The sequence below is a fragment of the Choloepus didactylus genome, chromosome 7 (assembly GCF_015220235.1).
Source record: "Choloepus didactylus isolate mChoDid1 chromosome 7, mChoDid1.pri, whole genome shotgun sequence".
Classification (NCBI taxonomy): Eukaryota; Metazoa; Chordata; class Mammalia; order Pilosa; family Megalonychidae; genus Choloepus; species Choloepus didactylus.
In genome coordinates, this window is record NC_051313.1 from 39,345,895 (window position 1) to 39,474,772 (window position 128,878).

Genomic DNA, 128,878 nt, shown 5'->3' on the forward strand with positions numbered 1-128,878 from the left:
ATTCTCCATTCTGGGGGAACATGTATGCAATGTTAGAAAGAGGAAGTAGAAAGCTTCTTCCCATTTTCCTAGGCCCCAGGCCAGTCTTCAAGAAAATGTTGAAACAAGCAATTTGGCTTTGGCTTATTCTTACTGTGTGTGCAAACACCCAGGGCCTTCATGTAACCTTTAACTACCCTAAAGTGCTTTAAACTCACCTGTTCTCTCCTTTCTCACTTCTATCCCTATAAAAACTTCCTTTCCCTCCAAGAAGGGGGTGGGGAGATAGAGCTCCACTTACTAGAATCTCTTAAAATAATCACTAGTAAGTAGACATCCTTTCAGAGACCTATGTTTTAAGAAAAGAGCTTAAAACCTCAAAAGAATCTCTATAACTGGTAGGATTTTAGGAAAAATATTAGTAAAATAAAAATCAGTTGTTGGGAGATGGGGTTAACATTTCAGGTAGCTACTGAGTGAGTAGATAGCTCTTTCTATTTTCTACTCTCTCCCTTTATCTAAAAACATCATTGGTTATTCTGGAGAGCCCTCCCCACTCACACACATAATGAGACAGGAGAGCTTCCGGTGGGGAGAAAATCATATTATAGAAGGAAAATGGCACATGAGGGTGTAATGGCTCAAGTAGGAGTCTTACTTTAAACTTAGTATGAATACATTACGGTTCACAGTAACATATACAATATATAGTTTAGGTAAACTGTCATTTTATTAAAATAAAGAGTAAGATCTTGTTAAAGAAATTCTGAATGATGCTTAATAAAACTAATCGATGCTTAATAATTCTCTTACATAAATAGAATACAATAAAACTGTAGTTGTTGGTTAAGTTCCATCAAATTTTTTTAATTCTCTTTGATTTATTCTCCTGATCTTCTACTAGTATCCTTTCTGCAGGTCGTTTCTTCAACCCCTTCATCTTCCTGGTTTGTAGTTTGCTTAGGTCTTGCTTCTGCATATGAATCCTTCCGTAAGTTGTACCAAAAGTATCCTGAGAGATATTTTTCTTCTTCCTTGGCTATGAAACAAGAACATATATATTTAATGGTCTCTACTGTGTTGAACTGGAAAAAATCTACTCTATAACAACTCTCTTACTAACAATTTCCATTAATTAGCACCCTTTCAAAGTTATAGAACCTACAGCCCATATAGACCTTTCTTCTCAAACTTAAACATGCATACAAATTACATGGGGATCTTCTAAAAATGCAGGTTCTAATTCAACAGGTCTAGGGTAGGGCCTGAGATTTTGCATTTCTAACAATTCCCAGATTTTAAGAAACGAGGCTATGGACTACACTAACCACTGAAATGCATGGAAAGAATTTCCAGTGTTTAGCTTAAGGAAATCAGACTATCATTTTAATCTTCAATGGCATTTCAGAGATGCCATTTCTACTTGTTTCTAAAAAAATTCCTCAAAAGCCAAAATACACTTCATGCAAGTATGGTTTACACACACTCTATGCTCTAAATCCCCAGTCTCTGCCAAGCCCCAAATAAGTCTCATTACTGTTTTTAAAATTTTGAATAAGAAAAAGTTGAGGTAATTTTGTTTTCTCCTTTGTGCTGAAAACTGGTAATCATGGCTACCAAAAAGCTCTCAGCCAACTCTGATGCCCGGTTTCTCCAACTCTGTTATCATCCTTTAGAAAGGTTAGCTTATTTGTTTCTTCTTGCTTTCCGTGGCCCTGGGAGAATAGTTTTATTTATTTTACTGATCTCATTATGTTTGTCCTTTAATGAAATATGCCAAAAATCCTTTTGGAAAGAATGGAATATACAAATAATATGGCACAAATCTGTCAAGTCATGTACCTTGAGGGCTTTGGGCATTTTCATAGCTAACTTATAAAGGTCATCTGATGCCAGGTGTGTCCTCCTCAGAACCAGATCCAATGAGGGTCCCATCTCTTCCAATTCAATCCGTGGTGTTCTGCAACCAGATTTCTTCAACAGCAACCTTTATGAAACAGGCAAAAAGAAATGTTGCTTTGGCTTTTATAAATCTCCCCCAATTATTTTTAATTCAAGAAAATTACAGTTACATTAAAATGACATAAGCTATTTAGAAAGGCTAAAGTTCTTTATACTTTATACAGTTAGGTTACGTGTATTCTTTGGTTCACTTATTTTTAAAAATAAGAAATAAAATTACACAAGGTTGTTGAGAAACAGGAAGTGAGAGAAAATTCTCAGAAAAGAAGTGAAAACCTTTGATTTGACTTCTTTCTCTTACTTACGGATTTACGTGATTAACAAATCTTTCTGTTTCTCTAAGAATGTGGGAGGTAAATCAATCAAACTTTTCAGTATAGCATTTACGTTTACTGATCTACGTAAACTGGAATGAATTTAAAAATCTTATTGTAACAAGATCACAATTTTCTGTATACCCTATGTCCAAAAGAGCTCTGAATCTTGGAAGTAGAGGAGAAGGGGGCAGACTGTGCAAATTCTTTTCATAAACACTATAAGAACAACTGAAAGACCTGAAAACTACATCCAATTTGTTACAATAGCTAGGTCACCACATGGAAAAAACGGCTGACTGAATAGCAATGCTTACAAAAGACTGGCTTTTACACACAAAAGCTGGAGTGTGGGAGAAACAATAAGTGACATGCGAGAAGAGAAAGAAGAGGAAAACACAGTAAGGAATACCCAAGAGAGCAGCAAATACCAGGGAACAGAGTGAGTGTGCAAAAGCGCATTACCAAGAGGACTGTGGGAAGACAGCAGAGTTGTAATAGTAGTTCCAGGAATCAGTCCATCCACCAAAACAACTATTGAACTGTCGAGAACTTTCTGAATCAACTAATTTGAAACTCCGAGCCTAGTGAAACACAGTAGAGTATCCAAGGAAAAGCCGGAGGAAGAAGTGAGTAAATCCAAGTAAATATTGGTGAATTCCACCCTCCATGCAGTGGCTACCATCCCGCAATTTCCTGGTTCCCTGGAAGGCAGCAATGGGTCTGCAGTCCCGGCTCCTACTGCAGCTTGCTAGTAAGAGTGGGATATAAAGACCTAGCCCTCCAAAAATCCTGGGTGTGTGGTCTGATTGCTGCTCACCGCTCTTGATCGGCTACTTCAAATTGCTGAGGGCTGGCTCTAAGGAAGGCCACTGCTCCAATCCCAAAACAAAAATGCCCACTATTATTCAACATTGTACTGGAAGTTCTAGCCAGAGCAATTAGGCAAGAAAAAGAAATAATAGGCATCCAAATTGAAAAGGAAGAAGTAAAACTTTCTCTATTTATAGAAGACATGATTCTACATAGAAAATCCCCAAAAATCTACATGAAAACTACTAAAGTTAATAAACGAATTGAGCAAAGTGGTTGGGTACAAGATAAATACGCAAAATCCAGTGGTGTTTCTATTCACCAGAAATGAACAATCAAAAGAGGTAACTAAGCAAAAAATTCCATTTACAATAGCAAATAAGAGAATGAAATAATTAGAAAATAAATTTATCCAAGGATATAAAAAGACTTAAACACAAAAAACTACAAAACACTGGTAAAAGAAATCAAAGACTCAAATAAATGGAAGGACAGTCCATGCTCATGGACTGGAAAACTGAATATTATCATGATGTCAATTCTACCTAAAATGATTTACAAAATCAACACAATTCCAATCAACATTCCAAGAGTTTTCTTTGCAGAAATGGAAAGGCCAATTATTAAATGTATGGAAGGGTAAGGGGTCTCGAAAAGCCAAAACCATCTTTAAAAGAATGAAGCTGAAGAACTCACACTTCCCAATTTAAAAACTTATTATAGACGGTTGCTGCAAAGGAGAGGCTAGGCCTCCCTGTATTTGTGCCTAAGAGTCTCCTCCTGAATGCCTCTTTGTTGCTCAGATGTGGCCCTCTCTCTCTGGCTAAGCCAACTTGAAAGGTGAAATCACTGCCCTCCCCCCTACGTGGGATCAGACACCCAGGGAAGTGAATCTCCCTGGCAACGTGGAATATGACTCCCGGGGAGGAATGTAGACCCGGCATCGTGGGATGGAGAACATCTTCTTGACCAAAAGGGGGATGTGAAAGGAAATGAAATAAGCTTCAGTGGCAGAGAGATTCCAAAACGAGCCGAGAGATCACTCTGGTGGGCACTCTTACGCACACTTTAGACAACCTTTTTTAGGTTCTAAAGAATTGGGGTAGCTGGTGGTGGATACCTGAAACTATTAAACTACAACCCAGAACCCATGAATCTCGAAGACAGTTGTATAAAAATGTAGCTTATGAGGGGTGACAGTGGGATTGGGAATGCCATAAGGACCAAACTCCACTTTGTCTAGTTTATGGATGGATGTGTAGAAAAGTAGGGGAAGCAAACAAACAGACAAAGGTACCCAGTGTTCTTTTTTACTTCAATTGCTCTTTTTCACTCTAATTATTATTCTTGTTATTTTTGTGTGTGTGCTAATGAAGGTGTCAGGGATTGATTTAGGTGATGAATGTACAACTATGTAATGGTACTGTAAACAATCGAAAGTACAATTTGTTTTGTATGACTGCGTGGTATGTGAATATATCTCAATAAAATGATGATTTAAAAAAAAAAAAAAAAAAAAAAAAACTTATTATAAAGCCACAGTGGTCAAAACAGCATGGTAATGGCAAAAGAACAAACATACAGATCGATGGAACTGAACTGAGAATTCAGAAACAAACCATCACAAATGGCCAACTGAGTTTTGACAAGGGTGCTAAGTTCACTCAACAGGGAAAGAATAGTCTCTTCTACAAATGGTGCTAGTAAAACTGGTATCCCTATGAAAAGAATGAAGGGTGATTCCAACTCACATTGTATACAAAACTAACTCAAAATGGATCAGAGATGTAAATACAAGAGCCAGGTCTACAAAACTAATAGAAGAAAACATGGGGAAGCCTCTTGAGGACCTTGTGTTAGGCAGTAGTTCCTTAGACCTTACACCAAAAGCATGACCAACAAAAGAAAAAATAGATAAATGGGACCTCCTCAAAATTAAAAACTTTTGTGCATCAAAGGACTTCACCATGCACGTAAAAAGACAATCTACAGTGGCAGACTATTTCCATGTTGTGCTCTGAACTGACCACCATTCAGAGCAGCTCCTGAATGCATCCAGGGAAGCTTCTGAGTTCTGGGCAACATGACCAACTTCCATTTTTTCCCTTGAGAAGATAAAATAGATGAAACTGAGAGAGCTCAGAGATGCTTAGAGACAAGCCCAGAGACATTTTAGAGAAAGCCACAGAAACCAGAAGCTGAGCCCAGCAGAGAAGGACCAGCAGACATTGCCATCTGCCTTCCACGTGACGGAGGAACCCCAGATGCCAGCAGCCTTTCCTCCGAGAAGGGGAAAACCTGATTGGGGTGGCCAAGGAGGCCAAATGCCTAAACAACAGAAAACTACAATCTACACTAAGAAAAACAAAGTTATGGCCCAGTCAAAGGAATAAACTTACACTTCAACTGAGATACAGGAATTTAAATAACTAATGCTAAATCAATTCAAAAAGTTTAGAGAAAATATGGCAAAAGAGATAAAGACTATAAAGAAAACACTGGGTGTACATAAGGCAGAAATTGAACGTTTGAAAAAACAACTGGCAGAATCTATGGAAATGAAAGGCACAACACAAGAGATGAAAGATACAATGAAAACATACAATAACAGATCTCAAGAGTCAGAGGAAAACACTCAGGAACTGGTGAACAAGGCACCTGAAAGCCTACATACAAAAGAACAGATAGAGAAAAGAATGGAAAAATATGAGCAACGTCTCCAGGAACTTAAGGATGAAACGAAATACAAGAATGTACATATCACGCGTGTCCCAGAAGGAGAAGAGAAGGGAAAAGGGGCAGAAGCAAAAATAGAGGAAATAATCATGAAAAATTCCCATCTCTTATGAAAGATATAAAATTACAGATCCAAGAAATGCAGCATACCCCAAACACAATAGATCTGAATAGGCCTATGCCAAGACACTTAATAGTCAGATTATCAAATGCCAAAGACAAAGAGAGAATCCTGAAAGCAGCAAGAGAAAAGCAATCCATCACATACAGAGGACGTTTGATAAGACTATGTGCAGATTTCTCAGCAGAAACCATGGAGGCAAGAAGGAAGTGGTGTGATATATTTAAGATACTGAAAGAGAAAAACTGCCAACCAAGAATCCTACATCCTGCAAAACTGTCCTTCAGATATGAGGACAGTTCAAAATATTATCTGACAAACAGACAATGAGAGAGTTTGTGAACAAGATACCTGCCCTACAGGAAATACTAAAGGGAGCACTACAGCATGATAGAAAAAGACAGGAGTGAGAGGTTTGGAACACAATTTTGGGTGATGATAGCACAGCAATGTAAGTACACTGAACAAAGATAACTATCAATATGGTTGAAAGAGGAAGATGAGGAGCATGTGGGACACCAGAAGAAAAGAGGAAAGATAAAGACTGGGACTGTATAACTCAGTGAAACCTAGAGTGTTCAACAATTGTGATAAAATGTACAAATATGTTTTTTCACAAGGGAGAACAAACGAATGTCAACCTTGCAAGGTGTTAAAAATAGGGAGGTATTGGGGGAAAAATACAATCAATGTAAACTAGAGACTATAATTAACAGAATCATTGTATCAGGCTTCCTTTAATCTAACAAAGGCAATATACCAAGTTAAATGCAGATAAGAGGGGGGCATAGTGGAGAGTTGTGAGACTCTTGGCATTGGTGGTGTTGTCTCTTTATTCTACTTTGATCTAAGGTTATCTTTCCTTTTGCTGCTTCCTAGCTGTCATGTTTTTTTTTTTTGTTTGTTTGTTTCTTTTTTCTTTTGCCTCTCTTAATATGAGCAGAACGTTCAAACAGGATGAACTTAAATATCTGGAAATGAAGAGGTGACGGTAGCACGTTGTGAGAATAACTAACAGTGCTGAATGGTGCGTGAATGTGATGGAAAGGTGAAGCTCAGAGTCATTTTGTCACCAGATAGAAAGTTGGAATTTGAAAGATGGGAATGTATAAAACAGTAAACCTTGTGGTGGGCAATGTCCGAGACTAATTGTACAAATATTAGAAATCTCTTTCATGAACCAGAATAAATGTATGACAGTACAACTAGAAGTCATTAATAGAGGGGTATTTAGAAAAATATATACCTATTGCAAACTATATACTACAGTTAGTAGTATTTCAATGTTCTTTCATAAACAGTAACAAATGTACTATACTAATACTATGAGTCAACAATGGACGGGGGTTGGTTAGGGATATGGGAGGATGTGAGTTTCCTTTTCTCTCTCTCTCTTTTTTTCTTCTTTGTCTTTATTTCTTTTCTGAAGTAATGAAAATGTTCTAAAAATTGAACAAATATTAATTGAGGTGATAGATGCACAGCTGTATGATGGTACTGGGGGCAACTGATTGTACACTTTGGATCACTGGCTAATTGTATGGTATGTGAACAACCACAATAAAAAAAAAACTGAAAAAAAAAGACAATCTACAGAATGGGAGGAATATTTGGAAACTACATATCACTTAAGGGTTTAATATACAGAATTTATAAAGAAGTCCTACAACTCAACAACCAAAAGACAAACAGCCCAATTAAAAAATGGACAAAAGACCTGAATGGACAATTTCCCTAAGAAGATATTCAAGTAGCCAAAAAGCACTTGAAAAAAAAAAAAGCTCATTATCATTAGCCATTAGGGAAATGCAAATCAAAACCAAAATAAAATAACCATTTCATATTCACTAGAATGGCTCCTGTTTAAAAAACGAAAACAAACAAAACAAACAAAAACACTAGTGTTGGAGAGGAGGTGGGGAAATAGAAACACTCGTTCATTGTTGGTGGGAAGTAAATTAGTACAGCAGCTATGGAAAACAGTTTGGTGGTTCCTCAGAAAGTTAAGTATAGAATTACCATATGACCCAGCAATTCCACTTCTAATTTATTATACACCCAAAGGAATTAAAAGCAGAAATTCGAACATATTTTTTTGGCCCACCTATGCTCGTAACAGCATTATACACGACTGCCAAGAGATGCAAGCAACCCAAGTGTCCATCGACAGATGGATGGATAAAACAAAATACTGTAAATACATAAAATGGAATATTATTCAGCCTTAAAAAGGAATGAAGTTCTGAAGACTGAGAAAATGATCAAATGAGGGAGGAGTTGTAACAGAGAAGTTAGGATTGACAAATAATGATGACTACTGAATTATTATAGACATTTATTTCTTTTTAGTTTCTAGTGTATTAAACAGCCAGAGGGAAATACCTGAAACTGCAGAACTGTAACCCATACTATACTTTGAAATTTGCTCGATAACTACCTACTAAATTGTATTTTGAAATTTATCACTTTTCTGTATATGTTGTGTTTCACAATAAAAAAAAATTTTTTTTTTTAAAGGAATGAATGAGACAATATGGGTGAAACTTGAAGACATGTTGAATGAGATAAACCAGACGCAAAAAGACAAATACTCGATGAACTCACTGATATGAAATAATTAGAAAAAGCAAATTCAGAGTCAGAATACAGGTTGCCAGGGGCTGAGGTAGGGTTAGGGAATAGGATGTTAATGCTTAACTGGTACAGAATTTGTTTGGGTTGATGGAAAAGTTTTGGTAATAGGTAGTGGTGATGGTAGCACAACACTATGAATGTAATTAAGATCACTGAATTATATATCTGAATGTGGTTAAAAGGGGAAATTTTAAGTTGTATGTTACTAGAATAAAAATTTAAAAACAACCATAGGACTGTACAAAATAAACACTTAACCCTAATGTAAATAATGGACTATAGCTAATAGAATAATTATAATATTCTTTCATCAATTGTCACAAATGTACCACACAAACGCAAAACAGTGATTAATGGGGGTGGGTGTATGGGAACTCTGTGGGATTTCTGCATGATTTTTCTGTAAACTTACAAATTCCCTATTACAAAAAGAATAATAATTAGAAAAAGCCCATTACTGCCCTTTAGGCTCCATCACATGTAGATGGGCAACCAATACAGTCCACCTGCAGGAGGCATGTTTACTGGTTGCAAGAGAGTCATAATAATAGATGTTCTGTAACAGATATAGTAATTCATACATAATTGAACAAGGCCAAAAAGCCAAACCTAGGATATGTAAAGAGCAAAAGTATTAAATAACATCAACAAAAAAGCTATGCTAATTTTGGTGCCCTGAAGCTGTATGTACCCTATAAAAACATGCTCTTAAACCTAATCCATTCCTATGGGTGAGAATCACTGTTAAGTAGGACCTTTTTGATAAGGTTACTTCAGTTAAGGTGTGACCAATCCTCAATCAGGAGGAGTCTTAATCCTATCATTGGAGTCCTTTGTAAGCAGAATGAAATTCAGACAATGGTACATCAATGGAAACTGGAAGAGAAGTGAGAGACCAGAAGATGCCATCATTGCCTTGCCAGGTACAGAGCAGCCAAGGATCGCTGGCAACCAGCCCCAGAATGCCAGTCTTCAGGAACACTAACATTAACAGATAAAGTGAATATTAGAAAGGGATTTGCAAGAGGCAAGCACAGGGAAAAGGAGAGCCTAACTGAGAGCCCATAGACCCCTCTTTTCATAGCGGTTCTAGGAGAATAGAGCTATGAGAATACACATCTTGGTCCCACTGTAGAGGAAAATATTTTTAGAAGCTAAAGTTGGCTGCTATCAGGGCATCTTCCCTAAAAGCTAATTCAAAGACCCATATGGGAATGGTGACTATCTGACTCTGTCTTATCACATTTACTGTAACAAGAAATTAATAATTAAGAAATAATTAGGATGACTGAATCATTTTTTTTTTTTACTTTTTTACTTTAGTATATTGTAGAATAAACAAAAGGAAATACCTGTGAAATTAATGAAACCCACTGAATTGTAACCCAGATGCCCTGATCTTTGCTAATGATTGTGTAACTATATAACCTTTATCTTGTGATTGTAAAAATCTCCTAACTGGCATCCCTTGTACCCCTTACCCTGTTTTACAACTTTAGAGTCCTATGATCACAAAGACAACCCCCTAATGTTTATTAAGATGGAAGAACTAATTGCTGACTAGTGTTTCTATGTGTTATTGTAATGGTTATTTTAGCTTAGTATAAATTGTATACTATATTTATATACTATAAACTATACATTATATACTATATTTTAGCTTAATATAAACTATAATTGTTTATACTTGCTATTAGAATGCTTACTTTCCACTCCTTTACATGGTACCACAGTTGTTTATACTTGTTATTGTAATGGTTAATTTAATTAGCTCTCCTCCTTTACACTTTGTAAATAGCAGTTTGTACTTCCTAATGGTAACAACTTCACCTCCACTTGTTTGAATCCATAAAAACACTAAACTTCTTAGACTGGAGGAGACAGAGTTTAGGCTGACAGGCCATCTGTTCTCCTTGCCTTGGGGAGCAATAAACTTTCTCCCTTTTGAAACCATGGTATCACAGACTGGTTGTAATGTGCACAGGGCAGGGAACCTGGGTTTGACTGTATCAGTACTTCTGCATTTGCATCTACATTTTAATTACCTCCAACACTGATATTTATAATGATGATCTCATATAGATCAAGAAAAGATTTTCAGTAAAAATTCATGAAATTGTATATAAAAATTACAACTGAAAGATTTTCTAGCATTCAACATGCTAATTTTCAGCTAACTGAAAAACCTGACAATCCAGAATAGCTCATTTCATGGCTGATGGTTCAGATCACCCCAAGTACCACTGTATGTAGCCAAAACTGCTCTAAAGCTTCCTTTTTTTATACAAGTGTCCTCCTAAAAAAGTAATTTTCTAAGTGGTACATATCATTATTTCAGAATAACTACATTTGACTACTCATGTTGCTATTCTAAGAATATGTGTTGAGATCTCTTAGTTTACCAGCAGATCAAAATGATAGAAATATTAGAAAATCTCCAGTTTTCATTTCTCTACACATAATTTCTGGTGATACATCTACCATCCTTTTCCTTTATTAAACTTTTAACAGTGAAATCTAAAATCTAAAAAACTGAGATTATAATTTCTCTTCCAGGTTTAAAATTACTTAGGAGAAAATACATCCAAACAATGACCTATCAATATTTAATCATATGATAAATCTCGTCTCTTCCCTACAAGAAAATAAATAACTACTTCCATCCTGTTGTTTTCTCACAAATTCAAATAGTACCTATAGGCCAAAGAGTTCTGAGTTCAATATCTGAAATATGATCAGATTTCTTTTGTAAAGTTTATAGTACATTCTTCATGCTAATGGGTTTGCTCTTCTTTAATGATAAATTAAATCTACCAATTGCTAATCCTTTAAAAAATAATCTAACCTGTTTACTCTCATAGAAGGAATGTACTTTTTAAGTTGTTCAGTGACCAGTTTTAATTCATTAATGTTCTCTATGGAAATAGAGAATTTATAAATAGATTCGGGGTCTGGGGTAAGCAAAATGAAGAGACCATTAAGACATTCAGTCATTAAAAGAAAAATTAAAACCATTTCCTTCACCTTCATTCTATCATGCACATTGTACTTTTTTCTAAAGAGAAAACTCTCCCTATGCCTCATCTTCAGCTAAGATCTTGACCTCAAGGAGTTATGTTTTGTTCTTTTTCCTTTAAGCTCTAAATCAAGCGAAGAATCTGCAAGAATGAATGGTACAAGATATGGGGTGTCCTCCCTCTCAGATGTGCTCAGGCTGGCAGGTACATTAAGAGGCTAATTTCTACCATATATTTTTAAGTTATTTGCCTAATACTTGCAAAATGTTGGCATTAAAACTCTTGTTCAGACTAATTTCCTGCTTTCCTCCCTCCCATACCCATCTCTTCTGCTGACATTTCATTAAACTCTTTGCCTGGAACACTGTGTTTGCTTTTTAAGGTACATTAATCACTTCTGTACTGCATATTTCTCCCCATAAAACCTAACCAATGCCACAGCAAAGGCATACATGGCAGTTACTAAAGATTTTTGGCTTCATAGCAATGGCTTGACCATATAGAGGATAAAGTTCTCCAAGGACTACAAATAGCCACTCATATATGAGGAATTTATTATAGTATGTGCAGAAGAGGTCAATAACATGAAAATTTATTCCCCTAAAAGTTCAGGTCAAAGTTATATTAATAAAATTTCATGGTCAGTGTTTCTTTTATCCAAGATGCTCAAAATCATCTAATAAGCCTTATTAATGTTCACAAATAATGTGTCTGTATATTAATAATCACCACTGACAGATAAACTGCTTAAGGTCTAATCTGCAGTAATCAAGAAAGAGGGCAAGGGTACTTACGGTGCAGTGTCTGAGAATGCTTGAGGAGCCACTTTAGTTCAGAATCTCTTCTGGCATGTTCCCAGCTATAGGCACACACTGCACCTTATAAAGTAGAACTATCGACTCAGATACCAGAGGGAAAAGATTATATATGGAATCGCTGCTTTGCAGAGGAAGAAACAAGCCCTGAGAAGTGATGTGCCCACACCACACAGCTGAGTCTAACTGAGAGGCAGAAGTGATGCTCACCCCCCCACCCCTGAAGTATGGCACAGCCCCTAAATGCTAAGTAATCCCCCCCTTTCTTTTCCCTACAGCAATTTGTTCTCAACCTCACTGCCTATTTCCTACTTCAAATCAATAACAAGAGCATTGTAGAGCACATATGGAGCAGCTGTGTAAATTTTTTATACTTGTCTATCTGATTTTAAAAATTCAAAAAACTTTTCATTATGGGAAATGCCATGCTAACCGAAATGTGATTCCAGCAATCACATTCTTAAAGCAAATAGAGGTCAATGTAGCAGGTACACTGCCGATTTATCCTTGTTCTGAATCTAATTTGCTAGTTTTCTGTCCATTTTGTTTTGGTCTTTCTGCATTTATTTGCCTCTTTCTCTATAAATTCATTTCTTTTCACTAAATATAAGTTCTGATACAAAACAGTACTTTGTTTGAAATTGTTCACTATGAAATGAATTTTAGACTACTCTTGCTATTATTCAGTTCTCATCTTCAAAGATTTTTATCTTTATATTTTTAGCTCCTTTGTATACCCAGGGTTTCTATGTTTAACATAAGTTTTCATACATAATTTTTTTATGTCAGTGGTAGTTGTTTTTCATTTTTTATTTCTTGTTCTCTAAACAAGAATCACTTACTTTATGGAATGTTTTTGGAAGCCACAAAACCACGTGTGGAAATGCAAATAACAGCCTTAAAGATATCTCAAACTCAACTAGCTAAAATGATTATAAAATCCCTAATTACATCTTGTCTTCAGTTAGATACTTTATTGCATTTTACTTTTTATTATTATTTTTAATGAGAAGAAAACTGAAAAGCAGAAGTGGTGGTACTTCTTCTTTTATTATGAAAAGAACAAGTATCTCTGATTTAATACAATAGATACAAAGATACAAATCATTAATTGCCAAAAGAGGAGAATATTCAGTCTCATTTGTATGCTCACTGGATTTGAGCTGGTCAACCATGCATTCCAATGTGAAGAAATAAACACAATTTAAAAACATGTATGAAATCCTGAAGTCCACAACTGGCTGCACACCAAGCACTACTACTGTACAGACAACACCATCCACACTGAGATGTCAGCTCATAGGCTGCACTGCCCCACCACAGCTTAAAATGTGTCTATAAGTCTGAATTCACTGTACAAAGAAAGGCAGTGTGTAGGAAGCAATGTACTCTCTAGGACAGTGTGGACTATATTAGCCAGAGCCAACACTATTTTAAAAAAGAAAACAGTCATATCTCAAAATGCACAATTGTAGCATGTCATTAAGCTTAAAAAAAAAAAAAAATTTATTAGAATTTATACATGGAGGTATGAGTTAGAGGGCCTAGACTAGAGAAAGAGGGTAAAATGAGTCTAGACACTGAATCTTCTTGTTCCCTTCAGACTCCATTTTTCAGCCCAGGGTTTTGAAATCTGCTTTGGCTGGCCTAAGACTGGTGGCTTAGTGCTCTAAATCTAGTTAAGAAAAATAAGGAAATGTACACAAAACAAGGGAGAGTCAAGATGGAATAAACATTCAAGGCTCAGAGGGAGTGCAGCATTAGATGCTCCTGGGCCCTGGAAAAGTGGGGTTTCAGAGGCAGAGGGTAGCAGGGGAACAAAAGAATTGAGGATAGGCCTGGAGCGAGTGCCACCACTATTCTGCAAACTGAACAAACTTTTAACCTGACACCAATTCTAGGTTTGACCTCTATAAAACAGTCACACTAAAATGCTAACCCTGAGGATTAACAAAAACATGCTAAGAGATGCACTTACTTATAGCTTCGAAAGTAAATCCTTCCATTCAGTGCAGTGAAGTGCAGAACGTACTCTAAACCAGCCAGGCGAATATTTGATACTGTGGGGCCTCTGAAGAAATCTAAAAGCACATAGTAAGTTGTGAAAAAAAAAAAAAAAGACCAATAAACTTTAAAAATTCACAAGGAGCAGCATTCTTAGTTTTGAACTCCTTTTCCCTCAAAGTCAAATACTTAGCATAGGAGTACGTTATACTAATCATGCATATTAACTTTTTACAAAAATGTAAACCAAGGCCTGAAATTTTAATCTATAAGACAGGTGAATTAAAATAGAAAATTTATATAAAAACAGCTCTTCAAACTTTGACTATTAAAAGAAAGCTAATAACCAAAGCAGCCAGCAAGCAAGAAAATTCTGACAAGAAATCTCAATTATGTGAGTCAAGAATAGCAAACTTTGAATTGTTAAAGCCAGAAAAGAACCTTTGAGATCAGTGAGTAGGATATTTTCTCACAGTATAGTAATCACAGCACTGATGGCACATGAGATGATTTTAGATGATACACGGACAAATATAATTTACTCTGTATGCATGTATTTTATCATATACCGTTTTCCATTATGGTAGTGACATAAAGCTTCCTTTAAAAAAGAGGAATCAATTTAAAGAAAAATCTCCAGAAAACAGCAGTATGGGGATACTACATGAGCTTGGCTAAAGTCATGAAGATGGAACATGAATGAAAAATATCTAGAAAACATCAATCAAGTTTGATCCCCTCATTTTACAGGGAGAAAACTAACTCCAAGGAGGCTACATGGAAATACATGTAACCGAGAAAAAAGTTATATATAAAAGGTATATCCAGTAATAACTAAACAAAACACAAATATACAAATTGAACTTTAAAAACACACACATAAAAACAAATAAAATAATAATTTAAAAAAGAATATTCAGCATAATTACTTAGGAAGAGCTATCCCAAGCACTTGATGTCATAAACAGGAAATCCCACTCTAGTGCCAATTTTTAACCACCCAAGATTTTCCTTCCCACATTCCCTTAGCCCATTAAGTGGGAACTACCTCCATGTGTATGTATATATACATCTTTTGTTGTCTGCTTTCCCTTTATCATGGTTAACTAAAAGAAAATCACAGCACTAATGTATAAAAAGCAGACACAAGTGTGTGTGCTCACATATATACCACCCTTCCCTACGCTCCCAAACAAAAAACCCTCAGGGACATTTTTACAAAACAAGTTTGTACTTTTTCAAGGTACTTTGATCTGAATGTTGTAATTCATGAAGAGCTTTCCCATGATTTTGCCAAAACTTGTCTCGCCTTCAATGGTCAAGTTAAAGAAAGTCCCACTCCTTGCTGTGGTAGCATTATTGAAGTCAGAGTAGTTCTGGGGATCAACGTACATATACTCTGGTCTGCTCTGAAATAATTTTTATAATGCAAACTTTCTAAGAATATGTGCTTTTCCCATAAGCCTTTAAGAATTAGATGAAGGGAGGAATTTTTAAGAACAAAATACACACTTGGGAAAGTGTTCTTTATCATTGTCAAATTTTCCAAGTCTGTGAATACAAAGGAACTTTCAGTCTGTACCCAATAGTACTGTAATCCTATTATGCAAACATTTTCCCTAAAATGAAATTTCACTAAAGTTCACAAAGCATCAAGATAATACAAACTTATGCAGTAAAAAGGGTTGGGGGGTGTGGGTGGGGGATGCCAGAGCAAAACTGTCATAAATGGCAGTACTTAGCAACCCCAAAGCAAATACGTCTAATAGCAGATACCTCTGAGGTTAGAAAAGAACAAAGGATTGCTTATACATGGATAGTGCTGGCAAGAATTTGTTCCTGTAACAAATATGTACTAGGGCACCTATTACGCACAAAGCACCATGTAATTGGTGATAGAAAGATAAATGACACAGAAACCCTCTCCACCAAGGGCCTACATTCTATAAAGAAAAGAACACAAACCATAATTAAAGGTTACATATTAAAAAGAGAACAGTAGAAACAAAGTGCTCTGGAAGTTCTGAGGATAGAGAGGGACTTTCTAGACAGGGAAGACTTCATGTGACTAGCATCTGCACTGTTTAGGATTTGACAGAAATGAAAGGAGAGCAAGTATTCTATGCAAAGGCAGACAAAGAGATATAAGTAAACACATGAAGACAAAGTTTAGAGTATATTCAGGAAAAGTAAATAGTTTTGTTTCATGAAGAAATAAGGTATATAAGTATGATGGAACTGAAAAGTAGGTTGGAGCTAAATGAGGAATTTGGACTTTATTGATGGACACTAGAGAGCCACAGAGGATTTTGTGTGTTAACCTATGTAAAAGAAATAATTAATCTGGGGTGCAAGAAAAATTGGGAGCCAAATTAGGAGAGTGTAACAGCCAGCCAGTCTGCAAAGAATGTGGCCAAAGCAGGGTGGTGGAGGAAGCAACAGAAATGAAGTGATCAAATTAAAAAGCATTTAAGAAATAAGAATAGTAGAATTCAGGGTTGAGGCAAGAATAATATATGACTCTGATATCTGAGAGTGAGTGATCACCACCTACAGAAATAAGGAAGAATGGGATAGGGGCCTGGCTGGGAAAGTAGAGAAAGATTATAAGTTCAATTTTATTCATGTTTTTTCCAAATCCCAATGAAGAATTTAAATAAGAATGTCCAGTAAGCACCTGGAAGTTTAGATATGGAAGTCTAGAAACATGTCTGGTTGAAGACTCATTACACAATGGCTAGAAAAGTGAAGAGGGGAGGCTTTCCAAAGAAAGGCTGGCAAAAAAACAATGTATGTAAAGGGCTATTCAGTGTCAAAGCAAATGACTAGAAACAATCTAAATGTCCATCAGCAGGGGACTGGTTGATTAAACTGTGAGCATTCATACTTTTAAGTACTTCACGGCTATAAAAAGGAATGGAAACCCTCTGCTACTATGGAGTGATCTAAAGGATACAGTTTCTTTAAGTGAAAAAAGCAAGATGAAAAAAAATATGTATAGTAGACTACCATTTAAGAAGGGAGGAATACAAATTACATAGCTGTTAACCAACAAACAATCGCAAAAGAATGTTTAGAAAAGGTTAAATGTTACCTATAAAAAGATAAAGTGCAGAGTGTAAGGCATAGGGACAGATATTTTATAGATTTGACTTTGGAAACATTATTTTATATCAATATAAAACAAAATTAAATTTTAAAAAGTAATCTCCCCCCTAAAATTCCATTTACAAAAGCATCAAAAAAACATAAAAATAATGTGGATCACACTCTCCTTTGTCCAGTGCATGGATGGAAGAATAGAAAAATGGGGGCAAAAAAAAGCACTCAGTGTTCTTTTTTTACTTTAATTCTTCTTTTTCCCTTAAATTTTTATTCTTATTACTTTTGTGTGTGTGGTAATAAAAACGTTCAAAAATTAATTTTGGTGATGGATGCACAACTATATGGTGGTACTGTGAACAACTGATTATATGCTTTGCATGACTGCATGGTATGTGAATATATCTCAACAAAACTGAATTATTAAAAAAAAACATAAAGAAAAACTGGCAAAAACGAACAAAAAACAAAGAACATAAAATACTCAAGAATAAATCTATCAAAAAATGTCTTAAATTTCTATACTGAAAATTACACAACACTGATGAGAGAAATTTTTAAAGACCTAAATAAATGGAGAGATTCACTATGTTCATGAATTAGAAGACTCAGTATTATTAAGAAGGAAATTCTTAAATCTATAGATTAAATGCAAGCCAAATAAAGATCCCACCCAGCAGGACTTTCGGTGGAAACTGACAAGCTAATTCTACAATGTACATGAAATGCAAACGACCTAGAAAGAAAATTTGTTAAAGTACAAAGTTGGAGAACTTAGCCCACTTGATTTCAAGACTTCCTATAAAGTCAACATGAATCAGGATGGTTTGGTATTAGTGAAAAAAGACATGTGGAGAAATGTAACAGAACACAGACCCATACATATTTGGTCAGCTGATTTCCAACAAAGATGCCACAGCAATTCAATGAAGGAAAAAAAGGTCTCTTTCCAACAAGTAGTGCTGGAACAACTGGATATTCATATGGGAGAAAAGTGAACACTGACCCTAACACCTCTCATCATACATAAAAGTCAACTCTAAATGGATCGTGTCTAAATGGATCTCAATGGATCATCTAAAACGTAAAATTTCTAAAAGAAAATGTAACAGAAAATCTGCAATGTTGGATAGGCAAAGTTTTCTCACACAAATCACAACAAGCACACACCATTAGAGAAAAAAATAGGTAAAATCTACATCACAAAAAATTGAAAAATTTTGTTCTTTAAAAACCACTGTTAAAGTAAAAAGGTAAGCCACAGACTAGGAGAAAATATTCACAGAAAATATGCACAGATCTGACAACTAAAAGCCAAAAGATAAGATGACTGGTTCAAGAACTCCCTTCACAGTAATAACTTTGACTGTGAATGGATTTAACTTCCCAATTAAAAGATACAGACTGGTAGAACGGATTAAAAATTTTGACCCATCAATATGCTGTTTACAAGAGACTCATCTTAGAGCCTGAGACACAAAGAGACAGAAAGTGAAAGGATGGAAAAAAATAGTCTATGTAAGCTGCAACCAAAAGAAAGCAGGGGTAGCTATACTAATACCAGACAAAATAGACTTTAAATGCAAAGATGTCATAAGAGACAAAGAAAGACACTATATATTAATAAAAGGGACAATTCACCAAGAAGAAATAATAGTCATAAATGTTTATGTACCCAATCAAGGACCTCCAAAGTACACGAGACAAACATCGGCTAAATTGAAGGGACCAACAGAAATTTCTCAACAATAGTGGGAGACTTTAACACACCACTCTCTTCTATAGATAGAACAACTAGACAGAGGATCAATGAGGAAATTAAGAACCTAAACAATATGATAAACGAAATAGACTTAACAGACATATATAGATTGTTACTTCCCAAGTATCAGGATATACATTCTTCTCTAGCCCTCACGGAATGTTCTCCAGGATAGGTCATATGCTGGGGCACAAAACAAGTCTTAGTAAATTTAAAAAGATTGAATTTATTCACAGCACATTCTCTGACCATAATGGAAATGCAACTAGAAATCAACAACCACCAAAGAACCAGATTTTTCACAAATATACGGAGGTTAAACAACACACTCCTAAACAACCAGTGGGTCAAAGAAGAAATTGCAAGAGAAATAGGTAAATATCTATAGACGAACGAAAATGAAAATGCAACATATCAAAACCTATGGGATGCAGTGAAGGCAGTGCTGAGAGGGAAATTTATAGTTCTAAATGCATATGTCAAAAAGCAAGAAAGAGCTAAAACTAAAGACCTAACTGAACAACTGAAGATGCTAGAGAACGATCAGCAAACTAATCCTAAATCAAGTAGAAGAAAAGAAATAACAAAGATTAAAGCAGAAATAAATGAGCTGGAGAACAAAAAAAAAAGAACAATAGAACAAATAAAACCAAAGTTGGTTCTTTGAAAAGATCAACAAGATTGACAGACCCTTAGCTAGACTGACAAAATCAAACAGAATCAGAAATGAGAGTGGGGTAATTACTATGGATCCTGAAGAAATAAAAAAAAATCCTAAGAGGATACTATGAGCCAATTTTGAAAAAGAATTGACACCATTCCTACTCAAACTCTTTTAAAAATTGAAGAAAAAGGAACACTACCTAACTCATTTTATGAAGCTAACATCATTCTAATACCAAAACTGATAAAGATACTACAAAAAAGGAAAACTACAGGCCAATCTCCCTAATGAATATAGATGCAAGCATTCTCAACAAAATACTTGCAAATTGTATGCAAAGGCATATTAAAAGATTTATACACCACAACCAGGTAGGGTTCATTCCTGGCATGCAAGGGTGGTTCAACATAAGGAAATCAATCAATGTAAGACAAAATTAACAAATCAAAAGGGAAAAATCAGAAGATCACTTCAATAGATGCAGAAAAAGCATATGACAAAATTCAAAATCCCTTTTGATAAAAAACACTTCAAAAGGGAGGAATTGAAGGAACCTTCCTCAATATGATAAAGGGTATATATGAAAAACACACAGCCAGCAGTGGGAGATTGAAAGCCTTCCCTCTTAATTCGGGAACAAGGCAAGGATGCCCACTCTCGCCACTATTATTCAACATTGTGCTAGAAGTTCTAGTCAGAGCAATTCACCAAGACAAAGAAATAAAAGGTATCAAAAGTGGAAAGGAAGAAGTAAAACTGTCATTATTTGCAGATCATATGATCTTATATTTGGAAAATCCTGAGAAATTGATGACAAAGCTACTTGAGCTAATAAACAGATTCAGCAGAGTGGTTGGATACAAGATTAATGCACACAAGTCAGTAACATTCCTCTACACTAGTAATGACCTAACTGAAGAGAGAATCAAAAAACATTTTTTTCATTCACAATAACAACTAAAAAAAAATCAAGTACCTAGAATAAACTTAATCAAGGATGTAAAAGACCTCTACACAGAAAATTACAAATTGTTGCTAAAAGAAATCTAAAGGGACCTAAAGAGATGGAAAGATATTCCATGTTCATGGATAGGAAGGCCAAACTTCATTAAAATGTCAATCCTATCCAAACTGATCCACAGATCAATGCAATTCCAATAAAAATTCCAGCAACTTACTTCGCAGACTTGGAAAAGCTAGTTATCAAATTTATTTGGAAAGGAAAGGGGCCTCAAATTGCCAAAAACATTCTAAAAAAAAGTGGGAGAACTTACACTTCCAGACTGTGAAGCCAACTATAAAGCCACAGTGGTCAAAACAGCATGGTATTGGCACAAAGATGGACATATTGATCAATGGAATAGAACTGAGAGTTTGGAAATAGAACCCCCAGCTCTAGATAATGAATTACCCTATGATCCAGCAATTCCACTTCTCAGTATATATCCAGAAGATCTGAAAGTAGTGACATGAACAGACATTTGTACACCAATGTTCATAGCAGCACTGTTCACAATTGCCAAAAGATGGAAACAATCCAACTGTCCTTCAGCAGACGAGTGGATAAATGTCATATATACATATGATGGAACACTATGCAGCAGAAAGAAGGAACAAGGTCCTGAAACATAAGGCAACATGGATACACCTTGAAGATATAATGCTGAGTGAAATAAGTCAAGACACAAAAGGAGAGATAGTATATGTTACCACTACTATGAACTCCCTGAACAATGTGAGATCAATGTCTTATAATATTGGGGACCTAGAGATAGACAGAATCTAGTGAAGGGGGAATGATAACCTAATATGTTCAGATATGTTAATGAGGGTGAATTTGAAGGTATACGAATGGATAGGGGTGATGACTGTTTTATGTCTAGGGGTCACCTCCAGAGAACCTCTTTTGTTGTGCAAATGTGGACTTTCTCTCTCTAAGCCTAACTCTGTAAATAAATTCATCATCCTCCCTCCGACGTGAGACAGGACCCCCCAGGTAAGAGAGTGTCCGTGGCAACATGGGACATGGATTCTGGGAATTAGCCTGATCCTGGCATTGAGGGGTTGAGAATGCCTTTTTGACCAAAAGGGGGAAAAGAAAGGCAAGAAAATAAGGTTTCAGTGGCTAAGAGATTTCAAACAGAGTCAATAAACTGTCCTGGAGGTTACTCCTACGCAAACTTCAGCTAGATATCCCAAAAGTCCACAGTATGATAAGCCCAAGTCAATAGCAGTCCCTAAAACCCTAAAGAATACCTGGGTCCCTTTCTGAGACTCTATAAAAGTTTCACTCACTAAGTTTATTCTTCAGAAACTTAAATCCTCCAAAGAGCTCCTATGCCACCTAAGTCTCCAAACCCAGAGTCAACAGCCTCTTCAAGAACATCAACCAGTTGCATCCCCTTTTCCCATAATATTGATATCCCTTTTCAACATGAACTAGGTAGGATGGTCACTGCCTAGATATCCCTGAAGACAGGGTAAATGATTAGCAACAGACAAGACAGAATTTAACAAAGGATTACAAATACTAAATTTCTATATAATTTTCTTTTTCTTAGTTGCTAGGGTATTAGAACAGCTAGAAGGAAACGACTGAAAAGGTGGAACTGTAATCCACAGTATTCTTTGAAATTTGCCCTTGCCCTCATCACTCCATTATGTAGTCATGCCTGCCATGTAGTGAAAGCACAAGAGAATAAGATAAGGTTTCCATAAAAATCATGAACAAAAGCAAACAAAAGCCCTCTCTGTTGTAATAAGTTATAAATACCTGCCTCAATGACAATAATTATATGGAAGGACTACGGGAAAAAAGGAAGGAAATCTGGGTCAACGAAGTATACCTAATAGAAATCTTGGCTGAAAAGTGGGTGTGTATTTTGGGATGCGTAGTACCAAAAGAAGCAAATGTTGGTCACTGTCTTTCAGGTATGCATTTTTTTAAAAATTCATAGAAAATAAAGTTAAAACCTATAGACAAAGACTCTGCAAAGGAATATATTCACCAGAGGCAATATGGACAGCAGAGGTGGAAGAGCTCAGCCCTGGAGGCTTCGATTCTGGCTTACCTACTTACTAGAACTTATTTAACTCCTCTAAGCCTCTCTTTTCCCATTTGTAAATGTACGGATTAGAAAGATATTAGTGGTGCTCAGTTTTTTTTTTTTTTAAGTATCCATTATTAAGAAAAATGAGAGGTTCTGAAAATTGTAATCCTGACAATACAACATAAATAATCCCAGTAAGGAAAAATGAAAGCAATGAGTCTGGTGGGCTCAGATTTGTAAAGAGTATTTATACAATTTTATTTATTTATAATTTATATCCCACCTACTTTTCAAAAGTGATTTAGGGCAACTTTTGTGCATCAGAGAACATCATCATGAAAGTAAAAAGACAACCTATAGAACAGGAGAAAATATTTGGAAATCTATATCTTGTAAAGGTTTAATACACAGCATATATAAAGAATTCCTATAACTCAACAACAAAAAGACAAACAATCCAATTTAAAAATGGGTCAGGACTTGAAAAGACATTTCTCCAAAGAAGACATACAAATGACCAAAAGCACATGAAAAGATGCTCAACATCATCAGGCATTAGGAAAATACAAATCAAAATCACAATGAGATATCATTTCATACCCACTAGAATGGCCACTATTAAAAAAATGGATAATAACAAGTGTTGGAGAGTACACGAAGAAATAGGAACACTCATTCATTGTTCGTGGTTATGTAAAATGGTGCAGCTACGGTATAAGAATCTGGCAGTTCCTCAAAAAGTTAGGTACAGAATTACCAATATGACCTGACAATCCCAAGTCTAGGTCATCCAAAGGAACTGAAACCAGGGACCTGAATATATATTTGGAAACTGATGTTCACAGTGGCATTATTCACAATAGCCAAAAGACGAAGGCAACCCAAGTGTCTGTCAAGAGACGAAAGGATAAACAAAATATGGTATATACAAACAATGGAATATTATTCAGCTGTAAAAAGGAACAAAGTTCTGATACATATGACAACATGGATGAATCTTGAACATATGTCGAGTGAAATAAGCCAGATACAAAAGGACAAATATTGTATGAACTCACTGATATGAAATAATTAGAAGAAGCAAATCATGGAGTCAGAAATTAGAATACAGGTTACCAGGGGCTGGGGTGGGGGTAGGGAATGGGGAGTCAATGCTTATTGGTACAGAATTTCTGTTTGGAGTGATGGAAAAGTTTTGGTAATGGATAGTGGTGATGGGAGCACAAATTGTGAATGTAACTAACAGTACTGAATTATGTAACTGAATGTGGTTAAAAAGGGAAATACAGAATAAAAAATTTAAACAAAAAAAGACAAAACATAGGACTGTACGGCACAAACAGTGAACCCTAATGTAAACTATGGACTATGGTTAATAGTGTAAGTGTCTTTCATTACTTATAACAAAAGTACCACAGTAATGCAAAACATTTATACTAGAGGGGTTATGGTAACTCTACATTTTCTGCATGATTTTTTCTGTAAACCTATAAGTTCTCTTAAAACAAAAAACACCCACAATGAGATACCAGTTCACAACCAGTAGGACGGCTATTATTAAAAAAACAGAAATAAGTGTTGGCAAGGATACGGAGAAATTGGAACTCTTATGCTTCGTTGGTGAGAATGTAAAAAATTTGGTGGTTCCTCAAAAAGTTAAACATAGAATTACCATATGTACCAGAAATTCCTCACTCAGGTATACGCCCCAAAGAATTGAAAGCAGAGACTCAAACAGATACTTAAACACTGATATACATAATAGCATTAATCATAATAGCCAAAGGTAGAAGCAACCTAAGTGTCCATCAACAGACGAATGAACAAAACGTGATTTATATAAAAAATGGAATACTACTCAGCCATAGAAACAAAATTCTGATATGTGCTCCAAAATGGAAAAACTTTGAAAGCATGCTAATTCAAATAGGCCAAACCCAAAAGGACAAATATATGAAATATCCAGAATAAGCAAATCCATAGGGGCTGGACAGTTATTGCTTAATGGATAGAGTTTCTGTCATGGGGGATGAAAAAGTTTTAGTAATGAAAGATGGTGATGGTGTCACAGCATTGTAAAAGTAATTAATACCCCTGAATTGTACATTTGAAATGGTTAAATATATATATATATATATAAAAGCAATCTAGGGCAAAGTATATAAAAATTCAAAAGGGCAACAAAAAGTATGACATAAGCTTGTAAGAATGTGCAAGAAAATCTCAATAAATTACCTAAACTTGAGAAAATGCTACTGAGCATCAGAAGAAGGGCCTCATGGATGTCAGAAAGGAGGTGAAAAGGGAACATCAAGGACTGCGGCTTGGAGAAGACAGCAAATATAAAGGAAAGGCTGAACCTCTCAAACCCTATGTAACCCATCTTCTCTGTCAAGGAGGTATACAAGCAGGAAAGAGGAAAAAGAAGCAAAAGATTCAGAAAGAAGCTTGTTTTTCTTAAATTAAAAAAGGACACCAGGACGCTTTAAATCTTTGGACAAGTTAAATCACTTTCCAAAGTTATAAAAGAGTGAACAAATATGATCACGGAATACTAAATATTAGTAACCTTTGAAATATCATGGCAAACGATAATGCCACCATTTCACAAAAGGGAGAAAAGGTGGATTAAAGACAGGTAAGTTTGAATTCTATATTTTATGCATGATTATTCTATAAACCCACAACTTCTCTAATAAAAAAATTTTTTAATAATAGAAAAATAAGTTTGAAATCGATTCCAGACAAGGGCAATTAACTCTACATTTGATTTTGAGACGGTATCTTGCAAACAACAAGAAAGTATGCAGTAATCACTAGGAACTAGCATAGTTAAAAGCATAAGGTATCTATAAAATAGTCTTAAAAGGTTGTTATGAGAATGGAACAATATATGTCAAGTACCCAGTACATGCCTGGCACCTATACTGATAATGATGAAATAGAAGGAATTTGGGAAGTTGTTGGGGGTTTACTAGAAAAGAAACTAGATCTGAAACTTGAAAGAATTGTAGACACTGGATAAACAGAAAAAGAGACCAGGAAAGCAAAAAGGAATATACATATTTTCAGTAAACCATTTTTTTCATGGAAGGGGAAATCAGGAAGGAAAATTTTATTGGGGTTACACTATGAAAGGCCTTTATATCAGACTAAGAAAAACTAATGGTGGTGGGCAATAAAGGTAACAATTTTGAACTTTAACTTTATAATTTTCTAAATTTAATTTAATGGTGCTAATAATCATCAGTGACGGGTGCAAACATTTCATAAAGTGTAATACGGTTGTAATAAGGTTTTATAAAATATAATAGATTGAATAAAGGTGGTAAGTCTGAATCCTGTTATTTTATGCATGATTGTTCTGTAAACCCACAATTTCTCTAATAAAATTTTAATTAAAAAGAAAAAAAAGATTGGTAGTTTGAAATCAATCCCAGACAAATTACTATAGCATCAACAAATAATAATCATCTATAGAATACAGCAATCCCTTTAACTCTACCAGGCATAGTTAAGGATCTTCCTGCTGCTAGTGGGGTGGGGGGAATAATGAGAAAGAAAGAAAAAAAAAAAGAGACATAAAAAGAAAAGATAAAGAAAAGTTGTACATCTAGGGTGAAGTGGCAGTGACAGCTTTAGATTGCTTACCTGACTCTTCTGTAGATAATGATTAAAATACTTACCAATAAGAAGATTTTTTAGTCGCCTATAGTCTTCAGTCACATCAAAATCATCACCAGCAAATACTAACATAGGTTTTGTTCCCTCAGGACATTTACTGTTCTATGAAATGAAAAAAATTCAACTATATTATCAGCAAATTCTGAACTGTTTATTCATTGATTTTAAAGCAGTCAATACTTACAAACAGTAATTCATCTTCAGATTTTTTTAACTGTCCTAAAATTGTGTTTGTGAATACTGATTTTCAAAAACAGTTGGGATTTTTTAAGCTTCCAGATTTTTATACTAAAAATAATTCTTTCCATTCTGAACTTGCCAGAATCCCAGAATCAAAATAAACTTAATTTTAGTAACTGTGAATTATATGTACCACTGAACCTTTCCACTGTATCACATAAAAAGTAATTAACGAAGGCTAAACTAAATTACCAGCTAGACATTCACACAGGAAACAAAATAATTTTATATAAGCTATAGAAAGTATGAGCTAATCCTCACTCAGTAGGGGTAAAGCTCTTATTATAAAAAATACTTTGACCTGTTCTAGATTTTCTATACCAACAAAAATGAATAAGAAGAGGATTTAGAAGCCATCAAAATGAAAGAAGGAAAAAACCAAATAGAAAAAAAATTCTTTAACTGAAGATAAATGGAAGAAGGCAAATGGTTGTTGACCTGAACTTCCCATTGATTCTAATACTTTCGCTGTGTTATCAATCAGGGATTATCCATACCCAAAAAACAAAACAAAATGAAAACAAAAAACAGGACAAAAAAAAAAACAAAACAAATTCATGTCCCCTGAGACCAGAGATCACCTATTGCCTCCCTGCTCACCATGACCACTCTTGCTGTCATTCACTGACTGCAAACCCTGAACCTTAACTGCCTATACTTAGGAAACGTACTTAAGATCTGTCTGGTTGAGGACCTGAATGGATGGACCTTCCAGCCCCACCAAACCTCTTGCTGCTGCCGTAGGATGATGGGGGCTATTTAGGTACACAATAGGTAAAACAAGGTCAAGCCAAACATCAACTACAACTCTTGGGTTTCAAACCATCCTGACTATAATGCATAATAATAAGAAATATATTTTAAATCATGACCCAATATATATGTCATAAGAATATAATTAAACAAAAGTTATATGAAACAATACTTAACAAAAGAGCACTGATATTTTCTACTCTATTCCATTTAAAAAAAAAACTAATTAAAACCAGTTTGAAAACCCTGAACTAGAAGAAGAGACTACAGTAGATAAGCTTTACTTGAAAAGTCTCAATAGTTGCAATGTATTTTCCTTTATGCAAAAGAAAATCAACTTGACTTAAAATTTTAAAAAAATTTTGTTCAGAAAGGCTTATTTTATGCAGAATAATCATCCCTACAAGTTTGCCCATCTTTGAAAACACGCTCCTAGAACACTCAACTTTTGGGGAGGGTTAACTACCTGTTAAATATTCTTATTTCACTTGCTGAAGAATTAACAGAAGAGGCTTGTAAAAAAAGAAATACCTGGTGAAGATGTCTTAAAAATGCAGAGGTAGTTAAGTAGTGATAAGATCAAGCAGAAGTAAATACAAAAGGAAAATGTAACAAAACATGCAACTACAAAGCAAACTAAAAAGAAGTTGGTAACCAAATAACAGGGCAAAAAGCAAAGAACAGCTTAATACTCTGAGTATATGCAGGGATTGCCAACATAAGCATATTTTTTCATCAACTAACAGTTACATAGACATTCCATGAGTAAAAATTTAGTATAGTTTTTCCTTCCACATTGCGAGAGTGAGGGGCACAGAGCCTCTGCAATGTGGAAAATCCGTGTAAAAAATTTTTTTCCCAGGGTTTCAGGAAACTCTCCAGCTGCCTCTTGATCTGGAGAAGCTGCCCCTCCTCATTGCATAGGCTAAATCTTTTTTTTTAATTTTCAAACCAGCCTTTGCTGGCCTGAAAATTCATAGGAGCAGACCCTTCCCTTTCATTTTCCTTTAGGGCATCATATAAGAACTCAGTCCTTTCTCTTAGGATGCCAGAGTCTACTGGAATGCCTTTTATTTATTTATTTATTTATTTATTTTTATTCTGAAATAAATTCAAAGTTACATGAATAGTTGCAAAAGCAATACTAGCCCCATACACAGAATTCCATCATACCCTGACCCCCCTCCCCCGATAGCGCAATCCACCAACTTTAACATGCTGTCACATCACTACTTCTTTCCCTCCCTATCTATCATCCATCATATATTTCTGTCTTCTGATTATATGAGAGTTAGCTGCACACATCCTTGAACATACACTATAATTCACGTATGTACTTCCCATGAACAAGAACATTCTTTTATGTAATTCCATTAAGCACAGCTAAGAAGTATAAGAGATTCAACAATGATACAATGCTTACATTCTATATTTCCTTTTCTTTATGTCTCAACTGTGTCCCTTCGAGCCACCTGTCCTCCACCCTCCAATCCCATCCAAGTTCATCCTTAGCATTCAATTGTCATCTAGTTAGACTGTCTTTTTTTTTTTTTTTCTTTTTTCAATTGTGGAAACATATATACAGCCTAAATCTTCCCATTCCACCCCCTCCCTAGCATTCCATTAGTGGGATTAATCACATTTAGACTGCTGTAATGCTATCACCTTCCCACCATCCATTACTAGAAATTTCCCTTCACCTCAAACAGCAACCTTACACTCCTTTCTTAACTTCCCATTGCCCTTTCCCCCATCTCTCTTAACCCAAACTCTACTTTTCATCTCTATGGTTATATTCTCTGATAATTTTTGTGTTTACTGTGGGGATTAAAATTAACCTCTTAAATCCATATCAATCTTGTTTTTCTTTGATACCACCTTCACTTCAATAGGGCACATAAACTATGTTCCTATACTCCTTCATTCCCCCACCTTTATATAGTTGTCTAAAATTACATATTTTACATTGAGTTCAAAACCACTGATTCGTCCTTAGAGCTTGTGTATTTTATATGATGTAGGAAGTAACTAGCAGAATCACAGTTCAAAAATTATTGACTTCTATTTGTATTCCATTGTGGTTGGAGAATGTGCTTTGAGTATATTCAATTTTTTTTAAAAATTTCTTGAGGCTTGTTTTATGTCCCAGCTTATGGTCCCTTCTGTGATCACTAGAGAAAAGTGAGTGTCCTGGTGATTTGGGATGTAAGGTACTATATATGCCTGTTAAGATTCTCTATATCTCTTTCTCCTTTCTTTGTCTCTCTGTTGGTAGGGCTTCCTTTAGAATCTGAAGTAGGGCAGGTCTTTTATTGGCAAACTCTCTCAGCATTTGTTTGTCTGTGAAAAATTTAAGCTCTCCATTGAATTTGAAGGAGAGTTTTGCTGGATAAAGTATTCTTGGTTGGAAATTTTTCTCTCTCAGAATTTTAAATATGTCATGCCACTGCCTTCTTGCCTCCATAGTGGCCACTGAGTAGTCACTACTTAGTCTTATATTGTTTCCTTTGTATGTGGTGAATTGCTTTTCTCTTGCTGCTTTCAGAACTTGCTCCTTCTCTTCAGTATTTGAGAGTCTGATCAGAATATGTCTTGGGGTGGGTTTATTTGGATTTATTCTATTTGGAGTTTGCTGGGCATTTATGCTTTGTGTGTTTATATTGTGTAGACGGTTGGGGAAGTTTTCCCCAACAATTTCTTTGAATACTCTTTCTAGACCTTTACCCTTGTCTTCCCCTTCTGGGACACCAATGAGTTTTAAGTTTGAACGTTTTGTTTTATCTATTGTATCCCTGAGATCCATTGCGATTTTTTCAATTTTTTCTCCATTATTTCTTTTGTTCTTTCATTTTCTGTTCTGTGGATTTCTAGGACACTGAGATGTTGTTCAGCTTCCTCTAGTCGTGTATTGTGAATATCCAGAGTCTTTTTAATTTGGCCAACAGTTTCTTTTATTTCCATAAGATCTTCTATTTCTTTATTTACTCTTGCAATGTCTTCTTTATGCTCTTCTAGGGTCTTTTTTATGGCACTTATATCCTGGGCCATGGTCCTCTTGATGTCCTTTAAATCCTTTGCCATGTTTTCGTTCTTTGATTGTAGTTCTTTAATTAATTTTGTGATGTATAACGTTTCTTCCAAAATCTTGATTTGTGTGTTTGGAGCTGGATTCTCCATATCATCTGGTTTTATCATATGCGTTAAGATTTTCTGTTGTTTTTGGCCTCTTGGCATTTGTTTTGCTTGATAGGGTTCTTTCAAGTTGTATCAAAAAAAAAAGGATATTGATCTAATTTTTCAGAGACACAGTTTGGTGATGTACACTTTCTCTAACTAACCAGCAGATGGCATCTGTGAGCCACCTATATCCCTCCAGTCAGTTCTCAACCTTTTTCCTCGTGTAGTGTGGGGAAATGATTCTTGCGTGTTCAGTTGGAGAGCTCAGCCTGGGCGCGCCGCTGGAGTCGCCCGCCCTGAATGTGGGGCGCGCGCATGGGTGGCCAGGGAGGAAGGGCAGCTCTCTCTCGGTGTCCCATAAACCACCGGACTTGGCATAGCGCCCCTGGGTTCTCCGAGTGGATCCCCCCTCCCAGCCGCGATCCTCCCTCAGCCAAGGGGGATGCTGTGCTATGTCATCCGTGTGCGCCGTCCCTCTAGGGAAGCCCTGGGCCGCTTGGCTGTGCCACGGGGCTCTCAGCTCGTTTCAGAATGCAGAATGTGTGAGGCTGTCTTTACTGCAACGCCTTGTGGGCTGAGAGCAGCTGAGGTTTTCTCCACAGAGAGAGTGAGAGACAGAATATTTCCCCCGATTCTCCCAAGGTCAGTTGTCACCAAAAGCCTCTCTCTGCTTGTTGAGGATTCGCTGTCTGTATTGAGCAATTAATACTAAAACCTCACTTGGAGCTGGGCTGAGAAAGTGCACGGCGCGGCTTCCATGAGGGAGGGGCTCCCGGCTCTGGGTTCTTGGCTCTCAGCGCGGGTCCACAGTTTTACTTACAGATTTTATGCTGTGATCTCAGGCATTCCTCCCAATTCATGTCGGTGGATGTTGAGTGTACTGTCACGTTTGTCTCCCCGCTACCATTCCAGGTTATTTACTGTTTTTTTGTTCATTTATGAATTGTGCTGGGGGAGACTAAGTCTTCCACTTCTTTCTATGCCACCATCTTCCCAGAATCCTCTGGAATGCCTTTTTAAAAACAATCCTGCACCCACAAGAATGCTGCACTTTCTACAAGAGATAGATGCGGATCACGTGGTTTATGCAAATGCTTTGTGGTTGGTGTAGCTGCAGGAATGGCTTTGTGGGTTTCCTTCTCTTTTTTCTTGATATGCCTTACAGTCAACTCATTAACATCGTAACAGCAGCCGACCTCAGCAGCCATTTTGCCTGAAGGAAGTATATCTAACAATTCTTTTTCCTTCAAGTTTATTACTTTGCTGTGTTTCTTGGGAGCACTTTCCAAACTACTAGGAACATTATGCTTGGGATCCATGATTTTAATAAGAGTTTATGGCGTTTAAACAACACAAAACACGAAAAACTCGAGATGCAAAGATCACTGTGAGATCACTATGAGATGTCACCTGAGAGATTGCCATAAACACATCTGGCATCCCCAAAGCAATGCATACAACTGCAATTCATTTACTACAAATTTAATTTTAAGAAAAAAAATGGTGTAGCTGTTCATTTATGTTATTAAACAATAAAATACATACTGTAAGGTAATATACATAACATGCATTCTATGCATTTATGAGATGAGTTACTAAGCTTGTTAAGATATCTCTACATTTCTAGCCTTTGTATGTCATCTGCGGCTTCCGCAAAACTCCCCCCATATTCCCATTTAATTTCTTACGCCAAACCGTGATATACCAAAACAGTGATGGGAAAAGTTGCAATGTGAAGGGATGTCTGTATTCTATTTAAATGGTTCTTGTTAAGAATGAGAATAGACTACCAATATTGGTTTTGTGGTCCAGTTTAGAGGCTACACAGTGGCTGAAATACTTCTTGCTTTGGAAATGAAACAGACAGGGCGGGGGTTAGGTTGCGTGCAATTAATTAGGCTGGTGACTGATTGAGCAGCAGGGGTAAAGATGAAACGAGGACTGCTCATCTCCAGTAATTCATGCACGGGCCCAGGAGAAAATGTAGAAAATGTAACAATGTGATGGCTTCCCCTGTTACCAAGCATCACAATTTAAGCATTATACAACACATCTTTCTAATACATTATCTTCACTGATAAGCATTTTCACATATATTATCTCATTTGATGTCGTTATATCTGTTTTACACTTGACTGCAATTGAAGGTCAGGGAAGTAACTGATGTGTGAAGTCACAAATGTCACCTAAATGGCCAAAAAAAAGGTCTTAAATCCAAGTGCTGTGTTGTTAAATGCAAACTCAGGCCACTGTTCTTGCCTGTATCTGAGCTGGCTGCAATGGTTGACTGAGGGGGGATCAAGTAAGAGCCTTTTTCCAAACCCAACAGATAAGGATACGGATTTAGTTTAGGAATTCTATCAAACCTGGGTAGTCCTCTTGCAGGGGAAAGTAGAAAAAGCAGTGATTACATATTTGCTACAATTCTTTCAACTATACTATAGGGCAATAAACTGAGAACAGTTACATAACTTTCTATCACAAATTTCGATTATTTTACTCTCAAAGCCCATGAGTCCTACAGGCCACCAATGTTATCCATCTGGGCCTCGATTTCCACATCCATAAAATACGGGAAATAAATTCAGTGTTTTATAATATGGTGGCTGTGAGATCTGAGACAATTTATTTGATGAAATAAATGAAGCCAGAAGCAGAATTCTGAGAAAGCAGGAGTCCAATATGGACCCAGGAGCTGAGTTAACAGTCTTTTTTGCCTTTTTATTTATTACAATTTCATAATGCTAGTCAAGCAAAGGAGACAGGAAAATGCATCTCCCCAAAGCAGAAATGAACTAGCAATTGGTGGCTAGCAGTCAAAATACTAAAGAATTGCCAATAACTTCCCAAGTTTAGAACAGAGCTCACTTTTAAAATTCTACTGATATTTCTGAGGTTCCACAAAATAAGTGCTGTGGCAATCCAGAGGGAGAGATAAGCATTTCAACTGTAGGCCTAGACTGTTAAGAGTTAGTAACCCCAGTCTGAAGTCAAATTGTCAGAAGAGCCACATTTGTTACATGCCATAAATACATTCCTCTTTTCAAATTACTGAGGTAAAATGAAATCATGTTTTTATCTTAGCACACACCAGAAAAAAACCACAAAGTTCTCTCTTATTTCATCTACAAAGCTGCAACAGTACTGTTCACCACAGGATGTCACTATTGCCCAAGAACAACATGTAAAAAAAGCCTTTTTATGGTTGGTATCTTACCTTAATATCTTTCAGAGAAATGAATTTCTCGATACCCAATTCAATCATATCCAGCACATGGTAGTCATACATACGACCTAAAAGGAAAACACATATTCTTGTAACTATTTCTCCTAAACAGTCTCATATGTACCATTTATCTGCACATCCAAAATGGCCAATGATTCCCGGTATCTGCCTCTTTTCTTTCTCTTTATACCTCCAAATATCCCACCTTTTTCTTAAGTTTTCAACTCTACCTAAGATAGAGTTCTAGGATCTTAGAAATCGTTTAGTCCTACTCCCTTATTTCATAGGATAAAGGATTTGCCTAAGTCAGTGAGCAGGTAGAGCAAGTCTCAATACTCCCAGACCAGGGTATTTTTCAAATGCATTTATTCAACAGGTATTTTAGTGAAGGATTAATTTCTGTGGACAGATACACTGTTTCATTTATTATTTATTTATTTAGGCACTCTGGTGGCTTTTTTTAAAATACATTTTTTAAAAATTTAATTTTATTGAGACTGTTCACATACCATACAATTATCCAAAGATCCAAAGTGTGCAATCAGTTGCTCCCACTACCATCATACAGCTGTGCATCCAACACAATTAATTTTTTTTTCAATTTTTAGAACATTCTCATTACTCCAGAAAAGAAATAAAGACAAGAAAAGGAAACTCAAATCCTCCCATACCCCTAACCAACCCCCTCCATTACTGACTCATAGTATTGATACATTTGTTACCAAATGTAGTATATAGTTTGCAATACGCATATATTTTTTCCTATATGCCCTTCTATTATTAACTTCTAGTTATAGTGTCATACATTTGTTCTAGTTCATGAAAGAGATTTCTAATATTTGTACTGTTAATTGCGGACATTGCCCACCACAAAATTCCCTGTTTTATACATTCCCATCTTTTAACTTCTAACTTTCCTTCTGGTGGCATACGGACTCCGAGCTTCCCCTTTCCACCACATTCATACACCATTCAGCACTGTTAGTCATTCTCACAATGTGCTACCATCACCTCTGTCCATTTCCAAACACTGAAGTTCAACCTAGTTGAACGTTCTGCTCATAATAAGCAACCGCTCCCCATTCTATAGCCTCATTCTATATCCTGGTAACTTATATTTCATGTCTGTAAGTGTACATATTATAATTAGTTCACATTAGTGAGACCCTATATTTGTCCTTATGTGCTTGACTTATTTCACTCAAAATAGTGCCATCAAGGTTTCTTCATCAACCCGGTTTTTTTAAAACAGTTTTGTTCACACATCACACATTCCGTCCTAAGTAAACAATCGATGCTCCCTGTATAGTCACTTATTTATGCATTCCCCACCATCACCACTATTTACATAAGGACATCTCAATTCTTCCACAAAGGAGGAGGAAGAGTCGAAGAAGGTAGAGAGACAAAAGAAAAAAGAAAAACAAAACAAAACATGACAGCTAGGAAGCAACAAAAGGAAAGACAGAGACAACATCACCAATGCCAAGAGTCCCATACCCCTCCCTTATGTCCCCCCTTACATGCATTTAATTTTGGTACATTGCCTTTGTTAAATTAAAGGAAGCATAATACAATATTTCTGTTAACTACAGTCTCTAGTTTTCATTGCCTGTATTTTCCCCCAATACCACCCTATTTTTAACACCTTGCAGGGCTGACATTCATTTGTTCTCCCTTGTGTAAAAACATACTTGTACATTTTATCACAATTGTTGAGCACTATAGGTTTCCCTGAGATATACAGTCCCAGTCTTTACTTTTCCTCTTTCCTTCTGGTGTCCCATATGCTCCTAACCTTCCTCTTTCAACCATATTCATAGTTATCTTTATTCAGTATACTTATATTGCTGTGCTAACATCATCCAAAATTGTGTTCCAAACCTCTCATTCTTGTCTTTTCTATTTGTAGGGCTCCCTTTAGTATCCTGTTCACAAACTGTCATTGTTTGTCAGAGAATATTTTGAACTCTCCCTCATATTTGAAGGACAGTTTTGCCAGGCATAGGATTCTTGGTTGGTGGTTTTTCTCTTTCAGTACCTTAAATACATCACACCACTTCCTTCTTGCCTCCATGGTTTCTATTGAGAAATCTGCACATAGTCTTATCAAGCTTCCTCTGTATGTGATGGATCGCTTTTCTCTTGCTGCTTTCAGGATTCTCTCTTTGTCTTTGGCATTTGATAATCTGCTTATTAAGTGTCTTGGCATAGGCCTATTCAGATCTACTGTGTTTGGGGTATGATGTGCTTCTTGGATCTGTAATTTTATGTCTTTCATAAGAGATGGGAAATTTTCATTGTTAATTTCCTCTATTATTGCTTCTGCCCCTTTTCCCTTCTTTTCTTCTGGGACAACATGACACATATATTCATGCATTTCATGTTGTCATTCAATTCCCTGAGACGTTGCTCATATTTTTCCATTCTTTTCCCTATCTGTTCTTTTGTGTGTAGGATTTCAGGTATCTTGTTCTTCAGTTCCTGAGTGTTTTCCTCTGCCTCTTGAGATCTGCTGTTGTATGTCTCCATTGTGTCTTTCATTTTTTGTTCTGCCTTTCATTTCCATAGATTCTGCCTTTCTTTTTTCAAACTTTGAATTTCTACCTTATGTTCCCCCATTATTTTCATTATAAACTTCATCTCTTTCGCCAAATCTTCCCTAAACTTGTTGAATTGATTTAGCATCAGTTGTTTCAATTCCTGTATCTCAGTTGAAGTGTAAGTCTGTTTCTTTAACTGCGCCGTACTTCGTTTTTCTTAGTGTAGATTGTAATTTTCTGTTGTCTAGACATCTGGTTTCCTTGGTTATCCCAATCACGTTTTCCCAGACCAGAATGGACTCAGATCTCAGAAGTGGGCAATATTCAGTATCAGGTTTCCCTGAGGGTGTGTCTTAGAAGACTGACACACCCTGTGAGGCCTCTAGCTGCTGTGCAGGTGGCATGTCAGCCTGTTGCTCAGCTGGTGTAAGGATGTGTGGCTTCCTTAGCTTCTGTTTTAGCTATTTTCCCCCAGGCTCTGGGGTCTGGTTCTGAAGGGAAAGCCTGGTAGTAGAGCTGGGCACCACCTCCTTCCTCTTAGAGAAGACACACCCCTTAGGGAGTTATCATCAGCATTTAAATAGGTTCTTTGTCTCTCTGACTCTGCTATCTCCACCCTTGCCTGGGTCAGAGCAGTGTGAACTGAAAATGGCTGAGGTTTTCTCCACCGAGCCGCTCAGGTTGAGAGAGAGAAAAAGGGACAGAAAGCCCCCTTTCAGAGCCAGTCCATGAGCCCCCAATTTCACTTGTCGGCCAGAGGTTAACACCTGGTCTTCTGGGCTCCCCCTCCCGGGACAGATAGGTCTTCTGGTTCTTTAAGGTCAGTCGCCACTAAAAACCTCTGTCTGCTTGTTGGGGTTTTGTAGCTTGTATTGAGCAGTCCACTTTTGTTAATTAAGACCCCAGATGGAGCTGGACTGAGGTATATTCACTTGTTCAGTGGGTGTGGCTTTCTACCACAGCAAGGTTTTGCCGTTTGGCCTGCTGCTGGCGGAGGAGGCTCCCGGCACATTTCCGCAGCTTTTACTTACAGATTTTATGATGCGATCTCAGGCATTCCTCCCAGTCCAGGTTGGCGTACGACAATGACAGTCATGGTTGTCCTCCAGCAGTTATTTCAGATTATTTACTAGTTGTTCCAGGGGGACTAACTAATTTCCACTCCTCTCTATGCTGCCATCTTGCCACCTCTCCCTTAATACATTTTTTATTGTGAAATTTAATGTATACACATAACAGTGATAACTTTCAAAGTATGATTTAACACGTAGTTAGAGAGCAAATTTCAAAGAATGTTATGGGTTACAGTTTTATAATTTCAGTTATTTACTTATTATGAAATACAACATAGACACAGAAAGGTGATTACTTTCAAAGAACAATTTAACAAGTAGCTAAATAGGTAATTTTAAAGAATGTTATGGGTTACAGTTCCAGTTTTAGTTATCTCCTTACTGTGAAATATAAGCTATACACAGAAAGGGGATAACTTTCAAAGCACAATTTAATAAGGAGCTATAGAGCAAATTTCAAAGAATGTTACAGGTTACAGTTCCACCATTTCAGTTATTTCCTTCTAGCTATTCTAATACCCTAGCATCTAAAAAAATATATTTATATAAAGATATAATATTCGTAATCCTTTGTTAAACCCTATTTTGTCTGTTGTTACCCCTTCCTCTTGTTTAATCACTTTCTTGATCTTCAGGGGTGTCTAGGCAGTGACCATCCTAACCTGTTATATTGAAAAGGGGTGTCGACATTATGGGAAAGGGGGCTGCATCTCTTTGTTCTTAAAGAGGCTATTGCCTCTGGGTTTTAGGCCTTGTCTGGCATAGGAACACTGGTTTCTGAAAGATAAACTCAGTGAGTAAAACTTTATAGACTCTCATATAGGGACTTAGGTATCTTGGGACTACTGTTGGTTACGGCTTTTTTATTTTTAACTTCAAGTCCTGACTCATCGGTTTTACTGATGGAACTCTGATCACTAACATTCTAAAATCGAACATATATGAACATCCTAGTTAAGTAAATAACAGGATTATTATTAATTCTCTATTTGTTAAAAAGAGTCCTACAGCTTTAGGACCACAGCTTCAGGCATGGCTGGAGAGATGGAGAAGCCAGCCTGGTGGTCCCTTTGGATGCCAGTGAGCTCCTACCTTGGCCACCAGCCCTACCGCTGGGCTCTGGCCTCCAATAAGGACTAGCTGCAGAGATATCTGAGGAGGGAATGGCACTGTGCTCGAGATTTACCAAACATGGCAAGCCTACTTGACTTGCATAGTAGTGAATTACCCCATTAAAAAACAGTTACAATACAGTAAAGTTCAAATCCAGGAGCAGAATTACAGGATAATTGAGGACAAAGATTGGTGGCCTCACCCGTGGCACTTGGTCAGGTCACATTTTAGCTCTGCCCGATTTTATCTCCCCAGGCAGTAGCCTGCTGGGCAGGTGGTTCCAGGTCAGACCCTGGCTGCCTATCATAGGTGATGGTGGGGCCTGAAACTCCACCAGTGAGCACACGGGCTTTTTTTGTCAATGGGTATGCCATCCCCCCAGCCAGGCACCAGGCATTCAGCTAACAAGGAATTGTAGATAAACTGTGGACAAAGTCCCACAGGGCTCGCCTGCAGGTGTTGCTAAAGCACACACCTCCCTCTCCTTAATGCCATGGGGTAGGCTTTCTTCAAATCACACTGAATGCTTCTCAGAGCCCCCCAGCCCACCCCTGTGCCAAACCAGAGACTGAGGACAGTGGCTAAGAGAATACTGGTCTATGGGAGTTAGACTCTGCTTCCACCTGTGACCAAACAATGGCTGTGGGCCAGCCCCTCCCTAAAGGTAGAGCTGGCTGTGCTGATGATGGCTGCCCCTCAGCCCTTGAGTCCCTTGCTAACATCACTGTGAACTGCTTGCAAGAAAAGAAACAGCATTCACTTCTTCTGCATTTCAATCTGCTCAAAACAATAGTTGTATTTTTTTATAAGGTTTCCCAGAATGGTCTTATGTCAAAAAGTTTTCTTCACCAATATAAAGCAGGAAAATTATACAAGTAGTAAAAATATTTGGAGAGTATTTCTCAAAGAGAAATAAATCCTCAGCGGCTGGCTTGGGGAAGAGGACAAGGAGCTAGGATGGAGTTTGCTGTGCAAAGTCCAGCTCACATTCCTCCCAGCCTCTGGGTATGGCACTTGGTCAAGTACAAACTATGCTTAATGGCTTTGAAGTACATGACAAGTAGCGAGATTCAGGGGAGGAGACGGTGATTGTGATGATGCCCCAGAAGGGATCCCTGCATGCCACAGCCACACTGTGGCCCAGCTAGGGGGCAGCACCTCTGGACTGGCCACTGCCAACTGACCCTACACAGAATTATCTTTTGAAAATGAAACAACTATAATTAATCACGCTTAAATAAAGGTGCAAGCTGGGCTGGGGGCTGGGGTGGGGTGGCTTGGTGGGTAGTTTTGAACTCAAGAGTTCAATTCTACAATATCTAGAAATGATACTGTGAATGCAAACCAGTTCAACTCCTGGGGTCCCAGCTGTGCCTGGGGCACAAGTGGCTGCCTCAGTGCACAAAACCCAGGTTTCTACTTCTACCAACTTATGATTCTAAAACCAAACGGACCATCTGGTCCAGGGAACCAGAGCCCTAGGCCAAGCAGCCTGCCTGGACAAACCCTGGCAAGAGGCAGACTGAGAGAGTCTCAGAAAGGCCAAGGTGGGCCATTCACTGGAGGATGAAGCCCAGCTGGTGTGGAGGCAGCCGGGGAGGAGGCCTCTGCGGGAGAGCTGGTGGGTACCCAGTGACACAAACTATGCAGAGAAGCCCTGCCATGAGGGGAGGCCAGTGGATGGGGGGTCCACACGGGGTGGCAGAGGTGGGCACTGCAATCCTGGGTATGGCAGGCCCCGTCCTGAGCCTATGGTGGCTGTAAATGGGGTAGCTAATCATCCTGCAGGCACCAGGGGTGGGGAGGGAGGAATGGGCCAAGATGCAACTGAGGGGAGCCCACTGGCCTTGGGAGCAGGCTAGAGAAGGGCAGCAGCAGGCAATAGCTCAGGCATCCTAAGTGGCAGCTGGGCTGGGACCTGCAGAAGTCTCTGCATCTTTATCACCATCTCTTGGAATTTCTCGGTTTTACTCTTCGCATATGGGCCAGTTCCCATTTACTTTGATAGAAATCGAAGACGGAGTCTCAAGGAAGGTCTCCACCAACAAACTTCTCCTCCTTGTTTTCCAGGTCTTCCTCAATCTTGACCCCTTCCGCTTGAAGAAGTGCTAACATGGTCTCCAAAGCAGCACAGCTGCACTGTTTATCTAATTGTCTTCTTTATCTGATAGGCTTCAAAGAGACTCTGTAGCTCCTGGTATTTGGGGGTCAAACTGGCTTTCAGAATGTCCAGCTGTGGCTGGTACAAAAGGTTTTCTTCTGTCAGGCTCCAGTTGCTGGTGTCATTTCTTTGTTCAGCTGAACATTCTGCGTCTCCTCCATCTTCTGTACCATCTCTGCCAACTGCCCCTCATCCTCCAATTGCTCACTGAGCTGCACCGGACAAAGCGGGGCAAACCGGGCTTCGCCCATGGCACCTGCCATCCCTGCATCTGGGCTGCTGCCACCCCCACGTCTCGGCTGCTGCCACTGCTCAGGCCACCTGCTTTATTTTTTTATAACTCTAATACTAATTTAGGATTTACACAGACATTTTGTACTAGAAAAATATCCCATAACTTGACGTAGCATAACATTTATATGCCCCATTCTTCACCTGAAGATTGCTAACTAAGAAAAATTTTAGCCAATGTCACCAAAAAGTAGTCAGTACTGACTGCTCCTGAAATCTTCAACACTATCAGTTAATGAGTCACAGAGCCGACTCTATGATTAATAAAAAACACTAAAGAGTAAATGGTACTTACCTATTACTAGATTATGTGGCCGCTTCTTATTATGGGAACCAAACATGAATAGAGAACAATCTGACTTCTTTGAAAAGAATTCCTACAAAACCAAGGAAATTCCATTCAGTCAATACATAAATTTAAGAACTTTAAGAATCTTACCTCAGAACTAAAATCTCTTAAAAAGGAAAAGAATTATCAATTTTTTTCAGTGAGAGTTAATGAAGATTTAATGAACTAGCTAGGACTATATGGAGGAAAAGTACTTTATTTCTAGCTTTTTACTTCAAATTTTCTGATTCAGGGTACCGAGAAAAATGATGTAAGTTCAAAATTAAAAATACACAAAGTCTTAGGTGAATAAATAAAAATTAGACCATTTATTTTCAGTTATGCAGTTATTCTGGAATAGTATACCAAGTGTTTTATTTGTTTACAGGACATTACAGCTATTACAAATAGTGCATCTTAGCATGCATTTACAACACCCAAGAATATATATATTGGGCACCTAGATGAATTATCAATACGGTGTTTTGATGTTTATAGATTTCATGAGTTTACAATGCATTTTACTCCTTTTAATTACAAACTTCACCCATGCAGGAATCTTGCTCTAAAATTTCCACGCCACCCCAGATTTGACTTGTTCCATGTTCTATACCCAGCAAGGACTTAATGCCACCTATGACGCATCTATCCCTAACAGATACACTCTGTTTGGCTCTCAGAAGTACTGATTTCATTACAGATTTGAGAAGAGGGGAAACACAGTAATGGAGTTCCAATTCTAGAAAGCTCCTGAAAGCACTGATGCCTATTACTCTCTACATCCCACACACTCTGATTCAGTTTATTAAGGTTCAACATAAAAATTATAGTCAACATATCCTAGTCCAAAAATCAGCTGGAAAAGCTTCATAAGTTAATGATGAAAAATTAAAAGAAGAAATGAAGGAGCCATAATCCTCAACTATTTTTCATTGTTCATAAGATTCTCTAAGGTGTGGCCCCCTCATTTGGTTATCACTCATTCTAGCATCTAAGTGAAAGCAAATGGAGCAAACAACTACCATGTCCATTCTACTTGTGGAGGACAAAAAGTCAAAAAGTCCAAGAATTCTGGCTCTGCCACTAACTACTGGATTTGGTCAAATTAACCTTTCTGAGAAATAGTTTTATCATCTGAAAATCAGGGACAATAATACCACCTGCAAAAACCTGCAAGGGCCACAAGTGAAAGTAACTTGTACAGTGTCTGACACAAAGTAAGGGTTCAAAATTGTTTTTACATGTCCAAATCAAAGAGAATACTTTCCTAAAATGTGGTGTTTCTTGTTGTTGTTTTCATTTTGTTTTGTGTTTTTTTTTTTGTTTACCTTCTGGTATTATGACTAACACCCCCACCCCCAACCATCCCCAAAGTCTTTCATAAAATACCCTTCACACATTCTTATTATTCATCTTATCCCACTTTTCCATAAAATCTGCTTTTTCTTTGTTAGAATTCTAGAGCAGGAGTCAACTTTTCTGTAAAAGGCTAGACTGTAAATATCCTAGGCCTTTTATATCCCTTTTTTAACAACCTGTTAAAAATATAAAAACCATTCTCAGCTCATGGGTCTCATACATACAAAGTTTTGGCTTGCAGGCTATGTATTTGCCAACCCCTGTTCTAGAGTACTAAAGCACATTTTAAAGAACATGGTGGAAGAAATGAATGATAGAAGAGGATCATGAGGAGGAAATCAACCAGTTTTCCAACATAATCACTGTTTCTATAGCATTATGAGCTCTGGAGCTCTGAGATATACTATAGCCAATGAAATACCTGCTATCATTGGAGGTAGGAAAGCAAAGAGAGAGAATACCACAGATTCAAGCATAAGAAAAGCTGCCATATCAACACTGGATTGAAAAAGTAGAGTGCTGCAGATTTAAAACAACACTGCTACAGAGTGGTCACTCAACTAAGTGCATCATAGCACCACAAAACAAAACCAACTCTTGATTAAGTGGTGTATGAGATATAATTCTGGGATGAACGCTCTATTTTTGCATTCATGATCTCTTCAACAAATGGCTATGAAAAACATGAGACTGAAATGAAAGTAATTTTAATTAAAAAAATAAATTTTACTTTGCCAATATTTTTCTTAATGCAATTTTCATTGCAGTTGGTTGCCACATTAGAATAAGACTTTTGAGTTTATCTTCTAATTATTGAGATTCTATTCCAAAGTTCCTACTTTTAAATCTACTAAAAGAAACAAGCAATAGTGTTCCTATCAAGAGAACATAATCACATTCTCATCCAAAAAAATGTTAAAGATTTTAAATTATTTATTCCATTAAGAATTTTTTAACAAAGAAACCGAAATCATCATAAACCCGAAGTCCATACATACTTCATTATTTACTATGTACTATCTTTTATCTTGATTTTGTTTGCTAGCTTTTTTCATTTAGTTTTGGTTGCCAAGGAACTCAAATAGGAATTTGATTAACTCTAGTAGAACAGACATTTTCTGTCAGCAATAATTCAGGTAGTGTTCCTTTTTCTAAAAAATAAGAAATATCAGATTTTTAAAAATCAAATGTGCTTTATAAAATTAGATCTATAACAAGCTTCTTTTTGACAAACCATTAATTATACACTTAAAATGTAATTCAATTTTAAGTTTATCAGTATATCTGCAAGCAGTGAATTACGTACCTATTAGTCATAGTGAAATTTAAGACCTATCTCATATTTTTGAAAGCATAAAAGTCTTATTTGCCCTCCATTTTACATCAAAATATCATCACAAAAAATCAAATTAGGAGTACCACATGAATCAGTCTGAATAAATTACTCATATATGCTCTTAAATCAGAAAGATTCTTATACCTACCAGTGATGTCTGATCCTCAAATGGTCTTGTAATATTTTTCCTTAAAAATACAAGAGTCCAATTTTAATAATCTTGATAAGTAAATCTGCCTATAACAATTAAGTAAATGGTAATCTCATATTCAGATGATAAAGTTTAAAAAGCTGGAAGGATATTCATATATTCAAATATTTATTTAATGCCTATTATCTGCCAGGCAGCGTTCGAGGAGCTAGGACTACTCCAGCAAGCTTGTAAGTAAGATCCTTGCCATCATGGAACACAGATTCTAGGGGGAAAATAAACAAATGATTTTAAAAAGTAATAACTGTTGTGACAAACATAACACAGGATACTGTGTGTTAGTGTGAAAAGTGGAAAACGACTGAGCTAAGACATGATTAATGAGTAGTCATAGAAAAATTTTGAAGTTATGTATATTCTAGGAAGAGGAAACAGAATTAGCAAAGATTCTGAGATGGAAAAAAGCTTAGTGTATTGAAGAAACAGAAAGAAGGCAAGTTATCATTGAACTTAGAGAGCAAAGGGGATAATGGTAGGATATGAGGTCAAAGATGCAGACACAGCCCAGATTATATAGGGCCTTGTTGGCCAAAGTAAGGAATGAGGATTCTATTATAAAAGTAAAGGGAAGCACTGGCAGGTTTTATGCAAGAGAGTGATGTGAATGGATTTACATTTTCTTTTCAAAGGATAGCTGTCTGCTATGGGAGAATGAACTGCACTGAGGTGAGAGTGAAAGCAGAAGTCAGTAAGGAGCTACTGTGGTAATCCAGGAGAGAAGGAAAATAACAAAGGATTGAGCCAGGTATTGCAGTAGTAGAGATGGAGAAGCAGTGGTTAAAGAAATGTAGAACATGCTATCTTTTGCATAAAAAGAGAAGAAAGGAGAATATATATTTGCATTTGCTTAAATATATATGAAGAACTTCTGGTGAGATATAAAAGAAACTAATAATGGTGGTTGTTCTGGGAAGGCTGTGTGTTTATACTTTCACTGAATAATTTCTGATTTTTTAATCATGTAAATTATTTATGAAACAGTTCAAAATTTTTTCACGTTTTAAAAGGGAAATATAATATATACAGTATATTTTGATTTTGCTTAATAGAATAAAATAAATCTGTAGCTACAGAATACTGGAAGAGAATATTTTAAAATGTACACAATACTTGTCTGTGCGTGAGTTTTTTTACTTACAATTTTACAATTATTTACTCCTTTAAGAATTATGCAAATTATCTAAAATAAATATGCATTATTTTTATAAGTAGTTTAAAAAACTGTACAAAGCAAGCAAAACAAAAATTATTGCAACAATTATGATTAACAACTAACAACAATTCACAAAAATAAGGAAATATAGCCTACTAGAAACAAGGAAAATGAAAAGTTAAACAAAATCATTGTTTCTATTCTTAATTTAAAAAAAAATAAAACCCAAAATAGTTAAAATACCCATGAAACTTGTATATTGCACTCTGCCAAAAGGACAACCTTTTCGAAAGGGTATTTTGTAAATATGCTTATGGGGCATAAAGTTATACCCAGTCATCCCCCTTCTAGGAATCTCATGTAGAAAATAATTCAAAAGGATAACTCATTTGGGTAAAAATGGCCATTGCAACATTATTTATAAGAAGAAAATACTGAAAAAAATCTTAATTTCAAAAAAATAAGGAAGAACTAGGTAAATTTTAGTATAACCACTTAACAGGCATTATGCTATCACTAAAAATGACACTTATAAGGATAACCTATCAATGGAAAAATATTTATCAAAAAAGAAAAAGGAATGATATAAAATTGTACCTATGGCAACAACATGGATGACTCTTAATTGCATTCTGTTAAGTGAAAGAAGTCATAACCCAAATGCTACACGCTGTATTAATTCCATTTTTTGACATTTTGGAACAGGAAAAACTCTAGGAATGGAAAACAAATCATTGGTTGTCAGGGGTAGGGAATGGAGGGAGTTGTTCACTGCAAAGGAGCAGCATGAGAGAATTTTTAGAGTAACGGAACTCTTCTATATTATGATGGAACTCGACTCCATGCATTTGTTAAAACCCATAAAATTGTACAAGACAAAGTACATTTTACATATATAAACAACAACAGCAATGAGGATATGAAGGGAATGCATGGGAAAATGGAAATACAAACTGAAATAAATGATCCTAGCTGTACATAAATTAATAATATAACCACACTTGAAGGGGCGTAAATTAAAAACAAACCTAAGTTCTTTGGAAAACAGTATTTTGACTGGATACTGTAACACTAAAGACAGAAAGAACTGTACCCTGCACTCTTACAGGGTTAGAAGTTCTGAAATTCTGTGCATACTAGAATTATACAAATAAATAAACATGTTCTAGATAACGAGAACCAAGTTTCTCATTGTCAGGAGAAAGAAATTGGAAGGAGGCTGCAAAGAAGCCTGTGGTTTTAGAATGGAATCATAAATTTTGAATGAATTCAGGTTTTTAAAGGAAATTATCATATGAACTCAGGGTTTTAAAATATATATACAGGTACAGAAATATAGAGGTGTGTGTACACATGGGTATAGATATATGAATTTCCAGGCTGTCTACTGAGAGGGCATACTTTGTTAGCAATGAGCACAACAAGCATCTAGATTTTGGTTTCTAAATACCATTACACAACATAAGGAACCAGGGCTCCATGGCAAGGTGGTTGATTTCAGGGTTGGGGCAAGGAAAAATACAAGATGAGCCTGGAACACCTAGTGGTGCCAGAAAGTAAGGAAGTGCTCAAAAACAGGGGACATGTTGAAAGAGCACAGAAGTCAACCTGAAAGGGTTCCTAATGGCCAAAGGTAGAGTAATTTGAGCAACAAAATAAATAATGACAGCACTGGATTATAACCAGAAGAACACAATCAATGTCCATGAGACCATACTGATTTTTTAAGTAATTAAACAAATAGGGAAATAGGGACAGATTTCCCTTACAGAATTTTAATTAATAAATACATAAGGGAAGAGGGAAATAGTCACCATTAGAATTCCACAGGAATCATTGTTGTAGACAAGGTCCACTGGTGGATACAAAGATTACAGAGCAAAAGTTTGAGGAGAAAGAGAATATTTGCATAGTCTCAAAGTATCTCCTCCAAGATATTTGTTAATTAAAAAAGGAAAAATTTAACTTTATACCAGAGAAACCCAGCAGATCCCACTTTAATGAAGGTTAACACCACCAATAATAAGACATTTAACGTCACGTACCCCGGTACATGATGTAAGGCACATTACTTTTGTAAAAAACTTAGGACAAATTCAAATTGAGGGACAATGTACAACAATTGACAAGTACTCTTCAAAAGGTCATCAAAGACAAAGAAAGAATAAGGAATTGTCACAAATCAGAAGGGACAAAGAAAACATGATAACCAAATGCAATATGGGATCCTGGAATGAATGCTGGAACAGAAAAAGGATATTAGTGCAAAAACTCGTAAAATTCCAATAAAGTATGTCATTTAGTTAATAGTATTGTACCAATGTTAATTTCTTAGTTTTGATAAGTGCACTACGGTGTGGTGGTTAGGTTCATGTGTCAACTTGGCCAAGTGATCTGTAGGCAGCCAAGGGAGAGACGTTTTAATCTAATCAATGGAAGGCTTTTAAGAAGGAGGTGGTAACGTCAGCAAACAGAAGAGAAAGGAGGTGATAGCGTCAGCAAACAGAAGAGAGAACTTGCCTCTCTACTTCGGCCAGTGAGCCTCTCCTGGGGAATTCATCAAAGACCTTCCCCAGCTCGCAATGCCAACTAGCAGCATGGCCTATGGAATTTGGACTCATGCATTCCACAACTGCATAAAATACCTTTACATAAAACCTCACACTATCTACAGATATTTCCCATTGGTTCTGTTTCACTAGAGAACCCTGACTAATACATATGGTTATACAAGCTGTAACATTACAGGAAGTTGGGTGATAGGAGTAGGAGCGCTGTAGTATTTTTGCAACTTTTCTGTAAGTCCATAATTATTTCAAAATAAAAAGATTTTTTAAAATTGCAAATATGCTACGATTATAATGATATAAGAATATAATGAGAAAAGACTGAAAATAAATTCACATGCTAATAGCTATATATAAGAACTATAAGTTTAAAAATTATTTTTCCAAATCCTCCATAAAGTGGTTGTTATTTTTAAAATGGAACAAAATAAGTTCAAATAAAGTAAAAGAAATCATGACTTACTTTTTATACAGAACTCCATATGGTTTTTTCAGTGCATACTGTAAAACATAATTAATAGCTTTCAAAACAAAACACATTCTGAAAAGCAGAGATAAAAACACAAAGCACTGTAACAGTCATTATACAAGATTACCATGGTCCTTGAATCCTGTGCCAATGTTTTCTATTTGGCTCCCTTGTGATCACTTACCAGATCATTTTCTAATCCTACCCTTACTATTTTAATACTTAAACAATGTCTTGCATTGTTATTTAGCTTGTGTGTGTGTGTGTTTTATTTCATCAATGAAGTTCATACAGGGGCCATAATCTGTCAACACAATGACCTTTGGACAAACATACCAAAAAAGATGGAGAAAAAAAGCATGAGCATATATTAGGCATTCAAATACATGAACTGACTATCATGCTTTACAAGCTATGGGGAGTTTAATAAAGTTTAATTTCACTGATTTAACACACACAAAAAATCCATCTGCTGTGCTCAAGGCTTACTAAATATTCAGCTACCTACTAGATAGCTCCACAAACTATGTCTTTCACTCACTGATTAAACATTTACTGAGCACCTACTATGTGCCACACACTGGGCTAGACACAAGGCTTTAGAGGTAGAACACAACATAGTTTTCTAAAGCTTTTATCTTCATCACTTAAATTACATGTCCTAAACTGAACATATCACCTTTCCCTCCGTATGTGCTTTCCCTGCTATATTCTCTAATTGGCACTATTACCATGAGACACTCAAGCTAGAAATCTAGAAAGTCATACTTCTCACTCAGGCCCAAATTATTGAATCCTCAATGTCTCTTCTCCCTGTTCATCTTTCCTTTTCACTGCCACCTATTTTTGACCTGGATGGCAACAGTAGCCTAATTAGTTTCCTAAACTGAGTCTCACCCCTCTCTGATTTAGGCAATTAAAGGATGGATCGTATCTCTCACTAAAAATCTGTTAATGGTTTCACAGGGCTTTCAGAAAACTCCATGTTACAATCTGATCCCTGCCGCTTCTAGGGTAATCTAGTCCACTTTGCTTCAGCCTTCCCAATTATTTGCAGTTCCCCAAATGCATTATGTTCCTTTACACTCCCTTTTACACAAGCTTTTTTTTCCCTCAGCCTTGGAAGCTTTTCTCTTCTCTATTCCTTCTTGCTCCAACTTCTGCAAAATGAAGCCTAAGTGTCATCTCTGGGAAGCCTACCCTGATAGGCCAATGTAATTTAACTGCCTCCCATCCTACCCCATGCATGCCTCCCACACTTACTCCCAATGCTATAATTTTACACTTCTCTGTCTCCCACACTAAGTTCACTAAAGGGAGGGAATGTGTCTTATTTATTAATCCCCAGCACCTAGAACAATAACTGGTGTTGCTGAACGAATAAATATAAAGTAATATACAGTTATTTTACTTTAATAATTAGATATGTTCTTAAAGTGTGAGTAAACCAAATTCTAGTAATTCAAACTAGTTGTTTTAAGGAAAACCAGTAGACAGTGCCTTGGCAAGGCAAATAACCTCCAACTTTAGCTCTTCTCTAAGGCTTACAGTTCTTAAGGCCGGACAAACTTATATACATATTTATCCAGCAGCCTAACTAGTATGCTGAAAATTTCCTAAAATAATTTCAACACCATTTAAAAAATAAGTACATATACATACCACATCTCTAAGTACTTGTGTCACTGTTGCATTTGCATTTCCCCCTTTAATCAGCATGGCATTTTTTATATTTTCACTGAGTTTTGGTTCTCTCTTCTCAAGGAATCTCTTGGCCCTTTTTGTTTTGGGCTTTCTGTTCAGAAAAATCACAATTCAAAACAGCTTAAATAATGTGAATTCTGTGAACAATGTAAAATAAGTATCTTATAATGTAGACTACAAGGGACCCAGAGACAGACAGAAGCTGGTGAAGGGGAAATGATAATCTAATATGCACAGACATGATAATGAGGATGAACTTAATGGTGTGGGAATGGACAAGTGTGATTATTCATTAATGGGATTATAACTGTCAGTGCCACACTGAAGGCAAACTTGTTCAAAAGCACTACAAATAGAAATGTTAGCATGATACAAGGTATGACACTGGTACAAAGAGTTAACAAGAGTGGTATATGGAAAAAATACCCATTACATATTACAGACTATATTTAATAGGAATATCCTACCAGCACTACACTAATACTAGGGACGAATAATTAGCAGCTGATAAGAGCTCTGGGATGTTTTATGCTATGATAATTGTTTAAATTTGAGAGTGATGATGATTGTACAACTAAGTGAAGAAACGTGAAAAACTGACCACTTATCTTGGGACAGAATATGTTATGTGAAATTAGGAACCCACTACTTAATAAATCAGGCCCTTAAGCTTGCTCTTCTGAAACTTAGGGCTGTAAATGGGAGCTAAACCTTCCTATAATTATGCCCAAGAGGCACCTCCAAAGAACCTCTTTTGTTGCTCAGATGTGGCCTTTCTCTCTTTAAGCCCAACTTGGAAAATTCATTAACCTCCCCCCAACAAGGGACACGACTCCCAGGGGAATGAATCTCCCTAGAAACGTTGGACATGACTTCCAGGAATGAGCCTGGCCCTGGCAGCAAGGGATTGAAAATGCCTACTTGATCAAAAGGGAGAAAAAGAAAGGTAACAAAATAAGGTTACAGTGGCTAAGAGATCTCAAATAAGAGTTGAGAGGCTATCCTGGAGGTTTCTCTTACGCAACCTCCAGCTAGATATCCCAAATTGCCACAGTATGCCGTGCCCTTACCAACAGTAGTTCTGAAATACCTATGTCTCTATCTGAGATTATATAACAAGATTCACTCACTAAGTTTTATCTCTCAGAAACTGAAATCCACCAGTATTCCTATGCCAGACAAGTCCTAAAACCCCAAGGCAATAGCCTCTTTAAGAACAATAATCAGATGCAGCCCCTTTCCCCATAATGTCGATAATCCCTTTCAATATGAACAAGTTAGGGTGGCCACTGCCTAGACACCTAGACAAGAGGAAGGGATAGCAACAAACAAGATAGGATTCAACCAAGGATTACAAATGCCAAAACTTATATATATATATATATATATATTTTTAGACACTAGGGTATTAGAATAGCTAGAAGGAAATAACTGAAATGGTGGAACTGTAACCTATAACATTCTTTGAAATTTGCTCTATAACTTTGTTAAACTGTGTTTTGAAAGCCTTCAGCTTTCTGTATATATTCTATATTTCACAATAAGGAAAGAAATGAAACTATGGAACGATAACCCATAACATTTTTTTTAATTACCTTATAACTGCTTGTTGAGCTGTACTTTGAAAGTTAACACCTTTCTAGTGTATATGTTATATTTTACAATAATGGAAATAACTGAAATTGTGGAACTGTAACCCATAACATTCTCTGAAATTTGTTCTCTAACTACTTGTTATATTGTACTTTGAAAGTTATCACTGTTATGTATGTACGTTAAAGTTCACAATAAAAAAATGCATAAAAAATAAAATAAAAATTTAAAAAAGCTTAAAATGCTTTCCTTATATTTCAAAACTATGACTCGACTGCTATGCAAATTATTTAAAATCGACTGAGATATTATATTAACATACTTTCCATTAGGATTCCAACATTAAACAAAATCTCACTTTTTAGTGAGATATTAGTGAAAAACTCAGATATTACTGTTAAATAGGCTATTTTTATTAACTTTTGGCTAAAAAAATTTCATTTAGAATTTCCCAGAGTTCTTTTATCACTTTTATCTAAACCTTTTTTTAAACTAAAAAAATAATAAGAACTCTAGTAACTACTGTTGTTATTTTTACTCCATTATTTTTTCTTCCATTTTAAAACAAACTGTACCAGGTACTCGAACAGAAAGAACTACACATGAAACTGCTGCTAACACCTGTGAGCAATCACTAAATGTAGCCCACTGATCAAAGCCACAATAGGAGGAACTGTTAATCTTTCTTCCAGGTTTAAGAACACACTTTCTGCTGGAAAGTATATAGTCTCCATCTATCATTACTGCTGAGAAAGTCAAACATTATTGCCATCAAAGGGGAATAATGATGACTAACACTTTTATAGTGTCCCTGTATTAAGACTTAATCTTCACCACAACCCTAAGAGAGAGATAAGGACTATTATCTTCACTTTACAGGTGAAGCAACTGAGGACAGAAAGGTAACTTGCCCAAGGTACACAGCTAATAAATAGGCCAATCTTCAAAACGCCAGACTTGAAAACTCATCTAGACCAATCACCTTGTAAACTATGAAGGGGAAACAAATCCATTATTCTGATTTAAAGATGTGACAGTAGGAGGAATACGTTTTTGTACATTTCTTGCTTTTCCAAGTTTTCTGCATCCACTGAAAGAATTCCTCCTCTTAAATAAATAGAACCCTCCCTCTTCCAGTCCTATGGGCATTTCAGGAAGGAAAAGAAAAACAGAACACATACACTTTAGTTTCTCACACAGATTTAAAAAGCTTCCCCCCAGATAAAATGTCAAGCACATATAAAGCTTCTCATTTACCGGTTGATAGACAGACACATTATTACAATCAAATCAAGAAATATTTAGTGTATCTATATGGCAACAAAAGTGCTATATAGTTCATATTCCAAGTAGTTTGTTACTTCTCATAACAAGCAACAATTTCAAAGAGCACTTCAGTTTTATTAACTGTTTATCTTCCAGTTAGATTATAAATTGGTCTTATCATCTTTGTAGTCCCAACATCTACAGGAATATACAACTGGTGCAAAAAAATCTCTGAATGACTAAAAGAGGAAACTGCTGTTTTCGTTACATGTTAACCCAGGTAAATCGCAAGGAGAAAACCACAGCAAATAACAGCAGGAATATTTAGGAGTACACTAGTTTTTGAAGGAATCTAAAACTAACATCTCTTAAGTGTAACTCAGACAAGAACACAAGGTTGGGAAGAAAAAAGCTAATGGGTATGTTATACGTGCTGTGGCAAAGGCTCTACATACCTTCTCTCCTCCCATCCTCACAGCTCTATGAAGTAAGACTATTATGATCGCTATTTGACAAAGGAAATCAAGACTTGGGAAGATTAAATAGCCCAAAGTCACAAAACTTTGACTGGATGAGCCGGGATCAAAACCCAGAACTGTCAGATTCCGAGGCCTGGGCAGTTAACCCTTTACTGTATACTTAACACTTCTTCGAAAGCTAGACATTTTTAATTTGTTGGAATGAAAGCGTGCAACGTTTCCGTCCCACCTCGGTCCCGTGACTCCCACTTGGGTGCTTACACACAGTTTCCCCGGCGCCGGCACAGCCGGAGACGGGGCTGATGAGCCCCCCACCCGGGCCCGACTGGCAAAGAGCGGGAGGAGGTAGAGCGGAAACCAGAAGAGGGAGATTAAAGCAGAAACACTCATTCCGGTGATAAAAAGTCCCTCTCCCAGCGTTCCCGTGACCAGAACTCCAGCGAACTTACATCACTCGATCCAACGCGTCCATCACTACAGCAACTTGAGCAGGCTGGACACACGTGCAGAACCCAACTACGCGAGATAGGCGATTGCGCTGACCAGGAGGAACCGGAAACTGCGCCTTACGCCACTTCCTGGACTCGCCGCGCAGCAGGCTCTGTGAAAGCGCTAGCAGCAATTTTGGATTGATGTCTGCTTGTTGCTTTGGTTACGGCTTTTTACGTTCCTATTTCCCCGGAATTCTAGGTGTGAAGTAATACTAAGTAACATAGCCTGTAGCTGCTTGACATACACGTTCTGTGTGTATAGCCGGTGTCAGGTATTCAGGGGTCAGGTTGTGGTCTTTAGGTAATCTCCTAGGATGCTAATGCAAGGCTGATGACACATACCCACTGTTAATTAAACTGTGAGATAAGTGAGGGCAGTTTGTGACTTGCCACAGTGGCTGGCACGTGAAACTGATCAGAAAATAATACTCTGATCGTGATTTTTTCTGCATTTTTAAAGCTGAAATATAATTCATAAACCATAAAATTCACCCTTTAAAACTGTACAGCCCATTGATTTTTAGTAAATTTGCTGAGCTGTACAACCTTCAGCACTATGTAATTCCAGAATATTTTCATCACAGCAAAAAGAATCCCCATACTGTTAGCAGTCACTCTCTATTTTCCTTCTTGCCAGCCTACAGCAACCACAAATCTACTTTCTGTCTTTATGGATTTGCCTATTCTACACATGTAATAAAAATGAATTCATAAGATATGTGATCATATGAGTTTGCTTTCTCTCACTGTAGCATAATATTTTCAAGGTTCATTCATGTTATAGCATGTTCAGTATTTCATTTCTTTGTTTAGGACTGAATATTATTCCATTCTGTGTTGTGCCACATTTTGTTTATCTCTTCATCAGTTGATGGACATTTTGTTTAGTTCCACTTTTTGGCTATTATAAATAGTGCTGTTTTGAACATTTGTGTACAAGTTTTTGTGTGGAAATATGTTTTTATTTCTCAGGAGTAGAATTGCTGGATCATATGGTAATTTTATGTTTAACATTTTGAGGAACTGCTAAACAGTCTTTCAAAGTGACTGTATCCTTTTACATTCCCACAAGTAATGTAAGAGGGTTTGATATAACTTCCCTAATGCTAATGTAGTAAATTACCACAAACTTAATGGCTTTAAAAAAAACACACACAAATTTATTCTCTTATACCTCTGGAGGCCAGAATTCTGAATTTAGTCTTACAGGTCCAAAATCAACATGGCAGTAGGGCTGCATTCCTCCTAAAATCTCCAGGGGAGAATCCATTTCCTTGCCTTTACCAGCTATAAAAGGCTGCTTGCATTCCTTGGCTCATGGTCTCTTTCTCTATCTTAAAGTACGTTACTTAAACCTCTGCTTCCAAAGTCACATCTCCTTTCTCTAACTCTAACACTCCTGACTCTCTCCTAAAAGATCCTTGTGTTAACACTAAGCCCAACTCAATAATCCACAATAATCTTCCCATTTCAAGATTCTTAAATTAATCACATATGCAAAGGACCTTCGGTTTTGTAAAGTAACATATTCATAGATTCTTTGGATTAGGACATGAGCACTTTTGAAGAAGCTAGTATTTGGTGTGTCACAGGTTCCAGTTTCTCCACATCCTCACAAACACTTGTTATCCATCTTTTTATTATAGCCATCCTAGTGGATATTAAGTGGTATCTTCTTGTGGTTTTCATTTACATTTCCCTGATCGTGAATAATTTTGAGTATCTTTTTGTGTGCTGGTTGACCTTTATCTCCTTGGGAGAGGTGTCTATTCAAATCCTTCACCCATTTTTAAATTTGGTTATTTGTCTTTTTATTGTTGAGTTATAATAGTTCTTTATGTGTTCTAGATACAAATCCCTTGCCTCATTTTTACTTTGCAAATAGTTTTCTCTCATTCTGTGGGTTATGTTTTCATTTTATTGATAATATGCTTTGAAGCACAAAAGTTTTCGATTTTGTTAAAGTTCAGTTTATCCATGGTTTCTTTTGTTTCTTGTGCTTTTAGTGTCATGTCTAAGAAACCGTTCCCTAAACCAAGGTCACAAAGATTAATGCTTAAGTTTTACTCTAAGAGGTTTTTAGTTTTAGCACTTACATTTAGATCTGATCCATTTTGATTTTATTCTTTTGCATGTGGCTATCTAGTTACTTTAGCAACATTGGTTAGAAAGACTATTCTTTTCCTCATTGATTTGCCCTAGCACCCTTGTCATCAATTGACCATAAATAGGAAGGTTTATTTTTGGACTCTCAATTCTATTCCATTGATCTATATGTCTATCCTTATGCCATTACCACACTACCTTGATTAATGTAGCTTTGTAGTAAGCTTTGAAATCAGGAAGTATGAATCCTCCAACTTTATTCTTATTTTTCAAGATTATTTTGGCTATTTGGGTCTTGAGTTTCCATACCAATTTTAGGATAAGCACCTCAATATCTGTAACAAAGCACGGATTTTTGATAGGGATTGAATTTGTAGATTGCTTTGGGTAGTAGTGCCATCTTAACAATAGTAAGTCTTTCAATCTGTCTTTCCATTTATTTAGGTCTTCTTTAACTTTTTTCAATGATGTTTTGTAGTGTCAGTGCAGAATTCTTGCACTCTTGTGAAATTTATTTCTAAGTATTTTATTCTTTTTGGTGCTATTGTAAATGGAATTGTTTTCATAATTTCACTTTCAATTTTCTCATGGCTACCGTATAGAAATACAATTAATACTTGTTTATTGCTCTTGTATCCTGCAACCTTGCTGAACTGGTTTATTGGCTTTTTTAATGATTATATGATCTAACTGAAATGAAATGCTTATAATAAGCAAACTTCGTGGAGACAGATAGTAGATTACAGGTTACTAGCAGCCATGGTGACGGGAGCCGGGGGGTATGGTGAAGGGGGAGTTATTGCTTAATGGGTGCAGAGTTTCTGTTTGAGGTAATGAAAAGTTGAGGTAATTGATATTAGTGATGGTTGCACAATATTGTGAATAGAATTAATGCCACTGAATTGTATACTTGAAAATGGTTAAAATGAAAATTTTTGAGTTGTATATATTTTGTACTACATTGAAGTGTATAAACAGTTCAATCTCCCACCCCAACCAAATTTCCACCTCTCTTCCCAAGAAATAACTATATTAACAGCTTCTTGAGCATTTTTGGAGAGAAATTTTAGGCATAAATGGGTCTCTGAATTTGTATCCTTTCCCCATAAATGGTAGCACATGCTACATGTAAAAGATGACTCTTAGGAGACTTCCTGAGTTAGCATACTTTCTCTCCATTCTTAGTGCAATTAATCAATTGTTAAAGAGTACAGGTCTGTTATTTTGTAGAATGTCACTCAGTTTTGCTTGTCTGGTGTTTCCTTGTGATTAAATCAAGCTTGCGGACTTTTGGCAATAATACCATAGAAGGGAGATTGTGTTCTTCTTAGATGCTTCATATTAGGAGGTACCTCATGTCAGTCTGTGTTATTGTTGGTAAAGTGAATTTCAAGCACTTCCTTAAGATGGAGTCTGCCAAGTTTCTCCACTGAAAATTTACCAGTTTTTCTTTTGTAATTAATCCATGGGTAGATTCTTTGAGACAATACATATGGTGTTCTTTGTAAAACATTGACTTTGGAGTTTTTACATACACTGATGATTTTTGCCTGAATCAGTTATTACTGTGATGATTGCAAAATGATGTATATTGGTTTTATTTTCACTTTCTTCAAGCTCTGCTGAATTTTAGAGCCATGCTGGTTCAGTAGCACTGTGGTGTGCTTCTGGGACCTGTCTCTGCCTCCTGAAGTCTTGCTTACCATTTCTAGAACGCTCAACTTGCAGTCTCAAAGGAAGGGTGCATTCTTAGGAAGAGTGAGAAAGATTTGGGGCTCAGGGTGATGATATCAGATAAACTGAACTTGTTTTTTTTGCCCTCATTCTGGTTCTAAAGAAATAAAACAGTTGCTAGTGAGGTTGGTGATATTTTGTGTAGCTTCTCTGCCTTGAACACTCTCATCTCAGAGATTTCGTCCCTGGTCTTGTCTTAGTTCTAAGATCTGCTCAGGTTCTCTTTTTCTCTGGACATGAAATCTACATTTTTGATTTTGAAACCAAATTTGGACTCTTTACTCTGGAATCCCAATTTCTTTTGCAAGTCATTCTCTGGAATCAATCCCAGTGTAAGGGTTGCTCTTAAATGCCTTGATGAGAGTACATAATTGGGAAAAGGTATAGGAGGTATGGCTTCTCATATCTTGAATCTTTTGTTGAGTGATGTTGCCTGTGGTCTTGGCTTGATTCTAAGGCCTGCTCAGGTTCTGTTCTTTCCCTGGAATGAATGTCTAGCTCTTCAGTTCTGAAACCATATCTGGATTCTAGACTCTTCAGTGTTAATGTCCAAAGCAAGTTTAAGTTTGGTGGCATAATCTGGGTAAGTTTTTTGGTTGAAAGTGTCAATGAGGATTTTCAACTGATCCATTGTGAATTTAGTGTAACTGCACCTTTGATGTGTAGCTATGATCCTGTTTGAGGAGTTGTCCTGGGCCATGTTGGAAGGGATTCCTGGTATTCAAACATGTGACTAGGATTCTGGTTTATTAGCTTTTATAGTATTTTTTGTGTATGTCTGTATTCCTTGGGATCTTCTACATAAAAGATCATGTCCTCTGCAAATAGAAATAGTTTTATTTTTTTCTGTTCAAATTTGTATACCTTTTTTTTTCCTTCTTGCCTAACTGCTCTAGCTAGAATCTTCAATAAGTGTTACATAGAAAAAATGAGAACATGAAAGCAGGCCTCCTTCTGTTGTTCCTGATCTTAAGGAGAAGCTTTCAGTCTTTCACCACTGAGTGAGATGTTAGCTCTGGGATTTTCATAATGCCCGTTATCAGGTTGAAGAATTTCCCTCTATTCCTAGTTTGCTGAATGTCTTTATTATGAAAGGATGTTGGATTTTGTCAAATGCTTTTCTTCATCTATTGAGATGATCATGTGGTTTTTGTCCTTTATTCTATTAATATACTGTTTGATTTTCATATGTTCAACCAACCTACCATTCCTGGAATCAGTCCTTCTTGGTCATGACATACGATCCTTTTTATATGTTGCTGGTTTCCGTTTGCTAGTATTTCGCTGAGGATCACATCTATATTCCTAAGTGATATTGGTCCATAGTTTTTTATTCTTATGAAGTCTTTGTCTGGCTTTGGTATCAGATTAATACTGGCCTCACAGAATGAATTGGGAAGTGTTCCCTCCTCTTCTGCTTTTTGGAAGAGTTTGTGAAGGACTGCTGTTAATTCTTTAAACGTTTGGCAGATTTCTTAGTAAAACTATTTGGTCCTGGCATTTTATGTGTGGGAAGTTTTTTAAATTACTAATTTAATTTCTTTATTTGTTGTACGTTATCGTGGGTTGATGGTGGGCCCTTGTGCTAGTTTGGAGCTGTTATGTACTCCAGCAAAGGCCATGTTCTTTTTTCTTTTTTTTTTTTTTTAATATTCATTTTATTGAGATATATTCACATACCACGCAGTCATACAAAACAAGTTGTACATTCGATTGTTCACAGTATCATTACATAGTTGTACATTTATCACCAAAATCAATCCCCGACACCCTCATTATGACACACACAAAAATAACCAGAATAATAATTAAAGTGAAAAAGAGCAACTAAAGTAAAAAAGAACACTGGGCGCCCTTGTCTGTTTGTTTGTTTGTTTGTTTCCTTCCTCCACCTTTCCACTCATCCATCCACAAACTAGACAAAGGGGAGTGTGATCCCCATGAAGGCCATGTTCTTTTAATCCATCTCTGTGGGTGTAGACTATCGTGGGTGGGACCTTTTGGTTAGCTTATTTCAATTGAGATGTGACCCAGCCCATTCAAGTAGGTATTAATCCTTTTACTGGAGTCCTTTATGAGGATAAAAGATAGAAAAAGCCTAGAGAGTTTAGAGAAAAAGCCCCCAGAGGAGCTGAGAGAGCCACTGAAGCCAGAAACTGAGAACAACGAAACAGGAACAAAGGACCAGCAGACACTGGCCATGTGCCTTCCCAAGTGACAGTAGTGTCCCAAATGCTGGTAGCTTTTCTTCAGGGTCCAGGTATCCTGTTGATGCCTTCCTGGGACATTTTCATGTCCTTAGAACTATAAATTCGTAAACCAATAAACCCCATGGTAAAACCCAACCCATTTCTGGTATATTGCATTTCGGCAGCTTCAGCAAACCGAAACACCCCCAAAAAGATACATTCATATCCAAACCCCTGGAACCTGTGAACGTTACCTTATTTGGAAACAGGGTCTCTGCAGATGTAGTGTTAGAGATCTTGTGATAAGGTCACCTTAGATTATCTAGGTGGGCCTTAAATCTAATGGCAAGTGTCATTATAAATGACAGAAGAGGAGAAGACACAGATGCACGGAAGAAAAAGTTGAGGCTCACAGACATGTGGGAGCAGAGGCAGGCCCAGAGAGTGGAGCTCCGGGCCCAGAGGGCAGACCATTGAACCACAGAGGATTATTTTTAAGCCTTGAAACCTCATGGAATTGGTCTTGCTGAGTTTCAGACTTGTTTGGGATTGTAACCCTTTTAATCCTTCCATTTTCTCCCTTTTCAAATTGAATGTTTGTTATGTTCTGTGCCTGTCCCACCATTGTATCTTGGGATGAAAGTAGATAAAATTTTTTGTAGTTTCATAGATCCACACATGGAGAAGAATCATACACCCATACTTGATTTAGATGATTTAGATTATGAGTTTAGGAACTTTTGAACTGATGTTATTTAAATGAGATTTTAGACTTAGAGTTGATGCTGTAATAGGTTGAGTCTTTGGGGGATATTGAAATTGGGTAAATATATTTTGAATGTGTGATAGGCATGAATTTTGGGTTTCAGAGGAAATACTATAGTGGTTTGAATGGTGGCTCTCATAAAGGTATGGTCATGTCCAAATCCCTAGAACCTGTAAATGTACCTTATTTGGAAAAAAGGGTCTTTGCAGATATAATTAAGTTAAGGATTTTAAGATTAGATCATCCTGGATTACCCAGGTCGGCCCCATGACAAGTGTCCTTATAAGATACAGAAGAGAAGAATACACAGAGACACAGAGGAGGAGGCAATGTGACCACAAAGGCAGGGATTAGAATGATGTGGCCACAAGGCCACAAATCAAGAATGCTGATAGCCAGCAGAAACTACAAGAGTGAAGGGATGGCTTCTCCCCTAGAGACTCCAGACAGAATGCCTCACAGGTGACAACTTGAGTTCAGATTTCTGGCCAGTGGAACTGTAAAAGAATAAATTTTTGTTGTTTTAAGACACCAAGTTTATGGTAATTTGTTTTGGCAGTCCTGGGAAACTAATACATAGGTAAATTCAGATTTTCTATTCTTGAATCAGTTTCAGTAGTTTGTGTCATTCTAGAAATGTGTCCATTTCACCTAGGTTACCTAATTTGTTGGTATACAGTTGACCAAAGTAATCCTTTATAACTTTTTATTTCTGTCAGATTAGTAGTAATGTCCCCTCTTTCATTCCTGATTTTAGTTATTTGAGTCTTCTCTCTTTTCCCTTGGTTTAGCTAAAGGCTTGTCAATTGGTTGATCTTTTCAAAGAACCAACTTTTTTTTAATTTTCTCTATTGTTTTTCAGTTCTCTGTTTCATTAATTTCCACTATAATCATTATTATTTATTTCCTCCTGCTTGATTTAGGATTAATTTCATCTTCTTTCTCTGTTTTATTAAGGTGGAAGGTTAGATTATTGATTTGAGATCTTCTTGTTTAATATAAGCATTTACAGCTATAAATTTGCCTCTGAGCACTATTTTAGTTGTATCCCACATGTTTTGGTATATTGTGTTTTTGTTTTCATTCATCTCAAAGTAATTTCTAATCTCTCTTGTGATATCTTCTTTGACCATTTGATTATTTAGGAGTGTGTTATTTAATTTCCATTTTGGTCAGGAACATACTTTATATGATTTTAATCTTTTAAAATTTATTGACCTTTAACATATATGGTCTGTCCTGGAGAATGTTCCATGTTTGCTTAATAAGAGTGTATATATCTTAGGTTAGTTGTCTTTTTTTTACTCCCTTGTTATGGTCTCTCTGAAATGTTCTTTTATTGTATTTTTTAAATTATTATTTTTTTATTTTTTTATTTTTCATACAGTTGATTAAAACAAAAAGTTAAAAAAAAAAAAAAAAAAAACAAGGAAAAAAAATATGTAGAGCCCCCTTGAGGAGCCTGTGGAGAATGCAGGGGTATTGGCCTACCCCACCTCGATGGTTGCTAACACGACCACAGACATAGGGGACTGGTGGTTTGATGGATTGAGCCCTCTACCACAGGATTTACCCTTGGGAAGACTGTTGCTGCAAGGGAGAGGCTGGGCCTCCCTATAATTGTGCCTAAGAGCCTCCTACCGAATGCCTCTTCGTTGCTCAGATGTGGCCCTCTCTCTCTAGCTAAGCCAACTTGAAAGGTGAAATCACTGCCCTCCCCACTACGTGGGATCAGACACCCAAGGGAGTGAATCTCCCTGGCAACGTGGAATATGACCCCCAGGGAGGAATGTAGACCTGGCATCATGGGATGGAGAACATCTTCTTGACCAAAAGGGGGATGTGAAAGGAAATGAAATAAGCTTCAGTGGCAGAGAGATTCCAAAAGGAGCCGAGAGGTCACTCTGATGGGCACTCTTACGCACAATTTAGACAACCCTTTTTAGGTTCTAAAGAATTGGGGTAGCTGGTGGTAGATACCTGAAACTACCAAACTACATCCCAGAACCCATGAATCTCGAAGACAATTGTATAAAAATGTAGCTTATGAGGGGTGGCAATGGGATTGGGAAAGCCATAAGGACCACACTCCCCTTTGTCTAGTTTATGGATGGATGAGTAGAAAAATAGGGGAAGGAAACAAACAAATAAACAAACAGACAAAGGTACCCAGTGTTCTTTTTTACTTTAATTGCTCTTTTTCACTTTAATTATTATTCTTGTTATTTTTGTGTGTGTGCTAATGAAGATGTCAGGGATTGATTTAGGTGATGAATATACAACTATGTAATGATACTATGAACAATCAAATGTACGATTTGTTTTGTATGACTGCGTGGTATGTGAATATATCTCAATAAAATGAAGATTAAAAAAAAGAGTGTATAGTCCGTTTTTGTTGGGTAGAGTGTTTTATAGCTGTCTGCTAGGTCTAATTGGTTTATAGTATGTTTCAGGTTTTCTATTTCCTTGTTTTTTCTTCTGCCTAGTTGTTCTATCCATATTGAAACTGGAGTATTGAAGTCTCCAGTAATTATTATCAAATTGTCTATTTCTCCCTCAATTTGGTCAGTTTTGTATCATGTATTTGGGACTCTGTTATTATAGATATATATGTATGTATATGTATGTTTGTATTTTTTTTTTGCATATTCCTGATGGATTGACTCTTTATTCATTATAAAATGTCCTTCTTTGTCTCTAGTAACAATATTTGTCTAAAGGTCTATTTTGTCTGATGTTAGTATAACCACTCCAGCTTTCTTTTTCTTAATGCATTTTTATTGTGAACTTTAATGTATATACATAACAGCGATAACTTTCAAAGTTCGATTTATCAAGTAGTTAGAAAGCAAATTTCAAAGAATGTCATGTGTCATGGTTCCACAACTTCATCTATTTCCATTGTAGAGTATAACATACAAACTGAAAGGTGTTAACTTTCCAAGTACAGCTTAACAAGCAGTTATATAGGTAATTTCAAAAATTGTTATGGGTTACAGTTCCACAGTCTCAGTCCCCTTCCTTATTATGAAATACAGGGTATATGCAGAGAGGTGAAGACTTTCAAAACACAGTTCAATGAGCAATAGAGCAAATTTCAAAGAATGTTTAGGTTAGAGTTCCACCATGTCATTTACCTCCTTCCAGCTATTCCAACACCCCAGCAAATAAAATATATATATATATATTTATATAAAGTTTCACTATTCGTAGACCTTTGTTAAATCTTGTTTGTTGCTACCCTTTCCTCTCACTTAATCCCTTTCTCCATCTTCAGGGATGTCTAGGCAGTGACCACCCAAACTTGTTCATATTGAAAGTGGGTGGTGACAGTATGGGGAAGAAGGCTGCATCTCCAGCTTTCTTTTTTTTTAATGCAATTTTATTGAGATATATTCAAATAACATACAGTCATTCAAAGTGTACAATCAGTTGTCCACACTATCACCATATAGTTGTGCATTCATCACCACAATCAATCTTTGAACATTTTCATTACTCCAAAAAATAAGATAAAAATTAAGAACATCCAAAACATCCAATTCCCTTCCTCCCCCCATTGTTCATTTACTTTTTAAAATACAGTTTTATTGAGATATATTCACACATCCTACAGTCATCCACAGTGTACAGTTATTCACAGCACCATCATATATTTGTACATTCATCACCAGAATCAATTTTTGAATCTTCTCCTTACTCCAAAATAAAAGTAAAAGCCAAAAGAACACCTAAATCTTTCCATCCCCTCCTCCCCACCCTATTCTTCATCTAATTTATGTCCCCATTTTTCTACTCATCTGTCCATACACTGGATAAAGGGAGTGCAAGCCACAAGGTTTTCACAAACACACAGTCACATTGTGAAAGCTACATAGTTATACAATCATTTTCAAGAATCAAGGTCACTACTGGGTTGCAGTTCGAAAGCTTCAGGTATTTCTCTCTAGCCATTCCAACACACTAAAAACTAAAATGATGTCTATATAGCGCATAAGAATACCTTCCAGAGTGACCTCTTGACTCCGTTTGAAATCTCTTAGCCACTGGAAACTTATTTTGTTTCATTTCTCTTCCCCCTTTTGGTCAAGAAGATCCTCTCAATCCCACAGTGCTGGGTCCAGGCTGGTCCCCAGGAGCCATTTCCCACATTGCCAGGGAGATTTACACCCTTGGGTGTCATGTCCTCCAGCTTTCTTTTGATTACTGCTTGTGTGGTGTGCAGGTTTGAATGTATTATGTCCCCCAGAAAAAAGCCATATTCTTTGATGCAATCTTGTGGGGCAGACATTTTAGTGCTGATTAGATTGGAATTCTTTGAGTGTATCCATGGAGATGTGCCCCACCCAACTGTAGGTGATAACTCTGATGAGATAATTTCCATAGAGGTGTGGCCCTGCCCATTCAGCGTGGGCCTTGATTACTGGAGCAGCATATAAGCTGAGACAGCAGGAGCAAGTTGACACAGCCAAGAGGGACACTTTGAAGAAAGCACAGGAAGTAGATGAGAGACATTTTTTTTTTAGTTTTTTTTTTTATTATTAAATTCCGTTTTATTGAAATACATTCACACACCATATGATCATCCATGGTATACAATCCACTGTCCACAGTATGATAACATTGTTATGCGTTCATCACCACAGTCTCTCTCTGAACATTTTCCTTACATCAGAAAGAACCAGAATAAGAATAAAAAATAAAAGTGAAAAAAGAACACCCTAATCATCCCCCCCAACCCACCCCATTTGTCCTTTAATTTTTATCCCCATTTTTCTACTCATCCATACACTAGATAAAGGGGGTGTGATCCACAAGGTCTTCACAATCACACTGTCACCTCTTGTAATCTACATTATTACATAATTGTCTTCAGGAGTCCGACTACTGGGTTGGAGTTTGGTAGTTTCAGGTATTTACTTCTAGCTATTCCAATACATTAAAACCTAAGAGGTGTTATCTATATAGTGCATAGGAATGTCCACCAGAGTGACCTCTCGACTCCATTTGAAATCTCTCAGCCACTGAAACTATTTCGTCTCATTCTGCATCCCCCTTTTGGTCAAGAAGATACTCTCAGTCCCACGATGCCGGGTCCACATTCATCCCCAGGAGCCATATTCTGCATTGCCAGGGAGATTTACAACCCTGGGAGTTGGTTCCCACGTAGGGGGGAGGGCAGCGAGTTCACCTGTCGAAATGGCTCAGTTAGAGAGAGAGAGGGCCACATCTGAGCAACAGAGGTACTTGGGGAGACTCTTAGGCACAATTATATGCAAGTTTAGCCTCTGCTTTGCAGTAACGAGCTTCATAAGGGCAAGTCCCATGACCGAGGGCTCAGCACATCAAACCGCCAGTCCCAATGTTTGTGACAACATCAACACCAGTCCAGGTGAGGATGTCCAACACATCTGCAACTTCCCCCAGATCCTCAGGGCTGGGGAGGGGGAGGCTGTAAATGTATTTTTTATTATCTGCCCAAATTACTCTGGGATGTCTCACTAGATGAGAGACATTTTGAAGATGGCCATTGAAAGCAGACTCCTGCTCCAGAGACGTTGTGCTGGTTTGAATGTATTGTGTCCCCCAAATGCCATTGTCTTTGTAGTCTTGCGGGGTAGACGTTTGGTGCTGGTTAGATTTGCTTGGAATGTGCCCCACCCAGCTGTGGGTAATGATTTTGATGAGATGTTCCCATGGAGGCGTGGCCCCGCCCATTCAGGGTGGGCCTTGATCAGTGGAGCTATATAAATGAGCTGACTCAGAGAGAGGGAACTGATGGAGTGCAGCTGGGAGTGATGTTTTGAAGAGGAGCAAGCTTGTTAGAGAGGAACATCCTGGGAGAAAGCCGTTTTGAGGCCGGAGCTTTGGAGCAGATGCCGGCTGCCTTCCCAGCTAGCAGAGGTTTTCCAGACGCCATTGGCCGTCCTCCAGTGAAGGTACCCGATTGCTGGTGTGTTACCTTGGATGCTTTGTGGCCTTAAGACTGTAACTGTGTAGTGAAATAAACCCCCATTTTATAAAAGCCTATCCATCTCTGGTGTTTTGCATTCTGCAGCATTAGCAAACTAGAGCAGATTTTGGTACCAGAAGTGGGGTGCTTTTGCTGCTGAGTTTGCAAATGCCAAACATGTTGGAACGGCTTTTTAAATGGATAATGGGGAGTTTCTGGAAGAGTTGTGAGGCTCTTGATAGAAAAGGCCAAAACTGCTTTAAAGAGACTGTTTGTGGAAATATGGACTCTAAAGATACTTCTGATAAGGCCTTGAACAGAGATGATCAATGTGTTGTTGTGAATTGGAAGAATGGTGATCCTTGTTTTAAAGTGGCAGAGAATTTGGCAAAATTGAGTCCTGGTGTCAGATGGAAGGAAGAATTTGAAAGCAACAACCTGGAATACTTAGCTGAGGAGATCTCCAGAATACATGTGGAGGAGGTACCCTGGCTTCTCCTCGCAGCTTATAGTAAAATGCAAGAGGAAAGAGATAAACTTAGAACTGAACTCTTGGGTTCAAAGAGACCAGAAGCTGATCGCTTGGAAGATTACAAGCTTCCAGGGGGTGGAATCCCAGAAACTACAGCCCAGTGTGAGGATATAACCAAACATGGAACCCAGCCGCCATTTCAGTAAAGCCAAGATTGGAGATGGAATTATCCAGAAAGGATTTGTGGAAAGTCCTATTGTCTAATGGCTTTGACCCCTGTGTGCTTCATGCAAAGCCAACAGAATTTTTGCAAGATCTTTATAGACAGAGCCATTGCCAGTCTGGACTGGAGGAGACAGACAAGGAAAAAATTAAAGGAAAAATCTCTTCAAAGACAGAGCCATGGAGGTTGAGGTCTGGAGCCAGGAGGTCTCAGGCTGGGAGAGCGGAGGAGCCCACATGCATGGAAAGGGTGAGTTTGCCCTGGAGGTCGAGGGCGGGCTTTCTGCCTCGATGCTCTGGAAGAGTTTTGCCATCTGAGGTCCCAAAGAGGGCGGAGCACATTCACAGGGAATTAGGGAGAGCCTGGCTGCCACCACACTGTTCTGAAGGGGTTGAGCATGTGCCCTGGAGATGGAAGGGAATCCGGGAGCTGCCCCGATGTTTGAGGATGGTGGGGCCGAGAAGGTGATCTCCCCAATGTGTGGATATGTGGGAGCACTCACCCAAGCATTTGGAGAGGAAACAGCTGCCAAAAAGGCCCTTGGGAAGGGTTAGGCTCCCGCTCTCTCAAGCCCCAAGGATGCAACATTGTTCTGTAAATGACTCTCGGACTTTGAAATCTAATGGAGTTTGTCCTGTGGGTTTTAGGAACTGTTTTGCTCCTGTTAACCCTGTTTTCCTTACTGTTTCTCCTTATGGCAATGGAAATGTTTATCCTATGAATGTCTGTCCTTTGTATATTGGGAGCACATAACTTGTTCTAGGTTCACAGATCCATAGCTAAAGGAAAATTATGCCTTAGGACAGGCCATGCCTATAATTGATTTTGATGGGATCTTGTACTTAACTTTTGTTACTGAAATGATTTAAGTTTTTGTGATATTGTGATGGAATGAATGCATTTTTTATTTGGAAAGATAATGTCATTTTGGGGTCCAGGGGGTGGAATGTGCCGGTTTGAATGTATTGTGTCCCCCAAATGCCATTGTCTTTGTAGTCTTGTGGGGTAGACGTTTGGTGCTGGTTAGATTTGCTTAGAATGCGCCCCACCCAGCTGTGGGTAATGATTTTGATGAGATGTTCCCATGGAGGCGTGGCCCCTCCTATTCAGGGTGGGCCTTGATCGGTGGAGCTATATAAATGAGCTGACTCAGAGAGAGGGAACTGATGGAGTGCAGCTGGGAGTGATGTTTTGAAGAGGAGCAAGCTTGCTAGAGAGAAACATCCTGGGAGAAAGCCGTTTTGAGGCCGGAGCTTTGGAGCAGACGCTGGCTGCCTTCCTAGCTAGCAGAGGTTTTCCGGATGCCATTGCCGTCCTCCAGTGAAGGTCCCCAATTGCTGGTGTGTTACCTTGGATGCTTTGTGGCCTTAAGACTGTAACTGTGTAGTGAAATAAACCCCCGTTTTATAAAAGCCTATCCATCTCTGGTGTTTTGCATTCTGTAGCATTAGCAAACTAGAACAGACGTTAAGAGAGGACAAATACCCCAAGTGCAACTAAGAGTGACATTTTTGAGGAACTGCAGCCTGGAGAGGAACCTCATGGGAGAAAACCATTTGAAACCAAAACTTTGGAGCAGACACCAGCCACGTGCCTTCCAGCTAACAGAGGGTTTCCAGACACCACTGGCCATCCTCCAGTGAAGGTACCCAATTGCTGATGTGTTACCTTGAACACTTTAAGGCCTTAAGACTGTAATTGTGTAAACCAAATAAACCCCCTTTTATAAAAGCCAATCCATCTCTAGTGTTTTGCATTCTGGCAGCATTAGCAAACTACAACATGTGGTATATCTTTTTCCATTCTTTTACTTTCATCCTATTTGTGTCTTTGAATCTAATGTGTGTCTCTTGTTGAATGTAATTGAATCATTTTTAAAAAATACGTTCTGCCAATTCTTACGCACTACATAGATAACACTTTTTAGGTTTTAATGTATTGGAATAGCTAGAAATAAATACCTGAATCTACCAAACTCCAACCTAGTAGCCTTGACTCTTGAAGATGATTGTATAACAATGTAGACTACAAGGGGTAACAGTGTGATTGTGAAAACTTTGTGGATCGCACTCCCTTTATCCAGTGTATGGATGGATGAGTAGAAAAATGGGAACAAAACCTAATTAAAAAATAGGGTGGGATGGGGGGGATGATTTGGGTGTTCTTTTTTATTTTTATTTTTTATTTTTATTGTGATTCTTTCTGGTATAAGGAAAATGTTCAAAAATAGATTGGGGGGGTATTCTGGGATGATGGCGGCATAGAAAGAGGTGGAAGACTTAGTCTCCCCCAGAACAATTCATAAATGAACAAAAAACCAGTAAATAACCTGGAATGGTAGCAGGGAGACAAACGTGACTGTACACTCAACATCCACTGACATGAATTGGGAGGAATGCCTGAGATCACAGCATAAAATCTGTAAGTAAAACTACGGACCCGTGCTGAGAGCCGAAAACCTAGAGCCAGTAGCCCCTCCCTCAAGGCAGCCGCGCCACGCACTTTCTCAGCCCAGCCCCAAGTGAGGTTTTAGTGATAACTGCTCAATACAGACAGCGAGTCCTCAACAAGCAGACAGAAGCGTTTGATGATGGCTGACCTTGGGAGAATAGGGGGAAATATTCTGTCTCTTGCTCTCTCTCTGTGGAGAAAACCTCGGCTGCTCTCAGCCCACAAGGAGTTGCAGTGGAGACAGCCTCACACAATCGGCATTCTGAAACGAGCTGAGAGCTCCGCGGCACAGCCAAGGGGCCCAGGGCTTCCCTAGAGGGATGGCGCACACTGATGACGTAGCACGGCATTTTCTCTCGGCTGAGGGAGGATCGTGGCTCGGAGGGGGGATCCGCTCAGAGAACCCAGAGGCACTACGCCAAGTCTGATGGTTTATGGGACACCGAGAGAGAGCTGCCCCTCCTCCCTGGCCACCCGTGCGCGCGCCCCACATTCAGGGCGGGCGACCCTGGTGGCGTGCCCAGGCTGAGTTCTCCAACTGAACATACAAGAATCATTTCCCCACACTACTGACTGGAGGGACATAGGTGGCTCACAGATGCCATCTGCTGGTTACCTAGAGAAATTGCATGCCATCAAACTGTCTCTGAAAAATATCGATATCCTTTTTTTTTTCTGATACAATTTGAAAGAACCCTATCAAGCAAAACAAATGCCAAGAGGCCAAAAACAACAGAAAATCTTAATGTATATGACAAAACCAGATGATATGGAGAATCCAGCTCCAAACACACAAATCAAGATTTCGGAAGAAACGTTATTCCTCGCAAAATTAATTAAAGAGGTACAATCAAAGAATGAAAACATGGCAAAGGATTTAAAGGACATCAAGAGGACCATGGCCCAGGACATAAGCACCATAAAAAAGACCCTAGAAGAGCATAAAGAAGACATTGCTAGAGTAAATAAAAAAAATAGAAGATATTATGGAAATAAGAGAAACTGTTGGCCAAATTAAAAAGACTCTGGATACTCACAATTCAAGACTGGAGGAAGTTGAACAACATCTCAGTGCCCTAGAAATACACAGAACAGAAAATGAAAGAACAAAAGAAAGAATGGAGAAAAAAATTGAAAAAATCGCAATGGATCTCAGGGATACAATAGATAAAATAAAACATCCAAACTTAAGACTCATTGGTGTCCCAGAAGGGGAAGAGAAGGGTAAAGGTCCAGAAAGAATATTCAAAGAAATTGTTGGGGAAAACTTCCCCAACCTTCTACACAATATAAATACACAAAGCATAAATGCCCAGCGAACTCCAAATAGAAGAAATCCAAATAAACTCACCCCAAGACATATTCTGATCAGACTCTCAAATACTGAAGAGAAGGAGCAAGTTCTGAAAGCAGCAAGAGAAAAGCAATTCACCACATACAAAGGAAACGATATAAGACTAAGTAGTGACTACTCAGTGGCCACTATGGAGGCGAGAAGGCAGTGGCATGACATATTTAAAATTCTGAGAGAGAAAAATGTCCAGCCAAGAATACTTTATCCAGCAAAACTCTCCTTCAAATTTGAGGGAGAGCTTAAATTTTTCACAGACAAACAAATGCTGAGAGACTTTGCCAATAAAAGACCTGCCCTACTTCAGATTCTAAAGGAAGCCCTACCAACAGAGAGACGAAGAAAGGAGAAAGAGATATGGAGAATTTTAACAGACATACATAGTACCTTACATCCAAAATCACCAGGACACTCATTTTTCTCTAGTGATCACAGTTCTTTCCCCAGAAGGGACCGTAAGCTGAGACATAAAACAGGCCTCAAGAAATTAAAAAAAAGAAAAATTGAATATACTCAAAGAACATTCTCCAAACACAATGGAATACAAATAAAGGTCAATAATTTTTGAACTATAACTCCACTATTTACTTCCTACATGATAAAAAATACAGAAACTCTAAGGACAAATCAATGGTTTTGAACTCAATGTAAAATATGTAATTTTAGACAACTATATAAAGGTGGGGGAATGAAGGAGTATAGAAACATAGTTTATGTGCCCTATTGAAGTGAAGGTGGTATCAAAGAAAAACAAGATTGATAGGGATTTAAGAGGTTAATTTTAAGCCCCACAGTAAACACAAAGAAATTATCAGAGAATATAACCATAGAGATGAAAAGTAGAGTCTGGATTAAGAGAAATGGGGGAAGGGGCAATGGGAAGTTATGAAAGGAGTGTAGGGTTGTTGTTTGAGGTGAAGGGAAATTTCTAGTAATGGATGGTGGGAAAGAGCATAACATTATTCTAAATGTGATTAATCCCACTAATGGAAGGCTAGGAAAGGGGTGGAATGGGAAGATTTAGACTGTATATATGTTTCCACAATTGAAAAAAGAAAGAAAGAAAAAAAAAAGACAGTCTAACTAGACGACAATTGAATGCTAAGGATGAACTTGGATGGGATTGGAGGGTGGAGGACAGGTGCCTCGAAGGGACACAGTTTAGACATAAGGAAAAGGAAATACAGAATGTAAGCATTGTATCATTGTTGAATCTCTTATACTTCTTAGTTCAGCTTAATGGAATTACATAAAACAATGTTCTTGTTCATGGGGAGTACATACGTAAATTATAGTGGATATTCAAGGATGTGTGCAGCTAACTCTCATATATTCAGAAGACAGAGAAATATATGATGGCTGATAGATAGGGAGGGAGGGAGGAAGGAAGGGAAAGAAATAGTGATGTGACAGCATGTTAAAGTTGGTGGATTAAGCTATTGGGGGAGGGGGGTCAGGGTATGATGGAATTCTGTGTATGGGGCTAGTATTGTTTTTGCAACTATTCATGTAACTTTGAATTTATTTCAAAATAAAATTTAAAAAAATAGATTGGGGTGATCAATGCACAACTATTTGATGGTACTGTGGACAGTTGATTGTACACCATGGATGATTGTATGGTATGTGAATATATATCTAAATAAAACTTAATTAAAAAAATACATTCTGCCAGTCTCTGCCCTTTGACTGGAGTATTTCATCCATTAACATTGAATGTAACTACTAATAAAGTGGGATTCATATCTGCCATTTTGCTGTTTTCTATGTTTTATATCTTTCTATTCCTCTATTCCTCCATTTCTCCCTTCTTTTGTGTTAAATAAATAATTTCTAGTATACCATTTTAATTCCCTTGTAATTTATTTTACTATATTTTTGAGTTATTTTCTTAGTGATTGATTTGTGGATTAAAATTAACATCTTAATTTATAACAATCTAGTTTGTATTAATACCAACTTAATTTCAGTAATATATAAAACTGCTTCTACATAACTCCATTCCCTACTCCATACTTTGTGCTATTATTGTCATACAAATTACATCTTTGTAGATTATATGCCTATACATTAACATGTCATGCCTGGCTGCTTATCCTTAGAAAAACCTGCTTGCAAGGTTGGCCCTTGTTTGGAACCTGGGAACTTGGATTTCAGAAGGGTTCCTAATTCTCTAACTGATAAGTCTGGCCCATAGTTCCTAAACTATTTATACAAAGAGTGTGGTTTCTGCTGAACATCTGATTTCCTTTTGGAAGTCTGGATTCTAGGTATGTGCCAGGCAGAGGTTGCCTATGAGACCTGCCCCCAATAAAAACATCAAGTGCTGAGCCTCTAACAATCTTCCCTATTTGACAGCATTTCACTTGTTTTCCCACAGCCCATTGCTGGGGGTATGTAGCACATCCTGTGTGACTCCACTGGGTGAAGACTCTTGGAAGCTTACACCTGTTTTCTTCCAGATTTCACCCTATTTGCTTTTCCCTTTGTTGATTTTGCTTGTCTTTTTCACTGTAATAAACCATAGCAGTGAATACTATGAATTCTCCTAGCAAATCACCAAAACTGAGGATGGTCTTGTGGACCCCCTAACTGAATGCCCAGCCACACCATTTATAATTGTTACTTTAAGAAGTTCCCTTTTAAAAATCAGTAAGGAGAAAAAAAAGTTACAACCAAAAAATACATTTATACTGTTTTGTATTTACCTATATAGTTACCTTTACCTGGTACTCTTTATTTCTTCAGGTGCATTCAAGTTACTGTATAGAGTCTTTTTATTTTGGCCTAAAGTTCTCTAGTATTTCTTGAAGAACAGGTATTCTGGCTACAGATCCTCTCAGTTTTGGCTTACGTGGGAATATTTTAATTTCTCCCTCACTTTTGTAGAATAGTTTTGCTGAAATAGAATTCTTGGGTCCACTTTGAATGTATCATTGTTCTCGTTTACTAGAATTGCCATTATGCAGAACACCAGAAATGGGTTAGCTTTTGTAAAGGGGATTTATTAGTTATAAATTTACAGTTCTAAGGCCATAAAAGTGTCCAAACTAAGGCATCAACAAGACAATACCTTCACTGAGGAAAGGCCAATGGCGTTTGGAACACCTCTGTCAGCTGGGAAGGCACATGGCTGGCGTCTGCTGGTCCTGTGCTCCCAGGTTTTGGTTTCAAATGGCTTTCTCCAAAATGTCTCTGGGCTTCTGTCTCTCTTAGCTTCTCTCTCTCAGATCCTGTGCAGTCTTGCTTGTTCTCCCAGGGCATTTCTCTCTAATCATATGGGTGTCTTCTCTTAGCTTCTCTGGTCAAATTCTGGGCTTCAATTCTTAGCTTAGCAAATCCAAACTACTTCCTGTCTGCATCTCCAGGCATCTCAGTCTGAGTCAGCTCTTAGCTTCTCTCCAAAATGTCTCTCTTAGCTTTTCTCTCTCAGCTTCCATGCAGCCATACTTGTTCTCCCAGGTCATTTCTCTCTAAGCATCTGGGGGTCGTCTCTCAGCCTTCTGCAGGGCAAACTCTGGGCTTCATCTCTTAGCTTAGCATCTCCAAAGGTCCTCCTGTCTGCATCTCCAAGCATATCTAAGCATCAGCATCAGTGCTGCCTCTTGAGCTCTCTCAAGTACTCCAGTACCATCATATAGTTGTGCATTCATCACCAGAATCAACCTTTGAACATTTTTCTTATTCCAAAAAAATAAAAGTAAAAGTAAAACAGAACACCCAAAACATTCCATTGCCCCCCATCCCACCCTATTTTTCATTTTGTTTTTGTCCTCATTTTTCTACTCACCTGTCCATACACTGGACAAAGGGAATGTGAGATCATGAAAAATTATTTCTTATGGTCATCAGAGAAATGTCCAAAAATCCACCCATCCATTCATTATGTGCTACATAGCTGGTCATAATAAGTTAATTAACAGATATTGCCAGCTTAGTGAAAAAATTGACACCATCATGTTCTTTTCTATTCATGTTGCTGCAGTGGCTGAGATTTAAAATGGAGTTGAGAGGTCATTCTGGAGGTAACTGTTATGCTGTATAGAGATATTCCTTTTTAGTTTTTAGTTTATTGGAATAAATAAAATAAGTAATAATAATATGTGAAACTGTTGAACTGCAATCCGGTATCCTTGATTCTTGAAGACGATTGTATAACTATATAGCTTATATGGTGTGACTGTGATTTTGAAAACCTTATGGCTGGCTCACACTCCCTTTACCCAGTATATGGACAAATGAGTAGAAAAATGGAGATAAAAAGTAAATGAATAATTGCGGTGATGAGGGGCATGGGATGCTTTAGGTGTTCATGTTCACTTTTATTTTTTATTCTTTTTATTTTTTGGAGTAATGAAAATGTTCAAAAACTGTGATGAATGCACAACTTAATGATGATACTGTGAACAACTGTACACTTTGAATGATTGTATGGTATGTGACTATATTTCATTGAAATTGCATTAAAAAAAACCCCACCCACAATAGGTCTGCCCCCACAAGATTGCATTAAAGAACATGGCTTTTCTGGGGGATATAATAGATCCACACCAGCAAAGTGGGTTTTGCTAATCATTTTATGCTCTATAGTTATTAGCAAAAATAACTAAAAAATAATCTCAGAAGAGTTTTGCATGTTGAAGGCAGAATGAAGTTTAATTTCATTTTGCAATTTGGCTGGGGGTGGGGGGAAGAAAATGAAAAAGAAAAGTTAGTGGTACTAACTGGAAAGAAGATATGCCTGTCAATTGGTGGTAATTTGAACTCAACAAAATACATCCAATTATTAGAGGTTATAATAATTTACAAAATAGCTCCATGTATCTGCAAGAAAGCTGGGCACAATAAATTCTGGGATTGTGTTACAAAAAGAGAGAGAGAGCTATTGGGTTGGGCAATTAGCAGTCTTTCCTATATATACATATGGTGGGAAAAATGAACCTTTTATTAAACAAAAGCTGAGACTAAAAAAGTCTTACAAAAATTGGGAAAGACATAAATGCTTCTAATTTGGAAATTCTCTTAATCAAGGTGTGCTGGTTTGGAGCTATGTACCCCAGAGAAATATGTTCTTAAACTCAATCAGGATGGTTCTTAATCCTATTACTGGAGTCCTTTATAAGTAGAATGAAATTCAGACAGACAGAGAAAGCCACAGAGGGAGCAGCAAGAAGCTGAAAGTCAACAGAAACCAGAAGAGAAGGGAGAGTCCAGGAAAGGTTGCCTTGTGCACTGCCATGTGACAGAGGAGCCAAGGACCAAGGATCACCGAAACACTAGTCTTTGGGAAGAAAGCATTGCATTTCGAGGACTTGATTTGGACGTCTTCTAGCCTTAAAACCATGAGCTGATAAATTCCCATTGTTTAAGCTAACCCATTGAATGGTATTTGCTTCAGCAACAAGGAAACTAAAACACAAGGTGTGATGGTTGGGTTCATGTGTCAACTTGGCCAGGTAATTGTACCCAGGTGTCCGGCCAAGCAAGCACTGGCCTAACCATTACTGCAAGGACATTTGTGGCTGGCTAATAAACCAGAAGGCTGGTTTATTTAATCATCAGTCAGTTGGCTGCAGCTGTAACTGGTTATGTCAACGAAGGGTGTGTCTTCCACAATGAGAGAATGCAATCAACTGGATTTAATCCAATCAGTTGAAGACTTTTAAGCAAGACAGATAGAGGACTTTCACTTCTTCTTCAGCTGACAAGCAAAGAGTTTCCTGAGGAATTCGTTGAAGTTGGCGGTTCGTTGCCTGAGAAGTTCATCGAACATGTTCATCGGAGTTGCCAGTTTGCTGCCTGAGGAGTTCATCGAACATGTTCATTGGAGTTGTCATTCTTCTGCTTGCCCTATGGAATTTGGACTCGTGCATAGGCACAGTTGCATGAGACACTTTTATAGATCTTTTATTTATAGATATCTCTTGTTGATTCTGTTTCCCTAGGGAACCCAAACGAATACAATTTGGTACCAGAAGTGGTTCTTCAGGAATAGATTCTTAAAATGGGCTTTTACAATTGGTTTCCTACTCTGATAGGATTCAAAGACACTGCTGATGACTCCATTTTCAATAATCAAGATGGCACTGACAACCCAAAGCGTGAGTTGGCAATGGAGATAAACAAAATATCACCATTTGATTCTCCTAATCATACTTCTGTATGAAGCAGAGCTCTGGGTGACAGTATTTTTGACACCTTCACACAGTTTTGCAGGGTTAAAAGGTATAATGATGTTGGCTGGTTGCTCTTAGATACACTGGATAAAGTTATAAGAGAAAGGGATGAACTAAAGGCTTCAAATTTAAAAATTAAGCACTGTATGATAGATGTAAAGGTTTCTATTTGTGCCTTGAAAGAAAATCATTTCCTGTGGTCGCAGACCTGAGATTTCTGAAAAACAGATGCAGAGTCTCATTGTGTGAATAGCAGATTTACAATGTAAACTAAAATATCAACCTTGCAGGGTGTCTGCTGTTAAAATAAAGGCATTGATTAGAAAAGAATGGGATCCTGAAACTTGGGATGGGGACATATGGATTGATAATAATGGCAGTGAGGACATTGGAACCCTGGATTCTGCTGAGTCTTTGTTACATATACCTGTAGGGGTCTGTCCTGAAGAAGCAGCACCCCCCACCTCCAGTCCGTCCTGAGGAAACAGTTTCCCCACCTTCAGTCTGCCCTAAGGAGCCTGCCATCCAACCTATACCTAAAGAGATTAACACTTCAGTGCCTGCTAATCCTGTAATCACCTCCCCTGAGGAAGCAGCTCTCACTGCTCTGGAGAGATTAATCCTGGTTCACAAGATGAAACTGCAACAGAACGCCCTGAGGTAAATGGCTTGAAGAATACTTCTAATTCTTTTGATGACCCACCCCCACCACCAGTCTTTGCTTCAAGACCTATAACTAGACTAAAGTCCCAACAGACCCCAAAGGGTGAGGTACGAAGTGTGACCCACGTGGAAGTACGCTATACTCCAAAAGAACTGTATGAGTTTTCCAACTTATACAGACAGAAATCAGGGGAATATGTTTGGGAATGGATATTAAGCATGTGGGATAATGGTGGAAGAAATTTAAAGTTGGATCAGGCTGAATTTATTGATATGGGCCCACTAAGCAGAGATTCTTCTGCATTCAATATTGTACCTTGAGGGGTCAGAAAGGGTGTTAAGTGTTTGGGTGGTTACCTGAAACATGGATCAAAAGGTGGCTGGCATTATCTGAGGTCGAAATGACAGAACTTCCCTGGTATAATGTAGAGGAGGGGATTCAAAGGCTTAGAGAGATTGGAATGTTAAGAGTGGATTTATCATGGAAGACCTGCTCACACACCCCTAGAATGTCCAGAGGACTGTGAGGAATAAACTTGTGAGACTAGCTCCATCATCCCTGAAGAGCTCTGTAGTTGTCCTTCTCTGTAGGTCTGGTATTACTGTGGGAACTGTTGTCACTGAGCTGGAATCCTTAAACATGATGGGGATAATTGGATCTCGAGTTGGCAGAAGCCACATGGCAGCAGTTAATCATTAAAGACAAGGTGGGCATGGCTACCATAATGGAAATCAGGCTCAAAGCAGCAGTCAAAATAATCTGATTCACAGAGACTTATGGCATTGCCTAGTAGATCATGGAGCACCTAGCAGTAAAATTCTTGTTTGAGCTGTATAAGCAGAAGAATTCCAGGTCAAGTGAACAAAAGTCTACCTTGAATTACAAAAACAGAGAGTCACGGCCCCTTAATCAATTTCCAGACTTGAGACAGTTTACAGATCCAGATCCCCTTGAATGAGGGGAAGACCGGGTACCCTTGGGGAAGGACCCTGTTAACACTGCCAAAAACTTATACTGTTAATCTTCCTCCCAACCTTCCCCAGGGGACCTGCAGCCTTTTACCAGGGTAACTGTGCATTGGGGAAAAGGAAATGATCAGATATTTCAGGGATTATTAGACACTGGTTCAGAAGTGACATTAATTCCAGGAGCCCCAAAATGTCACTCTGGTCCACCAGTCAGAGTTGGGGCTTATGGAGGTCAGGTGATTAATGGAGTTTTAGCTCAGGTCCATCTCACAGTGCATCCAGTGGGTCCCTGGACCCATTCTGTGGTTATTTTCCCAGCTCTGGATTGCATAATTGGAATAGACATACTCAGCAACTGGCAGAATCCTCACATTGGTTCCCTGACTCCTGGAGTGAGGGCTATTATAGTGGGAAAGGGCAAGTAGAAACAATTAGAACTGCTGCTACCAAGCAAAATAATAAACCAGAAGCAACACCAGATTCCTGGCGGGGGGAGGATTGCAGAGATTAATGCCACTCTTAAGGACTTGAAGGATGCAGGGGTGGTGATTCCCACCACATTCCCTTTCAACTCTCCTATTTGGCCTGTGCAGAAAACAGATGGGTCTTGGAGGATGACTGTAGATTATCGTAAGCTTAACCAGGTGGTGACTCCAATTGCAGCTGCTGTTCCAGATGTGGTATCATTGCTTGAGAAAATCAACTCCTCTCCTGGTACCAGGTATGCAGCTATTGAGCTAGCAAATGCTTTATTCTCAATAGCTGTCAGTAAGGACCTCCAGAAACAGTTTGCATTCAGCTGGCAAGGCCAGCAGTTTACACTCACTGTGCTACCTCAGGGGTATATCAACTCTCCAGCCCTATGTATAATATTGTCCACAGGGATCTTGATCATTTTTCCCTCCCACAAGACATCACACTGGCCCATTAAATTGATGATATTATGTTGATTAGACCTAGTGAGCAAGAAGTAGCAACTACTCTAGATTTGTTGGTAAGGTATTGAGTGGCAGAAGATGGGAGATAAATCGAACAAAAATACAGGGGCCTTCCACCTCAGTAAAACTTCTAGGTGTCCAGTGGTGTGGGGCCTGTCAAGATATCCCTTCTAAGGTGAAGGATAAGCTGTTGCATCTGGCCCGTCCTATGACCAAAAAGGCACAATTATTAGTTGGCCTCTTTGGATTTTGGAGACAACATATTCCTCATTTGGGTGTGCTACTCCAGCCCATTTACCAAGTGACCAGAAAAGCTTCTAGTTTTGTGGGGGGACAAGAACAAGATGAGGCTCTGTGACAGATCCAGGCTGCTGTGTAAGCTGCTCTGCCACTTGGACCATATTATCCAGCTGACCTAATGGTGTTGGAAGTGTCAGTGGCAAATAGAGATGCTGTTTGGAAGCTTTGGCAGGCTCCTATAGGAGAATTACAACACAGGCCCTTAGGATTTTAGAGTAAAGCCTTACCATCCTATGCAAATAACTACTTTCCATTTGAGAAACAGCTGTTGGCCTGCTACTGGGCTTTAGTAGAGACAGAACGCTTAACCATGGGCCACCAAGTTACCATGAGACCTGAGTTACCTATCTTGAGCTGGGTGTTGTCTGACCCACCAAGCCATAAAGTTGGGTGTGCACAGCAGCACTTCATCATAAAATGGAAATGGTATATATGAGATAGAGCTCGAGCAAGTCCTGAAGGCACAAGTTACCCGAGGAAGTGGCTCAAATGCCCATGGCTCCCACTCCTGCCACCTCACCTTCTCTTTCCCAGCCAACAGTTATGGCATCTTGGGGAGTTCCTTACAATCAGTTGACTGAGGAAGAGAAAACTCGGGCCTGGTCTACAGATGGTTCTGCATGATATGCAGGCACCACCCAAAAGTGGACAGCTGCAGCACTGCAGCCCCTTTCTGGGATGTTCCTGAAGAACAGTGGTGAGGGGAAATCCTCCCAATGGGCAGAACTTCGAGCAGTGCACCTGGTTGTTCACTTTGCTTGGAAGAAGAACTGGCCCAAGGTGCATTTGTATACTTATTTGTGGGCTATTGCTAATGGTTTGGCTGGATGGTCAGGGACGTGGAAGGAACATGATTAGAAGATTGGTGACAAAGAAGTCTGGGGAAGAGGTATGTGGATAGACCTTTCTGAGTGGGCAAACAACATGAAGATATTTGTGTCCCATACGAATGCTCACCAGAGGGTGACTTCAGCAGATTTTATAACCAAGTGGATAAAATGACCTGTTCGGTGGATAGCAATCAGCCTCTTTCCCCAACCACTCCTGTCATTGCCCAATGGGCTCATGAACAAAGTGGTCATGGTGGTAGGGATGGAGGTTATGCATGGGCTCAGCAACATGGACTTCCATTCACCAAGGCTGACCTGGCCACAGCCACTGCTGATTGCCCAATCTGCCAGCAGCAGAGACCCACACTCAGTCCCTGATATGGCGCCATTCCTCGGGGTGATCAGCCTGCTACCTGGTGGCAGATTGATTACACTGGACCACTTCCATCATGGAAGGGGCAGCAATTCATTCTTACTGGAATAGAAACATACTCTGGATAAGGGTTTACCTTCCCCGCATGAAATGCCTCTGCCAAAATCACCATCTGTGACTTACAGAATGCCCTATCCACCGTCATGGCATTCCACACAGCATTGCTTCTGACCAAGGAACCCACTTCACAGCAAATGAAGTGAAGGAATGGATACATGCTCATGGAATTCTCCAGTCTTACCACATTCCCCATCATCCAGAGGCAGCTGGGTTGATAGAACAGTGGAATGGCCTATTGAAGACTCAACTACCGTGCTAACTAGGTGGCAATACCTTACAGGGCTGGGCCCAGTGTTCTCCAGGAGGCTGTGTATGCTCTGAATCAGTGCCCACTCTATGGTGCTGTTTCTCCCATAGCCAGGATTCATGGGTCCAGGAATCAAGGGGTGGAAACAGGAGTGGCACCACTCACTATCACTCCTAGTGATCCACTAGGAAAATTTTTGCTTCCTGTCCCTGGAAGCTTAAGCTCTGCTGGTCTACAAGTGTTTGTTACAAAAGGAGAAGTGCTTTCACCAGGAAACACAAGAATAATCCCATTGAACTGGAAGTTAAGACTGTCAACTGGCCACTTTGGTCTTCTTATGCCTCTGAATCAACAGACAAGGAAGGGGATTACTGTATTGGCTGGGGTGACTGATCCTGTCAAGGGGAAATAGCACTGCAACTACACAATAGAAGTAAAGAAGAGTTTTCCTGGAATATAGGAGATCCCCTAGGGCGTCTCTTAATACTACCATGCCCTGTGTTTAAAGTCAGTGGAAAACTGCAAGAACTCTATCCAGGCAGGACTACCAATGGCCAAGAAACTTCAGGAATGAGGGTTTGGGTCACCCCACCAGACAAAGAACCATGGCTAGCTGAAGTGCTTGCTGAAGGTAGAGGGAACACGGAATGGGTAGTAGAAGAAGGTAGTGATAAACATGATCCATGGCCACCTGACCAGTTACAGAAACAAGGACTATGATGGCATGAATATTTCCTTGTTTTGAGTATGTCTGTATTTGTCTGTAAAGCAAACATCTTTGCTTTCTTCTCTTATTCCCTTATCACATGACACAAGCTGTATTGTTCATTTTGCAGTATTTAAGTTAAAGAAAATCAATTTTAAGAGTTGTCACCCAAGAACTTGCACCCTATTCTGGAGAGATTTAGTGCATTTCCAGCTGTAGCAAGACAGCAGAATAGTTAGGCAAAATATATGTCGGTTATTGTTCTCTACTTAGAGATAAGGTATGGCTTAAGGTGATGTGTATAACTGCCAAGTTGACAAGGGGGGGACTGTGATGGTTAGGTTCATGTGTCAACTTGGCCAGGTAATGGTACCCAGGTGTCTGGCCAAGGAAGCACTGGCCTAACCATTACTGCATGGACATTTTTGACTGGTTAATAAACCAGAAGGCTGGTTTATTAAATCGTCAGACAATTAGCTGCAGCTGTGACTGATTACGTCAATGAAAGGTGTGTCTTCCACAATGAGAGAATGCAATCATCTGGATTTAATCCAATCAGTTGAAGACTTTTAAGCAAGACAGATAGAGGACCTTCACTTCAGCTGACCAGCGAAGTGTTTCCTGAGGAGGTCACTGAAGTTGGCAGTTCATTGCCTAAGAAGTTCATTGAACACGTTCATTGGAGTTGCCAGTTTGCTGCCTGAGGAGTTCATCGAACATCTTCATTGGAGTTGCCATTCTGCTGCCTGCCCTATGGAATTTGGACTCATCCATACCCACAGTTGCATGAGACACTTTTATAAATCTTATATTCATAGATGTCTTCTTGATTCTGTTTCCCTAGAGAACCCTAACTAATACACAACATAGTTGTTTTGCCAATTAAATAATCAAGTCATATAACGTATTGTTGAAAAAAAATTCCTCATCGTAAACATTTGTTCTCTAACATGTTAAAACAGTTACATATCCATCAACTGTGAGATATTGTTCTAGTTTGCTAATGCTGTCGGAATGCAAAACACCAGAAATGGACTGGTTTTTATAAAGGGGGTTTATTTGGTTACAAAGTCACAGTCTTAAGGCCATAAAGTGTCTAAGGTAAGTCATCAACAATTGGGTACCTTCACTGGAGGATGGCCAATGGTGTCCGGAAAACCTCTGTTAGCTGGGAAGGCACATGGCTAGCGTCTAATCCAAAGTTCTGGTTTCAAAATGGCTTTCCCCCAGGACATTCCTCTCTAGGCTGTAGTTCCTCAAAGGTGTCACTTCAGTTGCTCTTGGGGTGTTTGTCCTCTTTTAGCTTCTCTGGAACAAGAGTCTGCTTTCAACAGCCGTCTTCAAACTGTCTCTCATTTGCAGCTACTCTCTCAGCTTCTGCGCATTCTTCAAAGTGTCCCTCTTGACTGTAGTAGCTTGCTCCTTCTGTCTGAGCTTATACAGTGCTCCAGTAAACTAATCAAGGTCCAAGCTGAATGGGCGGGGCCACGCTTCCATGGAAATTATCTAATCAGAGTTATCACCTACATTTGGGTGGGCCACATCTCCATGGAAAGACTCAAAGAATTACAATCTAATCAACATTAATACATCTGCCCACACAAAACTGCATCAAAGATAATGGTATTTTGGGGGACATAATACATCCAAATTGGCACAGATACAATTAAAGGTGTATTTTAAACTCTTAGTATTAGGCTAAACCGTATAAAATTACTATTTTTTATAGTCAGAAACATTAAAATATTGGCAATTTCATAACAGTTCATCCTATAACAAAGTATCAAAGTTTGTGAATAATTTATTTACAAAACAAATTACAGCACATCTAAGTTATCATCTTAATAAAATGACTCTTACACTTGAATTCCAATAATCTTTCTCAATTGGGAAAGGAATGGAATTACAACTGGAGTATCAAGAATTGTGCCTTGATTTTTATGCACTTCAGAATTCTTTTACTGTTCCTAGATACAATAGTTACTGTGGTAGAAAGAAAAATGGCCCTCCAAAGATGTCCATGCCCTAATCCCTAATGTTACACCTGTATATGTTAAATTATATGGCAAAATGAAATTTACAGATGGAATCAGGGTTACAGACTTAAAAATAGGGAGATTATCCTGGATTATCTGTGTGGGCCCAATGTAATCAAATGGACCCTTAAAAGAAGAAGTAGAAGGCCCAGTCAGAGAGATAGGATAATGGAAGAAGCAGGAGATTCAAAATATGAGAGGGACTTGACCTGCTGTTGCTGGGGGCAAAGATGGAAGAAAGGGGCCATAAACCAAGGAATGCGGCAGCCTCTACTAGAAGATAGGCATGGCCTTTAGCTGACAGACATAAAGGAAATGGGTATCTCAGGCCTATTGACTTCTGCCAACAAATGAATGAGCAAGGAAACAGATTTCCCTCTAGAGCCTCCAGAAAGGTGTATAGCTCTGCCGATGCCTTGATTTTAGCTCAGGTGAGACCCATGCCAAACTTCTGACCAACAAAATCTAAGACAATACATTTTTAATGTTTTAAGCCACTAAATTTGTGGTAATTTGTGACAGCTTCAATAAAAAACAAATACACTTACCTTAGTAAACCTCCCATTTAAAGGACTCATTAGTTAAGGAAGAGTCCAGTCTCTATGGTTGTTTAAACCATTCTTGTTTTTAATTCAATTCATGTCTGGTCCTGAAAGAATCCACCATATTAAGTTGTGCTATAACCAGAAAAGTGTATAGCCAACAAAAATTATGTAATATATAATTTACAGAAACAGAGCCAGTTATTGATATAAAAACTCTAAAAAATTCATGACTAGTTATTATGAGAAATATTTCATCTAGGAGTGGCTTCTAAGGCAGCATCTTGAGTTTCCACCAAAACAGAGCTGTCTGTTTCAGAAGAAGGGATATCGACAAGAGGATTAGAATCCTCTATTTCTAAGTGCAGTGGTTTTCCCTGTTCAAAATTCAGGTTTGAATTGTCTTTCATTTGAATCTCTTGCTCTTCCAACTCCAAAGGTTTATCTGGGGCTGGAGTTACAACTTCTTCATCTTCGTTTTCATGTAGGAAGCTGCAAATCATGTTGGGTCTATAGGAGAAATCATTATCTTTGATTTGTAGCCACTCCACACCACCTAACCAGGGGAAGAAAAACATACCAAGAAAGTCAATATGAAAAAGTAATTTTTCAATATTAACAATATTTTTCTTTAATTTAAATTTTCATCCTGTAAATACATGTCAGAATAAAACCCCAACTTAAACTGAGAAACACAGTGTCTATAACTACTGATAAAATCATGCATGTCCATTTTCCATGGAACATTGGTGTGCCTATAGAGTATACTTCATCAAAATGACTAAAAGTAATTAATTTCAGTTACTCTTCCAAATCCCTTTTCCAGAATTCAATTCTCATCTCATTCTGAGAAATAATTTGAGCTCTCACTGCTATCTCATGCCTAAGAGGAAAGAAAACTTTGTCACTTGCCGATAATTTTTTCCTTATTTACTTAGTTTTCATAATAGATGGTACTACTCTAACATCTTCCAAGTCAAGATTTTCCTGTTGAACATCCAATTATAAAATAAACCACCTCTTAAAAAAAGAAAAACCTTGAAAATTTTCTTGTTCCTTTCCATACTCATAGTCAAAGCCCTAACTTCTCAATGAACTCCTATAATCAAGAATTGCTCCAATAATGCTACTCATTTTTTATTTTATCCTTATTACTTACCCTTTCAGCCAGACATTTGCAGTAGATCCTCATTCATGTCTACAGCAAACCTAAACTGATTACTTATCTATCACATGTCTAATAACCCCAAACCTATCTTGCCATGCTGATCATGCCTCTATCTGCTCCCATTTCCCATTATAAACTAACTCCTCTGCAGCTGTTTGTTGAAACTTCCTCACTGCTGATCCCATGCCTTTTCCAATGACACTCTTATAAAGTCTCCCTCTAATAAATTCAGTTTCAACTGTTGACTTCCATATTTTTTTCCTGCAATAACAATGTTCTCCTTAGTCATCCAGGCTAAAAATCTTGAAGCCATTCTTAACTCCATTATTTAGCACAGCACTTGGTACATAACAGATACTTAAAATTTAGTTGAATGAAGTAGTATTAGGTCACATTCATCCATGTCTATTTCAATGTGGTTTACTTTCGAGTGCAATCCTAGAAGGCAAGGGTCACATCTCCTGTCTGTGTTTGGTAACCAGCCTCCAAGATGACCCCCGGTGATCCTCACATCCTGATACTCATGGCCCTGTGTAGGCCCCTCCCACAACTTCCAAGGCTAACTGCTAAAAGACCTTGTGGGGACTCGGGCAAGATGGCGGCATAGAGAGGAGTGGAAGCTAAGTAGTTCCCCTGGAACAACTACAAAAAACCAGAAACAACTAGTAAATAATCCAGAATAACTGCGGGGGGACAAACGAGACCATCTATTCATCATACACCAACCTGAATTGGGAGGAATGCCCGAGAACACAGCATAAAATCTGTAAGTAAAACCTGCGGAACCAGGTCGGGAGACCCCCTCCCCCATAGCCCGAGCTGCGGAGCCGCATGGTGCCAGAGAGAAGCTCTCTCCCAGCAAGCAAATATAGCTCAGCTGAGCTCCAACTGGGGTTTTAAGTAGCGAGTGTGAACTGTTCACTACAGATACGCAGCCCTAAAAAACAGACAGAGGCTTTGGGTGACGACTGACCTGGGAGAGCAGGAGGGTCGCCTTGGACCAGGTCTGAAGGGGACTATCTGTTTCTTTTTTGGCTCAGTGGAGAAAGCCCCAGTCATTTTCAGTTTCCAGGGCTGTGACTCCGGGAAGGGTGGAGACACCACAAGCAGAGAGCGAGACCATTGAAATGCTAATGACCTCCACCTGGGGGGTCTGTCTTCTCTAGGAGGAAAGGGGTGGGGCCCTTTCCATTCAGAACCAGACCCCAGAGCCTGGGGGAACATACCTCCTCACACCAGTCAAGAATTATAGGCTAACAGGCGTCACCTGCTGGGCAGAAAAGCACAGTGACCTGAGGCATCAAAGGGTGGAGCAATTTTCTAAGACACACCCGCAGGGAAACCAGATACTGAATATTTCTTCCTTCTGGGACCTGAGCCTGTTCTGGTCTGGGAAAACCTGATTTGGATAACCGAGGAAACCATGCCTAGACAACAGAAAATTACAACCTACACTAAGAAAAACAAAGTTATGGCCCAGTCAAAGGAACAAACGTACACTTCAACTGAGATACAGGAATTTAAACAACTAATGCTAAATCAATTCAAAAAGTTTAGAGAAGATATTGCAAAAGAGATAGAGGCTGTAAAGGAAGCACTGGACATGTATACGGCAGAAATCAAAAGTTCAAAAAACCTACTAGTAGAATCTATGGAAATGAAAGGCACAACACAAGAGATGAAAGACACAATGGAAACATACAACAGCAGATCTCAAGAGGCAGAAGAAAACACTCAGGAACTGGAGAACAAAACACTTGAAAGCTTACACGCAAAGGAGCAGATGGAGAAAAGAATGAAAAAATATGAGCAACGTCTCCGGGAACTCAAGGATGAAACAAAGTACAATAATGTACGTATCATTGGTGTCCCAGAAGGAGAAGAGAAGGGAAAGGGGGCAGAAGCAATAATAGAGGAAATAATCAATGAAAATTTCCCATCTCTTATGAAAGGCATAAAATTACAGATCCAAGAAGCGCAGCGTACTCCAAACAGAAGAGATCTGAATAGGCCTACGCCAAGACATTTAATAATCAGATTATCAAATGTCAAAGACAAAGAGAAAATCCTGAAAGCAGCAAGAGAAAAGCAATCCATTACATACAAAGGAAGCTTAATAAGACTATGTGCGGATCTCTCAGCAGAAACCATGGAGGCAAGAAGGAAGTGGTGTGATATATTTAAGATACTGAAAGAGAAAAACCACCAACCAAGAATCCTATATCCAGCAAAGCTGTCCTTCAAATATGAGGGAGAGCTCAAAATATTTTCTGACAAACAGACAATGAGAGACTTTGTGAACAAGACGCCTGCCCTACAGGAAATACTAAAGGGAGCACTACAGGGTGATAGAAGACAGGGGTGCATGGTTTGGAACACAATTTTGGGAGATGGTAGCACAACAATGTAAGTACACTGAACAAAGATAACTATGAATATGGATGAGAGAGGAAGGTGGGGAGCATGTGAGACACCACAAGAAAGGAGGAAAGATAAAGACTGGGACTGTGTAACTTGGTGAAATCTAGAGTATTCAACAATTGTGATAAAATGTACAAATATGTTCTTTAACGAGGGAGAGCAAGCAAATGTCAACCTTGCAAGGTGTTAAAAATGGGGAGGCATTGGGGGAGGGATGCAATCAGCATAAACTAGAGATTGTAACTAATAGAATCATTGTATTATGCTTCCTTTAATGTAACAAAGGTGATATACCAAGGTGAATGCAGATAAGAGGGGGGGATAGGGGAGGCATGTTAGACACTTGACATTGGTGGTATTGTCTGATTCTTTATTCTACTTTGATTTAAGGTTATTTTTCCTTTTGCTGCTTCCTAGCTGTCATTTTTTTGTTTCCTCTTTCTTTTGCCTCTCTACCTTCTTTGACTCTCCCTCCTGCCTTGTGGAAGAAATGTAGATGCTCTTGCTTAGTATGAGCAGAATGTTCAATTAGGATGAACTTAAATGTTTGGAAATGAACAGGGGTGTTGGTAGCAAGATGTGAGAATAACTAACAGTGCCGAATGGTGTGTGAATGAGGTGGAAAGGGGAAGCTCAGAGTCATATATGTCACCAGAAGGAAAGTTGGAGGTCAAAAGATGGAAATGTATAAAACTGAATCCTATGGTGGGCAATGTCCATGATCAACTGTACAAATACTAGAAATCACTTCATGAACCAGAACAAATGTATGACAGTACAATTAGAAGTTAATAATAGAGGGGCATATAGGGAAGAACTATATACGTATTACAAACTATATACTACAGTTAGTAGTATTTCAACATTTTTTCATAAACAGTAACAAACGTACTATATCAATACTAGGAGTCAGCAATTGAGGGGGGTTGGTTAGGGATAGGGGAGGTTTAGAGTTTCCTTTTCTTTTTTTCTTTTTTCATCTTTCACTTTATTTCTTGTCTGGAGTAATGAAAAGTTTCTAAAAATTGAACAAAAATTAAGTGTGATGGATGCACAGCTGTATGAGGGTACCTGGGGGCAAGTGATTGTACACTTTGGATCTTTGGATAATTGTATGGTATCTGAACAATCTCAATAAAAATGGAAAAAAAAAAAAAAAAAAAGACATTGTGGCTTTCACCTTACTTTCTTGCATCACCTGCTCTGGGAGAAGCCAGCTACCATGTCGTGAGGACACAAGCAGGCCTGTTGTCCACAAGGCAAGAAACTGAGGCCCCTGCCAATAGTGGGCACAAACCTGCCAGTCATGTGAGTGAGCCATCTTAAAATCAGATATTCCAGCCCTAGTCAAGCCTTCAGATGACTGTAGCCCCAGCCAACATACTGACTGGAACCTCATGCGAGACCCCAAGCCCCAGCTAAGCCGCTCCCAAATTCCTGACTCACAACAACTATGTAAAATGTTTGTTGTTTTTAAGCCAAGTTGAGGGTAATTTAATACATAGCAAAACATAACTAATACAACCAATAGAACCTTGAATAGTTGCTTGCTATCTTCTTTGATTAACAAAACCCCAAATTTTTCTAAAGATCTATCAGATTACTAAAGACTAACAGGAAAGACAATTACATATCTTCACTTAATAAGAATGTCTAATTGATAGCCTTCCAAGTTCACTTAGAACTTCAAGTACCTCCTCTTCCTATTATTTTTAACATGGTACCTAAAAAAGTGGGTTGCTTTGGGATATATATGATAAGAGCAAAGGTTTGCTATAAGCTGTGTAGGTGATATAACTGATTTCTGGATGAGTAATGTACCTTCAAATGTTTATTCCTTGCTTAAAACACAATAAATCTATCAAGTCATGAACACTCATCAGTCATTATTTACTAGAGTTTCAAATATGTCATCAAGCAATGAGCTTTCAAATCATCAAGTGGTTATTTGTCCAGCCCCACAAACATGTGCCTGCTATAGTCACAAGCAGCACTGGTCTAAACATAATACATATAGTTATCGTTACAAAGTACAAGGAATGTCCTGGCAGCTGTGTTATTGTCAAATGCAATACCAAATCACCTATTTTCAGAGAATTGAATGAACTAACCTATGCTCTCTTCTCCTTCCTTCTTTTCTGTCAGAAGAGTTCTTGTCATGCTGAGCTTCTTCATTGTATGACATTTGTATTTCAGCACTGTTTTGTTATTGCCTTCTGCATCCACTAGAACATAAAATGAACTCAATTATCATACTGCTTGATGCCATCAAATAAAATAATCATGTTAGGCCTCGTTAATTCCAGTTTAGGAAGTTAAGACTAAACTACTTCCTCTGAACATAGTGAGGTAATTCCAAGGTTTAACTCATCCCTTCTGCTCTAAACACAGAGAAATGATAGATAAAGTATATAACAAAAGAAGGCACAACTGAACTAAAAAATAACAAACACCTCCGGGGACAGAAATTATAAGTGAGATTAAAGTCATAGGCCTGCTAGACTCTAGTCCTGAAGAAAGAAATTGGAGCCAGGACTTTGGACCTACAGGATTATAAGGTTTAAAATTCTGCCAGTCAAAATGAAGGTTCAGAGCCAGGCTCATTGCTTCAAGCCAGAGGTTTGGGTGAGGATACCCCACTCATAAACGGCTGAGAAAAAAACTGCTGCCAGCTTATTGCCTGGTTTATAGCTTTCTAGAAAACCATGGGCTCAGGGAGGGTGGTGGATGAGGCTCTGAGTCAAGGATGTGAAGCACTGAAAACTTCCATATACTGCCATTGTGCATGTGAATCAATATAACACTTTAGAGAACAACAAGGTGCTATCTATTAGGTTGAACTATATGAAATTGTTGACATTTAACCAAAAATGGTAATTTCATATGGCTTAACCTAATAATACAGTTGAAGACACACTCATCAATCTAGCATTCCATTTCTATATTTACACCTTAGAGACATTTATATATGTATGTGCGTGTGTGCGTGTGTAAGGAGACACAAGACTATTCATGTCAGGATGGTAGTGAGAGTAGTGCAACATTGTGAATGTGATTAAATCCTACTGAATGGTATGCTTGGAATAGGTTTCCACAATTAAAAAAAAAAAAGTCACGAAAGAGATAATGACAATTAAATACAATACATATTCTGGACTAGCTCGAATAATGAAGGAGAAATTAGCCAAAAGGACATTATTGGGACATGTGAAAAAAAAAGGAATATATAGATTGTAAGCTTTACATCAATGTTAAATTTTTTGAACTTGAGAACTGTACTTAAGATGGATTCATAAGTGAATATCCTTATCCTTAGGAAATGTACATAGAAGCATTAAGTGTTCAAGGAGCATGATGTATAAAACCTACTCTCAAATGTTTGAAAATAGAAAAATAGATAGATAGATGGATAGATAGTAGATAGAATGATATAGTAAATGTGACAAAATGTTGAAAGTTGGTAGATGGGTATCTGGGTGGGGAACATGATGGGAGTTTTCTCTGTATGCAGTATTGCAATTGTTCTGTAAGTTTGAAATTATTTCCAAATAAAAAGTTAACCTCCCTTCCTTTCTCCCTCAAAAAAAAAAAAAAAAAAAAAAAAAAAAATTGGCTTTATATTTGTGTTGAGGTAATAAGGATAATTAAGAATGTAGACTGTGGAGCCAGGCCACTTGGGTTCAAATACTGACTCTGCCACTTATTTCTTGCATAACCTTGGAAATGGTATTTAAGTTCTCTTTGCTTCAGTTTCTTCAACTATCTCATAGGTGAGGATTAAATGAATACATGTAGCATTTAGAACAGTGCCTGGCATATAAAAGACACTCAATAAATATTAGTAGCTATTAATAAATATTGATGAAATGGAAGTAATCAAGATGTCCATTAATTGTGGTATAGTCATCAAGTGGAATATTAAGCAGCAGGGAAAATAAACTAGAGCTATATATATCAATATGTATAAACTTCATCTGAGTGAAAAAAGATACAGAATATGTATAATACTTGATAATTTGTATTAAGTTTGAAAATACACAAAAAGATGCTATTTATTGCTTGTGTATATACAAAATATAATATAAAATCAGGCACAGGAAAAATAAACACCAAGTTCTGGACAGTGATTACCTCTGAAGACAGAGGGATGGGAGTCAGTTTGGAGAGGAATATACAAGAGGCTTCAAATGTATCTGGAAGGTTTTATAACTATAATCTGAGTCAAGTTTGGCAAAATGGTAGGATTTCATACAGCTAGACAATGGTACATGAGATACTTAATCATTGTAAATAAGTATGTTTGAAATATTTCATAGTAAAAAACACTGGGTTAGAATAGCAATCACTTACCATGTTCCACATTTTCTTCAAATATAACACAGGTCCCAAGAGTATCTGCAAAAAAACTTGATGGTAACTTGTTGAGAAATAACAGAGCTAACTTCTCTAAAAGGCATAAAGGAGTTTCATCTATGTGACGTCATCCTACCTTCATACTCCCCAGCAAAGACATAGCTGTCCACTTGCAGAATGGGCCTCTCAGTGTCAATTCCCTACATCAAAATATAGGATCATAAAATCATTAGAATAAGACTTCATCATGTACCCTTGCTACCAAGGAGACTGATCTACAAAACTTGGGAACCCTGAGGGCTTCTTGTTCCAGCAAGTACAAGATAAGCTAAAAGTACTCTACCACAGCATTCACAACTTGAAGACCACTTAATTCATACCTGAGTAGCCAGGTCTATTTCAACCAACATCCTCTTCAAGTTTAAGATAAGAACTAGGGAAGTTTTGTCAACAGTAGCTCAAAGATTTTAAAGTAAAGTGCTAAAACAAATGGTAACTCCTGAGGCCACAGCTCCAGTCAACAGCAGAGTGTGAGGCCTCTGAAGTCTTTTGATAGTTATCCTCCTTTCCTTCTCTTCCAGTTTAACCTCTGTATGCATATTTGACTTACCTTCCTTCACTTTGTGTCTCCCTCTCCGTCCCCTCACTTTATAAACGAATACATATTTGCAAAATATATCATATTGTTTGTTACATATCAAAATATACCAAAGGTTTAACTCCTCCAAATCTTTACCTTTCTCATTCAGACACTCAAGCACTCAGGCATTTTCTCCTGTCTGCTCCATATTCCCCCTGTACTTCTATGATGATCCTTAAAAGTTCACTGCTTTCAAACACGGAATAAATATATATTAATCTTTGGAGATGGGAATTTCATTATTCATTCCTATTTTAAATTTAAGAAAGTCTACAACAATCCCCCAATTCTAGAAGACTCACCAAAATCTTGCATTTATTTTCACATTTTGAGAGAAAGTCTGAATCAATAATTCCTGACAATTCCACCAGAACCAACTGCTCCTGGTGGAAGAAAGGGGTTATTAACATGCGGGCGTGCGGGAAGAGGCAATTAACAAGAGAAACCAAACACCCCCATTGCAATCATCATGTCTTTGTGAACACTCGGTCCTGCTTGCATCGACAGGAAGCAAGCGACGGCAACCAGGGTAACTTCCCTGACTTCCCCATTCTAACGTGTGGCAAATGGGGCTGAGGCCAGACGCTCCCCGGCTCCGCGCGCCCAGAGGCAAGAGGCCGGGGAGGTGCCCACCGGGTCCCCTCTGGCCGGCCGCATCCCGCACTTCCTTTCCCAGCACACAGCTGGCAAAGTCGTTACCGCAACCGCCATCCGAGCTTTCAGCATAGAACTTACTGCTTCCTCTTCCTCCTCTTCTCCACCATCGCGACTCCGCTCCTCGGCCGCCGCCATGATCCCGCGTTCCACGGGGCCGCAAAGCATCTAGACGGCGCCTTCGGCCGCCATCTTAAGTGAGGGCAGCAGCTCCCAGGGAGCTTGCTCTTCTCGCCTCGCCCTCAAACCTCCTCTCCCGAACCTGAGATGGCGACTTCCGGCGGGAGGGTGGGCTCCGAGAGCTGCGGCCGCCTGAGCCTGCGGCCCTGCCCGGTTGAGACCCGCCCCTGGCCCCTGGCTAGTTTCTTTCCTGAAGGGGCCTCTGATTTCCACCAAAGAAGGGGGCTCCGCTACAAGTGGGCTCCCGCGAGGGAGGCGCTGCGTCCCAGGGCCTCTCTGGCCGCCAGCCAGGTAGGAGGACAGGACTGGCGAGAGGGGATCGAGAAAGTGCAAGCCAGGAAACCAGCGTGGAGGAGGAAAATGGAGCGGCCTTGTGTTAATTGAGCGTACATTTATTAGAAAAAATAAGGGGTAAACTGTGAAAACTCAAGAATGCACTTGGGCTTTAGGCTTCCAGGAGCATTGAATCTAGGAGCGTGTTTGAATGGACCCAACGGATTATATACCAGATTGCCCTAAGTGCTATTACGAGATACAAATTGCTATGGGAATACAAAGAAACCACGGGAAGAAGAGTTTTGAACAGAATTTTTTGAAGTAGTCTCATGGATTTTCTGATTATAAAATAAATGGTCTTTGTATTTGAGACAGGATAATCTAGTAGTAAAGAGCATGAACTTTGCATTCTGAGACCTAATTCTCCTGTGTTATTAGCAGCAAGGCTTTAGGCAAATGGGTAGTGAGGATTAGATGAGATAATACACATATAAAATGAATTTTGCCCAGAACTCAGCAGGTAGTAAATATTTTAGTGTGCATTTAATCTATTATTAGTAGTAATACATAAAATTCTGGACTATGCTTTTTAAAAACAGTATATAAATCTTCAAGACTTTACTATACACGCACTTTCCCTTTTTTTTCTTACAAAAATGTGTTCAAATGTACATCCTGCTTTTAACTTGCTTTTTTCACTTTATACATCATGGTTTTTTTTTTCCATATTTTCCATAATAAATACAGATGTGCATCATAATTTTTGCAACTGGATAGTGTTTCATTGTGTGGGTGTGCCATAAATCAATCCCATATTTTAACATTTAGGATATTTATAATTTGTGCATATTATAAACAACCCTTTGGTAAACATGGCTGTACATTTTTGGCCAGTTGCCCAATTAAATGGATAGGGTATAATATGTTTTTTTTTTTTTAAATAAAAAGAGCATTGAACTTGTTAGAAATTGTAGATTAGAATTCCAGCTTTGAAATTCAATAATTTAATTATCTGGAACAAGTTGCTACTCTTTCTCAACTTCAGTTTTTTGATTCCTTAAATGAGAATAAAAATACTGTTTTTTTGTTTTTTTTTACAGATTAGATCATGTATCTAAAAATGCTTTGTCAATTTCAAATGACATAAATTGTCCAATTTTATTGGGTTGGGGAGAGAATGAAGAGGGGAAGGACAGTCCAGCAAAGCTTGAGGAATGAAAATATATGTGTTTTGCAAGGTCAGTGTAATGACTCAAGATGTCCCTTTCAAATAAACAAGCTCATACATCTAGCCAAGTTTATTACAATTTTAGTTTTATGAAGTAATTATTATTTTTAATTATTTTAAATGATTTGCAAAAGGATATAGAGTGAAAAGTAAGCCTTCCATCCCTATCCCTTAGCTCTCCTTTCTATAGGCAACCATTTTTGCCAGTTTCTTGGTCTTTTGAAATACATTCTATTTGCAACAACATGTTAATACAAAATCTGTAAAATAGTTTTAATACTATAGGTACATCACACAAGGCTAGAAAACCTTTCCCTTGGAAGGAAAGAAGACATCACAATATTTGCTCTATAGCCTAGAGCTCATACCATTTGAAAATAAGCATAGAGGTAGAAACATCTCTCAGGCAGAAAACAGGAACTTATTAGGCAGCATAATCCATCAGCCTCAGCTTTGAAAGAGGAAGAAAAAGAAACCTTTTGGTGATTGGGAGGAATTTTAACTATGTAGAAACTGGAATGTACTTTTATTATCCACTACACTGAATGACTTATAATTCTGAAAAAGAGAAGAAGGTCCAGATGCCAACTTAGAAAAAATAAATTATCTTTGCTTAAGAATAGAAGCAATAGGTGGGGGGTTGTGGGAAAATGGCAAAGTAGGAAGCTCCAGGAATCAGTCTCCACCAAAACCACTACTGAACTATCAGGAACTGCGTGAATCAACTATTTTGAACCTCTGGCTCCTAACAGAACATTGCACAGCATCCAGGGAAGAGCTGGAGGGAGATGCTGGTAAATTGCAGTAAATACCAGTGAATTCTACCCTCTGCGCAGCAGATACTATTCCTCATCCCTGAACTGCATGGCAGGCAGTGGTGATAACTGCAGCCCAGGCTCCTGATGAGCTTGCTGGTGTCAGGGTAGGTTATAAAGACTCAGTCCTCCAAAATCTTGGGGTTTGTGGTCTAATCACTGATCACTTCTTTTGATCAACTACTTTAGGTCACTGAGGGGGCCAGCTCAGAGGGTGGCCATTGTTCCAATTCCCAAAGGCAAAAATGGCAAAGGTCTTGAAGAGGCAGTACCACTTTTTTTCTTTCTCTTTTCTCTTTCTATTCCCCAATTGGGAGCAAAAATAGTTGAGAGAAGTCACAAATTGACAGCTCCAGATAGCAACAACAAAAACCAAGCAATCTCAGAGGAGTGGGACAACAACTAATTTCCAGAATTATAACAATGTAATACTCAGAATGTCCAGTTCTCAAGGAAAATTACAAAACACACAAAGAAACATGAAAGTATGGCCCATTCACAGGAAAAAAAAGTATTTGAAGAAACAATGGCTGAAAACTTCCCAAATCTGCTGAATAATATGAGCAAACACATCCAGGATGCTCAATGAACTATAAGCAAGATAGACTCTAAGAGATCCAAACCATAACACATAACAAAATTTTCAAACTCAAAGAGGATTTTGAAAGCAGCAAGAGAGAAGCGGCTTGTCACATACAAAGGATACCCAATAAAATTAACAGATCTTTCATCAGAAACCTTGGAGGCCAGAAAGCAGTAGGAATGACAAATTTAAAGTCTTTAAAGAAAAAGAAACTGTCAACCAAGAATTCTATATCTGGCTAAACCATCTTTCAAAAATGAAGGAGAGGCTCTCTGCTCCTGCCCGCTCGCCAGATGCGGCTGGCACTGCCTCTTTTTGTGCAGTGCCACCCGCATCTCTGAGACACGATGGTGAAGGTCGGAATAAATGGATTTGGCTGTATTGGGCGCCTGGTCACCAGGGCTGCTCTACCCTCCGGTAGAGTTCAGGTTGTGGCCATCAATGACCTGCGTGGTTTACATTTTCCAGTATGATTCCGCCCGTGGCAAATTCAAAGGCACCGTCAAGGTTGAGAATGGGAAGCTTGTCATCAATGGGAATCCAATTACTATGTTCCAGGAGCAAGATCCCATCAACATCAAATGGGTTGATGCTGGTGCTGAATATGTTGTGGAGTCCACTGGTGTCTTCACAACCATGGGGTAGGCAGGGGCTCACTTGAAGGGTGGTGCCAAGACAGTCATCATCTCTGCCCCTTTGGCTGATGCCCCCATGTTTGTGATAGGTGTGAACCATGAGAAGTATGACAACTCCCTCAAGATCATCAGCAATGCTTCCTGTACCACCAACTGCTTGCCCCCCGGCCAAGGTCATCCATGACAACTTTGGCATCATGGAGGGACTCATGACCACCATCCGTGCCGTCACTGCCACCCAGAAGACTGTGGATGGCCCCTCTGGGAAACTGTGACGTGATGGTCATGGGGCTGCCCAGAACATCATCCCTGCATCTACCGCTGCCAAGGTGGTGGGCAAGGTCATCCTGGAGCTGGATGGGAAGCTCACTGACATGGCCTTCTGTGTCCCCACCCCCAATGTGTCCATCGTGGATCTGACCTGCTGACTGGAGAAAGCAGCCAAATACAATGACATCAAGAAGGTGGTGAGGCAGGCATCAGAGGGCCCCCTGAAGGGCATCCTGGGCTACACTGGGGACCAGGTTGTCTCCTGCAACTTTAACAGTGACACTCACTCTTCCACTTTTGATGCTGGGGCTGGCATTGTCCTCAACAACCACTTCGTCAAGCTCATTTCCTGGTATGACAATGAATTTGGCTACAACAACAGGGTGGTGGACCTTATGGTCTACATGGCCTCCAAGGAGTGAGAGCCCCTCGACGACCAGCCCCAGCAACAGCATGAGAGGAAGAGAGGCCATCAGCTGCTGGGGAGTCCTAGCCCCAAATCAGTCCCCTGACACCAAGCATTGTCTGTCCTCCACAGCTTCCATCCCAGACCCCCTGAGGAAGGGGAGGGGCTGAGAGCCCTACTTTGTCATGTACCATCAATAAAGTACACCCAGCCAAAAAAAAAAAAAAAAAAAGAGAGAAATTAAGACAGAAAGAGTTAATTACTACAAGACCTGCCCTACAAGAAATGCTGAATGGAGTCCTTCAGGATGAAAGAAAAGGACACTGGACAGTAACTCGAAGCCATAAAAAGAAATAAAGAGCATTGATAAAGGTAATTATATAGCTAAATATAAATTCCTATATTATTATACCTTTGGTTTATAATTGCTCCCCTCCCACGTTTGAGTTAATAGCCAAATATGCAAAATAACAATTTTCTTTTTTTTGCAAAATAACATTCTAAATCTATGTTAATGGGCATATAATGTATAAAGATGTAATCTGAGATAGTAACAATATAAAGGGGAAAGGAGGGAATATATAGGAGTAGGGAATTTGTATACTACCAAAACAGCTTGGTACTAGTCAAACTAGATTGTAATTAGTTTAAGATGTTAACTGAAGTTACAAATGTAACCACTAAGAAAATAACTAAAAAATATAGAGAAATGGAAAGAAGGGAATCAAGATGATAAACTACAAAAAAGCAACTTGTGCCAGTTTGGATGTATTATGTCCTCCAAAATGCCATGTTCTTTAATGCAATCTTGTAGGGGCAGACATTTAGTATTGATTAGGTTGGAATCTTTGGATTAGGTTGTTTCCATGGAGATGGACCCACCCAACTATGGGTATGACCCACGCAACTGTGGGTAATACCTTTGATGAGATTATTTTCATGGAGGTGTGGCCCCACCCATTCAGCATGGGCCTTGATTTAATCATTGGACTCCAAATAAGAGTGCAGACAGAAGGAGCTTGGTGCTGCAGCTTAGAGAGACATTTTGGAGATGGCCATTGAAAGCAGACTTTTGCTGATGCTTTGGAGATATTAGGCCAGAGTTTGCTCTGGAGAAGCTAAGAGAGAACAAAATGCCCCAGAGCAACATTTTGAAAATGAACAGGAGCTGAGAGAGGAGCTGGAACACAACCCACAATCAGCAGACACTAGCCATGTGCCTTCCCAGCTAACAGAGGTTTTCTGGACACCATTGGCCTTCCTTCTCTGAAGGGATACTTGTGTTGCTGCCTTAATTTGGACATTTGATGGGCTTCAGACTGTAAATTTATAGTCAAATAAACCCCCTTTATAAAAGCCAATCCATTTCTGGTATTTCGCATAATGACGGCATTAGCAAACCAGAACACAACTAAAAAAAAAGGCAGTGATGGCATAATTGCAATGGATTTTTAGATTTTACACCAAAAGTCCAAGATACAAAAGAAAAAACAGATAAAATGGACTTCATCAAAACTAAAAATTTTTGTGTATAAAAGCACATTATCAAGAAAGTGAAAAGACAGTCTATAGAATGGGAGAAAATATTTGGAAACCATGTATCTGATTAGGGTTTAATATTGAGAATATATATATTTTAAAAACTTCTAAAAATCAACAACAAAAATGCAACCCAATTATTAAATGAGCTAAGGTCTTAGATAGACATTTCTCCAAATAAGATATTCAAATGATCAATAAGTATATGAAAAGATGCTCAGTATCATTAGCCACTAAAGAAATCCAGATTAAGACTACAATGATATACCACTTCACATCTACTAGGATAACTATTATTTTAAAAACTGAAAATAGCAAGTGTTGGCTAGGATGTAGAGAAATAAAAACCTTCATATATTGTTGGTGGGAATGTAAAATGGTGCAGCCACTGTGGAAAACAGTTTGGCAGTTCCATAGAAAGTTAAATATAGAATTACCCCGTGACCCAGAAATTCCACTCCTAGGTAAATACCCAAAAAGAATTGAAAGCTGGGACTTGGACAGATATTTGTACCACAATGTTTGTAGTAGCATTATTCACAATGGCCAAAAGGTGGAAGCCACCCAAGTGTCCATAAACAGATGTAGGGAAAAACAAAATGTGGTATGTCCATACAGTAGAATATTATTTAGCCATAAAAAGAAATGAAGTGCTGGTACATGCTACATGGATGAACCTTGAAGACATGATGTTGAGTGAAATAAGCCAGAAACAAAAGGACAAATATAGTATGATTTCTCTTAAATAAAATACACAGAAAAAGCAAATTCTTAGAGACAAAAAGCACAATAGTGGTTACCAGGGGGAGGGAGAGGGGAGGAATGGGGGTTATTGCTAAATAAGTATGAGTTTTGGCTTGGGATGATGAAAATAGTCTGGAAATAGTGGTGAAAGTTACACAGAACTGTCAATGTACTTACTGTCAAAGAATTGTCCACATAAAATTATTTTTATGTATATTTTACAACAAATAAATGGAAATTAATTATAAAAAAATAGAAGCAATAAATGAAATGTGGTCTATCTATACAATGGAATATGATTTGGCAATGTAAAGGAATGAAGTACAGATATATGTGATATGTCCAGAATGGGCAAGCCTATAAAAACAGAAAGTAGATTAATGGTTGTCAAGGGTCTGGGGGGAGAGGAGAATGAGGGGTGACTGGTATCAGATATGGGATTTTTTAAAATTTTATTTTGAAATACTTTCGAACTATACAGAAATAATATAAACTGCATACTCAGAACTCCAATGTACTGCTACACCTCCTACCCTGCCCCTGGCAATCTATACTCTAATATCTGTCTCTATGAAATTGCATATTATTTTACACCTCTTGCATATTGCATAGAAGTATCTCTGCGAGTTTGCGTATCTGCAATACTTTCTACATATTTACCATGGGGATTAAATTTAAAATCCTAAATTGGTAATAATTTCATTTGCTTTGATACCAACTTAACTCCAATAGATACACACCTATTTTCCAATACACCTCTATCCCCCACTTTTATTTAGTTCTTGTCACAAATTGCATGTTTTACGTTATGAATCAAAAACCACTGATTTGTCATTACTTTTTATGCATTAACCTTTTAGATCCTGTAGGAAGTAAAAAGTGGAGTTACAAACCAAAAATACAATTGTACCAGCATTTATACTTAGCCATTTCTTTACCCTCACTAGAGATCTTTGTTTCTTCATGTAGTTTTGATGTTATCTGTTGTACTTTCCTTTCAATCTGCAGAACTTTCTTTAGCATCACTTGTGTATTGGTGACTAAGTCCCTCAGCTTTTGTTTATCAGGGAATATCTTAATCTCTACCTCACTTTTTTTCCTTTTTTTAAATGCAATTTTATTGAGATGTATTTACGTAACATACAGTCCTTCAAAGTGTATAATCAGTTGTTCACAGTGTCTTCATATAGTTGTGCATCCATCACCACAATCAATCTCCGAACATTTTCATTACTCCAAAAGATAAAATAAAAATTTAAATAAAAAAGAACATCCGAAACATTCCATTCCCCTCCTCCCTCCATTGTTGATTTACTTTCTACCTCACTTTTGAAAGACAGTTTTGCTGGATATAGGATTCTTGGTTGGCAATTTTTTCCTTCCAGCACTTCAGATATGTCATCAACTGCCTTCTTGCCTCCAGTTTCCAATGAGAAATCAACTCAATCTTATTGAGGCTCCCTGTATGTGACATGTTGCTCCTCTCTTGAGGCTTTCCAAAATCTCTGTTTATCTTTGGCATTCAACAGTTTGGTTATGACATGACACTTTGTGGGACTATTTTGGTTTATCCTGTTTGGACTTTGTTGAGCATTTTTGGATGTATATATTCATGTCTATTATTAAATTAGAGTATTCTCTCTGCCTCTTTTGTCTCTTTCTTCTCCTTCTGGGACTCCCGCAATAGTATATTGGTATGCTTGATGATGTCCCACTAGTTCCTCAGGCTTTGTTCACTTATCTTCATTCTTTCTTCCTCTGCTCCTTAGACTGAAAGATTCATGTGATGGTTAGGTTCATGTGACAATTTGGCCAGGTGATGATGTCCAGGTGTCTGGTTAAGCAAGCACTGGCCTAAGCATTACTGCAAGGACAATTGTGGCTGGTTAATAAACCAGAAAGCTGATTTATTAAATCATCAGTCAATTGATTGCATCTGTGGCTGATTACATCAATGAAGGGAATGTTTTCCACAATGAGAGAATTCATTCAGCTGGATTTAACCCAAGCATTGAAGACTTTTAAGGGAGAAGAGAGAGAATTTTCATTTCTTTTTCAGCCAGCCAGCCTCTCCTGGGGAATGCATTGAAGACCCACATCGGAGTGCCTGCTCACAGCCTACCCTATGAAATTTCTCTCCTTCAGCTAGCCAGCCTCTCCTGGGGATTTTATCAATGAACTTCATTGGCAGCTTGCTCCCTGCCCTACGGAATTTGGACTTGGGCAGCCCCACAGTTGCATGAGACACTTTTATAAAATCTCATATTTGCAGATATCTCCTGTTGATTCTATTTCCTTAGAGAAATCTGACTAATTAAATTCAATTATCTTATCTTCAAGTTACTTATTCTTTCTTCCGCCAGCTACAATCTGCTGTTGAATCCTGCTAGGGAATACTGAATTTCTGTTATTGTGGGCGTCACTCTTTTTGGTTCCTTTTCATAATTTCCATCTCTCTATTGATATTCTGTTTGTGTTCATCTATTGTTTTCCTGAATGCCTTTAGTTTTTTACCCATGTTTACCTTTAGCTTTTTGAGCATATTTAGGATCATATTTTAAAAATCTTTTGTCTCATATGTCCCAGGTCAGGTCCTCATTAATGGTTTCTAGTGCTTTAATATTCTCCTTTGCCTGGGTCATCACATCCTCTTTTTTTTTTCATATGTTTTGTAATCTTTTGTTGAAACCTGGACATTCGTTATTTTAACATGTTATCACTGAAATTTAGACTCTGAAGCATTTGTTCCTTAAGCTTGTATCTAGCTGGTGTTGACAGAAATTTCCTTGAATGGCAGGAGCTAACAAAATAAAAGAAGAAGATGCTAAAAAGAAAACGCCTTTCTCAGTCTTTGCAGATTGACTTGTGTGGGTGACTCTCCTTCAGGGCATCTCCATATAGTGAGTTTAGAGAATTGCCCAAGACCAAAACATAGAGGCCTTCCTGATTCTTTCTACACATATGTCTTGTCTTTTTTTAAAAAATTCCATTTTATTTGGATATATTCACAAACCATACAATTATCCACAGTGTACAATCAATTGTTCACAGTACCATTATATAGTAGTGCATTCATCACCACAATCAATTTTTGAACATTTTCATTACTACAAAAAAAAGAATAAAAATTAAAGTAAAAAAGAACACCAAAAACATCCCACCCACCCCCATCCCTGCCTATTATTCATTTACCTTTTTTCCACATTTTTCTACTCATCTGTCCACACATTGGATAAAGGGAGTGTGAGCCACAAGGTTTTCACAATCACATGGTCACACAGTGTAAACTATATAGTTATACATTTCTTCTTCAAGAATCAAGGCTACTGGGTGACAGTTCAACAGTTTTAGGTATTTCCTTCTAGTTATTCCAGTACACTAGAAACTAAAAAGGGATATCTATATAACGCATAAGAGTAATGTCCTCTTTATATTTGAAATCTCTCAGCCACTGAAACTTTATTTTGTTTCATTTCTCTTCCCCCCTTTAGTCAAGAAGGCTTTCTCAATTCCATGATACTGGGGCCAGGCTCATCACTGGGAGTCATGTCCCATGTTGCCAGGGAGATTTACACCCCTGGGAGTCCTGTCCCACATAGCGGGGAGGGCAGTAAGTTTACCTGCAGAGTTGGCTTAGAGAGAGGGGCCACATCTGAACAACAAAAGAGGTTTTCTGGGGGTGACTCTTAGGCACAATTGTAAGTGGGCTTAGCCTCTCCTTTGCAGTAACAAGAGAAGCCAAAGTTTTAAAACACAGTTAATATCATCCTCTTCCCTTTAGTCTTGTCTACCCCAATCTCAATCAAGTCCATTTCATTCATATCTCCAATCAAAATCTGATCTCCTTTTCAGCCTCTTTAACAGTTGCTGCATGGAGCAATGCCAACACTCACAGCTGCCAAACTCTGGCTCCAAAGCCCAGGTGTCACTTGAAACTCCATGGACCAATCAGGTCACACACAAACAGCTCAACATCTCAGAATTTAGAAATAAACTTACAACTCATGAATAGATGTGATTACTGTAAGAACTTACAATTAAGGAACCTTTACAATAAGCCTTCCCCTGATAACCCATGCTCCAGATCTATTCTGTTTGGGGCATGCTGTTCTTCTTGGATCTGTAATTTTATGTCTTTCATAAGAGATGGTGTACTGGTTTGGATGTATTATGTCCCCCAAACACCATATTCTATGATGCAATCTTGTGGGGGCAGATGTATTAGTGTTGATTAGGTTGGAATCTTTGGATTAGGCTGTTTCCATGGAGATATGACCCACCCAACTGTGGGTAATACCTTTGATTAGATTTCCATGGAGGTGTGGCCCCGCCCATTCAGTGTGGGTTCTGATTAGTTTACTGTAGCCCTATAGAAGCTCAGACAGAAGGAGCTCAGTGTTGCTGCAGCCAAGAGAGACATTTTGGAGACAGCCATTAAAAGTAGACTTTTTCTAGTCCAGAGTTTGCCTGGGAGAAACTAAGAGAACACCCCCAGACACCTAGAGAGAAATGTCCTGGGAGAAAGCCATTTTGAAACCAGAACTCCAGAACGGACACCAGCCACATGCCTTCTGAGCTAACAGAGGTTTTCCAGATGCCATCAGCCATCTGTCAGGGAAGGTATCCTATTGTTGATGCCTTACCTTAGACACTTTATGGCCTTAAGACTGTAACTTTGTAACCAAATAAACCCCCTTTATAAAAGCTGATCCATTTCTGATATTTTGCATAATGGTAGCATTAGCAAACTGGAACAGATTGGACATTTTCAGTGATCTCCTTCATTATTGTTTTTGCCCCTTTCCCCTCCTCTTATCCTTCTGGGGCACACATGACATGTATATTCATGTGCTTCATATTGTCCTTCAGTTCCCTGAGATGGTGGTTATATTTTTCCATTCTTTTCCCTAGCTGTTCTTTTGTGTGTAGGATTTCAAATGTCCTGTCCTCCAGTTTATGAGTCCTTTCTTCTGCCTCTTCAAATCTGCTGTTGTATGTCTCCATTGTGTTTTTCATATCTTCTATTTTGCTTTTCATTCTCATAAATTCTGCCATTTGTTTTTTCAAGCTTATGAATTCTTTATAGTCACCCAGTGTCTTCTATATATCCTTCATCTCTTTTGCCACATATTACTTCACCTCATTGATTTGATTTAGAAGGTTTGCTTGAACATCTTTAATTAGTTGTTTCTGCTCCTGTATGTCATTTGAAATGTGTTTGTTCCTTTGACTGGGCCATATCTTTGTTTTTCCTAATGTGACTTGTAATATTTTTTGTTGTCTAAGCATCTGGTTTCTTTGATTATGCCAATCAGATTTTCCATACCAGACAAGCCCAGGTCTCAGGAGGAAGGTGTAATGAGTATCAAGTTTCCCTGAGGATGAGATCCAGAAGTTTGTCAGACTTTCCTGTGAGGTCTCTAGATTCTGTACTTTTCCTATCCTGTCCAGTAGGTGGTGCCTGTCAACCCACAGCTCCCTCCGGTGTAAACAGCCCCTGTCTGAGCCAGGGGCTGAGGGTGTCAGAAGCCAAGCTTAAGTTGTTTCTGGTTCCCACCCACCCCACCCCACCCCCAAGTCCTGGGGTCTGAATTCTCTGAGGGAGGGCAGCCACTTGAGCTGAGTTCCATCCCCCTTTTCTTGGAAAAGGTACACCATTTAGGGAATTATCTCCTACACTTCAATTCCTCCTGTGTCTCTCTGACTCTTTTAATCCCACCCTTGCCTGGGTCAACGATGACAACTGAAAATGCCTGAGGCTTTCTTTAATGAGCTACTCAGAATGGGAAGAAAAAAGGAAAAAGAGAGAAAGCCCCTTTTCAGAGCCAGTCCCCAGCCCCCCAGTTTTACCATTTGGCTGGAGTTAGTACCCAGTTCTCTGTGTCCTTTTTCTTGAGACACAGCCATTTTCCAGTATTCTGAGCTCAGCCATCTCCAAAAGGCTCTGTTTTTATTTATTTTTCCATCAGCCCTGCCTCTTCTCTGCTGGGAGAAACCTCCGGGTTTCTTTCTTGCTTGCTCTGGGTATATCTGTGCTCATAAGTTGTATTCAGTAGTCCAGATTTGTTAATTAAAACTTCAATTGGAGCTTGGTTATTTTCCGTTGCTCCTAATAGCCTGCTTCTTTCTGCCACAGGGAAATGTTCCAACTCAACATGCCTTACCAGTGGGGAAGGGGCACCAGCTCTGCAGTTTGGGGGGCTTTACTTACAGTTCTTTGCTGTGATCTCAGCCATTCCACCCATTCCAGGCTGGTATATGATGTGTGTCCAGTCACAGTTGTCCCCAAACAGTTGTTCCAGACTATTTACTAGTTGTTCCTGGCTATTTACTAGTTTCTCTAGAGGACTAACTAAATTCCACAACTCTCTATGTTGCCACCTTGTGCCACCTTCATGTGTCTTGTCTTGAGCATACAAGTGTGGCCCTTGGAATTCCCCCATTCATATGTTTCTGGATGTCCCCTCTTCCCTAGGAAACAGTTTCCTTACAGTCCCAGGCACTACTGAATGTCCTACAGCCAGCAACCCCTTGCCTCAGGCAGCCACAACTTGACTGCTCCCCCACAGCATTCTGTCGGAGAGTTCCGTGAGGAAACTTCTACATACAAGATGAGTTCTGGGACTCCAAGCTTGTGATTAGGGTCCTGGTTGAGTCCCTCATGCCACACCAAGAGAGACATATATGTTCTCAGTATGTGCATAAGGGTTACTCTGCTCACTCAATAACCAGTACCAGGGACCCAGGCTGGCACTACACTGAGCCAGTGAGGGGATGGAAGAGGGGCGGGCCAGTCAGGGCACCATGAGATCCTACTCCTTTAAGATGTTTTTTTCTTGATTCATTGCTTGTAGTGTTACTGGAATCCTCTAACTGTTCTCCAGAACTTTGAGAAAAAGGTTTCTGCCAGTTCTTGCTGGTTATTCAAAGCTTCTGTGGGGGGACAGAGCCCTGAAGCTTCTCACTCCACCATCTTCACCGGGGCTGGGCCCAAATGATCATGTATTATTTTTCTGGGGTTTCTTTTTAGTGTGATGAAAATGTTCTGGAATTAGTGATGATGGTTGCACAACTCTGATTATACTAAAAACCACTGAATTGCACACTTGAAAAGGGTAGACTTTATGGTATGTGAATTATATCTCAATAAAACTGTTTTAACAAAAGCATAAAAGCAGCTAACTTTAAACTGAACAGGGAGGAGGAAATTGCTTACAGGCGATCATGGAAAAAATCTTTGAAGGTCAGATCAGGGTCAGGTACCTAGGCATCTGCATAGCAGAAGTATAATTTGGCCCTGGATCCAAAAAATTGGCTTACAGACTGATGTTTGAAGGGGGAAAAGTTGGTAAGGGCCAAGTGTTGTTAAGAACCTGCTATAAATGAAGCCACATTAAGCCTCATCACAGTACCAAGAGATAATTATTAGCAAGAGTGATATTTGATTTAATAACTGGTAGAACACCAGCACTTGGCCACAAAGGAACATAATCCTGAGAAAACTGGATCATGGAGATGTCTGGGGTGAATAAGGGACTTGGGGCAGTTGCTTTTTATTAACTAGCATGGAAGAACTTCAATAATTTAACAACTGATATGGTTTTGTCAGTGTATACCAGCTAAATATTAGTCCTGATTAATCTAACTTCCATTTTACAGATTAGGGAGCTAAGACTTAGAAATTTAGGAAACTTAAACTTGACTCTGAGCCTCTGTCATACTTTGTGAGCAGGAAAATTCAATCTCTGCCATTTTCCTCCCTTTACACCCCAGATAAAGCATTGTATTTTGGAGAAGTCTATCCAGTCTTCAGTACACATTTGCTACTGCTGATATTCCATGGTTGAAATCACACAGATCTTTGAAATGCAGGGACTCTGTTTCAGTAGAACATGGGAATCCCTGCTATGGTTTGCAACCCTAATGTTTAGGGATCTAGACTTTCTAAGACCATGCTTGGGTCTTGGTACCTCTCTGGGGTGCTGCTAGGGGAGTGTTTCAGTTTGCTAAAGTTGCCAGAATGCAATATACCAGAAATGGGTTGGCTTTTTCAATGGAGTTTTATTAGGTTACAAATTTACAGTTCTAAGTGCATGAAGATGTCTAAATTAAGGCATCAGGAGGGAGATACCTTCTCTGAGGAAAGGCTGCTGGCATCTAGGGTTCCTCTGTCACATGGGAAAGCACATGGCCATAACTGCTGGTCCTTCTTTCCTGGTTCTGTTTCAATGGCTCTCTCCAGAACTCTCTCTGGGCTTCTGTGGGTCCTTCTTGCCCTTCTCCCAGGGCATTTTCTTTCTAAGATCTCTTGTTCCATGAGCTCTCTTAAAGGGCTCCAGTAAAATATTAAGACTCACCTTGAATTGGGTGTGTCACATCTCCAGGGAAACAATACATCTGTCCCCACAAGGATGGATTAGAGGAAAATGGTCATTTGGGGTACATAACAGCCTCAAACCAGCACAAGGAGTAAGGACATACCAATTTACACTTCTTCCTAGGCCAAGGAAATCCCCATTGTTTTCTCCAGTTCTTAATAAAGGCATTCCTTTCTTTTTCCCTCCCAGACATCTAGCGTAATTTCTTCAGTGAGCTCAAACTCTATCAACACACAGAAAACGTCATGGTCTTCAAGTAGCTCCAGCTTTCCATTCTTCAAACATCACAGGAAAAGGAATACAAATGGCCTGGCTAGCTGCTTGGAATAGATAAAGGGGAAAGATCAGGGCATTAGTATCTCCATTAATTATCCTATCATTTCAATAACATTGTTTGAAATGGTTCAAATGTCCTCTTGTTGGTTTTAAAAGTCAAAGGTATTTTTTCACACTTAGGCAAATATAGCCTAAGAACTTGAGGGCTCATGTATCCATTAAAAAGGAATTTGGTAGCAATAGCTATCCTTGTGTTCTGGGTCTTGTGTGGCTCCTGGGGGAGTAGAAGAAAGGTGGAGTAAAGGGTAAATACTGGGGTGGTGTTGAAATCCTATAAATGGAGAAAGCTCATTTCAAAGTTTTTTAAGTTATGAAGTTCTACTGCTAAGAAGTTAGGATGACAAAATGAGGGAAAATTTATATCAGATTAAAAGACAAAAATTACATTTTTACAGGCACACTTGGGGCTAGTAAAGAAAAATCTGTGTGTGTGTTTTGATGGGAAGGGGCAATCTTTTTTTAACAATTTTTATTGTGGTAACATATACAACAACATAATGTTCCCCATTTTAACCACTTTCAAGCATTCAGGGGCATTAACTGCATTCAAAGTGTTGTGCAACTACCACAACCATCCATTACCAAAACTTTTCCATCATCTCGAACAGAAACTCTGTTCATACTAAGCGTTAGTTCTCCATTCCTTAGCCCTAACCCTACCCCTGGTACAATATAATCTTTCTGATTCTATGAATTTGCATATCCTAGTTATTTCTTATAAGTGAGATTATACAATACTTGCCGTGGCTTATTTTACTCAACATGATGTCTTCAATGTTCATCCATGTTGTAGCTTGTATCTGAACAGCCTTTCTTTATTTGGCTGAATAATATTCCATTACATTATATATCACATTTTGTTTATCCATTCATTCATTGATAGACACTTGGGTTGCTCCATGTTTTGGCCACTGTGAAATGTGCTGCAGTGAACACTGGTGTACAGATATCTAAGTCCTTGTTTTCAATTCTTTTGTATATATACCTAGCTGTGGGGTTGCCAGGTCATACAGTAATTCTATATGGAACTTTCTGAAGAAACTCCAAACTATTTTCCACAGTGGCTGCAGCATTTTACATTCCTACTAACAAGACAGGAGGGTTCCTGTTTCTCTGCATCCTTGTCAATACTTTTTTTTTCTGTTTTTAAATATTAGAGCCATTATAGTGAGTGTGAAGTGGTATCTCATTGTGGTTTTGATATGCATTTCCCTAATGGTTAATAATATTGAGAATCTTTTCATGTGTTTATTGGCCATTTGTAGATCTTCTTTTTTTAAAATTCATTTTTATTGAGATATATTCACATACCATGCAGTCATACAAAGCGTACATTCAGTTGTTCACAGTACCATTATATAGTTGTGTGTTCATCACCAAAATTAATTTTTGAACATTTTCATTACGACACACACAAAAATAATAAGAATAAAAATTAAAGTGAAAAAGAACAATAAAGTAAAAAAGAACACTGGGTGGTTGCCTTTTTCTTTTTTTTTTTTTTTTTTTGCCCCCATTTTTCTACTCATTCATCCATACACTGGACAAAGTGGCGTGTGGTCCATATGGCTTTCCCAATCACGTCACCCCTCATAGGGGTTCTACTGAATTGGAATAGTTAGCAGTAAATACCTAAAACTATCAAACTACAACCCAGAACCCATGAATCTTGAAGATGATTCTACAAAAATGTAGCTTATGAGGGGTGTATATCTTCTTTGAAGAAATGTCTACCCAAGTCCTTGACCCATTTGTTAATTGGACTGTTAGTCTTTCTGTTTTTGCATTGTAGGAGTTCTCTATATATTCTGGATACTAAGTAGTTATAATGGTTTCCAAATATTTTTTCCCATATGGTAGGTTACCTTTTCACTTTCTTATTAATGCCTTCTTTGCACAAAAGCTTTTCATTTTTACAAAGTCCATTTTATCTATTTTTTTTTTTCTTTTGTTGCTGGTACCTTTGGTGTGAAGTCTAGGAATCCATTGCCTAACACAAGCTCCTGAAGATATTCCCGTATGTTTTCTACTCAGAGTTTTATACTTTTAGTTCTGATATTTAGGTCATTGGTCCATTTTGAGTTAATTTTTGTATATAGTGTGAGGTAGGGGTTCACTTTCATTTTTTTGAATGTGGATATCAAGGTTTCCCAGCACTACTTGTTGAAAAGGCTATTTTTTCCCCATTGAGTGAACTTGGCATCCTTGTCAAAAATCAATTGGCCATAGATGTGATGATTTATTTCTGAACTCTCAATTCTGTTCCATTGGTCTATATATTTTTCCTTGTGCTAGTATGATACTGTTTACATTCCTGTACTTTGTAATGAGTTTTGAAGTCAGGAAGTGTGAGTCCTCCAACTTTGTTCTTCTGTTTCAAAGTGTTTTTGGCTATTCAGGTCCCCTGTCCCTTCCATATGAATTTGATGACTAATGTTTCTAATTATGTGAGGAAGGCTATGGGAATTTTGATTGGGATTGCAGCACATTTGTGAATCACTTTGAGTAGAATTGACATCTTAACTATATTTAGTCTTCCAAACCATGAATGTGGAATATACTTCAATTTATTTAGGTATTCTTTTATTTCATTTAGCAATGTTTTGTAGATTTCCAGGTACAAACCCTTTACATCCTGTTCCAGTTTGCTAATGGTGCCATTTTACAAAACACCAGAAATGGATTGGCTTTTATAATGGGGGGTTTATTCACTTACAAAGTTACAGTCTTAAGACCATAAAGTGTCCAAGGTAAGGCATCAACAATAGGATACCTTCACTGGAGAAAGGCCATTGATATCTGGAAAACCCCTGTTAGCTGGGAAGGCATGTGGCTGGCAGCTGCTTGTTCCCAGGTTGTGTTTCAAAAGGGTATTCTCCAAAATGTCAGTGTCAGCTTCCAATGGCCATCTTCAAAATGTCTGTTTAAGCTGCAGCCAACATCAGGGGTCCACAACTCCAAGTATCTCTGAGCTAAGCCAGCTAGCTTCTGTGCCAGCATTTTTAAAGGACTCCAGTGATTAAATCAAGACTCACAGTGAATGGGTGGGGCCACACCTCCATGGAAATAATTCAATCAGAGTTATCACCTACTTTTGGGTGGGTCACATCTCCATGGAAACAACTTAATAAAAGATTTAAACCTAATCAACACTAAATACATCTGCCCACAAAAGATTGCATCAAAGAACATGGCATTTTGGGGGACATAATACATCCAAACCAGCACACATCCTTAGTTAAATTTATTTCTAGACATTTTATTCTTTTAGTTGCTTTTGTAAATAGAATTGCTTTCTTGATTTCCTTTTTAGATTGTTCATTGCTAGTGAATAGAAACATCACTGATTTTTGTGTTGATCTTGTTCTCCACCACTTCACTCAATTTGTTTATTAGTTCTAGTAGTTATCTTATGGATTATCTGGGATTTTCTATATATAGAATCATGGCATCTGTGAACAAAATTTTACTTCTTCCTTTCCAATTTGGATGGCTCTTATTTCTTTTACTTGCCTAACTGCTCTGGCTATAACTTCCAGTACAATGTTGAATAGCAGTGCTGAAAGTGGGCATCCTTGTCTTATTTCTGATCTTAGGGGAAAAACTTTCAGACTTCCACCATTGAGTAAAATGATAACTGTGGGTTTTTCATATATGCCCTTTTTCATGTTCAGGAAGTTTCCCTCTATTGATTTTCTAATATTGAACTATCCTTTGCATCTCTAGGATAAATCCCACTTGGTCATGTTATATAATCCTATTATTGTGCTGTTGCATTTGGTTTGTTAGCACTTTAATGAGGATTTTTACGTCTTTATTCATAAGAGAAATTGGTCTGTAATTTTCTTTTCTTGTGATATCTTTATTGGCTTTGCTATTAGGGTGCCAATGGCTTAAGAGAATGAGTTAAGAAGTTGTTCCAGTTTGCTAATGCTGCCAGGATGCAAAATACCAGAAATGGATTGGCTTTTATAATGGGGGTTTTATTTGGTTACACAGTTACAGTCTTAAGGCCATAAAGTGTCCAAGGTAAGTCATCAACAATTGAGTACCTTCATTGGAGGATGGCCAATGGTGTCTAGAAAACCTCTCTTAGCTGGGAAGTCAAGTGGCTGGTGACTGCTCCAGAGTTCTGGTTTCAAAATGGCTTTCTCACAGGATGTTCCTCTCTAGGCTGCAGCTTCTCTCCAAAATGTTACTCTCAGTTGCTCTTGGGTGTTTGTCCTCTCTTAGCTTCTCTGGAGCAAAAAGTCTGCTTTCAAAGGCCATCTCCAAAATGTCTCTGTAAACTTCAGCTCTTCTCTCAGCTCCTGTGCATTCTTCAAAGTGTCCCTCTTGGCTGTAGCAAGCTCACTCCTGTCTGAGCTTATATAGTGCTCTAGCAAACCAACCAAGGCCCATGCTGAATGGGTGGGGTGACACCTCCATGGAAATTATCCAGAGTTATCATCCACAGTTGGGTGGGGTGCATCTCCATGGAAACAATCTAATACAAACGTTCCAACTTAATCATCACTAATATGTCTCCCCCCACAAGAATGCATCAAAGAACATGGCTTTTTCTGGGGGACATAGTATATGCAAACTGGTACAGAAGTGTTCCCTCCTCTTCATTTTTTGGAAGTGTTTGAGCAGGATAGGTGTTAATTCTTCTTGGAATGTTTGGTAAAATTCACCAGTGAAACCATCTAATCCTGGTCTTTTCTTAGTTGGGAAATTTTTTAAATGATTGGTTCAATCTCTTTACTTGTTTTTGATCTGTTAACATCTTCTGTTTCTTCTTGAGTCAGTGTAGTTCATGTGTTTCTATTAATTTATCCATTACATCTTGGTTGTCTAATTTGTTGGCATACAATTGCTCATAGTACCTTATAATCCTTTTTATTTCTGTTTTGTCAGTGGTAGTGTCCCCCCATTTCTTTTCTGATTTTAGTATTTGCAATCTTTCTCCTTTTTTCTTTGTCAGTCTAGTTAAATGTTTGTCAATTTTATTGATCTTTTGGACCAACTTTTGGTTTCATTCGTTCTCTCTCTTAGTTTTCTATTCTCTATTTCATTTACCTTTCCTCTGATCTTGACTACTTCCTTCCTTCTGCTCCCTTTGGGTTTAATTTTATCATATGTTTCTTTTCAAATGTAAGCATTTAGAGTTCTAAATTTCCCTCTCAGCGCTGCCTTTCCTACATCCCATAAGCTTTGTTATGTTTTGTTTTCATTTTTTTCATCTCAAGATATTTCTAATTTCCCTTTTGATTTCTTCTTTAACCTTTTAAGAGTGTATTGTTTAGCTTCCACATATTTGTGAATTTTCCAGTTCTTTGCTATTTATTTCTAGTTTCATTCCATTGTGGACAGAGAAGATACATTGTATGATACCAACATTTTAAAATTCATTGAGACTTTTTTTGTGAGCTAACATATGGTCTACTCTGGAGAATGATCTGCATGCACTCAAGAAAAATGTGTATTGTGCTATGGTTGGGTGAAGTGATTTTATATATCTATATATATATTAGGTTGAGTTGGTTTATAGTATTGTTCAAGTGTTTTATCTCCTCATTGATCTTCTGTCTAGATGTTTTATCCCTTATTTAAAGTGGTATATTTAAGTCTCCTACTGTTAATGGATAACTGTGTATTTCTCCCTTCAAATCTATGCTTCATATTTGCTGTTAGGTGCATGTATATTTGTGATCGCTATATCTTCTAGTTGAATTTATCCTTTTATCAATATATAGTTTCTTTCCTGGTCCCTTGTAACAGTTTTTGACTTAAAATTTATTTTTTCTAATATTAGTATAGCCACCCCAACTCTCTTTTTGTTCATTTTTGCATGGGATATTTTTTCTGTCCTTTTATTTTCAACCTATTAGTGTCTTTGAATTTAAGGTGAATTTCTTGTAAACAGCTTACAGTTGGTGTGCTGATTTGAAGCTGTTATGAACCCACAAAAGGCCATGTTCTTATAAACCATCCCTGTGGGTATAGACCTCTTGTGGGTAGGACCTTTTGATTATGTTCTTTCAATTGAGACGTGACCACCCAATTCAAGGTGGGTCTTAATCATTTACTGGAGTCCTTTATGAGAGGATAAAAGGTAGAAAACCCAAGAAAGCTCAGAGAGAGAGAGAGAGAGAGAGAGAAACACCCACAGAAGCCAAAAGAGCCACTGAAGCCAGAATCTGAAAGCAATGAATCACAGGAAAGGACCAGCAGTTGCCATCCATGTGCCTTCCATGTGACAGAGATGTCCCAGATGCCAGCAGCCTTTCTTCAGAGAAGGTATCCTCTTCTTGATGCCTTAATGTAGACATTTTTGTGACCTAAGAATTGTAAAATTGTAAGCTAATAAATCCCCTTTGTAAAAGCTAACCCATTTCTGTTATATTGCATTTTGGCAGCTTTAGCCAACTGAAACAATTGAGTGATGCTTTTTTATCCATTCTGCCATTCTCTGCCTTTTGACTAGAGAGTTTAACTCATTTACATTTAAAGTAACTACTGATAATGCAGGACTTCTTTCTGCCATTTACATTTGATTTTTATAGGTTTTATACCTTCTTTGTCCTGCAATTCTTTCATTACTGCCTACTTTTGTATTAGTTTATCTTTTGTAGTGAACCATTTAGAGCCCCTGATTTCCTTCTGTGAATAATTTTCAGATATTTTCTTTGCCATTACCTTGGACCTTAAAACGGGGCCAATCAATTTTAATTGTAGTTAATAAGAAGAGTCTTGTGGGGAAATTCAGAAATAAAATTCTGAGAAATATAAACACCTACCACTAGGAGGAGACAAATTAATTAAAAATTGCTTAATCTGCTCTTATTCATTTAGAATACATTTTCTAACTTAAGAAAAGCCTGCATGATATATGTGTTTGGCAGCAGAATTTTAGCAAAATGTAGCCTTTAGTGAGTATTAACATTTTGTCTTAAAAATGAACATTTTGAAATTGCCTAATAGTTTACATTCTGTTTAAGGAAAACAATGCCTATATTACCCATATTTTACTTTGTTTTAGACTGAAAACTAAATGCTAGGCCAGTGGCTATCAAAGGTTAGCTGGATTATAATCACCTAGAGGGCTTTTTTTTCTTTTTAATTCCTTTTTATTGAGATATATTCACATACAATGCAGTCATACAAAGTATACATTCAGTTGTTCACAGTACCATTATATAGTTGTGTGTTCATTACCAAAATTAATTTTTGAACATTTTCATCACCACACACACAAAAATAATAAGAATAAAAATTAAAGTGAAAAAGAACACTTGGTTTTTTTTTTTTTGCCCCAATTTTTCTACTCATCCATCCATCCACTGGACAAAGAGGAGTGTGATCCACATGGCTTTCCCAATCACATTGTTACCCCTCATAAGCTACATTTTTATACAATCATCTTCAAGATTCATGGGTTCTGGGTTGTAGTTTGATAGTTTCAGGTATTTACTGCTAGCTATTCCAATTCATTAGAACCTAAAAAGGGTTGTCTATATTGTGCATAAGAGTGCCCACCAGACTGACTCTCGGCTCCTTTTGGAATCTCTCTGCCACTGAAGGTTATTTCATTTCCTTTCACATCCCCCCCTTTTGGTCAAGAAGACGTTCTCCATCCGACGATGCCAGGTCTATATTCCTCCGCAGGAGTCATATTCCACGTTGCCAGGGAGATTCACTCCCCTGGAGGGCTTGTTAAACTACATATTGTTCATCCCCCATACCCAGAGATTCTGATTGGATAGTCTGGAATAGACTCAAAAATGTGCATTCCAAACAAGTTCCTAGGTGATTCTGTTGCTACTGGTCTTAGGAACAAACTTTGACAACCAGTGTGCTAGATGATTATGACTATAAACCAAACAGCATGTGCAGCAACCATGTTCAATTAAATACTGAGAACATACTACCTAAAGTATTTCAACTTGCTAGAAAGCAACTAAATATTGAAAATAAGATTGAAATGATCATTTTCTGGAGGGTCTTGAATTCAAAAGAAAGCAGTTTACACTTAATTTGATAGCAGCAGGGCACCATTGGAGGCTATTGGAGCTGTGGTTTAGGAAGATTGACCTTGCAGCGGTGAGACAGAATGGCATATAGAAAGACTAGCATAAGAAAGACCAGGTAGGAGGATATTGGAGTCCTTCTCAAACCAGGGCAAGTACCCTATATGAAGTCAGTGATATACATAGAAAATGTTCTCTAAGTTTCAATCTGGCTTACTGACAAGTACCTAAAAACATTACTTTTATGTTAAAACAAAAATAGATGGAGGAGAACAACAAAAAGACAAATTACCCAATTTAAAAATGGGCAAAGGACTTAAATAGATATTTATCCAAAGAAGATATACAAATGGCTACTAAGCACATAAAAAGATGCCCAACATCATTAGCTATTAGGGAAATGCAATCAAAAGTACAGTGAGATACCACTTCACACCTACTAGAATGGCTATTATTTAAAAAGTAAAATGTGCTGGCAAGTATGAAGAGAAATGGCAATCCTTGTACAATGTTGGCAGACATGTAAAATGGTAGAAAATGTAAAACCGTTTTGGTGCTTCCTCAAAAAGTTAAACATAGGACTACCATAATACCCAGCAATCTCACTTTTAGGTTTATGCCCTAAAGAATTGAAAGCAGAGACTCGAACAGATATTTGAACACCAATGTTCATAGCAGCATTATTAACAATAGTCAAAATGTAGAAGTAACCCAAATATCCTTCAGCAAATGAATGGATAAACAAAAGGTATTACATACCATGGAACATTACTTAGCCTTAAAAAAGGAATGACATTCTGATACATGCCAATACATGGCTGAACTTTGAAGATATCAAGTTGCCTGAAGTAAGTCAGCACAAAGGGACAGATATTGTATGATTCCACTTATGTGAAATAGGTAGAGTATGCAAACACACAGAGATAGAAAGGTTACCAGGGGTGGGGTGGAGGGAAGTTAATGCATAATGGATGTAGGGTTTCTCTTGGGTGTGATGGGAAAGTTCTGATAATGGGTGGAAGTGAGAGTTGCACAATATTGTGAATGTGATTGATCTCAGTGAATGGTAGGCTTGGCAGTGGTTGAGATGGAAAGTTTATGTTGTCTATATGTTTCCACTATTTAAGAAAAAAAGGAGCAAACAAAGAGACAATGACATTTAAATGCAATACCTGATCGTGGACTGGATCTAATAATGGAAGAGAAATGGCCTAAAAGGCATTAGTGGGACATATTTAAAATTGGAATATGGACTGTAAACTTGATACCAATGTCAAATTTCTTGAACTTGATAACTGTACTTCAGGTGGTTATGTAAGTGATTATCCTTGTTTTTAGGAAAAATACATGAAGTGTTCAGTAAGCATGGTGTATGCAACCTACTCTCAAATGTTTAGAAAATAGATAGATGACGAGAGATAGATCGATAGACACATAGATGGATGGTTATATAGAATGATACAGCAAATGTAGCAAAATGTTAAAATTGGTGGATTTGGTTATCTGGAAGGTGGGTTATATTGGAGTTTTCTGTATGGGTTTTGTATTACTTTTACAACTGTTTTGTAAGTTTGAAATTATTTCAAAATAAAAAGTTTAAGAAAACATGGGTGGAGGAGAATGCAAAATCTGCATAAATTTAAAAATATACAGGAGTCTATCTAAAAATTTCTCCAATGTGGGTAGAGGAAGATTTAAAGGATGCTTAGGGCTACACTCCCTAAGGGTCCTCTCCTCCCTACCCCTTATATTTTATCTGCTCTTAAAAGTACTTCTGTGGGAAAATTTGAGAAACACTGGTCTAGGTCAAAGGTAAATGACAGCTTGGAACATCATGATAACATTTGTAGCAGAAACTACAGGTTTTAGCAGGCCCTATTGTATGTGGTAGAATCTACAGGACTGCGCTCTTTAATTAGATGTAGTAGGATGAGGTATAGTGAGAAAAGAAGAGGGGCAGATGGTACAGTGGCTTGGAGCTATGTACCCCAGAAATATATGTTCTTAATCTTAATCCATTCCTGTGGGTGTGAACCCATGGTAAATAGGACTTTTTGATATGATTACTTCAGTAAAGGTGTGGCCCAGCTCCATCAGGATGGGTCTTAATCCTATTACTGGAGGCCTTATAAAAAAGGCCACAGAGGAGAAAGCCAGGTGTAGCAGCCAGAAGATGAAAGCCAATGGAGGAAAAGAAAGCAGGAGAGGCTGCCATGTGCATTGCCAAGGACCAAAGATCTCCAGAAGCCAGCCCCAGAATTCCACAGTCTTTGGGAAGAAAGCATTGTCTTGCTGATGCCTCAATTTTGGACTTCTTCTAGCCTCAAAACCATAAGCAAATAAATTCCTATTGTTTAAGCTGATCCATTGTATGGAATTCATCTAGGAGACTAAAACAGATGGAAAGAAGAATCCAACTTACTATGCTTAAAAGCCTGGATGACTGGTAAAATGGGGGTATTTATAAACAGAAATAAAAACATGCAGAAGTACTAGCATGAGGGCATAAATGTTGAGCTTGGCTTTGAGATGGAGTCTGGGCTCCTGCAAGTACAATTAGGTGGCACTAGCAACTAGCAGTTGAAAATGTAGTCCTGGAACTTGAGAGGGTTTAGAGGTTCCAGTTCCAGAATCATCTTTATTAAAAAGATAAAACTTTTATCCTACTATCCCGCCCTGAGAGATTTCAGGTAAGTGGGTTCTCAAGGGAAAGTGTAGGAGGTCATTGTAGAAAAGGAATGTCAATGTGAAAAAACAAAAGTTTAAATATTGTTGACTTGAGAGCAAAAAGTTTAAAGGTGTTCCAAAGTTTAGTGTAATGTCACAAGCAAAGAGGGCCAATTCAAGTTATTCAGGTGTGCCGGTTTGGATGTATCATGTCCCCCAGAGAAAGCCATGATCATTGATGCAGTCTTGTGGGGGCAGACATTATTAGTGTTGATTAGGTTGAAAACTTTTCATTGAGTGTTTCCATGGAGATGTGACTCAATCAACTGTGGGTGAGACCATTCATTGGATTATTTCCATGGAGGTGTTGCCCCATCCATTCAGGGTAGTTCTTAATTGGATCACTGAAGTACTTTAAAAAGAGCTAAGAGCCACACAGGCCCAGATGCTGCTGCAGATGAGAGACAGAAGACAGCTGTTGAAAGTAGACTTTTGCTCTCGAGAAGCTAAGAGAGGACAAACGCCACAAGAGCAACTGAGAGTGACATTTTGAAGAGCAGCTGCAGCCTAGAGAGGGCAAAATGCCCCAAGAGCTTCACTTTGGAGAACGACATTTTGAAACTCAACCTGGGAGCAAGCAGACACCAGCCACGTGCCTCCCGAGCTAATAGAGGTTTTCCGGATGCCAATGGCCTTTTTCCATTGAGGGTACCCTTTGTTGATGGACACTTCATGGCCTTAAGACTATAACTGTGTAACCAAATAAACTTCCTTTACAAAAGCCAGTCCATTTCTGGTGTTTTGTTTTCTAGCAGCATTAGCAAACCAGAACATCAGGGAAACCACAAAGAATTTGAGAACTGTCAGTGGAGAAGGTAAGCTGGCAGCTGTATAGGGTGGTTTGGAGCAGGAAGCTTTTCTATAGATATTCAGGCTTGAGCAGATGAGACCCTGGATTGGGGAAGTGACTAAGGAAAATAAAAGGAAACATTAGAAACATTCCGGTCACATGGGTGTTCTAGTTTGCTAATGCTGCCGGAATGCAAAACATAAGAAATAGATCGGCCTTTATAAGGGGGGTTTATTTGGTTACACAGTCACAGTCTTAAGGCCATAAAGTTTCCAAGGTAACACATGAGCAATCGGGTACCTTCACTGGAGGATGGCCAATGGTGTCCGGAAAACCTCTGTTAGCTGGGAAGGCACGTGGCTGGCATCAGCTCCCAAGTTCTGGTTTCAAAATGGCTTCTTCCCAGGACATTCCTCTCTAGGCTGCAGTTCCTCAAAAATGTCACTCTTAGTTGCTGTTGGGGTGCTTGCCCTCTCTTAGATTCTCCAGAGCAAGAGTCTGCTTTCAACGGCCATCTTCAAACTGTCTCTCATCTGCAGCTACTCTCGTATATTCTGTGCATTCTTTGAAGTGTCCATCTTGGCTGTAGCAAGCTTGCTTCTTCTGTCTGAGCTTATATAGTGCTCTAGTAAACTAATCAAGGCCCATGCTGAATGGGCAGGGCCACAACTCCATGAAATTATCCAATGAAAGATCTCGCCCACAGTTGAGTAATCACATCTCCACAGAAGCATCCAATCAAAAGTCTCCAACCCAATCAACACTGATACGTTTCCTGTCCACAGAAGAATGCGTAAAAGATAATGTCATTTTGGGGGACATAATACATCCAAACCAGCACAATGGGTGACTGCCTGAATGAGGAGGCCAATAAGAGCAGGAAGTTGAAAAAAAAATCTCCAATTATGAGCCTGAGACTTAGTCCAAAAAGATGGTACTAGCAATATGAAGTAGCTTGCCCCTATTGCTCTGTCCAAACAGATAAAACAGTGATTAAGTAGGACTGTGGTTCTCAAATGTGGTCTCCAGACCAGTGAATTCAGTATTACCCAGGATTTTGTTAGATATGCACATTTTCAGGCCCCACCCCACACTAACTAATCAGAAACACTGGGAATGGGGCCTAACAATCTTGTTTTATAAGCTCACCAGGTGATTCTGATGCACACTGAAGTTTGAACTGAGCTAAGCCAGCCAGATTGATTTCCTTTCAAGAATTTGAACTGGGATATATGAGAAAATCAGTCAATTGTGGGGGAGAGAAGTTGGAAGCTGGTATTATAGAGACTATGAGTAAGCTGAAATTATGAGTAAGCAGAAGCTATGACTAAATGGGGTAGTTGGCTGGTAGTCATAGAAATAGAGAGCAATAGTGACACCCTCTTGGTTGACTATTGCATTCCTGCTGCAGGTGAGAATGACAAGATAGCTCAGTCTCGCACTTAAGTGTGCTTGGAATTTGTCCACTTACATGCTCATTCTCCATTCCAAATGAAGCCCAACAGTATTGCTATTCTTAGGTTCCTGTCATAGTCTTACCTCCTTTATTGTCACATGTACCCTTACAATAGATAGAACTCCCATTGCTTGAGGTGGCCTGAGTGAATCTGTGCTCCTAGAATGTAAAAAGCTGATATAGCTCCAAAGTAGATTGAGCAAAAGTTTAATTTGATTTTTAAAGATTACTTTTTTAAAGAATTACTTCTTGTTGAAATGTGTTCTAATGCCATCACCTTTCCCCTTAAACAGTCACCACTTCCAAATTTAACCATTAGGTCTAACTTCCAGATTCATAGTTGGAGACTTTTTTTTTTTTTTTTTAATTCTCTTATTGGCCTCCTTGTTCAGGCAAATCACCCTTAAAAAAAAGTCTTGCTACTTTTCAACTAGAATGTCCCTGACCTCTCATTTCCCTCAGCCACCGCCCTAATCCTACCGAGGTCTAAACTTCTCTCACATTCATTTCAAAGTCTTCTGTTTAAGGTGTCTTTATCTTTTCTTTTTTTCTCAATTTCTTCATATTTTTCATATTGATCTTCAAATAGTAATAATCATGCTATTCAGGTAGAGTTGTAAACATAAAGATTCCATCAAGTATTGGTGAGGCAGCTGCCTTGCTTGGCTTTGTCAATAGCTGCTGTGTGACCTTACACAGGACCCTACATTGCCTGGATCTTTGACTCCTCACCTGGTAAGAGAGGGGTTGAATCAGAAAAAATAATCTGTAAATTCCTTTCTATTCTGGACATTGTCTACACCATTTTATTTTGCTCATGGCATTTACCTTTATTTATAAAATATTAACTTATTAAATAGCCTGGTCTTGTAGAATTAACTTTTTGTTATCAATGTATTTCAAAAAAGGATGAGGAAGTTCTCAGAACAAAACTGTTTGTACTTAACAATGTTAAAAATGTTTTAACTTAGCATGACAGCTCGGTTTGTATTAGAACCTGACAAACCTTATCAAACCTAGCACTCTTCCTTTCCACCCCCCAAACTCACCCACTGTTGTTCCATCCAAGTCAATCTGTCAAAATGCTCTACATCCTTTTTTCTTTCTTTCTTTCTCTTTCTTTTTCCTTCTCATTTTTGTCTCTGGCCCTTTCCTAATGTCATTTGCTCCACCAGATTGACTTTTTGTTTTCTCAGTCCAAGTCTGTTACTTCCCTTGCTCTGGAAACTTGTCCTAACCAGTCCACTGTAATCTACATTCACTAAACCCACATTTATTGAGCATTTAATATTTGTCAGGCATTCCTTCCACTTGTCCTATAAATTTCCATATGCAACTTCATATCATATTGTTCATATTCTGTTTTGTATTTGTTAGTTTTAGTGTGTATATTTTTTCCCAGCTTGATTTTAAGTGCCTTGAGTTAAATTCTTTGGCTTCTTGTACAGTGCTGTGTGTTCACTCAAGTTATTGAATGAATAAATAAATGAATTAATTAAAATGGGAAACTGGTTTAACTCAGAGGAATTTCAGGGAAATACTTAACTAGTATTTAATTTGAAGTCTAAACAGCTTTGAGGGTTACAATGTAGATGATCCAACTGAGTGGCCTATTTCTGCACTGTGCACTCCTACCTAAGTATTTTTGGTAGGAATCACTCATTTTTGACCCATACTTATTCTCTGTTTACATTATTTCTTCTCTAGAAATGAGTTGATTCGATGACTGACACATGGTAAGTGTTCAGTAATTTTGTTGAATTATTAAAACTATTTAATGCACATTGTGTTTAACTTCTGCAATAATTGTAGAAGTTCCATGAGGGCAGGATTCAAAGAGGATGTGAATCTGTGTTAGTGTCTATCATTGTTGGGCACATAGTAGATATGTAATAAATACAGTACTTTAATGAATGAAGTATAAGATGGGGTTGGCATTATACTTCATTCTTTAGAATAATATAATTCTGAGTTTAAAGTAGGTGCTTAATGAATATTTCCTGAATAAATGAGTAAATTATGTGAAAAATACTTTTCTTTCCTTTGAGATTAAGAATCCTCTTTCCTTAAGTCAGTATTTCTCAGTGTGGTACTGGACCCCTTATATTAGAATCACTTGGGATCCTCGTTAAAAATACATGTTCTTCAGGCTTACTGGAATCAGAATCTTGGTGGTATTGGGGGGTGGTAGTATAAGGAACAGAAATATATATTTTAAACAAGTGCCTCAAGTGACTCTGATGCTCTCTTAAGTTTGAGCACCCTTGTCCTGAGTACACTGAAGGACTAGCGAATGGCTTATGAGGATAGCTGCTCAGTAACTAAGAGCATGGGCCCTGGAGTCAGATTTCTTGGGTTCATGAAACTCCACCATTTACCAAATTTATGTCGTTGAGCAAGTTATTTAACCTCCATGTGCCTCAGTTTTCTCATCTATAAAATGAGAACAGTGTACTTATCTCACAGGGTAGTTGTGAGGATTAAATGAGTCAATATATGTAAGGTACTTAGAGAAAGACATACTACAAATGCTATCCATATGTTTACTATGATTAAAGTGATTAGTGTCCACTTTCAACCAAGTAAGTGCATTTCTGCAGAAAGCCTGTCTTGTTATAGAAAACCCAACCCACAAAGTTTGTTCTTTCTTCCTTTTAGAGAAGTGGACACTTGATGCCAGGAGGCTCCCTTATGACAGTGTAAAGCTGCACAAAGAAAGCTGAGATCATTTACCACATGCTGATGAGCCAGAGGATCAGTACTCAATCTTTTGAACAGCTTCCCAAACTAAGTTCCCACAATTAAAATCACATAAAAAGGGCAGGGATTCAAATGAGTCTAACATGTTTTCTCACTTACCAGAAAGAGTTTGTGCAGCTACAAGGACCAACAAAGCACAAAGCCCGTTGTAGAAACAATCCTGCAGCCAAGTCATCCCTGCCCCAAATCTCTGTAGAGAACAAGAGCGCTCCAGGGCTGCTTCTACCTTCCTGTCTCCAGGAGGTTTGCTATTCTCTGATAGATGAAAATATTCCCAAGACTAAACTAGAGAGTTTATGACTCCCCAGCCCCCACATCTTGGAGAGCAAGAAGAGCTTTGGCAACTGATCAGTCGCACACGGCTGCCTGAGAGCAGGTGTGCCCTGGGAAGTTTAGGAAGATTTTTCTACAATGGGCTCCTTGTCTGTGTATCTATCCAGCTAGGATAGGACTGATGGAATCTTTTAAAATTAGGCTTTCCTCTTATGACATGACTTCTGGAAAGTTACTTAAGATTAGAATTTCTGTTTCCCCTATTTGTAAATAGGAACTTAAAATAGGATGTTAGTGCTAGAAGGAACTTCTAAGACAATTTAATATAACTCCCTAAATTTTATAAAGAGGCTAGATACAGAGACATCGAGGGACTTGCTCGGTATCAAAGAGCTTGGAAGTGGTTGGGTCAGAAATAAAACCTGCTATTAACAAAGAGCCAAAGTGGGGAGATTACTGAAATTTGTGCTTGAAAGGCAAAAATTTAAACACATTCGTATTTTACTTTTTGGTGTTGTTTCTGACAAGCTGGCTAGTGAATAAAAACACAAGGAATTATTTTCTACGGTTTCATGTCATAAAAGTTAACAGACCGGCAGGCGCAGCTGAAGGAGTGGAGCTGCAGCGGCGGTGGCTCTAAGACTGCACTTCCGGTCCTGGCCTCGGCCCAGCCCCAGCACGGTGACGCGGGCCGAGCTGCTGATGCTCCTGGCCTCGGGCTACTTCGTTAGCATCGTGCGCAGGCCGAGGAGTGCTTCTTCCAGCGTCACCTCGTGCACAAAGATGCCTCACCTTGCAGGTGGCAGAGGGCAGCTTCCTGGACGTCCATGTGGAGATTACAGGGCCTGATAATAAAGGAATTTATAAAGGACACCGAGAATTCCCTGGGTAATACACATTTGCTGCTCACAAGGATGAGACACGGAAGTTTTGTTTCAGCAATAGGATGTCCACCATAGCTCCAAAGATAGACAAGACATGGAAACAGAAGCTCACCAGAACAAGCTAGAAGAAATGATTAATGAGCTAGCAGTGGCGATGACAGCTGTAAAGCAGGAACAGGAGCACATGGAAGTTCTGGAGAGAAAACACAGAGCGATCCACGACAACACAAACAGCAGAGTGGTCCTTTGGTCCTTCTTTTAGGCTCTTATTCTAGTTCCCATGACATTGGGGGCAGATCCACTATCCCAAGAGATGTTCTGAAGTCTGGAGAGTTGTATAAAAGTGTTTTCCTCATATCTCACTGTTTACTAAACATCTTGAACTGTACATTCTGAACTGTACATTTGCAGCTTATGTTTCTTTGTTATTAGTAGATAAAAGGGGGAAACATCTTTTTAGGAAAGCTATAATGAAAATTTGACGTTTGATTGGCATTATTTCTTATTTGAATTCTGCCTCCAGAACTCAAGCATTAAATGAAATACAAGTGTATAGTCCTTTTCATGTCTTCTTTTTCTTTTGTTTTCATAATAAACTGCAGCTTGCTCAAGAAATTAGTGCAGAGGCTGATCAGTACTTCACTAAAATGACTGCATTCTTTGGATCCTTCTCCTGCAGGTCAAGTCATTAAAGATTAATTTTGTTGAGTTCTTATGAGAAACAACAATGTGCATCTTGATATTTTCTGCCCAGCCAATGGCACAGCTCTCTGACTTTGGAGTAGGCCACCATGGCAGGGTAGTTTTATGCTTTCTGTCTTGTTTTTGCTTCAAAGATAAGACTTGCTCCACCACACATTCCCCCCTCTCTCCCAAATTTTTATACATTGAACCTTAAGACTCAAAGACCTCCATTTATACTGATGACACAAGCAGCTAGTAACCACTTTTTGGTTTCTGCCTAACCTTACAAGAAGTCTCTCTGAAAGCCAAGTCTCTGGGTGTTTCAGCAAATGGTAGCTCTTTTTCTTTCTGTGCTGGCATGTCCCCTTTCTCTGCTATTGGCACGTAGGAAGTGGATATTCATGCAACTAGGAAAAGTCTGGATTTCTGACTCCAAACAGTTAAAGCCTCTTAGATTTCATTGCAATGGTATTCAGCCACTGTTTTGGGCCACTATTTAATTAGTGTACTGACTGGTCTGCGTCATGTACTAGGGTTTTGTTTTTGTTTCTTTTGGGTCTCTCATTTTTGGCACATGTGAATTTTGTATAAACTGAAATGATTTTCTCTTGGTCTCTGATAATGGGTTTAAAAGTCAAAGGAGCATCTGGCTTGGTGTGGGGATGATCCAGGATTATGTTTGAGACTGACATGTATTTGTTACTTGCACATTTTTTTTGAATCTTTGAAAGGGGAAAATTGCAAGTAATGAGTTTCATATAATCAATTTAAATTTGTTACAGGTTTCCATGTTCAGCTAAACAATTTTTTTTTAAAGTTGGGTGAAAATACTTGCAACAGTTTTTTGATAAGGTGACTGTGATTCACCTTGAGACAATTATTGCATGCCAATTATTTTTGTGTGTGTGAAAATACTTCAGAATTGAATTAAAGATGTAAATTTAAAATTGGTTGTGTATCTAATACGCCCCAGGTTCAGTAAATAAACAATTCTTAAAAAAAAAGTTAATACAAGCTTTGCTGTTAAATAAAACATAGAATTAAGAAAGTTTCTGTGCATATACAGTTTGCTTAATAATTTGGGATCAGGATAATTTTAATTGCTGTTTTAATGGATCCTGATTCTTTCAAAAATATTCCATTATGGTATTCATACACTATATTAAATATCAATTTAAAAATGATTATATATCAATTTTAAAAATTATATATCAATTTTAAAAATGATTCTGATTTTCCATGTCAGTCAAAACTATGTTTCACTTTCCTGAACCTTAATTCTACTTTAATATTTTTTTATATAATTTCAGAAATACATAAAAAGTTGC

General features: G+C 38.2%; 2 protein-coding genes and 4 pseudogenes across 3 annotated transcripts; 2 read left to right on the forward strand and 4 right to left on the reverse strand.

Annotated features, from left to right (window-relative positions):
• Window positions 1-690: 690 nt before the first annotated feature.
• On the reverse strand, window positions 691-54,253 carry RPF2 (ribosome production factor 2 homolog). 2 transcript variants are annotated; one of them, XM_037844305.1, is made up of 11 exons: window positions 54,149-54,232; window positions 52,937-53,093; window positions 50,320-50,452; window positions 48,652-48,689; window positions 44,406-44,445; window positions 41,530-41,611; window positions 34,045-34,121; window positions 26,660-26,759; window positions 14,370-14,472; window positions 1,822-1,966; window positions 691-1,018 (listed from the first exon to the last, which is right to left on the reverse strand). In XM_037844305.1, the coding sequence occupies exons 3-11, from the start codon at window positions 50,374-50,376 to the stop codon at window positions 836-838; spliced, it is 825 nt and encodes a 274-aa protein (XP_037700233.1). In that variant the 5' UTR covers window positions 50,377-50,452; window positions 52,937-53,093; window positions 54,149-54,232; the 3' UTR covers window positions 691-835. The 2 variants fall into 2 exon arrangements, with proteins under 2 accessions (XP_037700233.1, XP_037700232.1); XM_037844304.1 differs by lacking the exon at window positions 52,937-53,093 and having other exon boundaries at window positions 54,149-54,253.
• LOC119540222 lies at window positions 40,339-41,206 on the reverse strand (annotated as a pseudogene).
• Window positions 54,254-58,116: 3,863 nt separating the features above from the next.
• LOC119540537 lies at window positions 58,117-58,730 on the reverse strand (annotated as a pseudogene).
• A 25,564-nt stretch (window positions 58,731-84,294) lies between these two features.
• Window positions 84,295-94,923, reverse strand: GTF3C6 (general transcription factor IIIC subunit 6). Its single transcript, XM_037843216.1, has 6 exons — window positions 94,656-94,923; window positions 94,223-94,303; window positions 93,417-93,480; window positions 93,278-93,322; window positions 91,039-91,152; window positions 84,295-85,894 (listed from the first exon to the last, which is right to left on the reverse strand). The coding sequence occupies exons 1-6, from the start codon at window positions 94,740-94,742 to the stop codon at window positions 85,593-85,595; spliced, it is 693 nt and encodes a 230-aa protein (XP_037699144.1). The 5' UTR covers window positions 94,743-94,923; the 3' UTR covers window positions 84,295-85,592.
• Window positions 94,924-98,003: 3,080 nt separating this feature from the next.
• LOC119540201 lies at window positions 98,004-99,199 on the forward strand (annotated as a pseudogene).
• A 14-nt stretch (window positions 99,200-99,213) lies between these two features.
• Window positions 99,214-128,516, forward strand: LOC119540202 (annotated as a pseudogene).
• The last annotated feature ends 362 nt before the right edge of the window (window positions 128,517-128,878 follow it).

Bases quoted from the DNA above. Each gene is read 5' to 3' on its own strand.
- RPF2 (XM_037844304.1), bottom strand. From the start codon at position 54,171: ATGGACGCGTTGGATCGAGTGAT. The intron at 44,446-48,651 runs GTAAGTCATGAT...TGTATTTTTAAG, and splicing joins TATGGAGTTCTGTATAAAAA to GAAAAATATTACAAGACCAT. The intron at 26,760-34,044 runs GTAAGATACCAA...TTCATTTCATAG, and splicing joins TTTCTCTGAAAGATATTAAG to AACAGTAAATGTCCTGAGGG.
- GTF3C6 (XM_037843216.1), bottom strand. From the start codon at position 94,742: ATGCTTTGCGGCCCCGTGGAACGCGGGATCATGGCGGCGGCCGAGGAG. The intron at 93,481-94,222 runs GTGAGTCTTCTA...ATTTTGATGTAG, and splicing joins AAAATAAATGCAAGATTTTG to GGAATTGACACTGAGAGGCC. The intron at 93,323-93,416 runs GTAGGATGACGT...GTTTTTTTGCAG, and splicing joins CTTTGCTGGGGAGTATGAAG to ATACTCTTGGGACCTGTGTT.